This window comes from Anolis carolinensis, chromosome 1 (genome assembly GCF_035594765.1).
Source record: "Anolis carolinensis isolate JA03-04 chromosome 1, rAnoCar3.1.pri, whole genome shotgun sequence".
NCBI lineage: Eukaryota > Metazoa > Chordata > Lepidosauria > Squamata > Dactyloidae > Anolis > Anolis carolinensis.
The window spans coordinates 101,336,454-101,459,786 of record NC_085841.1 but is presented as its reverse complement, the minus strand read 5'-3'; the positions used below and the strand labels follow the sequence as shown (position 1 = coordinate 101,459,786).

General features: G+C 40.8%; 1 protein-coding gene across 2 annotated transcripts; it reads left to right on the top strand.

Annotated features, from left to right (window-relative positions):
• The first annotated feature begins 20,511 nt into the window (after positions 1-20,511).
• Positions 20,512-122,369, top strand: afg1l (AFG1 like ATPase). 2 transcript variants are annotated; one of them, XM_003215634.4, is made up of 13 exons: positions 20,512-20,643; positions 35,255-35,478; positions 43,583-43,634; positions 44,407-44,508; positions 45,173-45,303; positions 62,616-62,715; positions 76,682-76,740; positions 91,091-91,173; positions 104,588-104,658; positions 104,915-105,015; positions 114,423-114,563; positions 116,911-117,027; positions 119,629-122,369. In XM_003215634.4, exons 1-13 carry the CDS (start codon positions 20,538-20,540, stop codon positions 119,761-119,763), a joined length of 1,422 nt encoding a protein of 473 aa, XP_003215682.1. In that variant the 5' UTR covers positions 20,512-20,537; the 3' UTR covers positions 119,764-122,369. The 2 variants fall into 2 exon arrangements, with proteins under 2 accessions (XP_003215682.1, XP_062836142.1); XM_062980072.1 differs by lacking the exons at positions 20,512-20,643; positions 35,255-35,478 and adding an exon at positions 41,904-41,978.
• The last annotated feature ends 964 nt before the right edge of the window (positions 122,370-123,333 follow it).

The following is a 123,333-nucleotide window of genomic DNA, read 5'->3' as shown; positions in this document are numbered from 1 at the left end:
GTGTACAACCTGAGTCCAAATACCACTTGTTCTTTTCGGTAATCCTTCCATTCGCTGCAGCCATAAACACCTGGGGCTTTGTTGTTGTTGACAAACTTCTTGCCCCTCTGTTCCCACGAGAACTTTTGGCCTTGTTGTTTGGGCAATTCGTGGCAAAATGCCCTGGCTGGTTACAGAGAAAACATCAGCATGTTTTGACCTGGAGAACTACAGCTTCCTCATGATTCCCAGAACACCATCTGGACCAAAGCCGGCCACTTGCGCCACCTCCTGTTCGCATTGCGCCATCGTCTGCTTCTGGGCCATTTCAAAAGATCTTCGGTCCACTTCTTCTAGGATTCTTCCACAAACTGAATCCAATGTTAAGTCCTGGACTCTCACATTCTGAAAAGAATGTACCAGAAAGTCCCAATCCTTGGACAAGCTGCAAAGCACCAAATAACACTTCTGTGCCTCTGTATATTGCAGGCCCCTTTCTTCTGCTCCAACCAATATATGCTTTAGATTGTCCAAATGCTTTCTGACATCCTGGCCCTGAACAAGCTTTGCTGAATACAGCATTTTAATCCAAATCATCTGAGACATGCAAGTCTCCCTCTGATGGACATTTCTCAAAGCTTGCCGAATCTCCTCAGGAGTGTCCTTATTCCTCACATGGACAAGTTGGTTTGGTTGAAGGCACAGTACTAAATATGCTTTGGCTTTCCTCCTGTGCTGTGCATTCTGGTCAGTTCCATCAAGGGTATTTTCTAGATCCTCTGTTGCCAGCAGAGATCGCATCATTACTGACCACGAAGCATAATTATCATCAGACAGCTTTTCCATGCTGGAAATGAAGCTTTTCCCAGCCATCTCTGCCATCAAGAAACAACAACAACACCCCAAGCTCCTGGTGAATCAGCTGCCTCCGTGACTCTCGGTCCCCGAGATTAAGTCGTATTGCTACTCACTCAAGTGCAGACTCAGGCAGTCACAGTCTTCTTCCTGCAGCTTCACTGGAGCTCTCTTTCAGGTCCCCTCCATCTCTGGATTCCCTCTCTCGGCCGCACAGTTGTTGAAAACACACCAGCCATCAACATCTCCACTCACTGCGCAGCGAGAAGCGGAGAGGCCTGGGCCCATAACCCTTGTCAGGGGATGATGGGGTGCAGAGTGGATTCCAAAATTCATCATCCCGGTCTCACCTCCTTCTCCAGACTGTATTCCCATGCGGAGAATCAGCACTGGTCAAGAAACACTCCAGCAGGCGAAGGGGTCAGTTGAAAATCAACTGTTGTTAAACTTTATTTACAAATCTATTTACAGTTGCATTTCTCAGCTTCAGAGCATTGCATTCATAGTCCATCTCCAGCGAATGCTCAACGCTGAAAACACACACACACAGACGACACTGCCCTGCATTCCACAGACCAAGAAGGAAGTCCCAGTCAAACAAACTTGACCCCATTGGTCCTGTGATACGTCAATCAAAGCAGGTTCTTATTAACTCCACAGTTACTGAAATGCCTTGCCGAAAACTCACACAGAAGGCATTTCTAAAAGCCTAGATTGATTTTAACATTTCACACAATTCACAATACCCTGACACTTGAGTTCTGGGTGAATGGTTTTTTGGCCAATTTGAATTGCACTGAATAGCCTCGCTGCTTCAAAGACTGGCCGCTTTCTATGTAGGGGCAATCTTCCTTGGGCAGGTTGAATGGGATGGAGTAGCCTCGTGGCTTCAAAACCTGAGGGTTTTCTATCCAGGGGAAATCTTTGTTGGCCAGGTTGAATTGCACTGAATAGCCTCGCTGCTTCAAAGCCTGGCTGCTTTCTACATAGAGCCATTCTTCATTGGCCAGGTTGAATGGCACGGAATAGCCTCATGGCTTCAAAGCCTGGGGATTTTCTATCTAGGGGAAGTCTTGGTTGGCCAGGTTGAACAGCACTGAACAGCCTTGCTGCTTGCAAGCCTGGCCACTTTCTACCTTGTGGAATTCTTGGCTGGCCAGTTTGAATAGCAATTAATAGCCTTGGTGCAGCAAGTATGAATGCTGCAATTAGCCACCTTGATTAACATTTAATGGCCTTGCAGCTTCAAAGCCTGCCTGCTTCCTGCCTGGGGGAATCCTTTGTTAGGAGGTGATAGTTGGCCCTGGTTGTTTCCTTTCTGGAATTTCCCTGTTTTCAGAGTGTTGCTCTTTATTTACTGTCCTGATTTTAGAGATTAGATTGTCCTGTATTATTATACCACAGTAATTATTATATATTATATTTTGCTTACTGCTAGTAAAAGCAACTGAAACCTCTGGAGACAGAAACCAGTCAAGCAGGGGATTCCAAGACAACTGTTTGTGAAGTCTACTGATTTCCCAAATTTTCCTTCTGGAAACCAGAGCTGCAGATGAAGGTAGGGCAAGGAGGCAGAACATTATTTCACCCCTGCATCCCACTGGCCTCTTGTCTTGGTATTGCAATGCCTAGAATCAATTTTGTGGTCCCACACTATAAAACCAATAAGTTTAAAATAATTGCTACACTCAAATAGGTTGAGTGAAAAGGGAAAACATCTTTGTTTCACTGTGTGTCCTTTTCCCACCACAGACATTAAAGAAGTTTGCTTTTATGTCATCCATCCGCCCCAAGTCAATTCTGTCACTCCTCTTACTAATAAATCATCCGCTACCTAACTGTGTTATTTTATTAGTAATAGTCATATCTTCCCCTACTCGTTTATCCAAAATTTTATCTGAACTAAGAGTAGTTTAAACTTGGTATTGCCCTGGCACATATAGCTAATGAATGTCTTCTCTTTAACCTTGAACAATTTGTCTTGTATTTCTCCCCTCTCTAATCTTCCTTTGTATGTTAATTTTTCAGATAAATGCCTACAAGCCCATGACTAAATTGGTTGTTTGAAGAGGACAATCAGCTTTAAGTCACTATGTTGTAAGTTCCCTTCTCCCCTATAAATTGTAGCCATTTATGAAACATTTTGTGTCAATCCTCTTAATTAAAAAATTATCATCTATTCAATTTTACGATTTCTTTCCTATTCATTAGTTTCTGAGGCTAAAATTTGTATTTGCAATTTGGTCCCTTATGTTTCCCATAGAAACATATTGTTGTCACTCTTTACTTCAAGGGACTGGGGGCATTTTATAGATTCCCAACTCCAGTCTCCCCTTAAATGGCCAATTCCGAGGGAGAGGTTGCAGGAGTGAGTTGCCGACATAGTGTGGATTGGACTTTCCCTGCAGCTGCCTCACAGACGCAGAGCAGAGCAGCTAAGAGGAGTCTCACATACACACTGAATTCCGCTAATACACCACACTGTGGGAAATCAAGCACACACATGCCTGCAGATGAAAAAAAAATCACTTCAAAAGCTGTAAAAAATGGCAACCTTTCACAGCAGCAGGGGCGGCTCAAGTTGTAAGCGAACTATGCATTTGCTGAAGGCGCCATCCTCTAGAGGCACAGTTGAGGCGCATTCAAGCGCCCAGACTCCAGCTGCAAAAGGAGGGAGGGAAACACCACTTCTCTCCTCCCCAAAGCGGCGGCCCCTTCCTTCTTGCAAGGAAGGAGCTCAGCACTTTGGAGAGGGAAATGCCGCTTCTCTCCTTCCCAAAGCGCTGGCCTCCTTCCTTGCTGCAAGGGAGGAGGCCAGGGGCTCAACGAAGGGAGGAGGCCGGGGGCTCAACGAAGAGTGAAGCGGCGAGTGATTGGTTTGGTGGGGGGAGCCAAAAATACTGCTTGCTTACATTTGAAAATTACCTAGGGCCGGCTCTGCACAGCAGCACACAAACATACATCTTTCATTTTCTGTTCATACTTCTCAAAAGGATTCTTTTCTGATCCGTATCATTAAAAGAAGGAAAGGTCAATGAGGTTAAAAGGAAGAGGGGTAACTAAACATTGGTAAGCACTGTCCTACCTCATGCATGAACTACAGATTGCATGTGCAACTTCTATGTAGAAGCCACATCTTCTCATCAGTCCAAGAAATTCACTTGCCAAGGCCTGTTATCTAAATTTTCACCACAGACTCTTCTAAAAGGTCCAAATCCAAAAGAGAGTCTCTAGACTGCATCTTTCCTCAAGCATTTCCAAAAACCATACTGTGACCAGAACTCATCATGGTACAAATTGACATGTCATTTCTTCATGACACTTGTGACCCAGATAATTTATTTCAGTCATCTGCATTTTATAGAACTTCAGAGTTACACAATGACAAAGTGTAAACAAACAATATTTATTTATGTATTTAAAAAAATTATATCCCACTCTTCTCACTCTGAAGGGGACTCAGAGTGGCTTACAAGTTATAGGTACATTCAATATATGATATTATATAGCACAATATTAATAACACATATTATTATATTGTACTATACTACTATACTGCAATATTATTAGTAATATTACATATAATATATAATTATTGTATTTTCTATTGTATTATTATTAGTCTTATATTGTACTAGCTGTGCCTGGCCACGCATTGCTGTGGCTTTTTGGATTCGATTGTTGGCTAGGTGGAATAGCAGTGAATAACCTTGCAGCTGCAAAGCCTGGCTGTTTTCTTCCTAAGGAAATCCTAGTTTGGTGAGCTGGAATACACTGAATAGTCTCGGTGCGGCAGGTATGCATGCTGTTATTAGTTACCTTGATTAGCATGTAATGGCCTTGTAGCTTCCAAGCCTGGCTGCTTCCTCCCTGGGGAATCCTTTGTTTGGGGGTGTTAGCTGGCTCTGATTATTTTCTTTCTTGAATTCCCTTGTTTTCTGATGGTTCTCCTTTTATTTGTTCTCCTGATTGTATACATATATTGTTTTGTATTTTTTTCCAGATTGTTTCTTGTGTGGAATTTCCCTGTGTTCATAGTGTTGTTGTTTATGTAATGTCCTGGTTTTACTGGTTTTTAATACTGGGCCCTTGGTTTTGTTCATTTGCCATCGTTTGTTGGATGGTGTTACCTGGCCCTGTTTTCCCTGTGCTCATAGTGTTGGTGTGTTTTCACTGTCTTGGTTGTAGATTGTTGCAATATTTGGAGCGTGTTGTTGTTGTTTTTGATTGGTTTTCCCTTGCTAGGAACCAGACATGCATGCTGCAATGTGGCCAAGTATCGTGGGTTTTGGGTGTTTAGTTTCTCTGTTTACTTTAAGGCAGAAATGGGCAGAACATTTATATATATATAGATTACAATATTATGATCAATATTATATGTACATACAATATATTATATTATTAGCATAGCACAATATTAGCAATATCAAATGTGTATGTTGGTAATTCATATCTGAGGTCTATGTGACCAGCACAGAATTTAGCCCATAGATGGTTTGTTGTTTAAGAATGTGCTTTTAGGGTCTGGCACTGTATATAACCCTAACAGCCTTTCTAGTATGATTAAACACAGCAAAACAAGACAGGACATGGGAAGATGTCAGGTATTGTCAAAATGGAGCTATTCAGATTCACTAAAACAGATCAGCATAGTTCTTTAGTTCTTATTTTATGCTAAAAGCTTTGAGTTATTTCTCACTTATGGCAACTCTGTGATCACCTTATCACTGGATTGTTCAGAAGAGGTTTGTATTTTGCTTCCTATGAGGCTGAAAGGGTGTGGCTTTCCTAAGATCACCCAGTAGATTTCCTGGCTGAGCAGGCTTTGCGGCTGCAAGACTATGCACTGCTAACAGGCCCATCCAATCCCTATCTCCCAGGAGGCCACAGCCAATGCATAGAACTGTGTACACACACAACAGCAATAAAGGGACAGAGCAACACCGACTCAGACAGGACAACAACCGTAGAAAATTATAACACAAACAACAAACAGCCAGACACATATACCTGGACATACGCTTACATACCAAGAAAAACACGGATGCTGCATGTTTCACGATCTCCCGGATCACGTCCCACAAATATTCCCTCCTCGCGTGCACCACATCAATGACAGACATCCTCACGACCTGTTAGGGAGCCTACCATAGATAAGGCCAAAACATCCGGATATAATACTTCTGAAATATGCCCAGGCAGCCCACAAAACAAATGTAACACCCAAACACACATATAAAAAACCCAATATACCGACTACAAGCATACAATATACCGTATATACTCAAGTATAAGCCAACCCGAATATAAGCTGAGGCACTTAATTTTGCCACAAAAAAACTGGGAAAACATTGCCTCCAGTATAAGCCGAGGGTGGTAAATTTCAGAAATAAAAATAGATACCAATAAAATTACATTAATTGAGGCATCAGTAGGTTAAATGTTTTTGAATATTTACATAAAGCTAAAATTTAAGATAAGACTGTCCAACTCTGATCAAATCATTATTCTCTTCTTCTTCAATGTAAATGAGCTTATGTATCCTTTTAATAATAATAGAGTAAAATAATACATGTAATAATAATAATAATAAATACAGGAAAATAATACATGTAATAATAGAGTAAAATAAAAATGCAATAATAATAACATCAGAGTGAAATAATAAATTTATTATTATTAATAATAAAATAGAGTAAAATAAATGCAATAGTAGCAACAATAATAGAGAAAAATAATAAATGTACCATATATTCTCGAGTATAAGCTGACCCAAATATAAGCCAACCAGGACCCTCTCCCGAGTATAAGCCGAGGGGGGCTTTTTCAGTCTTAAAAAAAACTAGGCTTATACTCGAGTATATACACTACCACCACTTCCTCAACAATTTTTAGACAACACCACCAGACAACGCCACAGCAATGCGTGGCCAGGCACAGCTAGTATTAAATAAATATGGTATCCCTACTTCGTGGATTTTCACTTATCATGGGTGGTCTTGGAACGTAACCCCAGCGATAAGTGAGGGAGCACTATATTTATAAAATACTTGTTCTTTGATTGTGTTTTTCCAGCATGGCAGGGGGTTGGTCTAGATCAGGGGTCCTCAAACTTTTAAAGCAAAGGGCCGGTCCACAATCCTTCAGACTGTTGAGGGGCCGAATTATCATTTGAAAAAAATACGAACAAATTCCTATGCACAATGCATATTTGTCTTATCTGTAGTGCAAAACAACAACAACAACAATGAAAGAACAATACAATATTTAAAAATGAAAACAATCTTAACCAACATAAACCTATCAGGATTTCAATGGGAAGTGTGGGTCTGCTTCCGGCCAATGAGATAGTCAAGTTAATTAGGATTGTTGCTGTTGTGTGCCTTCAAGTCATTTCAGACTTTGGGCGAGCCTAACTCTAACATTTATTTATTTATTATTTATTTATTTGCTGCATTTATTTACTACATTTATATCCTGGCCTTCTCAGAGTGGCTTACACGTTGTATATACATACAATATATTATACTATTAGCATAGGACAATATTAGCATTATATATTACTATAGTGAACTATACCACTATACTGTAATATTATGTGTAATATATAACATATAATTAATATTGTTATATCACATTTTTATTAGTAGTATTCTATTGTATAACATTATAATATTTTTATCAATATTATATGTATATACAATACAGTAGAGTCTCACTTATACAAGCTTCACTTATCCAATGCTCTGGATTATCCAAGGCAGTCTGCCTTTTAGTAGTCATTGTTTTTGTAGTAAATGTTGCAATGTTTTGGTGCTAAATTCGTAAATACAGTAATTACTACATAACATTACTGTGTATTGAACTGCTTTTTCTGTCAATTTCTTGTAAAACATGATGCTTTGGTGCTTAATTTGTAAAATCATAATGTAATGTTATGTTTAATAGGCTTTTTTCTTAATCTCTCATTATTATCCAAGATTTTTGCTTATCCAAGGTTCTGCCGGCCCGTTTATCTTGGATAAGTGAGACTCTACTGTATATTATATTATTAAAACTGATATAAAATATTATACTATAAAACTGAGGGCGGGGGCCAGGTAAATGTCCTTGGAGGGCTGCATCCGGCCCCCGGGCCTTAGTTTGGGGACCCCTGGTCTAGATGGCCCATGTGGTCTCTTCCAACTCTATTATTCTATAATTCTCACGAGTGAGTGACTGAGTGCCAAAATAGTACTTCCTGGATGTTGCCACAGGATTCCTCTTGGAAATGCAATGATAATACTGAGGGATTGTTACCCATTTTTTAAAAAAGCACCCCAAAAATAAACTGTATTCATTCTGCCCTCTGTGAGTGATAAGTCTGCCAGAAATCTCTTCAATCCTATCAGATTCATGAGCAGGGCTCACAAATAGTCATTTAGATAAAAACAAAAAAGAGAGACCCACTTTAAGCATTCAGAAACAAGCTATAGTTTAAAAAATACACTGAAAGAAAATATGATCCTTCTTTGCTTGATTTTTTTTCCTTGTCAGGAGCGACTTGCTTGATATAATCACATGGCTCATAAACAAGTGATTTTCATGTATGAAATTATGGAAAAAACAACAGTATGTCCACTTGTTGTTCATAAGACCATACAGAAGCAAACCTGGTATGTCATGAATAAGTGTAATCCACATTTTTTGTTTGTAGCCTTGACATTGAGCTCCTCTTCCTTTTTGATTGGTGCTATAAATGCTCAGCTGGATTGGGCATGTTCATTTTTCCAGATGCACAATTTAAAACTCTGGTGTTTCCAACTGAAAAGATGAACCTGAATTATGGAGAAGGCAAATTAAAATAAATGCAGACAGTTCTTTACTGTAAGAAGCTTCATAGCTATATTTAGCATGGATCTTGTGAATTCCTAGGTACTGTGATTGAAGCCATGCCCCAGGGTCGCTTCAATCCTTGGGAGAGGAGGTACCAGATGCAGTGTTTGCTCTTCTTTCCATATGCAATAATGTGTAGTTTTGTTGATGCCATGTGAGAAGACAAAGGATGTTCACCGCACACAAATGCACAGTTTTTAGCCTGCTGGATTGCAAATCAAAAGGTTAAAGAGAGGATTTATTAAGAATGAGCAGTGACAATTTAAATAAATCAGATGTTTTTGCCGAAGATTACGCTGTGATTTTCTCCAATTATTCCTGACATTTCACCCATTCATAGCGTGATTAGAGTTAATAATGCAAAGAACGGGGAGGGGGGAAGACTCTTGTCTCCTTGTTTATTCATTGTTCTCAAGGAGCTAAGCTGTTTATAAAGAGAAGTTATTTGTTATTTAAATTACTTTTACTGAAGTTGTTTATTTCCTTGTTTGAGTTTCTAAAAATATTGCTTACAACAATTGCAGTGCTTTCTTGAGATGCCTGTTCAGTTCATAGTGATTTGCACTGGAATTCTGTGTTAAATGGGCCCAGGTGTTGATGCATTTAACAATCTAGAGTGAGCTGACACCCATAACAGCTTTAAAAAGGACAGAAAAGGAAATGGTTTCTAAAATCTTATGGAGACATTTATTTGATATCATTTTAACAATGCATCCATGTAGACACTTAACCAAAAGTAAGAGTTTTGGGAGTATAGGATTATGTTGAAAATGAGATACATGTAGCACAATACCTTTGAAGGTTTTATAAGTCACAAAAGAGCCTTCCCACATAAAATACTTCACCTTTTAACAGAATCATACATCATCATCATAGGCTGTCGCTTGTGGCCAAGTATTATTGTGGTTTTATTTTATTTTTCTTGGAAGATGCCTATGCATGAATTTATTTTATGTGTGGAGATCAGCATACACCAGATCACACAGTCTGCACAGAATGAGGTGAACATCCAATGGCATGATTAACCCCAGAGAGTGGCTTCTCATCTGTTGCAGTCTTCTTCCGCCTTCACAGCCATTGTAACAAGTACCATGTATCTTCCATCTGCTCCATCCTTGAGGACTTCAGATTGTGCTTGGTCTGGTTCCTCCCCTGTGCCCCCCCCCACCAGTATATGACTCTAATGGCTTCACCCACAGGTTCTCTGAACACAGAAGCCCCCTCACCATGACAAGTTGACAGTCCATGCGGGGGGGGGGGGGTGAATCATACATGGCAACACTTGGATACTATTTATCTTAGTAAAGGAAACAGACGCATAAAACAAACCAGTGAAAAATCTGCACAAAGCAATGTTTTATACGTGAACTTTTGCAGATTACAGAAAAGGAAAAAAAAGACCACTGTACTGGCATTATCCCCATCTGTAGTCACAAGATAAGTAGTCACCCTGTTTTCTCTATCCATATATTGTGAGAAAGGCAGAATAAAAATCAAGTAAATGTAGCAGCAGAATCACGTACCATCTTTAAGATGCTTCTAACCTCTGGTAAATGAGGGTCAGTGATATATAGTGCTTTGTGTGTTGGATTAGAGCTCAGTGAGACAAGTGTCCAAATCCCTGCTCAATCAGAATGGCCTTGGGTAAGTCACACTCTGACAAACACTCTTTGATTAAATCTTACAAAGGAAACTCTAGGAAAGGATTGTGATAGATTGGAGACAACAAGCTCATAAATGGTTTCTGGTGCATGAAATTCTATACTTCAATAGATCTGTTAGACTTTAAGATAAGAATGTAAGAAGAAAACTACTGGATGAAATCAATGGCCTGTCATTGTCCTGACTACACAGTGGTCAGCAAATTAAAAGATTCAATGAGTGCATCTATGTTGTAGAATGAATGCAGTTTGACAAGACTTTAACTGCCATGGCTCAATGCTAAAGAATTCTGGGATTTGTAGGTTGGTGAGGCCCCAGCACACTTTGTCAGAGAAGGCTAAAGACCTGTAAAACTATAGCTGCCATGATTCCACGATTGAGCCATGGCAGTTGTGGTGTCAAACTGTACAAATTCTACTGTCAAAAGTCAGACGCCAATTAGAGAGCAAAACAGAGTTTATTCAAGAAATAGCCCAAAAACTAGTGTCAAACATAAACAAATGGCTTAAAACACTTAACTTTCAGTGTTGTTAAGCAGTCCAAATAAAAATATGGCAAAAAGTACATTTTAACAAATAAACCAGATTATTCAAGCAAATAATCCGGATTAAACTAAAGGTTCTTCAATTCGACTCAAAACGTGCTGAGTTAGCTTGAAATAAGCAGCCAAAACAAAGCAAAGACTTGGAAACTCCCAAAAAACTCCCCAAAGTCCCAAATTAGCAATACAAACTTAAAGCCCCAAACGGGAACCCAAACTGGGCAAAAGAAGCTCTCCACTGAGAGCAACTAGTAAACAAACTTGAAGGCTGGTGCAAAAGGGAAAGCGGCTCCAAGCCGCTACGGAGGCCAGCACCAAGCCGAGGAATTAAAGGGGCAGAGCAAAAAGGCGTCGTCAAACCGGTCCGGAGTCGAAACAGGAAAGGCAGTGAAAACTCGCTACAGGAGCTCAAGCAAACACCAGAAGCCCAAGGAGTGAAGCAGAGAGACGTCGTCAGGACGGTCCAAGGTCTGGAAAGGAGATAGCGACGGGGTCGAGAAACAAGCCAGGAGTCAGGAGCCGTAGGTAGACACAGACCAGAGAGAGATGCCGAGTAGCGCTTGAGGGCGAAGGCAGAAACAAGGTCGAGTTCCAATCCAAGGTCCAGAGGTTGTAGACATCAATTCAAGATCCACGAAACGAAATGGCACAAAGAGCCAAGGCAACAGAGGCAACAGCAGATCTGAAGCAAAGTCCCAGTCCAGTCTTCAATAACACGTACAGAAGTCCCAGTGGCGCCCAGCAACACCTTGCCACACACAAAGTAAAGTGACTAAACATTCCCAATTTATCCCAATCCCCTGGGCGTCCAAACACCAAAGCCCAAAGAGCAGGTGTCCCAATTCCTTAATCCGAATCAGAACTCCACACAGCTAACGCCCGTGGGTCGGGTGTCCCAAATTCTTCATCAGAATCCCAACCAACCTGCCCACGCCCAGCTCTATGCACACCTGAGGATCCATCCTCACTCCTCCAAGCAGACCAAGTGGGGTCTGCTTCTGAAGATACCCAAGTTTCCCCAGTGTCAGCAGTATCCATGGGCCCCGATTCTTCCCCAGGCATCTCCGGTGCCCGTGCCCAGTCAGTGCCCACCTTTTCAGCACCACCTGTTCCCCAGCATCCATTTCTTCCACAGACTCCCCATCTGAATCCTCCTCAGAAGACTCCCCATCGAGGTCCCTAATTCTCTTTCTGTGCAAATCCTCCAACGAGCCCTCCTCGCGAGGGTTTTTCCTTCCTCTCCTGATCCCACCACTATCATTCACAGTCCCCGAAGGCACAGTCACACCATCTACAGTGTAGATGCACCTTAAGAGCCCTTCTACACAGCCATATAGCCTAGACTATTAAGACAGATAATCTACAATATCTGTCTTGAACTGGGTTATCTGAGTCCACACTGCTATATAATCTGGTTCATTGTGGATTTTATACAGTCCAAGATTAGTTACATATGTATATTGTTTTGTATTTTTTTTTTACATAATGTTGTAAGCTGCTTTGGGTCTCGATTAGGGAGAAAAGTGGGATACAAAGAAATAATAATAATAATAATAATAATAATAATAATAATAATAATTATATGTAATATTTGCCCAAAATAAATTGGTTTGCTATGAGGCTATGCTACCAACTGATTGTTAAGTCTCAGTATTGTTTTGTATCCTGTCTGATGTCTGTAACCCACTATCCTGCAGCCACACACAGCCCAATAAAGAGTATACATGTACTCTGCCATACACAGATTAGTAGAAAGGGAACAGGACATAAATGTCAAAGCAGGCAGGCAGGCAAAGATGATGATGATGACTTATATGTACATGTTAGTAAACATTCTCACTCATAATGTCAAGGAAGGGCTTTCTATTTTCTCAGTACAGGCAAGTGCAGGGAGTTGTCTACAGTCTGTCCAGCTATACAAAAGAAAGGACAATGGGAGAACAAGGAACTAATTATATACTCAATTGAAAGAAGAAAAAAGGAAGCCTAACAAACATATTGCAGGTTGATTGAGACAGACAGCAAGGCTATGTTTGAACATTTTTGTTTTCCTCCATTATTTTCATGAGTTTAATAAAAGCTGTGCTTCCCAGTTCATAGGTTTCTCTAAACAAAATGCTGCAACAGAAAAGGCAGCAACACAACAAACATTACTTCAGATCTCAATTGTTGGTCAGTCACCTCTTGTAATGCTCTGAGGGGTAAGGTACAATTTGAAACAAACATGATGACAAGCCCTCTTAAAATCATAGGAAATGATGGTAGTGCTGTTGTTATGCCAAATGCATTTAGAGACATTCAGTCCAATAACATTTTTTGATTAAAGAGTTATGAGTACTGTCAACAGTTCTTCCAGATAGAGGACGGCTATTCTTCAGTTAAAAAGCACTGCATACCAATTGCTCCCCCCTTCTTTTTATGGATTTTTCTCTGAAAAAAAAGAAAGGAGGGCTGCAAACTGAAAATGCGATCACCTACATTATTGTCACATTCCATTGTTATGCTATGTGACTTCAAGGTAAAAACCTTTACCGGAAGTATCCCCTAGATACCAATTCATTCAAGTGACATAATGTAAGATATCCTATTTACCTGAATCAATGGTATTTTGGGGCACATCAGTATAAAAGATGCATTTTACTTGGTCATGGTGTGAAAGACATACTCATTACTTGTTGTGACTGCGCCTTCGGGGATTATGGTTGATGGGGATGGAATTCGAAGAGGAAGAAAAAACCCTTGTGATGAGGGTTCACTGGAGGAGTTGTGCAGGAAGCGACTTAGAGAGCTATATGGGGGATCTTCTGAGGAAGATTCAGATGGGGAGATGGATGCTGAGGAACAGGTGGTGGCTGGGGAAGCGGGCACTGAATGGGCACAGCCACCGGAGATGTCTGGGGATTTGGGGTCTATGGATACTTCTGAACCTGGGGTTTCTGCAGGAGCTGATCCCAATTGGGATGCTTGGAGAAGGGAGGATGGTTCTTTAAGTGTTCATGGGGCTAAGTGTGGGCAGGATGATTGGGACTCTGACGAATTGCTAGGTACTCCAGATCCACGAGCTCTAGCTGTGTGGAGCTCAGACTCTGAGTAGATTTGGGACACCTGGTGTTTGGGTGTGAGTGTTTGGTCACCCAGGAGGAAGGGGAATAAAATGGGAATGTTTGGCCACTGCACTTTGCGTGTGGCAAGGTGTTGCTGAGGCGCCATTGGGATCTCTGTGTTTCCATGAAGACTGGACTTGGACTATGATTTGAATCTGCTGTTATCACCTAGCTTGGCTCTTGCTGTGTCTTATCGTGGACCTGTTTTGGATGACTGCACCCTCTTCAGACCTTGGATCGGAATTTGACCTTGCTACTGCCTTCGCCCTGTGATTGATGACTACTATCGGCTTTTGACTCCTGGCTTGCTCTTTGGACACCGCTGTTATCTCCTGACCTGACCTTGGAATCCCGGACGACGTCTTTTCACCATCCTTTTGGAGCCTTCGGCTTTATCCACATTGTGGAAGCAGTCTACTGCATTCTTAGTTTGTTTGTTTGTTTCCTGACCAATTTGGTGTTTTCTTTTGGGAACTGTTCCTTTGAAAACTACAGAGCCGGCTGGCAGGGCTTGGATTCAGAAAGTGCAGCTTGCACTAAGTTTGTTTAGCTTTGTTTTTACCTGCTTGTGTTGCTGAATTATATTTTTGTTTGAACTGCTCTTGAAGCACTGATAGTGAAGTGTTTCAAGGTTTTTTCTGTGTTAACATTACTTTTTGGCTTATCTGCTGAATAAACTCTAATTTTGTTCGCTAATTGGCGTCTGACTCTTGACATTACTTATCCCTCTGGCTTTACAGAAAAAGAAAACAGTTCCAGAGGTTGCTCAGGCAAAGTCCATTATTGAGAAGTATCAAAGCAAAACTGCTTTCTTGTAACCTTCACAATCTACCACGGCATTAAATATCCTTGAGACTATCGATTTAAAAAATACGTATTTATCTGATGTGGTGAAATTACAAATGCTAGTTATGTGCATGAGAAAGCTTAGCAGAGTTTGAAGATGTTCCTATTTCTCAGCCCTCGGGCCTTTTTGTGCAAAGAGGCTGTGGCACACTGCCAATTCAGTGCTTTAATTAATACCAGTGATATACCCTCTAATTACCTCTATTTACTAAGGACTGTCCCTGTTTCTGATAACTGCTCCTGGTAATATATTTGTCCTTATTTTATCTCTTGCCGTAAACACTGGGTATACCTTTAAAAATGTTCCTTGGTGTTTGTCCGTCTCCCATAGGAACCTACAAATTTAACAATAGAATTCAAACTATATATTTTTTTTTACACATGTATAATAAAATGCCGACAGCAGCTGTTCTAAACGAAGTTCTATGTAGAGGGTTCATAATATCTATGGCTCTCATCCAAATGATATGCTAAATATGTTGACTTTTACACTGTTCACATTGCTTTGTTTTGTGAAAAGAAAGAGGCTTTCTATAGTAGGAAGAGGGCGAGAAAGGAGACTCTAGTTGATTCATCACCAGGTTTTTATCTGGTTGCTTTGTTGGGATAAGACTGAAGGATATATGTTTTACATTTTTTATAGCTGTTCCTAGAACCGTTAAGATGACACAATTATAGTGCTGTGATATAGTGTGAAATACATTTCACCAAGTTAAAACAGTGGATGTGGCCCTTAATGAGACATGCCACATTATCACAGGATGTCTACGCCCTACACTGCTGGAGAAATTATAGTGTTTAGCTGGTATAATAACGCCACCTGACATCCGTTGAGTAGTAGCATCCAGTAATGAAAGGACCAAGGCATTGACATCTCTGGTCCATCCTCTGTTCAGATATCAGCCAGCATGCCAACACCTTAAATTAAAAAACAAAAACAAACAGCTTTCTAAGATTCACAGAGATACTTACAGGAACACCTCAGCAAGTAAAAGCAGGCCAAAAATGGTAGGCTAAAACCTGGAACCTTAATCCATGGCTGAGACAGAATGAGAGACTCCCTCCTGGGCACACAGAAGACTGGGCGACTTGGAAGGCTCTGACTAGACCGCGCTTTGGCACTACAAGATGCAGAGCCAATCTTAGGAAATGGGACTACAAAGTGGAGTCCACGACATGTGAGTGTGGTGAAGAGCAAACCACAGACCATGATAAATAAATAAATTTATTTACTACAATGCAGCCTGAGCCCTGCCACATGTACAATGGAGAACTTTCTTACAGCGACACCAGAGGCAATCCAAGCGATCAGCTTCTGATCAAAGGAAATCTAATATAATGCCAAGTTTTTAACTTTGTGTTTGTAAATACATTATAACTGTATCTTCAATTCTCTTCTGATACGATAAATAAATAAATAACTAAATAAGCACTGTGATTCTACTTTAACTGTTAATGACAAGACTTAATACTGAAAAAAGGTGCACAAGAGAGCCTTACAGATTACAGCTCTTAAATCACTCCCAAATAAGCACCAAGAGAAAAGTAAAATTGGCTCTTAGGAGAGCAACATCTCTTTCAGGCATCTTCACCCTTCTGTGAGTTCTGACTAAAAATCTTTTGCGGTCCACTTCAAGACTACATTTAAAGAGGTAAAAGTACTTGGAAGTAAGCCTCACTGAAATACTTGAATTGCTCGAGTCAACTTCCATAGAATGAGGTTCTATGTAATCTTGCTTAAGAGATAGGTAAAGGTTTCCCCTGACATTAAGCCTAGTCGTGCCTGACTCTGTGGTTTGGTGCTCATCTCCATTTTTAAGCCAAAGAGCCGGCATTGTCCGTAGACACTTCCAAGGTCATGTGGCCGGCATGACTGCATGGAGCGCCGTTACCTTCCCACTGGAGCAGTACCTATTGATCTACTCACATTTGCATGTTTTCGAACTGCTACGTTGGCAGAAGCTGGAGCTAACAGCAGGCACTCAATCCGCTCCCCGGATTTGAACCTGTGACCTTTCGGTCTGCAAGTTCAGCAGCTTAGTGCTTTAACACACTGTGCCACTTAAGTGATAGGGATATATAAACAGATGTAGAAAAGGTTTCAATTATTACACCAATGTGTGACAAATCTGAGATCCAGTTTTGCACGTGGAATCAGATGGAAATTTTAATTATAGACATGATGTAGTTAAAGGGACTGTTATTGCATTCAGACCATCAAGGTGAAAAGTGTCAGGATTTTGTTGTGTTAGGGAAAACTACCAAAAAATAGCAGAGAATCCAAAATATGAAAAATTCATTATACTTAAAGTTAAGCACTCAGCAGAGTGTGAAGTGCCATGTGACTGTAAATGATTTAGAGCTTAGGAGAAAAACATAATAATAATAATAATAATAATAATAATATAATAATAATAATAATAATAATAATAATAATAATAATAACTTTATTTTTATACCCCGCCTCTATCTCCCCGAAGGGGACTCAGGGCGGCTTACATGGGGCCAAGCCCGAATAAAAACAGTAGCAGTATAAAACACAGCAATAGACAACAACTTGCACAATAAAAAAATAAAAAAAATAAAATAAAACATTAGCCAATAAAAAACAAGAACTAATAAAAACATGGATTAAAACTGAGAGATTGTAAAAGTAGACTGGGTAAGGTGCACCATATAAATATTGTAGACACGAGGTGACTGATAAAGTGCTGCAAATTCTGGAAGTGCAAATTGGGATGGGAATAGACCCTGTGTCTATATCGAGTTGACAAAGGTAAAAGGTGCAAACCGGTACAAGAATGGTCACAGATACAGGTTGCTTCTGGATGAGCAATCTTTATCTAAAGGCTTGAGTAAAGAGCCAGGTTTTCAAGCTCTTTCTGAATGCTACCAGGGTGGGGGCTTGCCTGATTTCCCTGGGGAGCGAGTTCCAGAGCCGGGGGGCCACCACGGAGAAGGCCCTCTCTCTCGTCCCCACCAACCGTGCTTGTGACGGAGGTGGGAGCGAGAGGAGGGCCTCCCCCGACGAACGAAGAGATCGTGCAGGTTCGTAGGGCGAGAGGCGATCACTAAGGTAGGAGGGTCCCAAACCGTTCAGGGCTTTGTAGGTGATCACGTGCACCTTGAATTGGGTCCGGAAGGTGAACGGCAGCCAGTGGAGCTCCTTAAGCAGGAGGGTTGACCGCTCCCTATAATTTGCTCCAGTTAGAAGCAAGGCTGCCGAACGTTGAACTAGTTGGAGTTTCCGGGCCGTCTTCAAGGGCAGCCCCACGTAGAGTGCATTGCAATAGTCCAGTCTAGAGGTAACTAAGGCATGGACCACCGTGGCCAGATCAGACTTCACGAGGTAAGGTCGCAGTTGGCGCACAAGTTTCAATTGTGCAAAGGCCCTCCCGGCCACGGCCGACACCTGAGCATCAAGCGTCAGTGCTGAGTCCAGGAGGACCCCCAAACTGCGGACCTGCGCCTTCAGGGGGAGTGCGACCCCGTCAAGCACAGGTAGCCACCCAATACCCCGATCGGACATACGACTGACCTGGAGGACCTCTGTCTTGTCGGGATTAAGCTTCAGCTTATTCGCCCTCATCCAGCCCATCACAGCTGCCAAGCACTGGTTCAGTATCTGGGGGGCTTCCTTGGAGTTCGGTGGAAAGGAGTAGTAGAGTTGAGTGTCATCTGCGTAGAGATGGCACCGAACTCCAAAACTCCGGATGACCTCTCCCAGCGGTTTCATGTAGATGTTAAAAAGCATGGGGGACAGAATGGAACCTTGCGGGACCCCACAGGTCAAAGGCCAGGGGTCTGAGCAGGTGTCCCCCAGCTTCACCAACTGGGAACGGCCCTCCAGGAAGGACTGAAGCCACGACAGAGCCATGCCCCCAAGGCCCATCCCGGAGAGCCGTCCCAGAAGGATACCATGGTCGATGGTATCGAAAGCCGCTGAGATGTCCAAGAGAACCAGCAGGGTCACACTCCCCCTGTCCAGCTCCCTGCGGAGGTCATCCACCAAGGCGACCAAAGCCGTCTCAGTACTGTGCCCAGGTCTAAAGCCAGACTGCGATGGGTCCAGAAAATCGGTGTCATCCAGGAAACCCTGGAGCTGCGAGGCAACCACCCGCTCCAGGACCTTGCCCAAGAAAGGGAGGTTCGAGATTGGTCTGTAGTTGTTTAGAATGGCCGAATCAAGGGAGGCCTTCTTCAATATAGGCCTCACTATGGCCTGTTTGAGGACAGATGGAAATTTGCCTTGATCCAAAGAGGCATTAATTATCATCACAAACCACTCTACCAACCCTCCTCTGGCCGATTTAATTAGCCACGAGGGGCAAGGGTCTGCAGAGCAAGTGGTCGCTCTCACCGCCCCAAGGATCCTGTCCACGTCATCCGGGCGAACAAGCTGAAACGAATCCCACAAGTTCGAACAGACAGGTGCCTCAGTTACCTCCTTTGGCATTGCAACAAAACTAGCATCCAAGTCGAAGCGAGTCTGAGCGACTTTGTCTGCAAAGTGGTGCGCGAACTCGCTGCACCGAGTTGCCGAGTCTTCGGGTGCCCCTCCCCCCTCAGGAGGGTGAAGGAGCTCCCTGACGACCCGAAACAACTCCGATGGTCTGTTAGTTGCAGACGCTATGCGGGCAGTCGTGAAGGTCTTCCTGGCTGCCCGCAAAGCCGCGGAGTAGGCCCTAATAGCGGCTCTAGCCCGTGCTCGGTCAGAAACGCTACGAGTTTTCCGCCAGTGGCACTCTAGTCCCCTCCTCGAGCGCTTCATCACTGCCAGCTCCTCCGTGAACCAGGGAGCCGAAGTGACTCTTCGCAATGAGAGGGGACGTTCGGGGGCGATCATGTCAATAAGGTATCTGCTCACTGGGTTCCCCAGTGGCTCACACTTTTCTAGAAGCAGGAACGAGTCAAATGCTCTCAGGCTCTATTGACAATGTGTCATGGAAACTAGGAGGACTTTTCAACAGACTGATCACACAGGATGAAAGCTGGGTCAATCACTATGATCATGAGACTAAAGTCCAGTTAATTCAATGGAAGCATCATGACTCAACGCCTCCAAAGAAGGTACGTGCCCAACTCTTGGCAGGCAAGGTCATGCTCACAGTATTTTGGGACCAGCATGGAGTAGTATTGATAGATTTCCTAGCAAAGAATACCATGATCACTATGCTTCACTGCTTAAGCGGCTGAGGGGGGAAAGGAAGGGGCCTGAGGCTGTGAGGAATGGTGGGAGTTGAAGTCCAAAACACCTACAGGGAGGGCCCAAGTTGGCCCAGGCTTGTAGTCTTTCAGATGATTTGGACATCAACTCCTAGGAAGCTCGGCCGCTTTGGCTAACGATTAGAGACCCAAAATACCTGGAAGACCAGAATGTTGCAAACCACTGTTGTAAATGCACCCCTTTCGTTCTGATTAGGCGCCTCGCAAATCAAAACAGAACTCCACTTCCCAGCGCGCCTCTGCATCCGGCTCACCATCCCGCGGCCTCAGGAAGGCCGCGCGCTGCATTGTGGGACTCGTAGTCTTCGCGAGGGACGCCGGCTGAGGCCCTAAGGTGAAGGTGATCTGGGGGAGCCGTTGTGTGTTGTCAGCAAAGCTCTCCTCCCGTCCTCCCTCCCTCCCTCGACAGGAGGGTTAGCGCGCGGAGGGAGGGGGGCCTCCTGGGCGGAATGGCCTCGTGCGTGTCGCCCCTGGTTACCGGGAGCTGCTGCCTCGCGCGGGCCGCCGCGCGGCACGCCGCTCGCCGGGCTCAGGCCTCCGTCGCTTTGAGGAAAGGTCAGTGAGTGAGTGAGTGCCCGGGAGGACAGCTGACATCTTCAGAGCAGGGGCACAGGCAGCAAAACAAACTCCTCGGGGGTGTCAGCCCTTCCCTATCCAAAGCTAGATAGATATACAGGAGTACTTCACAACCTCTGAGGATGTCTGCCATAGATGTGGGCGAAACGTCAGGAGAGAATGCTTCTGGAACATGGCCATACAGCCCGGAAAACACACAACAACCCATAGATAGATAGTTATGGCTGGAATTGCACTTACAAATGTACCTGTTCTGACTTAACATTCACATTCAACTTCAGAACAAACCTACAGAATCTATGTGTTTTCGAAGGCTTTCATGGCCAGGATCACAGGGTATGTCTTTCGGGCTGTGTGGTCATGTTCCAGAAGTATTCTCTATGCCTGCCATAGATGTGGGCGAAACGTCAGGAGAGAATGCTTCTGGAACATGGCCACACAGCCCGGAAAACATACAACAACCCTACAGAATCTATCTTGCCTGTAGCTTGGGGACCGCCTGTGTATGGCAGTGTAGATCCAGCCTAGGCATTTTCAAAGGCTTTCATGACTGGAATCACTGGGTTGCTGTGAGTTTTCCGGGCTGTATGGCCATGTTCCAGAAGCATTCTCTCCTGACGTTTTGCCCACATCTATGGCAGGCATCCTCAGAGGTTGTGAGCCACATCTATGGCAGGCATCCTCAGAGGTTGTGAGGTACTGTATATTTACCACACTGTTATTATTTATTTTTTTAAATTATTGTATTGCTGTATTTAAACTGTTTAGTGTAGGCAGATGTTAGCCGTCTTGAGTCCCCATGGAGTTAAAGGTGGGATATAAATATAAAGATAATCATAATAATAATAATAGACTTATGGTGACCCCACAAATGAGAGACCTCCAAGTTCCTCTATTGTCAACAGTCCTGCTCAGGTCTTGCAGGTTCACAGATACGGCTTCCTTGAATGAGTCAACCCATCTATAATCCAGTCTTCCTCTTTTCCTACTGCCTTCTGCCTTATCAAGGGTCACAAGTATTGTCTTCTCTAATGAATTATATCTTCTCATGTTATGGCTAAACATTTTCAAGATCCATCTACCCTGCCATATAAACTCCAGATTATCTGATTTGAACTGGATTTTATGGCAGCGTAAACTCATATAATCCAGTTCACATAAAATACTCTGGATTATCTGATTTGATATTCTGGATTATATGTCAGTGTAGATCCAGGTTCCGTTCAATTATCTTGACTTCTCAGAAGAGATCAGGCTTCCTCTAAGTGCACCTTCTTCAGCTTCTAAAAGTGTAGGTTACTTCTTGTCCATCTTTAATTGCTTAAAGAGTTTCAACTGCCATCCATTGAGCCTTCTCTTTCTTTTTTGGCTGAAGACAATGACTTTTTGCATGTTTTTCTGACAATGTTTCTGGCTTTGTTCCTGGCTTGTTCTGAGTTCCCAGTCATTTAAACTTAATGGTGCAAATTAATTTTTACATTACCCTTAAATTGCTTTGGGTATATTGTTCAGGTTGTGTTTTTGACATGATGCTTGGTTTAGTGTCCTTCTTTAGCTTTATTCTAATGCTTGATATTAGCAGTTAATGGTCTGTACCATAAACTGCCTTTGGTCTTGTTTTAGCAGAGAGAATGGAGCTTCCATTTCCAATAAGGATTATTCTGTTTGATTTCTATATTAGCATCAAGTGATGTACATATATACATCAATCTTTTTAGCTGCTCAAAGAATGTGTTTTTGATCAAACAAATTCTTGGCTTTACAAAATGCAGTGTTTCACTTACCTTCTTTGTTTCTGGATCCTAGGTGAATTTTTCCTAAAAATTTTTATTCTTATCTGTTTCCTACTTTTGTATTTCTATCACCTATTATTTCCTGCTTTAGTGTGCCCCCCAGATTGGTTCTGAAAGACTGAGAAATTGCCTGGGGCCACTTTTCAGGGAGCGTGGAGATTTGCATTGGGAAGCGGAGAAGAAAATATATTCTGTTAATGTGCGATTGAGTGAATGCCAATGTGCCTATAATTTACTAACTGTTGTACACAGATTAAAAACAAGATAATCCTACCCACAAGGTCTAAAACAAGGAAGGACTGACTTTTGGCTTATGAGATCTCGCTTGTGTTTTCTTGGAACCATCAAGATTACTCAATCAGTGTGTGGCAGAAAGTGCACACACTTAAAATTAAAATCCCATGCTAAGCGGTGGCAGAACTAAGCGGATCTTGTGGTGATTTTTTACCCAAATGAATTCATGACTACTATAAGATTTCAGCATTTTGCAAATCAGCCAAAGACTTATCAATAGATCTTGATTTGTTCTTTACTCCACTTTGATCTAAAGTGTGCTGGCTTCAGGCACTTCATATATATCTCCTAAAATACAAGTGAGCCTTAAGAAGTATCTGCATCCCCACACACTTTTCCTTAGAGAAGGAAAGATTCTACCCGGTTTCCCCTAAAATAAGACATCCCCAGAAAATAAGACCTAGTAGTGGTTTTGCTGAATTGCTAAATATAAGGCCTCCCCTGAAAGTAAGACCTAGCAAAGTTTTTGTTTGGAAGCATGCCCGCCGAACAGAACACCAGAGCATGCAGGATCGGTAAATGTATGTACCATAGAGTGTTATACATGGAAATATTGGTAGTAGCAAGACATTCCTGATAGGATTCACAGTTTGTCTGGTTATGCTGGTTTGTGATGACAACTATTGTACAGTATATAATAAATGTTCATTTTTTTTTGTTCACAATAAATGTGAATTCTTCTTCCTGGAAAAATAAGACATCCCCTGAAAATAAGACCTAGTGCATCTTTGGGAGCAAAAATTAATATAAGACACTGTCTTATTTTCAGGGAAACACGGTAGTAGAGGCTAGTACGAGGGTTGAATGAAAAGTAATGCCTCCACCTTCGTAACTCCTCAATGGATGGCAGTACTGATATGCAGCAGGTACTGGCTTGTTCCGTAGACTCTCCTCTACAGTTCCATTTGGCGAGAAGCCTTAGCATTGTACGGTTGTGTTGTTAAAGTGCAAAGTATGGAACCCTGCACAAACGGTTGGTCAATGCGACTTAAGAAACGTGCAGTCATTGAATTCTTGACAGCAGAAGGTGTCACCCCAAAGGAGATTCATCAGAGAATGCAAGCTGCTTATGTTGATTGTGTTGATGTGAGTACTGTGCATCATTGGGCAAGTAAGTTTAAAGATGTTGAGGTGGGAACATCTGACTTGCATGACAAACAAAGAGTTGGACATCTTGTGACAGCAGCCACTGCGTTTCACAAGCAAAAGGTTGACAGATTGATTCAGGACAATTGTCGTATCACTCAGAGGCAAATTTCAAGCATAATCGGCATTTCACAAGAACGTGTGGGTCACATTATTGCTTTGCTTGGCTATCGGAAGATCTGTGCACGATGGGTACCCAGGATGCTGACGCCTGAAATGAAAATACACAGACTTGAAATTTGCCAGGAACTCCTCTCACGTTACGAAAATGAAGGTGATGCTTTTCTCCATTCAATTGTGACAGGGGATGAAACATGGGTACATCATTACGACCCGGAGATGAAGCGTCAGTCTATGGAATATCGACACAAAGACTCGCCCCAGAAAAAGAAATTCAATACACAGCCCTCAGCTGGAAAAATCATAACGACAGTGGTCTGGGAGGCAGATGGTGTTATCCATGTTAATTTCTTTGAACATGGAATGACAATAAATTCAGAGCGTAACATCACAACACTGCGAACTTTGAAATGATGGCTAACAAGGGTCCAAAAGGAAAAGGGAAATGTTTTCCTGCAGCATGACAATGCCAGACCACACAGTTCACATGCCACCACAGCAGAACTTCAGAGACTGACTGGATCTCACCACCGTACGTCATCCTCCATCCAGTCCAGATTTAGCACCGTCTGACTTCCATCTGTTCCTGATAATGAAAGAAGATCTGTGGGAACATCATTATGCTTCTGATGAAGACGTTGAGAGAACTGTGAGATGCTGGTTGCGGAAACAGTGTCGACTTCTTCCGTGATGGCTTCAGAAAACTCGTTCATCGTTGGCAGAAATGTATCCATTTGCCAAGTGATTATGTGGAAAACTGAATAGTGGTAGTTCAAGAGCACATTCTAAGGATTATTCCTGTGTTTGATTTATTAAAATATTCCCATCCAAACCCAAGTAACGAAGGTGGAGGCATTACTTTTCATTCAACCTTCGTATTTCAGAGCCTTTGCAAGTATATAATCCTGTTTGGAATGCTAGTTATGTTGTCAGCACCTGTGTGTAGCATAAATTAAAATTCAGAACATAGCCCTTTTGTGCCATTTATTTATTCTACATCCTGCCTGTTTCAAATATTGGCATTAAGGTGGCTTACAAATACAAAATACAGTTAAAACAACATATAATACAAGTGTTTTACAATCTAAATATTAAAATACTGAAAACAGTGTAAAATGAATGTACAATGTAATATAATGGATTCCAAACCCAAGTAAATAGTGTAGTTCTATTTAAATGAAAATGTATTTCTGTGCTGAAAAAAAGAGATTGAACAGAGGATTGACCTACCCCTATGAAAGGGAGCTCCACAGCTTGGAAAAAACCATCACCTGGGTTTCATCTACATCTATATATATAAAATGATAAAGTTGTTTGCGCAGTGACTATAACAACAAAACTAAACATCCCAGAAATACGAAATTTGGCAACACAATGCAAAAGGCTTGCCTCCAGGTTACAACAACACAACCACACCACAAAACCACAATCCAGACCCACAAAACACACAACAACGCATCATGCGATAACAACACAACTAAACGCCCCAGAAATACAAAACTTGGCAACAAAATGCAAAAGCCTTGCCTCCCAGTTGTAACAACACAACCACACCACAAAACCACACAGGACCCACAAAACTCACAACAACGCATTGTGACTATAACAACACAACTAAACGCCCCAGAAATACGAAACTTGGCAACACAATGCAAAAGCCTTCCCTCCAGGTTGTAACAACACAACCACACCACAAAACCACAAACCGGACCCATAAAACTCACAACAACACATCGTGACTATAACAACACAACTAAACGCCCCAGAAATACAAAACTTGGCACACAACTAAACGCCCCAGAAATATAAAACTTGACAATACAACGCAAAAGCCTTTTCTCCTGGTTGTAACAACACAACTACACCACAAAACCACAATCCGGACCCACAAAATTCACAACAACGCATCGTGACTATAACAACACAACTAAACGCTCCAGAAATACAAAATTTGACAAAACAACGCAAAAGCCTTGCCTCCCGGTTGTAACAACACAATCACACCACAAAACCACAATCCAGACCCACAAAATTCACAACAACGCATCATGACTATAACAACACAACTAAACGCCCCATACGAAACTTGGCAACACAACACAAAAGCCTTCCCTCCCGGTTGTAACAACACAACCACACCACAAAACCACAACTTGACAACACAACGCAAAAGCCTTGCCTCCTGGTTGTAACAACACAACCACACCACAAAACACAATCTGGATCCACAAAACTCATAACAATGCATCATGACTATAACACCACAACTAAACGCCCCAGAAATACAAAACTTGACAACACAATGCGAAAGCCTTGCCTCCCGGTTGTAACAACACAACCAAACCACAAAACCACAATCTGGACCCACAAAAGTCACAACAACGCATCGTGACTATAACAACACAACTAAACGCCCCAGAAATACGAAACTTGGCAACACAACACAAAAGCCTTCCCTCCTGGTTGTAACAACACAACCACACCACAAAACCACAATCTGGACCCAAAAAACTCACAACACATTGTGACTATAACAACACAACTAAACAGGATGGCCATCTGTCTGAGGGGTTTGGGTGGGCTCTTCCTCCATGACAAAAAGAAAGGGGTTGGACTGGATGCAAACTACAAATCCCAGCCCCCCATGGCATGGAGTCCATGCATTTCAATTAGAGGCCTCTTCCTTTTCCCTTTCCCCGCCATCCAACCCATTGACCCAGTTCCATGGCTCCGCAGGCAGGAAAGGCTGGGACAGATAGAGTGAAGGAAGGAGGGAGGGAAGGGAAGCGAAGGAACGCCAAGGACAAGAGCCCTCCCTCTCTGCCCGGAAGGCCAAGAGCAAAAGGGAGTGAAACACAATTGATCTGGTTATATTTACCCTCCTTTCTGACCAGTGTGTTCTTATCAGCAAGCTCAAGATTGGAGCAGAGAAAGGGAACAGGATAGGAATAAAGGAAACAAGGAGAGCACCCACTCTATCTATCCATCCACTCATCTATCCATCCACTCACCCACTAATAATAAACACCTACACAGGCAAGAATCAGCCATGCACTGAGTCTACAAGGCCATTCAGTGCTCATCCACCTCCCCAATTCACACTTGGCCTCCAAAAAAACAATTACAATAATAACAATGACAACAACAACAATAAGAATCAACACCATCACAGGCAAGAAGCAGCCAGGCACTGAGGTTGAGAGGCCAGTCAGTGCTACACTGGGCCTCCAAAAAACAATACAGTAGCATCTAACTTATCCAGCCTTCATGACCACTACAACAACAACAATAATAAACACCTACACAGGCAAAACAAAAAAAAGACTATTGTACCACAATAAGATGTAAACCTCACTCAGCAGAATCAGACATCACGATTAACAACAAACCAAAGACAACAGGGATTTCAAGCAATTATCAATCAACACAAAAATTGAAGAAGGTAACAGACTTCAAATACTACTACTAATGTGAGTATAAAGAAGAGTGGAGGTCACAGCATAAATACAACCTAATGTAGACTGACCAACACCACCAGACTAAGCCACAGCAACGCGTGGCCGGGCACAGCTAGTCTATATATATAAAAAGGTAATGACCTGGGGGCCATGAAGTAAGCAACAAAACTAAATGCCCCAGAACCTCGAAACTTGGCAAGAGAACCCAGCCACTAGGTTCCTGGAACAAAACCCAACATCTGGAAATGAACAGGGACCCAAAAAAAGCCAAAAAACAGAAAAAAAATCGATCTGCGCATGCATCAAACACAAACCGGCGCGCGCTCAGCAACCCCTCCCCCAATCGACGCTCCCGCACGAGCCTCTAAAAGCCGTTCCATCCATCTTTGCCACCATCCCTGGCTGTATATATTCTGTGGAAAGCTTCTGTTTACAATGTGCAGCCTAGCAGTACCTGGCAATGCAGGAGTGCCTTCAGGGAGATCTACACCAGGCCTGGCCCAACTTCGGCCTTCCCTCCAGGTATTTTGGACTTCAACTCCCACAATGCTTAGCTTTGGGAAGTGCGGGCAAGACCAATGGCACCCTCCCTGTCGGTGCCAGGGGGCAGTGGCGTCACTGTGCGTGTGTGGGGGCGTGGCCACACGAGGGACCGCCCGCCTGCTGCAGGCACCACGACAACAGCAGCAGCGGGGTCCAGTTCAGCCATGGCGGGGGTGCAGCACATGAAGGTGGCCAATGAGTGGCACAGCAAATCATCACCCAGCGGGGGGCCTCCACCAGACCCCGGTAACCCCAGCCTGCCCCACATGGCAGGGTTAACCCACTTCCATACCACTGTAGCTTCTCTGGCTCAATGCTAATAGGAACCTGGGAGTTGTAGTTTTATAAGGCCTCCAGCCTTCTCTGGGCACATCAGCACTATAGGATTAACCCGGTTTGAAACCGCTTTAATTGACCTGACTCAATGCTAATGGGACTCGGGGAGTTGTAGTTCTGCAAGGTCTCCAATCTTTTTTGTGTGCATCTACACTAGGCCTGGCCTGTGAGGAATTATGAGAGTTGGAGTCCAAAACACCTGGAGGGAGGGACCGAGTTGGCCCAGGCCTCATCTACACTATGGGATTAACCCACTTTCATACCACTTTAAGTGTCCATGGGAGTTGTAGTTTTATAAAGACTCCAGCCTTCTCTATGTGCATTGACACTATGGGATTAACCCAGTTTGATACCACTTTAACTGTCCAGACCCAATGCTAATTGAATCCAGGGAGTTGTAGTTTCGCAAGATTTCCAGACTTCTCTATATGCATTTACACTATAGGATTAACCCACGTTGAAACCATTTTTCACTGCCCTGGCTCAATGCTAATGGGACCCTGTGAGTTTTAGTTCTACAAGGTCAGACAGCCAGGGTTCAGTTAGGCCTCTTCCATACTGCCTATAAAATACAGATTATCTCATTTGAACTGGATTATATGGAGGTGTCCCCCTCGATGGATTGTCACCTTGCCGTGGTGAGGGGGCTTGCGTGTTCCGATGAACCTGTGGGCACAACCACTGGAGTGATGCACTCCCAGGAGTGGCCGCAGGGGAGGTTCCAGACCAAACACAATCCGAAGACCCAAAGACCTCAACGGCGGAGCAGGCAGAGGATAACATGGTACATGTTACAACGGCTGTGAAGGCGGAAGAAGGCTGCAACAGACTGAGAAGCCGCTCTCATTGTGTTAACCACACCACTGCTGGAACCTCACTCTGTGAAGACTGTGTGTTGACCGGCCGTGCACCGACCTCCACACATTAAAAAAAATCACGCACAGGCGTCTTCCAACAAAAATAAAAACAAACCTACAAAAGTCCCATGGCGATCAGCGAGTGGCGACGGGGGCAGGACTGTGAAATCTGGAAGCCCCTAGTCACAGACTGGCACATGGGCGGTGGATATGGACTCAGTCGTTCTACCTCAAGGACCGAGGCAGTTGAATAGTCCGGCAGCTGTATCCATGACTGAGCAGCCCTTTTTAGGATCCGCTCTGCTCACCCCACACGGGGAAGGGGCTAGAAAAGGTGCCCTAAACATAGTCTGCCTCTCCTACCCTGACTGGACTGCCACGTCCAGAGGGGTCACCACTCTGCGGCCAAAAAAGAGAAATGAACTTTGGAACATGGAACGTACGGACACTGTTGGATAACACTGACAGTGAACGCCCCGAACGCAGGACTGCTATTGCAAGGGAGCTGGGACGCTTTAAGATCGACATAGTAGCCCTTCAGGAGACCCGGAGAGCAGGAGAGGGACAGCTGAAGGAAGAAAAGGGAGGCTACACCTTCTTCTGGAAGGGACTGCCTGAAGAAGAGCGAAGAATACACGGAGTTGGCTTTGCTATCAGAAATGACCTGGTGAAGCACCTGACTGAAGCACCCACTGGCATCAATGAACTACTTTCAACCCTCCGAATTAACCTTGCCAAAAACCAACAGGCAACCATCATATGCGCCTATGTACCAACTCTAGATGCTGACGAAGACATCAAGGAAAATTTTTACTGTCAGCTGGACACCATCCTATCGGAGATATCTAAGGAGGACAAAATCATTCTCCTGGGGGACTTTAATGCAAGAGTCGGAAGGGACTCCAACCTGTGGCCAGAGATCATAGGAAAAGACGGGGTCGGAAACAGCAACTCAAATGGCATCTTGCTTCTCACCAAATGTGGAGAGCACAACCTTGTCATCACCAGAAAAACAAGCTCAAGACATCATGGAAGCACCCTCGGTCAAAGCATTGGCACCTCTTGGACTATGTTATTACACGTGCCAGAGACCTCCGCGATGTGCTTCTCACAAGAGCCATGACAGGTGCTGATGACTGCTGGACAGACCACAGGTTAATCCGATCCATGATGGCTATCAAGATCGCCCCCAAACGCAGACTCCAAGGAAGAAAAACAAGGCGCAAAATGAACACCCAAGCCCTTCAGGAGTCTTCCAAATGAGCCCTTCTCCAAACAACACTCAAGGTTCATCTACCCACAGAACACCCCGAAAATGTTGAGGAACATTGGAACAAACTGAAGACCTCCATCATCACAGCCTGCGAAGAAACCATTGGATACCAAACTAAGAAACATCAAGACTGGTTTGATGATAATGACAAAGTGTCACGCCCTGGCAGCTAGAGCACTAGGAACCAATACACGGAGGCCAATAACAGTCTAATATCTTTATTAAGGGATTAATATTTTAGAACAAAAATAAGCAGAGTATATAGTTCAGTTATAGACCTTTCAGAGAAGGTCAAATATAGTCCAATAGAGTATTGTCCAGTATATAATATTAGAGTTCAAAGTTATAATCCAAACCGAAACACACTCAAACTTCCAAGCAGTTTGAGTGGGGATAAAACGTCCAAGATTTTTCTAGAGTCAAAGTAAGTCCAAGGCAAAGGATTGAAGACAAGACTGGATACTTGACACGAAGATGCAAGGCTGGAAACACGGTGAAACAGGACAAGAAACACGGCAAGGCAGGACACAATGAGACTGGAAGTTAGCGGACCTAAACGCAGTCCACACTTGGCTGGAACCAAAGTTAATCCTTCAAACTGACTTGTTGACTCCGCACGGATTAGTCAGTGCGGGGAACTTTTAAAGAACTTCAATTCTCCCTACAAAGCAGGTGTCCAAAGCTCCTTTTTCCAAGGGAAAAGAACTGAAACAACATCTTCGTCCAGATGCGATCCTCCCTGAGAATTCTCAGAGGAAACGAGCTAATTAACCCCCTCTCTGGCCGCTAATCTGGCGCTTCTTCGTGTTTGCGATTTTTCTAAACAGCCAGCTTCCAAAAACTCCCTTCTCGCAAAGGGGGGAGAGGTGCTGGGAATAAGTGTCTGTTCAAGGTCCTGTTTAATGAGCTCCGAGCTAGAATTGTCAACAAAAGGCATCTGGACAGGAACAATTTCTTGCTGAAGCGGCAGAAATCCCGCTTCTTCATCACTGTGATCCACAATGGTGCCAGGGTCACGACCTAGAGGGCCATGGGACATCACACAAAGAGATCCAACAGCTAATTGATAACAAAAGGAAAGCCTTCCAAGCATGGCAGAGAGACACCAACTGTGCTGCCAAGAAAAAGATCTATGCCAGTGCAAAAGCTGAGGTCCAAAGAAGGACCAGAGAACTCAAGAACATCTGGTGGACAAAGAAGGCTGAAGAAATCCAACACCTTGCAGATACCCATGACGCTCAGGGATTTTTCAAAGCAACAAAGATCATTTATGGACCAAGAAACCATGACATACAGCCCCTACGCTCATCAGATGGAACCAAAATTCTGAAGGACAAAACATCAATTGCACTACGTTGGAAAGAGCACTACCAGAACCTGCTGAATTGCAGCTCCAATGTGGCCGAAGAGACCTTCTCACAAATCCCGCAACAACAAACCAGGGATGAGCTTGCAGCACTGCCTAGTTTGGAAGAAGTCAGCAATGCCATCAGCCAACAAAAAAACAACAAAGCCAGCGGACCTGATGGGATCCCTGCTGAAATCTTCAAAGAGGGTGGATGACCGAGAAAATCCCAGCAGACTTCAAGGATGGCACCATCATCACCCTTTTCAAGAAAGGGGGCAGAGCACACTGCGGGAACTATCATGGTATCTCCCTTCTAATGTCCGCCGGGAAAATCCTCGCAAGAATCCTTGCAAACCGCCTTCTCCCTGTCTCAGAAGACACCCTCCCAGAATCCCAGAATGACTTCCGTCCCTCCAGAGGAACAGTGGACATGATCTTCACTGCACGACAGCTCCAAGAAAAATGCAGGGAACAAAACCAACCTCTGTACATGGCATTCATTGACCTTGCAAAGGCATTCGACACAGTGAATCGCAGCGCTCTCTGGACCATCCTCCAAAAAATCGGGTGCCCTGACAAATTTGTGAACATCCTGCGGCTCCTCCATGATGACATGATGGCAACAGTCTTGGACAGCAACGGCTCCCAAAGTGACCCATTTAAGGTGGAATCAGGTGTCAAGCAGGGATGTGTTATTGCCCCTACCTTATTTTCCATCTTCATCGCTATGATACTTCACTTTGTTGATGGGAAGCTTCCCACCGGAGTGGAAATCATCTATCGGACAGATGGCAAGCTATTTAACCTCAGCAGACTGAAAGCCAAAACCAAGGTCACCACAACATCTGTTATGGAACTCCAATATGCTGATGACAACGTAGTCTGTGCGCATTCAGAAGAAGACCTACAAGCCACTCTAAACACCTTCGCAGAAGCATACGAGAAGCTCGGCCTCTCACTGAACATCGAGAAAACCAAATGTTGACCATTTCCGCTACCTTGGCAGCCACCTCTCCACAAAAGTCAACATCGACACTGAAATACAACACCGCCTAAGCTCTGCGAGTGCAGCATTTTTCCGTATGAAGCAGAGAGTATTTGATGACCGGGACATCCGTAGAGATACCAAGGTGCTTGTTTACAAAGCCATTGTCCTCCCAACCCTGCTCTACGCCTGCGAAACATGGACTGTCTACAGACGTCACACCAAACTCCTGGAGCGTTTCCATCAGTGTTGCCTCAGAAAAATCCTGCAACTCTCTTGGGAAGACAGGCGGACAAATGTCAGTGTGCTGGAAGAAGCAAAGACCATCAGCATTGAAGTGATGCTCCTACGCCATCAACTCCACCGGACTGGCCACGTTGTCCAAATGCCCGATCACCGTCTCCCAAAGCAGTTACTCTACTCCGAACTCAAGAATAGGAAACGGAATGTTGGTGGGCAGGAAAAGAGATTTAAAGATGGGCTCAAAGCCAACCTTAAAAACTGTGGCATAGACACTGAGAACTGGGAAGCCCTGGCCCTTGAGCGCTCTAATTGGAGGTCAGCTGTAACCAGCAGTGCTGCGGAGTTCGAAGAGGCACGAACGGAGGGCTTAAGGGAGAAACGTGCCAAGAGGAAGGAGCGTCAAGCTAACCCCGACCGGGACCCCTTCCACCTGGAAACCGATGTCCTCACTGCGGGAGACTATGCGGGTCAAGAATAGGTCTCTTCAGCCACCTAAGAACCTACCCCCAAGACACCAAGGATGGAAGACAATCGTCCTCGAGCTACGAGGGATCACCTAAGTAAGTAAAGTAATATGGCAATGTAGACTCAAGGCCCTTCCACACACCTACATCACCCAGAATGCCAAGGCAGGATAATCCACAGTATCTGATTTCAACTGGATTATCTTGAGTTCACAATGACATATAATTCAGTTCAGGGTGGATTTTAAATAGATGTTCAGAAGGGGCCTCATAGTATAATCAAGTTCTAAGCAGATAATATAGGATTATAAATATAATATATAATAATTACTATGGTATAATAATAAAGAACAATATCATCTCTAAAATCAGAACAGTAAATAAAGAGCAACACTATGAAAACAGGGAAATTCCACACAGGAAAAACCAGGGCCAGCTAACATCTCCCAACAAAGGATTCCCCCAGGCAGGAAGCAGTCAGGCTTGCAAGAAGCAAGGCTGTTCAGTGCTGTTCAACCTGGCCAACCAAGATTTCCCCTAGATAGAAAACCCCCAGGCTTTGAAACCATGAAGCTATTCCGTGCCATTCAACCTGCCCAAAGAAAGATGCCCCTATGTATAAGCGGCCAGGCTTTCAGGCAGCAAGGCTATTCACTGCTATTCCACCTGGCCAACAAAGGATTCCCATTAGCCACAGCAACGCGTGGCCGGGCACAGCTAGTTGCCATATAATGCAGTTTGAAACAAACTGAATTAGTGACGGTAATGGGACAGAGATAAAGCCCAGTATTTGTTTCTGAGGGAATCGTTCTTTGCACACTCTTTGTCTTCTATTGAAGAACTTTTTTCATATAGAGAGACAACATTTAGAGGTGGAAATTCTATTTATACACATTTAACTTGTATTAAAGGAGCTGAAAAGGTGCATAGTCTAAATCTATCAATAAAGCAGTCATTTGTAAGCCTTTGAGTGCATTTCTGTATTTTTAGAAATAAGTCCTATTGCATTCAGGGATTCCAAAGAAAATGTGACTTTAACTGCATGAAATCTTCCAGAACCATTCATTAATAGAGCATGCTGTACAGAAGGTTATAGAAAGCAGCTATATATCTTATCCTGTAATTAAAAACAATTTTCGCTTTCTGCCTCTTGTTGATCCCAAACACATATTCCCTACCTGGCTGATGCAGTGTGTCAGTTAAAGGTCTTTATTGCATGTATTGTCTTAATGAGACCTGTCTGACTTAGTACCTCTCTCCCACACTCCCAGGTTCAAGGTGGCATATCAACTATGTGTCTTTCTTGACAGTTTGGCAGTGCCTTTGACTTACAGAAAATGTTTGAGGATCTACATTCAGATTGTTGTCTTATAAGCAGTCCATGTCAGTCCACATGTTTGTTTTTAGAACTAGAAAGCTGTTTTTAGAACTACAACTCCAAGAATCCTTTAACCAGGGTTCTGAGCTTTGTTAATCCCATCCTATACATTTCCATGTTCTGGGGCAGTTAGATGTCATGTTGAAATTGCGTCTCAGCAATAACAATGCATGTTGTAAATAAAACCAGTCTTATACAGAGATAGTGTCAGGGTATGACTTCTGAGCCTAAAATTAGCTAACTACTGTGCAAGTTTAATGAGAACAAATGAGATAAGAATGTGGCTTATTATGTTTTCCTCCCTTGTTGACGATAAGAAAATCCCCGTGCTCTCTGTTTTTCTTTACTACAGCTTACACAGTTCAGGCAGCAGAGAAAGCAATCCCTGGTAATCTAACAGAAGCCAATTCCAAAGCCTTGTCGATTTGCAATGGACCTTTAGAACATTATGACTTTCTGATCAAAAACGAGGAACTGAAGAATGATGCGCAACAAAGGAAAGTCATACAATGCTTACAGAAGCTACACGAAAACCTTAAAAACTACAGCATTAGTCCAAAACACATATTCTCAAAGGTAAGGTACCATCATTAGAATTTATCTAAAATCTTCCATGTGCATGTTATGTTCCTTTCTCTGTCTCCTGACTGAAATACTTGTATGAATTGCATCAGCAAGCCCAGTTTACACATAAAAAGCTGGTTGGGACTAACATAAGAACAACAACAACAAAACTTGATTTATATACCGCTCTATCTCCCAGAAGACACTCAGGGCGATTTACACATAAGTAAGCATTCAATACCACATAGAACATACAATAAAAAGGTAAAGGTGTCCCCTGATGTTAAGTCCAGTCGTGACCGACTCTGGGGGTTGGTGCTCATTTCCATTTCTAAGCCAAAGAGCTGGCATTGTCCATAGACATCTCCAAGGTCATGTGGCCAGCATGACTGCATGGAACGCCGTTACCTTCTTGCCGGAGCGGTACCTATTGATCTACTCACATTTGCATGTTTTCGAACTGCTAGGTTGGCAGGAGCTGGGGTTAACAGCAGGCGCTCATTCCGCTCCCAGGATCTGAACCTGGGACCTTTTGGTCCGCAAGTTCAGCAGCTCAGCGCTTTAACACACTGTGCCACCAGGGCCCCCGAGAACATACAATAGCCCTGTAATAAAACATGAACATAATAACGATATATAAAAACACACCCCGAACTACTTTGCAAAGCAGAACTTGAGCTTTGTACCCTTATTAAACAAAACGTTGTAATATTATCTAACACCCTTCTAGATATAAATGATGGATATCTTGTGTTTTAATGGTCTATGACTGTACAACGCAGATTGATTGATTGTTTTGATTGATATATATAATTTTGTTTATATCTGTCGCTGCCACAAAATGAATTCTGACATATATTAACAGTTGAGATATTTATGTAAAAAGGGGCTCTTTCCTAATATTCTCAGTGTTGCTATGATGCCCATTTAAAGTCCAACCAGATCTTTCTAATTGTAGTGCAGTGGAAAAGTGGGAACTTTTGTTCATATGGGAGCACTTACTCTGTGCTGAGTATACTCTTGTGTTCATTGTGATTTGGAAAAAAAATATAAAAGAGCTATCTCTACCACTACCCCTGGCCTATTTCTGGGAATCCCAGTTTCATGTTGATGGTTTTACGTTGTACCATATCAGTTTATTTATATCACACCTATGCATTTCTAAAGTGGAAACCAGTATTTCACTTTTTGTCCAGTATGTCACCAGAACCAAAGGAATCTGTCCTGGCTAAATTTAAGGATTAATCACAGAATTCTCATTGATTGATGCTCCAATACATGCCTTGCAATGCATGTTTTCATCATTATTAAGCATATCTTCCACTAATCGTATCATCATAGGCTATCACTCGTGGCCAAATATGATTATCTTCCAACAATATCCAGCATTTTCACGTGTGTTACAGGTCTTTCTGAATACTCAGCTCACTGTTGCTCTTATTCTCAGTTCTTGGTGGTGCTGATTGTCTGCAAGCTGCATTCAGGTTGTTAAGCATCATAGGCTGCTTATTCAGTTTCACATTGATTTATTGGAAAGTTGTTGCTGATGACAGAACTGTTTGCCAGAATGTGGCAGAGTCATATTATAAACCCATTATAGACAGTGGATGATCCTATGACACTATTTTCACACCAGTTATCCTAGGTTCCTCTACCTGAAACTCTTCAGTGGTGTTTTTGAAAGCAGTAGCTGTGCTAATCTCTTGCAGCATAAAAAGAAGGATGAATTAAAAAAGGAATGTGGTTGCACCTTTAAGATTAACTGGTTTTTAGTTTAGCGTGAGTGTTCATGGACATATAAACCCACTTACTTTGTGATTTAAAGGGCCGCAACCTGTAACTCCCTTAATGAATGTCCAGGAAGGTTGAAATATTGGGATATATTTCTTATGTTAGATTTCTGCCCATTTTCCTCTTGCATATAGACTGGATTGTAGAGTGTAGAGCAGCATTGCTAATATCAGTTAGCATATATCACTTTGGAAGAGTAGCAAGTAAACACATCACTGATCTTATGAGTGATTAATAATAATAATAATAATAATAATAATAATAATAATAATAATAATAATAATAAAAATAAAAAACTTTATTTATTCCACCACCATCTCCCAGAGGGATTTGGCTCAAAAAACACTCAAGGTGTGACACAAAATACAAAATACAACAAGTGCAGAACAAAATATAGACAATAAACAGTCAACACAACATAAATTCACAGTACCTCCTGTTAAAAACAATAAAATACAGCAATTGCTGTAGATAAAACAGCAGTATTCAATCTCAGACTTGTAAAGTGCTAAAAAAGAGTCTCTTATAAGAGAGTCTAAACATGATCAAAGGCTTATGATGTTATGAGTTTCTGTAATATTGATTCCAGAGTAAATGTGGAGACGGAGTTGGCATCTAAGTTTGTGGCCTTTTATTTCCTTCGATGTTATGTATTCTGTTTTAAGTGAGTAATTGTTTAAGATGTGGGGACTGTCTAGGTCAATAATGGCCTGCCTTCCAGAGTTTGTGCAAGGACTGTTATTCTCCAGAATTGATTGTATTTCTTGTATACTCCACAGTTGGCCCAATAATATCACACATAACATCAGAGATGGATTTACTGGTAAAGCAAGTACCATCAGACCTCTGCATTCACTGGGTTTGGGGGGTACAAAACCCCCGCAAAAGTGAAAAACCACGAATAACAAAATTGCTCTATTTTTTGTCTGAAAGAACTTCTTTTTAGGAATTTCTAGTTTGAAATCTGTAGGTCCTCCAGCATGACTGGAAGAAGTTATCTATAGAATAATGCTGGAGGGCCTACAGATTTCAAACTAGAAATTCCTAAAAAGATGTTCTCTCACTATTATTATTGTGCCGTCCGCCAGACAATAAAAAAAAACTATAAAGCTGAAACGTGCCGTCCTTTATCCGGGCGAACTGCAAATCCCTATAAGCTGTCCTAAAAATATTGAGCGACTGAGTCTGGAAAACTTCAAAAAAAAAGGATGTTTATTCATACAAGGTTGTAAACTTGGCACAGATCTTAAAGTTACAGAAAATGAAACAAATTTCTATGGGTTTTAGTTACAGAATTATCCCTGGTTCCAGAAGGCAAAGGTGATTATATAACCACTACACCCTAATCACGCTGTCTATAATAGAAGGAGAAACTCTTTCCTTCCCTATCTTTACAGCAAAGATTAGTTCTAGAAGCGACGGAATAACCTTGCTCCTCTAATTAGATTTTCTATTCCAGATCAGTATAATTCAATACTTATCTAATTTGGATAGGCTTAGATTGGCCTGGTTTTGAGGATGATTTGTCCCAGTTAGCTTTGCACAGCTGCAGCACGTTGGAAGACTATAGCCAAAATGAGGCTCCAAAATGGAGACTAGACCCTGGTAAAAAAGGGCGGTCCTAAGATGTTGTACTCTTTGACCAGTCATTGCAAAGAAGACTGCAGCCAGCTCTTGCAGACTCCAAGCCACCTTTCCTGGGCCTTTGCAGCCAGAGGCTGAAACAAAATGTAAAGGAGGGAAAACAAACAAACGACCAATAGGTAAGGCAAACCATCGTCCTGGGGGACGGAACAATTATTATGCCCACATAAAGAAAAGACTACATATAATTAATGACAACAACAACAACAATAATAATTTATTACCTGCCTCTCCCTGTGGCTCAAAGCAGGCTACAACATCATAAAAATAAGAGATAAAACACCAATAAAAGACATACAACAAGATATACAGAGTTAAAATCCATGGAGGAACTGCAGATTAAAATTCACAACTTAAAATTGACTGAGTTGGCCTGACAGAAGAGATGGGTCTTCAATTATATCTTAAATTCTGACCACTGTCAAAGCTCTTCTGGAAGGTCACTCTAGAGTCTTGGAGCAGCTGATGAAATATATTAATATTAAAGTCTGTATTATTGCACATATAACAAAAAATAATCCTCTGAGATTTTTCAGCCCAGGGAAACTGACTTTTGGTAAACAGATTTATTGTTTTCAGCACTAATTGACCACTGTAAAGCTCTGAAAGACTTCTGTCTCCTCATCCAGCTCTTCGAAAATATGTGGCATGGGACATTATTTGGATCTTTCTGGATCCTATTACTAATTCCCTCTCTCAAAACTGTATAGATAACAGTGGGGAGGAAAGTATTCAGTCAGATACCAATTGTACAAGTTCTCCCACTTAAAAAGATGAGAGAGGCCTGTAATTGACATCACAGGTAGACCTCAACTATGAGAGACAACATAAGAAAACACATCCAGAAAATCATTTTTATCTGATTTGTCACAAATTTATTTGCAAATTATGGTGGAAAATAAGTATTTGGTCACCTACAAACAAGCAAGATTTCTGGATCTCACAGACCTGTAACTTCTTCTTTAAGAGGTTCCTCTGTCCTCTGTCCACTCATTACCTGTAGTAATGGCACCTATTTGAACTTGTTATCAGAATAAAAGACATCTGTCTACAACCTCAAGCAGTCACACTCCAAACTCCACTACGGTGAAGACCAAAGAGTTGTCGAAGGACACCAGAAACAAAATTGTAGCCCTGCACCAGACTGGGAAGACTGAATCTGCAATAAGCAAGCAACTTGGTGTGAAGAAATCATCCGTAGGAGCAATAATTAGAAAATGGAAAAGATACAAGACCACTGATAATCTCCCTCAATCTGGGGCTCCACGCAAGATCTCACCCCGTGGGGTCAAAATGATCACAAGAACTGTGAGCAAAAATCCCAGAACCACACGAGTGGACTTAGTGAATGACCTGCAGAGAGCTGGGACCAGCTTAGCAAAGGCTACCATCAATAACACACTACGCTGCCAGGGACTCAGATCCTGCAGTGCCAGACATGTCCCCATGCTTAGGCCAGTACATGTCTGCGCCAGACTGAAGTTTGCTAGAGAGCATTTGGATGATACAGAAGAGTATTGAGAGAATGTCATATGGTCAGATGAAACCAAAGTAGAACTGTTTGGCAGAAACACAACTCGTCGTGTTTGGAGGAAAAGGAATGCTGAGTTGCATCCAAAGAACACCATGCCTACTGTGAAGCATGGGAGTAGCAACATCATGTTTTGGGGTTGTTTCTCTGCAAAGGGACCAGGGCGACTGATCCGTATACATGAAATAATGAATGGGGCCATGTATCATGAGATTTTGAGTGCAAACCTCCTTCTATCAGCAAGGGCACTGAAGATGAAACGTGGCTGGGTCTTTCAGCATGATGATGATCCCAAGCACATCACCAGGGCAACGAAGGAGTGGCTTCGTAAGAAGCATTTCAAGGTCCTGGAGTGGTCTAGCCAGTCTCCAGATCTCAACCCTATAGAAAACCTTTGGAGGGAGTTGAAAGTCCATATTGCCCAGCAACATCTCCAAAAACATCACTGCTCTTGAGGAGATCTGCATGGAGGGATGGGCCAACATACCAGCAACAGTGTGTGCCAACCTTGTGAGGACTTACAGAAAACGTTTGACTTCTGTCATTGCCAATAAAGGATATATAACAAAGTGTTGAGATGAACTTTTGTTATGGACCAAATACTTATTTTCCACCATAATTTGCAAATAAATTCATGAAAAATCAGACAGTATGATTTTCTGGATGTGTTTTCTCATGTTGTCTCTCATAGTTGCGGTCTACCTATGATGTCAGTTACAGGTCTCTCTCATCTTTTTTAAGTGGGAGAATTTGTACAATTGGTATCTGACTAAATACTCCCCCCGCCCACTGTATGTTTAATAAAAGAGGGGTTAAAACAGCCCCGGCTCAGTTTACCTGTCCAAACGCATCTCCCTTTATGAACTACTGCAAAGACTAAAATTTTCTGGGGAGATCCTGCTTTCGGTCCCGCCACCATCACAAGTGCATTTGGCGGGGACAAGAAACAGAGTCTTCTCAGTGATTGCCCCTCAGCTATGGAACTCCCTCCCTGGCACGATTAGATCAGCCCCCTCCCTCCTATCCTTCAGAAAGATGGTAAAGACCTGGCTGTGAGACCAAGCCTTTGGGGCAGTGCAGTGAGGCAATAATAGGGAACCTACTTCGCTGACCGGAGCCAGCATGGTGTCCTGAGTTGGTTTAAATAGCTGATTTTAAAGTAGATAAAACTGATTTTAATGTTTGTGTATATTTATAATTATTTTATGTTCCAGCATGGAGTGTTTGCCATATATATGTTGTGCTTCGCCCTGAGTCCCCTTCGGGGTGAGAAAGGCGGAATATAAATGTTTCAAATAAATAAATAAATAAATAAAATCGCTCTGTACAGAAATTGATATTTATCTATAAAAGCAATGCTAAAACCAGTTATCTAAAGATGCTGCTGCATTTCTTTCTTTTCCCCCCTCCACTTCCATCTTCCTTTTTATAGAATAGTTCTACTATTTTTTCCAGTGTTCAGCTAGATAGTCAACTATGAACAAACATGAACTATGGAAGAGTGAAATTTGTGGAAATACTGATTGGAGCAAATGAGATATGCCAGGTATAACAAAGTGTTGACTATCGGGAATCTAAGGCTGTTGGGAGCATCCTTAGAAAGGTCTGTTCTTCATAACACTGATCAGCTTCACAGAGTCCCTGCAGAAGTCTTTTTAATTCTGTTTATTTGGAGATATTGGGGATTGAACATGAAAAGCATCAGATCTTTTGCTAAATAGATACTGGACTACATAAATTAAATTAACATTTTCAGCCACGTTTTATTTTAGTTCTAAGTGACCTCTTCAAGTCATTGCTTGAACATATTAATAGTTCGGAGGCGAAGAATCTGAGTGATCTGATAGGGGAAACAATGTTCTTTGCCGTACTTTGTAATGTGCTTCTCTTACTTGAAATGCAGTTTAGGAAACTCTCTGACTCCAAATGAGAACAAGACAATAGTAATTTGAATTAGTTTCCAATCTTGTGTTGTGTTTCCATGATTGTAAAAAAAATTGTCTTTCAAAATAACAAAATGAATACATTTGCAGAATATTATATTTGATCTCTGTATAATTGCATGAGCTGATGAGATCTGTCTTAATACTGTGTTGTTGTTTTATACCTGCATGGAATGCCATGCATGCCTAAAAACTGTTTTCCCCACTTGCTTTGGGAAAAGGAAAAAAAGTAATATAAAAAATCTAGCAGTTAAGAAAGACACCAAAAGAAACTCAAATATTTGTAAGTATAGCTGAAATCCAAAGAACTAGCTAAGGCTGTTTTAACTTCAAACAGTAAACGTCCCAGTTTCAAAAATTATTTACACACAGCTTCTGTGGAAGAAGTGGAGTTCTAAAGCCCTGATGGCTGCAAGAAGTTAACTAATTATTATTTGTTTGTTTATTTTGATATTGACCGACATCAATATTATCCAGATGCTTTTCAAAGTTGAAATATATATTGAGGTGGGTGAATTTTACAATATTTTTTTCTTTAAAAAAAACAAACAAGTGACTTTTTGTTGTATAGTACTGAACAATTTCTTGACAATTCCTGGCAACAAGTGCAAGATTATATTCTCACCTTCAAGGGGGAAAATGTTTCTTCCTTTTTCTCCCACTAAATCCTCCCCCCTGGAAGAGATGTAGTACTATAGTAAAATAGTGCACTCTCATACTATAAACTAAGAATTTTTGAAAAATATTAAGAGAGGACAAAATTTGAACTAAGTCATAATTTCACCTCAGCAAAATGTTTTTACATGCCTTCAAGTCCCAGGATAACTGGGGTAACAGTAGTGTTGTAGGATAATCCACTGTCTATTGTGTGTTTCTGTTTATATGAAACCCTGTCATAATAAATAAGTAATAAAATGCAGAAAACCTGAAGAGGAATTCTGATTCATTTCAAAACTTTGGTGTTTAATTGATTTCATCCATATCTGCAAATTTGCATCATTTTAAATTGTCTCAAAGTATTTTAACTGATTTTGATCTATTCTGTTTTAATATTCCTTTTGGTCTGTTTGCATTATTTGTAGTGTTTTGAACTGTTTATGCTGATTTTATTGTATGTTGCCCTGGTATGCTTGGATGGAGAGTAGGATATAAATATTTTAATAACTGTTATGACTATAATTGTAATCAGTCTTTTCTTAATTCACAGTGGTTTACAAAAAACAAACCTCCTAAAGGCCTTTATGTCTATGGCGATGTTGGTAAGTTTAAAGGTTTTATGATAAATTATGTCAAAAAAATTTTATTGCAAACTTTCATGAGCTGTATATAGTTAATAAAATCCAGATTTCCAATGCCATCAGTGGGACAATACCAGAGAAATAATTCTGGCTACCTGTATTTCATGATCATGCCCATCAAATATGAGTATTGAAAGACATTGAATTTATGAATCAACTCATATTAATATAGTTTTATTTCTTATCTACAAAAAAAGTTTATTTTGTGAGGCACAGCTTGCCTTTGAATGCTGGTTTCTAGTTTGCATATAGTTATAGCTACGGTATTTTCAATGCATTGCATTGATGAGTTTTCTAGAAACATCCAGCTCAGATCTTGGAAAATTTGTTTTTTAGATTATAATTCCTAGAATCCGGACTTTATATTCCGAAAAACTTAACCTTTTTGAAGATCTATCCTAGCTAATCACCATTGGAACCGAATACTGAACTATTTGGAATTTTTAAAAAGAAATAAAACGTGATGAGAAATGGATATTTATTCTCTGTAAACAATGTTTGAGGTGTTTCAAATGCAGGCAGTAATTACATTTGTTGTTTCCAATATAATACTTCAGATCTGAAAATACAAATGATTATATCCATGAAAACTGAAGTCTTGCTTCCCAAAGATAATGATTTTGTGCTGTTCAGATCATGGTTGTGATTTCATTAGCTCAGTGCTAATGAACAGTCATTACTGTAATCAGTACACGGTGTTTTAAATTAACAACCTGTTGGATTTTTTTTGAAGGTACAGGAAAGACAATGGTGATGGACATTTTTTATTCTCAGTTAGAAGTAGAAAGGAAAAAGAGAGTCCATTTTCATGGCTTCATGTTAGACGTGCACAAAAGTAAGTTTACATCTTTTTTTGCTTTCCCTTATTGCTTTGAATGCTTGCTTATAAGGCAATTTATCATAGTTCTCTTGAAGGATGTGGAGATTATTCCTCCTCCCCAATTTTGTTCAAAAAAAGTCCTTTCAACTTGTTTTTATTCAAGCCCTTTTATTCAAGCACATCTATGGAGGGAGGGAGCGGGAGCAATTTGTCATGTTTCGGAGCACTCAAGATTTGTGTTATTCCAAAAAAAGTTTATATTCACAACAATAAATAGTTATCATACATCTTTGGAAGAATGAGTTGCAAATATTTTATATTTAAGGACCACTAGCTGACCTGGATTGTTATATGAAACAAATCAGTTTTGCTTATGTTCAGTGGTTCGCTCTGCCTCCTCAGCCTACTAATATGTAGCTTGTACTGTTCTTTGGACTTATATAAGATTTCTTTACGGCCTTGGTCTTTACTTCATGTCCGCAATAATGTTGAGCTTTTAAGAAAATTTACTGCTTTTGTTATTCTTTTCAAATGTGTCTCCTCTTCTTATTCTTTATTCAGGAAAACCCGGCTAGTAATGCAAATTGTCAATTTGATTTTGCTCATGTATAGCTATAATGTGATTTTTAAAAGAATGAAATAAGACTGAAATCATTTCTAATATGCTTACTGTGTTTAGGAATACATCGCCTTAAACAGAGTCTACCAAAAAGGAAGCCTGGATTAATGGCTAAATCATATGACCCAATAGCCCCTATTGCTGCTGAAATAAGTGAGGAGGCCTGTCTCCTCTGTTTTGATGAATTTCAGGTGAGTAATAAGTAATGTATGTTAGTGGGTGAACATATATAATTTTTCTAGAAAAGATAGTTCCTTTGCTACACACTCTCAGTTCTTTTTGCTAATATAAACTGGACTCACTAGACCATAATAAAGTTGGATCTTTATTTTGTAAATATGCATAGACAATCCAGATCCACAAATACCATCCATGCCATAATGATATGTTATATTCAGGTTGGCTCATACTCTAGTATATAGGTAATCAGAGTTGGACAGTCTTACCTTATTAAATCTTATTATTTTCTTAAATTAGTTTTATGTAAATATTCAAAAAATTTAACCTACAGATGCCTCAGTTAATGTAATTGTATTGGTATCTGTTTTTATTTTTGAAATTTACCAGTAGTTGCTGCATTTCTCACCCTCATCTTATACTGAAATCAATAAGTTTTCCCAGTTTTTTGTGATAAAATTAGGTGTCTCGGCTTATATTCGGGTCGTCATATACTCCAGTATATACAGTAATCTGTATATCTCTAGTGGAAGCATTTGTTCCATCATACCTCTGGGGGTCTGAAGCTACAATGTGTGTGAATGTGCCTTTAAAGTATGCGTTGACTTATGACAACCTCATAAAGTTAATAGGGTTTTCTTAGGCAAATACTTAGAGGTGATTTTGCCAATTCTGAAATATAGCCCACAGTACCTGATATACACTGGCAGTTTCCCTTCCAAGGACTCACCAAAGCTGACACAACTTAGTTTCAAATGTCATATAGGGTCTGATGTCTTTAGAGTTTTTAGTCCCTAAATCTAAGCTTGCAGTGTAGATAAAGATGTAACATGTTGACTTGGAACATGACAGATTAAAACTAACCACATCTATAGATGTATACTTACATTCATATGTCTGATTTTCACTTCACTTCACTTCACTTCACTTCACTTTATTTCTTAATTAGTCGCTCTCCACCAGAGTGCTCCGAGCAACTTACAATTTAAAATATCATTCCACAATATAAAAACATTCAACATAAAAACATTCAACAGTGACTATTTGGCAAATTAGATCTGATTTACTTAAATGCACAACCAAACAGCCAAGTCTTGAGCGCTTTTACAAAAGGTCGCCACTCCGACATTGCTCTAACACAGGGGTCCTCAAACTTTTAAAGCAGAGGGCAGATCCACAATCCTTCAGACTGTGGAGGGGGCGAACAAATTCCTATGCACACTGCACATGTCTTATTTGTAGTGCAAAACAACAACAACAACAATGAAAGAACAATACAATATTTAAAAATGAAAACAATTGTAACCAGCATAAACCTATCAGGATTTCAATGGGAAGTATGGGCCTGCTTCTGGCCAATGAGATAGTCAAGTTAATTAGGATTGTTGTTGTTGTGTGCCTTCAAGTCATTTCAGACTTTGGGCGAGCCTAAGTCTAATTATTTATTTTTTCATTTACTACATTTATTTATTACATTTATATCCCGCCCTTCTCACCCTGAAGGGGACTCAGAGCAGCTGTATGTACATACAATATATTATATTATTAGCATAGCACAATATCAGCATTATATATTACTATACTGAACTATACCACTATACTGTAATATTATATGTAATATATAACATATAATTAATATTATTATATGGTATTATTATCAATATTATATGTATACAATATATTATATTATTAAAATTATATAAAATATTATATTATAAAACTGAGGGCGGGGGCCAGGTAAATGACCTTGGAGGGCCGCACCCGGCCCCCGGGCCTTAGTTTGGGGACCCCTGCTCTAACATATGGAGGCAATGAATTCCACAGAATTGGAGCATAGGTCGAAAAGGCTCTATGCCTTGTAGCTTCCAGGTGTTCCTCCCTAGGGCCCAGTACGTATAGGAGATTTTCCTGGGAGGAAAATGGAGGAAACTGTACTCTGTGGAAGAATCACCTTTGCATTTGAGAATAACTGTCAAGAAGGGCAACATGTCGATTTATGTATGGAGTCATGTATTAGCAACCACATGTCGCTGGATTCTTGTTATCTGGATAACATGAATGCATGGATAAGAGGAAATACACCAGTTCTTCTCTGCACATGCTGTCCTATACTCTTCTTTAAAATGGGTTCATTTCTAATCTGTAAACCTACCTAGCCATGAAATTAATAGGACTGGAGGAGGTTTTTAAAGGAATGAAAATGTGGCAACAGATCAGCATTGTGGTTGATTAGCCTGATGACCAGCCAGCATTCTGTGCTGCCTACCAGCTCTGGCTCAGGAGAAAGAGGATGTTCTAGCAGAATTTTTTTTTAATTACTAGTAGGGAGTATATTTTATGAAACTTTTGTTAAGTACCTGAACACCTAGTTTATTCCATAAATTACCTCTCAGTCCTTATCATTAAAGGACAGAACAGGATGCATTGTTTACTGTGTAAAGTATAGTTTTGTACTGAGATATTGTGGGAAGCGGGAAATTGGCATTAATCAACGTAGTGATCTTCTGGGTGCCCAAATGTCCTATTTGGTGCTTTTGCATTTTTCTAGCAAGTACAATCACTTAACAGTGTAGATTCTGGTGTATGCAACAGAACAAATTAAAGAAATTGAGCAAAAATCAAACTCCTTCCACTGCTGTCATATTCACCAATGACCTATCCTACAAACAGTGCCTCACAATGTTGAAACAAAACTGTCTTAATTTTTTAAAATCTCATGTGGAAGTTTTAAGAAGCCCATATCTAAGCTGTGCCTCCTGTTAGTGAGGCATTGTTGCATGGACTCTTGCCACTTTCCTTTTGCAGTCTCCCCATATTTGTTCTCGCTTTGGCATATGAAAATTCACAGCTAGGTTAATAGTAGTCAAGGTGCCACAACGCAATCAAGTGTGTTTGTTTCCTGACAGGTGATACATCTGTTGAGGAGTTCATCATTAAAATACTTGTAAATCCCATTGTGTCTGTATCATAAGCAGCTACAGAGATACAGTCCATTTGCAAATGACCAGTGGAAACCGGAATGTGCTAAATAGCATGAATTAGCCAGAAACAAATTATACCAGTCCAGCCTAATTTTTTTCTTTTATAGGAAACTGGCATGGTAGGCTATAGAGATGTGCTTTGTATAATATACTTTGACTTTAAGCCTTGAATGCTGTTAAATCAGGAAGCTGTTAGAATGTGTGTATTAATGGACTGCCATCAGAATGAAGGACAATGAGATATGGTTTTAATGGGTTAGACAGTTGGACAGTAAGCACTTGCGTGATAGTGGTAGCTTTCATTGTCAGGTAATATAATTCTGGCTTTATTAGTGAAAAAAGAGAGCACAGAATTACAACAAATCATGGACAGCAACATATGGTTCTTAACCATAATTTCCTTACAAAGAGAAAATGTAATACATACATAAATGCTAATCAAGATGTGTTGTCTGCTTAAAATACTGCTAATACCCTACCACCTATCATCACACTTTTTTTGACCTTCACAATACCTGCATGGTGTTGGTCATGGTTATTTGCATCATGGTTATCTCTAGCAGCAGGTGGATACTTGAAATCTAAGAGAACTATTTGCTTGGGGTCATCTACTGTGTGTGGACCGTAGCTTCAGAAAACTGAATCGATATCAAGATGTGACACTGTCTGCTAGATCAGTAGGGCACCATCTGTTTTTCCACTAGATGTCGCACAGAGATGTTTTGCATTTCCAAAGCCATGCTGCAAAAGATAGTGCATCTCATCTCATACATATTCACATTTATGAGTCCTGCGGCTTGTTTTTGGAGGGGTGGGATATATAAATCGTTAGTCCAAATAAAAATGTGTGTGTGTGCTTGAAAAAAAATATGCACAGCAGAAAAGTATACATTTGGAAAATAACTACAAATTCACTTTAGCTGATCTAGAAATGAGTACTATACATTAAAAGAAAATGTGCACAAATATACCCAGCACAGAAAGGGGGAAATGTTGCAACTCAGTGTGACAGTGAGATAGATTTCGAATGTCTTTGATGTTGTGAGAAATGTGAGAAAGAGACTGATAGAGTTTCATATCCCATATCAAAAAGCACTTGAATCAGTTCATGTTCTCAAAAGATGAACCAGTCTTCTTTCAAGACCATTTCCCTGCCTTTGCCCAGGTCTGGACTTCAATTACATCAGATGTATGGTTGATGAACATTGTAAACAGAGGCTACACCTTACAATTCAAGTATCTTCCTCCCATGGGTATCATGCGGGCGTCACCAGAGTCATTGGCCCTCCTTCAGGAAATACAGGCCCTTCTCAACAAAGGTGCCATCAAGAAGGTACCAGAGGAAGACTCCACAGAAAATTTCTTCTCCTGGTACTTCACCATCCCCAAAAAGGAGTGCGACCTCCATCCCATCCTCAGTCTTCAAGGACCCAACAAATTAATCCTGCCCAAGCATTTCCACATTGTCACTGCATCATCTCTACTTCCACTTCTCTCTGAAGGCGACTGGTTTGTCACTATAGATTTAAAAGACACAAATTTCCATGTCTCTATCATGCCATCACCCTGCCGTTTCCTCAAGTTCAACATAGCAAATCAAGCCTACATATTCACAATACTTCCCTTCAGCCTGTCCATGACACCCAGGTTCTGTAAATGCATGGCAGTGGTGGCAGCAGAACTCAAAAAGTGCTGAGTTGTTCTATTGCCCTATCTCGATTACTGGCTGTGTGATAAATGTGATGTGGACTGAATGAAATTGTATGATTGGTGTGTGATTGGGGTATGGCGAAGACTGAAGACACCATCCTAATATGGTGGCCATGTATTATGTAAACAAACGGGGGCAACAGCTTTTGAATCCTTCTCCACCTCTCCCTTCAAGTATGAGATTGGTTCATTCACCAAAACCATTCATCCATACATCTACCAGGAGAAGAAAATGAACTGGCCAGCACACTCTATCTGTCACGACCCAGGCAGCAGAGCACCAATAACCATACACAGAAGCCAGAATCTATCTAATATCTTTATTAAGGAAATATATAAAGTTAATAAAAGCAAGCGTATGAATTAGTCCAGGAGTAGACCTTTCAGGAAAGGTCAAAATTAGTCCAAGGAAACAATGTCCAATATGAAATATTAAGGTCCAAAGTTGTAATCCAATAACCGAAACACTCACTTGACAAGGTCCTTTAGTCCATGAACTTGAGCAAGGCTAGGAAATAACTTGATTCTTGGAACACAAGGCTTGATTCAAGGCAACAAGGAAACGAGGAGCAAGAATAGGATCCGTGGAATTACTTGGCGAGGTCCGGAAAACAAGGCAAGATCCGGAGAGTAAAACAAGGCTGGAAACGAAGGCTTGAAATCGGGAACAAGGCTTGAAACAGGAACGAGGCTTGGAAACGGAGTAGCTGTCCACACACGCTACTCCGGTAGCTGACGAATTGACTCCGCAAGATCCCCTTGTGGGTAAAACACCTAAATAGGGTCCCGTTTTCCCGCCAAAGAGCAGTTCTCTAGAGAACCAGAAACGAAAGCTATTCTCTGAGTCCAGATGTGTGACTCCTTAAAGTTTCACATGGAAAGCAGACTTAATCAGCTGAATGCTTAGCAGCTATCCTCGCACTCCTGCGAGAGGCCGCTTGAACTCCCCTCTGTTGTTTACAAAACTCATGGCGAGAAAACGTAGGAGATTTAGGTTCAGGGCTTGTTTGACAGACTTCTGGAAGACAAATCTCTTGCAGGTGCAAGGTTTCCAAATCTGGCTGGGAAAGTTCCAATTCTGACTGAAACGGTGAAAAACCCAAGTTTTCCTCTTCATCCAGCACCACAGTGCCAGGAACGGGACTACATGGCCCATGACTCATCACACTATCCCCCTCCTCAAGCCCCCTCTCAAACTGGGACTCTCTCCCCGAGGCGCGAGGCCGCGGCTTGGAGGGATAGGTCTGATGGAAGCGGCGGGTTAAATCGGGAGCGTGGACTGTGGAAGCGTCTTCCCAAGAGCGTTCCTCGGGGCCAAAACCCACCCAGTCAATGAGATATTGTAGGCGGCGGCGGTGAAAGCGAGAATCCAAAATGTCCTGAACCTCAAACTCCTCTTCCCCATCTACCAAAACAGGAGTGGGGGCCGGCCGGTCTGCATCAGGGCGCACACCATCCGCCGGAAGGAGCAGGGAGCGATGAAACACTGGATGAATGCGCATAGAGCGCGGAAGTTGGAGTTTGAAAGTCACGGGGTTAAGTTGCGCCACCACTGGATAGGGGCCAATGAAACGGGCATCTAACTTCCGGCAAGGGCGATGGGAGGGCAAAAAACGAGTGGACAGAAGAACCCGGTCTCCTACCTTGATTTCGGGGCCCGGCTGGCGATGTTTGTCAGCGTGGCGTTTATAGTCCTCCTTGGCTTGGTCCAGTTGCTGGAGCAAAAGTTGTTGCACCGCTGTGAGTTCTTGCAGCCAGTCCTCTGCTGCGGGAACTTCTGAGGTTTCAATGACTGGGGGGAAGAAACGTGGATGGAAGCCGTAGTTTGCAAAGAACGGGGTTTCTTTAGTTGAAGCCTGGACCCCATTGTTGTAGGCAAACTCTGACAGCGGTAACAGGGAAGCCCAATTGTCCTGTTGGTAGTTCACATAACAGCGAAGGTATTGTTCCAAAGTGGCATTGGTGCGCTCAGTTTGCCCATCCGTTTGGGGATGGTGAGCCGAAGATAAACGAGAGTCTATGCCCAATAGTTTTTGTAGTGCTTTCCAGAAACGAGAGGTGAATTGGGACCCACGGTCTGTGACCAAACTCTTGGGCAATCCATGCAATCTGAAAACATGTTGGAGGAATAGATCTGCAGTCTCTTTGGCCGTGGGAAGGCCATCACAGGGAATGAAATGGGCTAACTTGGTAAAAAGGTCCACCACCACTAGGATCGTGGTGAATCCACAGGAAGGTGGTAGATCGGTGATAAAATCCGCAGAAATTATTTCCCATGGGCGAGATGGGGTAGGGAGGGGATGTAGAAGCCCTGAGGGCTTTTCCCTTCTTGTCTTGGAGCGCTGGCATACTGGGCAGGTGTTGACATATTTTTCCACATCCTTGCGGATCTTGGGCCACCAGAAATCTCTTAGGATCAAATGCATGGTTTTGAATAGTCCGAAATGCCCTGCTGGCTTGCAGTCATGACACAGACGAAGTGCTTTTTCCCTGCCCGGCCCTGGGGGGATGTAAACATGATTTCTATAGCAAAGTAGCCCATCCTTAAGCGAAAAGGGAAAATGTAGCCCTTGGCGAAGTTGATCCTGTGCCCAGGCATCTGCTTGCTGACTAGCCCTGATTTCCTGAGCACAAAGGGGCCCTGGGGTAGAGGGAGTTGATTCAATGGGAGTGGATTTGGTGTTTCCCACCGTGAGCGTGGCAAAGTTCTCGGGTTGTAGCAGCTGGGACTCAAAGGTCTCTTTGCGCCCTGCAGCGTATTCCGGTTTCCGCGACAGAGCATCTGCTTGCTTGGTCTGGGCTGGGGTTACATAATGAATTTGGAAGTTAAAACGTTCAAAGAATAAAGCCCAGCGTTGTTGCCTCTGATTAAGCTTGCGGGCAGTTCTTAGATGCTCCAGATTCCGATGATCAGTATGGACTTCAATGGGAAATTTGGCCCCTTCTAACCAATGCCTCCAGGTTTCAAAGGCTGCCTTTATGGCCAATAGTTCCTTTTCCCAAATGGTGTAATTTCTCTCTGGTGTGGTCAATTGACGGGAATAAAAGGCACAAGGATGAAGATGATCTCCCACTGGTTGTAGGAGTACAGCCCCAATTGCCACATCGGAGGCGTCCGCCTGCACGACAAATGGGGTTTCAGGATCTGGGTGCTGAAGGATTGGCTGAGACGTGAATAATTTCTTTAGTTGCTGGAACCCTTTCTCTGCTTGATCTGTCCAGCGGAAGGGCTGTTTCCCACGGATGCAGCTGGTGATTGGGTCAGACCAGCGGGCAAAATCTGGAATGAACTTGCGGTAATAGTTCGCGAACCCCAAGAATCGTTGCACCTCCTTTTTGTTGGTTGGCGCCCGCCATTCCAATACTGCTGAAACCTTTGCCGGGTCCATGGAGAGCCCTAGTGGCGAGACGCGGTACCCCAGGAAATCTACCTCTTGTAGATCAAAAGCGCATTTTTCCAGCTTGGCATAAAGTCCATGATCCCGCAATCGTTGTAATACCATTCTGACGTGGTCCTCATGTTCTGATTGTGATCTAGAAAACACCAAAAAATCGTCCAGGTAGATGATCAAGAACCGATCTAGATAATCCTGAAAGATATCATTGACAAAATGCTGGAACGTTGCGGGAGCTCCACATAATCCATAATTCATAACTCGGGACTCGAATAATCCGAATTTAGTCTGGAAGGCGGTCTTCCACTCGTCCCCTTCTCTGATGCGAACTAGATTATAAGCCCCCCGAAGATCCAGCTTGGTGTAGACCTTGGCTCCTCGAAGTCGGTCTAATAGGTCCGAGATCAAAGGCAGGGGATAGCTGTTCCGCTTAGTGATATTGTTCAATGCTCTATAGTCCACCACCAAGCGTAAGTCCCCTGACTTCTTTTTCACAAACATCACTGGGGAGGCGGCTGGGGATTGAGAGGGTCTGATGAATCCCTTGCGAAGGTTTGTCTCTATAAACTCCCTGAGAGCTTCTTGCTCCGGTTCAGTCAGGGAGTAGAGGTGTCCTCGCGGGATCGGGGCCCCCTCCACCAAGTCAATGGCACAGTCATAAGGTCTATGCGGGGGTAGTCTCTCGGCTTCCTTTTCATTGAATACATCCCAATACTCTGAGTACTTCTTGGGCAAGGTGATAATGGGTTCAGTGTCTGTGGCATGGCAGACCTTGGCTACAAGGCAATGGTTTTGGCAATATTTTGAAGCAAACTGCAGTTCTCTGTTGGACCAGGAGATGCTTGGGTCGTGAAGTGTCAGCCATGGAATTCCCAAAATCACAGGGAAATGGGGAACCTCGGTAACAAAGAAGGAAATCTCTTCCATATGTTCCCTTATCCACATTCTGGTGGGTTCCGACCACTGGCTTACGGGACCCGTCTTGAGGGGGCGGCCATCGATGGCTTGCACCACACGGGCATTCTTGAAGTCATGATATTGTAATCCCAGAGAGTCGGCATACTCTCTATCAATGAAATTGTTGGTGGCTCCGGAGTCTATCATGGCATGGACCATGACGGGTCCTTTTTTTGCTGACCACAAGGTGACCACTAGAAGAAACAGGACCCCGGTTGGCGGCTCTTGAGTGGGTTTTTTGACCGGGTTGGCGAGCCTCTCTACGCCCGGTCGCTGGCTTCCCCCGCCGGCTGTGCGCCAGCCGCCTCAGACGTCTTCGTCTCCGTGGAGGACGCCGCCGCCAGACGGGCGGCGGGCTTCCCTTTGGCTGGGCATTCTCTGGCGAAGTGGCCCCCGTTTCCGCAGTACCAACAGAGATTTAGGCGTTGGCGGCAGGCCTTCTCGGCGGCATCTAGTCTGGGACGCACATTGCCCAACTGCATCGGCACCTCCTCGCTCCCTCTGGGGTATGGGGCTGGTGGCGGGGGTCTCCATACTGGGCGCGGCTGGACGCCGGTGGGAGCGGGAGGTTTCACCCCAGCTCTACCGCTCTGGCCTCGGACCCATTGTTTTCTGTTGGCAAGCATGACTTCAGCTCGTAAACATTGATCAATGAGTGCTTCAAGAGAGTGGGGAGGATCCACCTTGGAGATTTCTTCCAGCATCTCAATGTTGAGGCCCTCCCGAAATTGTCCTCTAAGGGCTACATCGTTCCATCCGGTGTTGTGGGCCAGCACTCAGAACTCGGCTATGTACTGGGACAAGGGTCTGTCCCCTTGGGAGAGGCGCCGGAGTTTGTGGCCGGCTGCCTCCAAATTGTCCTCGATTCCCCAGGTCTCCTTAAGGTGGTCCAAGAAGTGTTGCGCTGACCTTAGATGTGGGGAGGCTTGGTCGAACAGTGCTGTCGCCCAGTTGGCCGCTGGCCCGTCTAGGAGACTGTAAACCCACGCCACCTTGATGTCTTCTTGGGGAAACTCGGCAGCACGGGCCTCTAGATAAGCCTGGCATTGACGACGGAAAACATGAACCTTAGTAGCTTCTCCAGAAAACTTGGTTGGCAACGCCATGGCCGGGAGACGGATTCCGCGTTCCTTCAAACCCTTTATTTCCCCATCCTGCGCATTGAGCTTATCACGGATCCGGTCCACCTCATCCTTGTCGATGGTGTAGCTGATCGGTTGGCCACCCGGCCCGGCTCCGGTAGACATTCTGGCCTAGGTTAATTGGTGCTTAGGGTGGCGGAGTCAAACTGTCACGACCCAGGCAGCAGAGCACCAATAACCATACACAGAAGCCAGAATCTATCTAATATCTTTATTAAGGAAATATATAAAGTTAATAAAAGCAAGCGTATGAATTAGTCCAGGAGTAGACCTTTCAGGAAAGGTCAAAATTAGTCCAAGGAAACAATGTCCAATATGAAATATTAAGGTCCAAAGTTGTAATCCAATAACCGAAACACTCACTTGCCAAGCAAGTGAGGGGAGATGACAAGGTCCTTTAGTCCATGAACTTGAGCAAGGCTAGGAAATAACTTGATTCTTGGAACACAAGGCTTGATTCAAGGCAACAAGGAAACGAGGAGCAAGAATAGGATCCGTGGAATTACTTGGCGAGGCCCGGAAAACAAGGCAAGATCCGGAGAGTAAAACAAGGCTGGAAACGAAGGCTTGAAATCGGGAACAAGGCTTGAAACAGGAACGAGGCTTGGAAACGGAGTAGCTGTCCACACACGCTACTCCGGTAGCTGACGAATTGACTCCGCAAGATCCCCTTGTGGGTAAAACACCTAAATAGGGTCCCGTTTTCCCGCCAAAGAGCAGTTCTCTAGAGAACCAGAAACGAAAGCTATTCTCTGAGTCCAGATGTGTGACTCCTTAAAGTTTCACATGGAAAGCAGACTTAATCAGCTGAATGCTTAGCAGCTATCCTCGCACTCCTGCGAGAGGCCGCTTGAACTCCCCTCTGTTGTTTACAAAACTCATGGCGAGAAAACGTAGGAGATTTAGGTTCAGGGCTTGTTTGACAGACTTCTGGAAGACAAATCTCTTGCAGGTGCAAGGTTTCCAAATCTGGCTGGGAAAGTTCCAATTCTGACTGAAACGGTGAAAAACCCAAGTTTTCCTCTTCATCCAGCACCACAGTGCCAGGAACGGGACTACATGGCCCATGACTCATCACACTATCAAACCTTGAAGTTGTGCCACGAATGGTGCCTTGCTCCCAAAGCCCTCCGACCTCTCAATGAGGGGGCCGTCTGTCAATTGAACTCTTCATGTTCATCTCAAACACACAGCTCAGCTGCTACTGGGCATGAACATCCACGCCCCCACATTGGGGATGCCTGGGGGATGCCTTCCTGATGGACAGGACAAACGCACTATTCTACACGTTTCCTCTGATTTCTCTCATTACCAGAGTAATAGAGAAGACCCCTCACCACTTGAGCTCATGCATCCTAATGATGCTGGGGTGGTCCAGACAACCCTGGTATACAATTTAACTACTCCAGGGGCGATCTTCACCATTTTCCTGGCTAGGTGGACTTCATCTCCAGGTCAGAGGGGCAGATCCTCCATCCAATGTCTCCTCTCTTCACCCAACAGCATGGTGGACTGGCAGCTAAACCTCCCCTCTTCCCCGGTACGTAAGATCATCAATGCAGCGCACAAACCGTTGTCCTATACCTACAAATGGACTTGTTTTACAATCTTCCTTCGAAACCATGGAACGGTATGGAGGATGTCTCCATACCGAATGTCCTCGATTTCCTGACTGACTTCTCCACTACAGGGAGATCCCTGACATCGATAAAATGCTACCTTGCTGCCATTACCTGGCACCTTCATAGAATCATAGAATCATAGAATAGTAGAGTTGGAAGAGACCTCAAGGGCCATCTAGTCCAACCCCCCGCTAAGAAGCAGGAAATCGCATTCAAAGCACCCCCGACAGATGGCCATCCAGCCTCTGCTTAAAAGCCTCCAAAGAAGGAGCCTCCACCACGGCCCGGGGGAGAGAGTTCCACTGTCGAACAGCTCTCACAGTGAGGAAGTTCTTCCTGATGTTCAGGTGGAATCTCCTTTCCTGTAGTTTGAAGCCATTGTTCCGTGTCCTAGTCTGCAGGGCAGCAGAAAATAAGCTTGCTCCCTCCTCCCTATGACTTCCCCTCACATATTTGTACATGGCTATCATGTCTCCTCTCAGCCTTCTCTTCTGCAGGCTAAACATGCCCAGCTCTTTAAGCCTCTCCTCATAGGGCTTGTTCTCCAGACCCTTAATCATTTTAGTTGCCCTCCTCTGGACGCTTTCCAGCTTGTCAGCATCTCCCTTCATCTGCGGTGCCCAAAACTGGACACAGTATTCCAGGTGTGGTCTGACCAAGGCAGAATAGAGGGGGAGCATAACTTCCCTGGATCTAGACGTTATTCCCCTATTGATGCAGGCCAAAATCCCATTGGCTTTTTTAGCTGCCGCATCACATTGTAGGCTCATGTTTAACTTGTTGTCCACGAGGACTCCAAGATCTTTTTCGCACACACTGCTGTCAAGCCAGGCGTCCCCCATTCTGTATCTTTGATTTCCATTTTTTCTGCCGAAGTGAAGTATCTTGCATTTGTCCCTGTTGAACTTCATTTTGTTAGTTTCGGCCCATCTCTCTAGTCTGTCAAGATCGTTTTGAATTCTGCTCCTGTCTTCTGGAGTGTTAGCTATCCCTCCGAGTTTGGTGTCATCTGCAAACTTGATGATCGTGCCTTCTAACCCTTCGTCTAAGTCGTTAATAAAGATGTTGAACAGAACCGGGCCCAGGACGGAGCCCTGCGGCACTCCACTTGTCACTTCTTTCCATGATGAAGACGACGCATTGGTGAGCACCCTTTGGGTTCGTTCGCTTAGCCAATTACAGATCCACCTAACCGTAGTTTTGTCTAGCCCACATTTTACTAGTTTGTTTGCCAGAAGGTCGTGGGGGACTTTGTCGAAGGCCTTACTGAAATCTAGATATGCTACATCCACGGCATTCCCTGTATCGACCCAACTCGTAACTCTATCGAAAAAAGAGATCAGATTAGTCTGGCATGACTTGTTTTTGGTAAATCCGTGTTGACTATTAGCAATGACCGCATTTGTTTCTAAGTGTTTGCAGACCACTTCCTTAATGATCTTTTCCAGAATCTTGCCTGGTATTGATGTGAGGCTGACCGGACGGTAATTGTTTGGGTCGTTCTTTTTTCCCTTCTTGAAGATAGGGACCACATTCGCCCTCCTCCAATCTGCTGGGACTTCTCCTGTTCTCCAAGAACTCTCGAAGATGATTGCCAGTGGTTCTGAAATAACTTCCGCTAGTTCCTTCAATACTCTTGGATGTAGCTGATCTGGCCCTGGGGACTTGAATTCGTTTAGAGTGGCCAGGTGTTCCTGGACAACTTGTTTCCCTATTTGGGGTTGGATTTCCCCCAATCCTTCGTCCATTCCATGTTGCTGAGGTTGAAGATGGCTTTCTTTTTGTGAGAAGACCGAGGCAAAGAAGGCATTAAGCAGTTCTGCCTTTTCCCTATCCCCTGTCACCATCACCCCATCTACTCCTTGCAGTGGCCCTATCGCCTCCTTTTTCTTCCTTTTTCTACCAACATAAGCAAAAAAACCTTTTTTGTTGTTTTTTATGTCCCTGGCAAGCCTGAGCTCATGCAGAGGTCAACCATCTTTCTTACCCATTGGTGAAATCCTTCTTGCAAGAATATGAAAACTTTCACCACCACCACCCCATGACTCCACCAGTTGGAGCTGTTGCTCTCCGAATTGTCTGGCCTCCCTTTGAACCGCTGGCCACTTGTGACTTTCATCTCCTCATCTGAAAGGTTGTCTTTTTTAGTGGCCATAACTTTGGAGAAGAGCATCTGAGCTCTCTGCCCTACAGATCAACGCACTTTACCTTTCCTTTCACACAGATTGGGTGGTTCTCAGACCCAATATCTCTTTAATTTCTAAGGTTGTGTCAACCTTTCACCTTAACCAGGAAATATACTGGTTCTGCTAGCATTGGCCCAAACACTTCTCTAGAGCAAAAGCTCCACTACCTTGTCATATAGTAGGCACTGCTTTTACGGCAGACAACATTATCTGGTATTGTTGCACTTTGTTGAAGTTTACACCTTCCAAGAACCATCTTCTGGTGGATTCAAGCTTCTAATGTTTACAAGTTCTTATGTTTACATTAGTTTTTTCATTGTTGCACTCTATACTGACATCTTAATGATATACTGTTGCACTTCTTACAGCATTGCTTGGGGTGAACTATTGTTCGATAAATATTTCTGGTTAACTTTACTTGACTTGTGTGGCATGTCTCCACCTCCAACACTTTAGTTTGGTAGTCTCCAGTTGTGTGATTCAAGGAGACCATGAAGAAGAAGAACAGGTTGCTTACCTGTAACTGTGCTTCTTTGAGTCATCATCCGTGAAATGACATAACCACGCCCTTCCTTCCCTCTGGGCCATACACTATCCTCAAGGCTGAAACTAACGGCCTGAGCTGAGGAACCTGATGGCAAAGATCCATTGGTTCCTGTGCGGGCGCAGTATAATCCAGTTGTGTGTCTTCATGGATGATAACTAAAAAAAAAACACAGTTACATGTACGCAACCTGTCCTTCTCTTTAGCCTAAAGGGGGAAAAGCAGTCTTTCAACTGCTAATGCAGAAACTCTCTGTCATTGATTGACTGGTGAACTTCTTCCTTCCAGTCCCTGAAACAGTTTTGCACTTTTAGATGTTTTTTTTAAATTTATAAAAATCAAATGGATAAATACATGAATTTTCCATGGGCATGCTTGAATTTTTTTTCCAAAAAAAGATGAACCCATCTGAGGCATAGGATGGTGGTGGGAGACCTAGACTGATGGCTAAACCAGCATTCAGTTCACTGGTATTATGCATGTCTGTCATTTCAGTTGTGAAGCTGTGAGGAAGCCAGGCTCATCCTGGGACTTGTGGATCAGCAGTGAGTGCTCTCTTTATGTCAGTGTTTGCCCTTAGTCTTCTATCATGCTCATGTATTCTTAAAAACAAACAAATATTGTCTTATTTATCTTAATGCAAGAAAAAAGTTAAAATATTTCACTTTAGGGTACCAAGAATCACATATAAATAGAATGTTATACATTCTGTATCTTAGGTTTGATAAAATAATGCATTTTTAGTCAATACTAACATATTGGCCAAACTGTTCAAACCAAGTAATAAAAACAATGTAGGCTATAAAACACGCATGCTAGAGAGTAAGCACCATTGAATACAGTGAGACCTACTGAATAAATATATCTAGAACAACACTGTTAAAATCCTATTTTTGTAGTGTCACAATAATAATTTCTTATGTTCTTATATTTGACATTTATCATAACATATGGTACCAATCAGAGGATAATAGAGCTTCAAGTGCTACACACATACATTACTAACATTTAATAAAAATTAATTGAGAAGAAAGCAAATCTAGCTCATAAAATTTTTTTCTCATTAATGCTAATGAATTTTTTTCCATTCTCTCCATTAGCAAATCCCTCTTATTTGTAATTTGTATCCCTTTCTTTTGTTCTTGTCTACAATGGATGCTGGCCACAGAAAGAACCAGAGCTTTGAGACTGCTTTCACTGTTTTCTTCCCTTCCAAAGCTATACAGGATCAAAAGGACATAAATTGGCACCCAAGTACATGGAATGATTCTTGCTTTTTTAAATAAAGAACTATATATATATATATATATATATATAGGCAAAGAGATTAAAATCTGCAGCATCAAAACACTTCCTGAGGGGCCCTTACCACATTTCCCCTTCTCATAAATATTTTATTGTTTAATGTACCAAAGTGTTGTGCCTCGTCAAAATCTTCTTTTTGTAAACCTAGATTGTTCAATTATATGTCATGTTCTGCTTCTATTTCTAACCCCAGAGGAGGACGGACTTTTCTTAAAGCTGGAAGCTACACATTTCTCCTTCTCCTTTTGTCCATTTCAGTGATCTTATTAAGACCAGTTGTAGTGATTTTTTGTATAACTTTTTGGAGTCTGCTTTTTAATGGCAAGCCCTGTTCTTCATTTCCATGTATATCACAATGAAATTTTCCTTTCCTGTATCTTTCTGTGTGTTTAGCTATCAGTGCTCACACTTTTCAACAGTCATAAATCCTTAAAATTGTATGAAAATTAGTTTAGACAGAGCTGTTTCCAAAGGTAGAAGCTCAGGCATCACATGTGATTTTTTTTTAAAGAATCCACCCATGGGCATTGTGAGCAAATGCTTTCTTGATTTCAGAAATGCTGTCAGTTCTTCTTCCAACCACAAACACTTTTATTTGTACCTCTTTTTTATACCCACTCTTCTATTAGCTTTTTCCCTCCATTGTTAATTTCCCATGTGTTTAAATGAAATTCTGCATATAATAAAGTTAGTACACAGCTGTAATAATTTGAAGAACAATAAGCAGGGAAGTGAAAATTCTGAGACAAACGTTTCTTCATTATGCATTGTTGCACCCACTTTTTATTTGAATGTGTGTGTGTGTGTATGTGCTCGCAGATCTGTGAGAGAGGAAGAGAAAGAGAGAGAATGATTTGTGTCTGTGAAGGTTAGAAGAGGCTGACTGTGCTGGATCTGACTGCATTGCCTTTTTGATTATTCATGGACAGTAATAGAAGCCACTTAAAAAGAACAATGAAATTGCTTATTTTTTGTGATGGGCCATCTGTTGAATTGTTTTGTGCAACAATCGCACAATAGTATCTATGTCATATCATTCTATTTTCAACAGCAGCTGATTATGTATACTTGGCTACTTGTCCTTTTTTCCTAAAAGTTCCATGACCATTTAAAGTCACCTCTGTGAACCTTTGTTGAAAGGTAATAGAAATGTAAAACAGCTGGTGTACATTTCTTTCTTGCTCTCCATTGGGGAGGGGGAGTTTTGTGGATGTTCAAATTAATTAAGCCTTTAAAACTGTCTGTTTTTCTGTGTTTTCCACCTGTAGTTTCAGAATGGAAGTTAACACAGAATTGTTTAGCAATTTGTTAAAAAGAGTGGGGTGCAGTAGTAAAGAACTGACATGTTTGAAAGGATTGGCACACACTCTTCCCCTTATTAATTATCCTCCTCTTTTCTCTTGCAAGTAGTAATTTAGAATCTTCCACCATTTAACTCACGAAGTCAGTTGTAGATCTGTTAATGGCAGTATTGTCTTATACAGGTGACAGATATCGCTGATGCCATGATTCTCAAGCAGCTTTTTGAAAACCTGTTCCAAAGTGGTGTTGTTGTTGTGGCAACATCCAACAGGCCCCCAGAAGGTAAAAATGTTGGTATTGTCTTTTGTTTTATGTAATAAATGACTTAATACGCATGCATTTTGTAATTAAAGACAATACCTTCCGTTGTTCCTGTAGGTTTTTGTTTTGTTTTGTTATGATCTTGTGCTTTTTTTATAAATTGAATACTTTCTTGATTTGTTCTAAAGCATAAAGGGGTGAGAGACACAGTCTTGCCTCAAAAGTATCAATTAAAACAGTGGATGCAATATATAGTCAGACTATGACTTGAAGGAGAGGTGCAGTAGCAAAAACAACGTTCAGTTCTCCTTCCAGAAATAGAAGCTTTCTCAACTCATTGAAAAACTCACCCATTCTTAAAAAAAAAACTATTGTAGAGCTGTTGTTGAATCACTGGGTTGTTGTGGGTTTTCCGGGCTGTATGGCCATGTTCCAGAAGCATTCTCTGGATAGAAGGCTCCAGATAATGCTTCTGGAACATGGCCATACAGCCCGGAAAACTCACAGCAACCCTATTGTAGAGCCAATCACTATTTTAAACTAATAGAAAGGAAGCAGAAGCTGCTTGTCAGCTAAACAGTGTAATTTCTCCAGTGGTGTGGAGCATAGACATCCTGTGATAATGCAGCATGTCTCAGTAAGAGCCACATCCACTGTTTAAACATGATAAGATTTATTCCACATTGGGCATGCATATTCAGCAGCAGAGTATGTGGTGTGGTTATCAGATTGGGGAAATCTGTGTTCAGGTCACCATTCAGCTGTGAAGGTCACCAGAGTAATGCTGGAACAGTCTTGATCTCTATGCCTCATGTTTTGAGAATAAAATTGAGAGTGTGGGGGAGTCATACATCCTGCCTTGAATTACTTAAAGGAACTGTGGACTAAATAATAAAAATGCATGATAAAGTAGAAAATATAGCCATGGAAAGTCAAGATCTTATTGAGTATAAGCCTTAACATCAGTGGAATTTACTCCAGGCTGAGCATGTAGAGGACTGAAGCGGGAATGGCTGTCACAAAATAGCAAATTAGGGTGTCAGATGAGGAGAATTGCTTTATGCTCCTGGAATCAAAATTAAAATCTTATATGTTTTCAGTAACCCATGACTGAAACTTTTAAAATAATATACATTTGTAATGAAAGTGAAAACAGGAAAACCCCAATTCATATATTTATTGTTAAATAAAAGCATAGATACTTGGAGATACTTTCTATTTAATTGTTTCTTAAAAATATTCATGTAGAGAACCAAAGGAGGGGAGCACCTTACATCTATGTACACAAACACAATCAAAAGGTACATAGGCATTTTGTATGTGTGAATATTGAATTACAGTGAAATACGTGTGCATATGCTCAATCTGCTATTTTCTGCAGTATAGTTTCCTTATGCTCTCTTTATATCATAGAGATTTCTCAGGGTGACATCCTACATTTCACAAGAAGATTTCTGCTCTTGCAGCAGGATCACCCTTTCTCTCCCCCACCCTTGATTTGCCCCATTCTCTGCTTTGGAAGATCCTTCAACATTTTAAAGCTGATTTGTGGAGGGGTGACCTGACCAGGAATATACGTGCACACATATACATGTACTCTGACTAATACTGCAGTTGCTGATTCCAGGTAATCACTGTAGTAAGGCCTCTGCTATGTTCCTGTAGATTAGATTCAAGACTTAGGTAAAACAGCAGTTTCCATGATGTGTAATGGTCCTAAAGTATGTTTAGGAACACCTCATCCCATAATTTGCCAAAATTATTCTTATTAAGCTCTTGCTTTGTTTTATGAGATAGTGATGGTGATCATGGAGACTTGAAATGATGGCAGAGGAAGGAGAATGTATGATTCAGTAGGTTACAATTGTGTCTTACTCACAAGCTGATTGTCACAACCACTCAATTCCTTTATACTATTTTAAAATGACTAGAAGAAAGGTCATGTTTCACTTATCAGATCACAGTTTGAAATCCCCGAGAAAGAAATTCCAGCAGCTTAACAAGAGTCAAACCAGCTGCTGGTCTTGAGAAATTCACCTTCCTGCACAGATAATCCACATTATTTTTATTTTTACTTTTCAGCTTTTTTAGTTTTAATATATTGCCACCAGATTATGCAAATAGATCATTGAATCATAGAAGTGTAAGGGACCACAAAGACCATTTAAATGGGTGCACAACCTATTGTGTGATGACTTTTGCAGGGCCAGGCATGGAGCAGAAAGATGGCTCCCATGTGGGCTTTTGTGATGTGTTCTAACATCTTTGTGGTGCTTTTGTAAGGTCAGTCGGATGGGAAAGAGAGCCAGCCAATGAGCTTGAACCACTGGTTTAAACTAATTGTCTGTCTTAGCCTGGCTAGAGTTCCCGGATGTGATTTTCACTCAAGTCGGGCATTGGCCTATTTAGACCAGTGCTGACTGGGGTTTCGGGCATTCTCTTGCCTGAGCAGCATTTCACTCTCACCAGGTGTTTGCCATTTATGTAAACATGTGGGCATCAATTTTTCTCTTGTCACAACCTTTGGCGAGTAATTGGCATAGGCCATGGATCCAAGAGATATATTATCAGAGTATACTGGAAATTGTTTAGAGGGTCCCCTAATGGGGACTTGGGAGGTCTGATGTTACACCCCAAGGCTGCAAGAGCACCTTGCAAACCACACTGGAGCCAGGATCAAAAGCAAAGCAGTTTATTGAAGGATATATATACATATATACAGTAGAATCTCACAGGCTGGCAGAAAGTTGGATAAGCGAATATGTTGGATAATAAGGAGAGATTAAGAAAAAGCCTATTAAACTTCAAAATAGGTTATGATTTTACAAATTAAGCACCAAAACATCATGCTATACAAACATTTGACAGAAAAAGTAGTTCATTACACATTAATGCTATGTAGTAATTACTGTATTTACGAATTTAGCACCAAAATATCACAATGCATTGAAAACATTGACTACAAAAATGCTTTGGATAATCCAGAACATTGGATAAGTGAGTGTTGGATAAGTGAGACTCTACTGTATGTATATGTGTGTGTGTGTGTGTGTGTGTGTGTGTGTGTATATATATATGCTAGCAAAAACGTTTAAAGTCAATAGAGAGAAAAGTTCATAAGGTAATGTCCTTAACTGTCCAAAAGCAAGTCCAATAAAGTCTTCCAATGTTGTAATCCACAAATTGAACTCGTTAGTTCCACCAAGAAGTCAGGGTTAGACTATAAATGTTGTCCATACATGATCAGCCAGGAGTTGTCAGAAACAGGAACAAGACGTTGGAAATCCACAAGCTGTAATCCACATGGGAAGCAAGAATCAAGGAGTCATGGAATCGAGGTTAGCAAGGCAAGGTGTACTCGAGAGTCACAAGGCACAAACTTGGCTTGGAAATCCTGAAACAAGGCACGGGAACAAAGCAAGGAGCCCTCCCCATCGAAGTCAGGCAGGCTCCCTCCCTCCTGTCTTTCCGAGAGAACAAAAACGTGGTTATGGGACCAGGCATTTGAGCATGAGTAGCAGCAAAAATGAGATATGAATATATGACCTACTGACAGACCCCACCCGGACATGGAAAGCGCCTTAAATGTATATTTAAATGTATAATTATGTATATTTTTAATGTATATTCTTAATTTTATTGTAATTTTTAATCTTGATGGGTTTTTAAATTTGATGAAAACTGTTTTTTGATGTGTATGTGTAAAGAACTCAGGCAGGGGGGAACCTTTTGAAATCCCACCTCTGCCACCAATTTGTGGTGATGTCAGGCAGGGTGAGAAATCTTTTTTAATCCCACCGCTACCACCAATTGTAAAGAATCTATGAACGACTGAGGTTCTTTTTCTAGGCAGGGGGGAATCTTTTTATCCCACCGCTGACACCTATTGCGGAAATGTGGAGGAATTCCTATTAATTAATTATATTTATATTATATATCCGCTGCCACCAGTTATTAAAGATGTTTTTATTTAAAAGCTGCCACCAGAGGTAAAGATGTTTATAATGCGGCCACCAGATATTAAGGGGATTATCAACTCTTGCCACCACTATTGGAAAATTTAGCCACTAGCTACTTAGAGAGGAGACTTTTATTTTTCTTCTTTCTTCTTGTTTATTCTTGATGTGTGTATGTATGACAGAGACTGAGATGTTTGAAGGAATAATAATACATTTATTCAGGCACAAGCTTAATAGTTACAATAACTTTTCTTCTTGTTTGAGGCATGTTACTGAACAGTTGTAAAACTATATTGAGGTGTTCCAAACTTCTTAAAACGTCAGTTCTTTCTCCACTAACAGACTACCTTAAAATAAGCCACCAAACTTATTTTAAACTGACTCAAATAAGCTCTTGAGCCTCCCTGATTCTCCAACTGAGAATCAGTCTTCACTGTAATTCATCCGATTACAGACTACCTTAAAATAAGTCACCAAACTTATTTTATCCCTGATCCCCTAACTTAGGATCAGCCTTCCCTGAGCTTCAACAGAGCCCACACTGAGTTTCCCTCCAAATTCTGCTCTCTCTTCAGCTAACACAGTTGGCTGCGCCCCCTTCTCCATGGCAACCAGCCTCTGAGTGCTGAGTAACTGAAATATTAACCCTTTTTAAAACACAGTTAAACATGGCATCTGTAAATTAAAAAATCACACATCTTTACAGTATGTTTATATTGTAAGCCACCCTGAGTCCCCTGATGGGTGAGAAGGGCGGGGTAGAAGCGATGTAATAAATAAATAAATACTGGAACATAGACTCCTCTTCCAAGGATGGCAAAGTTGACACCGCAACAAGAACAGGAAGCAAGGCCCCTTTAAGGAAATCTCAAGGCTACCGGGCAGTGAGAGTTCAGACATGCAGAACTTCACATGGGGAAGTTATTCATTAGAGCGCCTGAGAGCCAAGTGCCGATTTCGTCTCACCCCCTCCTTTTGACTCCTGTCCTTCGCAAAAGATTCCCTCCGATCAAAAGCTACATCCTCCTCCACAACAACAACAACAACAGGCAAAACCAACCTTGACTGAACATCGGAATGTTCTCTCATTAACGGCTCTCCTGTAAGCACAACTTTGGGCTCCTGCAAAGCCATTGGGCTTTGATCCAAATCCTGGAGGGGCCCAAAATCCGAATCAGACTCTGATTCACCCTCCATCTCTTGCAGAAGGGCAGAACCTGACGGCTGAGCTACAACATTTGCAATGGGACAGTCCTTATGTGGGGAAGGCCTGAAGCTGTCTCTAGCACCCCTTGGTGGCGGGGGATTAACAAGTTGGCAACAGGCTGTGGGATCCCTTTCCTGTCACTTCTAAGAAGTCTGATACCAGCCTGGAGGGTTGGGCTCATCAATCAACAGGTGGGTTGCTTGGATCCTGACACATGCAAGAGCCAACCCATTTTTTGCAGCTGTAACCAATAATGTTGTGGTCTATTTTGTTCAATTCCTATTGTAAATGCATGTGGCATGTCTGTTTGTCCTAGAGGGAGTGCCATTCGCTCCTAAGATATCCAGCCTCTGTGAAAAGACCTAGAGTTTACCACTCTCCAAGGCAGTCCATTTCACATTCAGGTCCATGCCCTAGTCACCTCTAGACTGGACTATTGCAACACACTCTACATGGGGTTGCCCTTGAAGATGGCCGAGAAACTACAATTAGTCTAACGATCGGCAGCCAGATTGCTAACGGGTGCAAATTACAGGGAGCGGTTAACCCCCCTGTTTAAGGAGCTCCACTGGCTGCCAATTATTTTCCGGTCCCAATTTAAGGTGCAGTTACTTACTTATTAAGCCCTAAACGGTTCGGGACCCATCTACCTTTGTGACCGTGTTTCCCCCTATGAACCTGCACGATCTCTTTGATCAGCTGGGGAGGCCCTTCTCTTGCTCCCGTCCTCATCGCAAGCTCAACTTTTGGGGACGGAGGGAAGGGTTTAGGTTAGTCGGAGAGGGTTAATAGGGGGTGAATGAGTGATTCTGAGAGTCCTAAGGAATTGGATACATATTATTGGGTTGGTGAGATTGGAAAAAGAATTGAAAGATAGATTTGTAAGAGGGTAGGTTTTGGGGGAGTCAGAGGGAAAGTTCGGGGAGGAGTCTGAATTCAGACATCCGGAAAGGTAGCCTAATGGGGGAGGGGGGAAGGGGTAGACTTCCAATCTTCTTTCTTCCATACTGTGTCTTGTCTTATCCTTTCAGTTCTTCTGCTATGTATTCTTCAAATTCGGACCAGTCTGTTTCTTTCATCGCCTTACCGCTTCTTTTTAGTAAATAGGTTAGTTTATCCATATTTTTTATATCCATTAATTTCTCTAACCACATTGCTTTTGTAGGGCAATTAGGGTTTTTTGGACTCTGAATCATTTGGACTCTGAATCATTTAATCCCATCAAGACTGCCGGTGCTGCTGCCCTTTTGGACAAAGGAACTGACATCTAGGCGTCAGACCCCTATTCAAGGGACTTGTTATTTCAATCAGTATATCAATAGACAGGTCCGGCTAGCAGGGCCCTGGGGCTCTCGTTGGAGCGCTTGACAATGGACCCAACATAGGGTCACTTAATTCTTTTATCAACATATGATTGCATTTGTTTCTCCTGTTGCCATGCCTCCATCTCCCCCATCGGCCAGCCAGGGGGAGACGTCACAGGCAGGGCTCACACTCTCATTGGCTGAGGCGTGCGAGCCCCCAGACCACTCCTCCTGGCTTCTGAAGTCAGGACTCCCCTGGCCAATCAACGTGAAGCCTGTCGGGTGGGCGGGAGCGGGAAATTCAAAATGCTAAAGTATAAAATGTGTATTTTCCTGTATAATGGTATGCCTGTTCTTCTTGCAACTTATTGCGACCGTCATCCTGCTCCAGTTGGACCAGAATAAAATCGATGACCTTTGCGTTGAACTTGGTGAACCTTTTATTGGGGAATAGGGAAATCTTTATTTGCTTCTTGCAAGCTCGCCAGGTGTTGTGCAGCCCTCCTTTTGGGGTCTTGTGCTGGTCTCCATTTCTAGCGAGACTCTCAAATCTTTGATCTCCTTATCAAGTCAAAATAATAGACATAAAATAGAGAAACTGAAACAGAAAGAAGACAAAAAAGAAAAGAAGAAAACAGTTGGGATCTGATCCCCCTCCTCCCAATCCTAACTGCAATTAGAAGGGAAAAAACACAAAGGAAAATATATTTCTACCATTACAGATTTGGCTAAATAATCCTACTAGTTACTAATAAGCACAACTACATGTTATTGCATTGTAAGATTTCTTATTGATCCATAAATGATTTTCAATACTTCATAAAGTCTTCAGTGGTTTATCCTTTAGAATCCAGTATTGACCAGTAGGACAATGTTGAGAGTAAGCAACCTTAATCCATTCTTCCATCATTGGTGCTTCAATCCATTTCCAGATTTGAGCAAACAATATTCTTGCTATTGTTGTCATGTATCAAAAAAGTAAACCATATGTATTGGTCAGTTTTTTAGTTTTAGGGCACAGCAAAAACATTTATTGTGACATTGCAAAATCTACCTTTCATTATTGTAATTAACATACAGCTCTTACATTAATAACTTTTTACCCACTTACATGTCCACTACATATGAAAAAAGAGATTCTCAACTTAAAACTTCAACATTGATGTGACACATTCTGTGACATTTTTGACAGCTTATTTTGATTTAAGTATCACCTATACAGTACATTATACCATTTTTTAAATGACATCAGAAAGTAAGTTTTAAATAACCACAGACAGTAAAACTTATATCTTTAGGTTCTATTTTTCCCCATGCTCCTATATGAATAGTATGCCCAAATTAACATAAACATCATCATAAAGCAACCATCTCCTATTTATAGCCTATTTTCTGAGAAAGACTTCCTGTTATTTGGCTAATATTATATTTTGCAGGTCCTTATACCAAATATGTAGAGGAGCCCTTCTAATACAATGAGTTTTTAATTCTGTATGTGTCTTACATCTGTCATTCAAAAGATAACCATGCCACCCAAATATTAAATCATGGCCTTTAAGATCCAGAGTCCCTCATATTTAAACCATATCCATTCCTTCACCCATACAAAACAACTTCCACCATCATGCAATGTTTTAAGTTTTATTCAGGCTTTATTTGCCTGCCAGACAAATCTGGAAATCTCTTTCTGACATTATACAAAATGTCATTATATTCCATTTTCGTATAATAAGGATCACTTGAAAGAGAAATAAAAGCAGTTGCAAAACATTTGCTTTAATTGCTGCAATTCTCTTCAAAAGGACACATTTAACTTTCCCAGTTTTTCTAAGTCTCTTTTAATTTCTTTCCATTTTTTCATAGTTATAGTAAATTGTTGTTTTTCATGACTGTAATTACCAAATATTTAATCCCCTTTTCACATATTAAAATTTGAAAGAGCAGTTAATTCATTTTCCTCTTCTGGACTCATATTTTAAGTTGGCATTTTTGTTTTATCACAGCTCCAAAATATGAGTGCATAAATTTGAAGTAAAAGGTTTTGCCAAAATATTTGCCGCTCTTAATCCTGAACCTTGTCCTCATTTCCAATAAAAAATTCCATTTCAGATATTACTTCAAGATTTCTTTTTCACAAATAAGTTTTCCCATGTTTCGGGGCCCTTCCACACAGCCATATGATCCTGAACATCAAGGCAGAAATTCCCACAATATCTGCTTTGAACTGGGTTATCTGAGTTCACACTGCCATATATTCCAGTTCAAAGCAGAAAATGTAGGATTTTATTCAGCTGGGTGGAAGGGGCCTCAGATGAGTTTTATGAAGTGCAGCTGGATGTTGAACTTGGATCCCACCAGCTTTATAGGGCAGTAGCTTCCAATAATAGATTACTCTGGGAATCCATAATATAGATCTTCCAAGCATGATAAAGCACTTCCAGCTTCTGTGTTGGAAATGATCACTATAAATTGGAGAATAAAATGTCTCTTTGACTAAAGATACAGTTTAAAATCCCTCCAGGTGGCTCTAACTAAGGGGCACAATTACTATTTCAGTAGAATGTGGGCAGAGGTGGTGTTATTCTGTAATGTCAACTTTGTCTGAAAAGAGACAAGTTGCTAACAGCTGACCAGTAGTCAATTGACTATTAAAATGATCTTACTCTTTTTTGCTGAAAAGCTTTTTAGGAAAATACTGAATCAATTTAAAAAAATTATGAGAAACTATACGCTGAAGACCATATAGATAAGGAAAAACTCACGCAGTACCTGAGTAAACAGAATTTTCCTAAGATTACTGAAGAACAAAGACTGGCCTTAAATAGAGAAATAACAGAAGAGGAAATCTTAAGAGCCATAAAGGACTTAAAAATTAACAGATCACTGGGACCGAACGGATATACCCCCAATTTCTATAAAGTTATGCAAGATGAGACCATCCAATTTTTGAAAAAGCTAATGAATTCGGCATTGCTTGATAAAGAAATCCCAGACACCTGGAAAAAAGCTGAAATTGTGATGCTACCAAAAGAAGGGCCAGACTTGGAAGATGTAGGGAACTACCATCCAATATCCCTGCTAAATACGGACTATACTTTATTTTCAAATATCTTGGCGTATAGACTTAAAAATTTCCTGAATGATTGGATAGGGGAAGACCAAACAGGCTTCCTCCCAAACAGAAACATAAAAGATAATATCAGAATTATTATTGATATCCTAGAATATTATGAAACTCACCACCAGAAGGAACTGGCTTACTCTCATTGGACGCAGAAAAAGCCTTTGACAGCATTAATTGGGACTATTTAAAATTGCTATTTAGAGAATTAGACATGGGTCATCAATTTCAAAATGCGATCAAAGTAATATATGATCAACAATGGGCCAGAATAATAATAAATGGGCAATTATCAGATGAATTTTTAATTTCCAAAGGGACTCCCACTATCCCCTTTAATTTTCATATTTGCCCTAGAATTCTTAATGAGGAATATAAGAGGAGATAACGAAATAAAAGGACTCAAAATAGACAAACAGGAATAGAAAGCCAGAGCATTTGCGGATGACATAATTTGTATTATCGAGGAACCGAGAACTAATATAAACAAATGGCTTACCAAAATCGAAGAATTTGGACAAGTAGCGGGTTTTAAAATAAATAGGAAAAAAACAATTTTGACCAAAAACCTATCTTAAAAGAATCAAGAGGCTGTGGAGGAGATCTCAGGACTAAAAATCCTGAAAAAAATTAAGTATTTAGGGATATGGATAACGGCCAAAAACAACCAGCTACTACAAAACAATTACTTGCAAAAATGGAAAGATACTAAAAAAGAACTTGAAAGTTGGAAAAATCTCAACCTGTCCTTGTTGGACAGGATAGTGGCCATAAAAATGTTTTATTTGTTTCAAAATCTTCCTATAATCTCCAATATGAAAAATTTTAAGACTGGAATAAGGACTTGATGAAATTTGTGTGGAAGGGGGAAAAAACCAAGAAAAGAATACACTATAATGACTGACTCAAAAAAAAGGAGGAGTTGGAGTTCCGGATCTTAAAATTTATTTTGAAGCATGCGCACTGGTATGGATAAGAGACTGGATTAAATTGATGAAATCCAAAGTTGTCACTGTAGAAGGCTTCGATCGTAGGAAAGGATGGCATTCGTATATATGGTACAGGAAAACAAATATTGAGAAAAATTTCGGAAATCATTTCATTAGGTCATCTCTAATCAGGGTTTGGGATAGATATAAAAGATTTTTTTACACGAAAACTCCAAAATGGGTCTCACAGTTGGAAGCCAACCAGAGAAGATTGCTTGGTTGGGTGAAATGGCCATCCTATAAAGAACTCCTTATGGGGAAAACTGACATACCTGAACTAAAACCACAACAAGAAATTCAGGAAAGGTTTAAGGATGTCTCCTGGTTACAATACCTACAGATCAAAGAGTATTTTAACATTGACAGGAAAGTTGGCTTCTCTGAGGAAGACTTCTGGGACAAAGTGATACAATTTGAAAGAAAATTAATAATAATAATGTATAATAAATTCCTAGGTTGGGCTACTGAAACAGAAGAAATAAAAAATTCAATGATAAAATGGGCCAGAAATATAGGTAGACAATACAATTTAAAAAATGAGAAGAAATCTGGTTAAGAAAGTTAAAATTCACATATGCTTCAGATTTGAAGGAAAACTGGTTGAACATGTTGGTACATGACACCGAAAAAATTAGGAATGATGTATAAAAATATGGATAATAAATGCTGGAGGTGTAAGGCAAATGAAGGGTCATTTTTTCACATGTGGTGGACTTTGAGCGAAAGTGCGGCTTACTGGGAAAACATTCATGCAGAATGGCAAAAAAAAAAATTGAAAAAGACCTGAATACTATCTATTAGGAATGTTTAACTCAGATCTCTTTGCAGATCGCAACAAAAAAAGCTATTCACATACTTTACTACAGCTGCAAGGATGGTCTTTGCGAAAAGGTGGAAGTCGGATACAATACCGGATACGAAGGAATGGTTAATCAAAGTAATGGAAATTAAGGACATGGATAAATTAACATTCTTGCTAAAGGAAAATACAGGCAGTGGATTAAAAATGACTGATTGGTCAATCCTGGAAGACTACTTAAAAAGAAACTAAGGACTTGAGAGGGAAAGAAACATTTTTTTAAAATTCTTATCTTTACTTTTTACTTTATATTTTTCTTATTTTCAATAGGAACTTTACTAGAAGTTGAACAGAGGGAAGAAGAATTGAAGTCACGAACTTTACCCCTTTCCTTTCCACTTTTTCACACCCGCCCCTTTTTTTATTGAGTGTGTATTCTTACCTTATTTGTTATGTCTTTGTTGCACTTTTAATTGTTAGATTTAAATGTTACTAATAAAAAATATTTTTTAAAAAGAAGTAATGTATTGCAATATATACTAACATATATTGAAAGTAGTGTACAGTACTGCTTGCAATGTGCAAATGAATTTGTATTGGTGCTCTGTTCTGAAAATTCTTAAAATTATTCTGGTTTTCAGGTTTCAAAACCCTTTTTCCCATCTCCCTATCCTCTCCAATAGATATCTGACAGCATGCAGTTTTAGTGGACGTGTTTAATAGTAGTGTATTCTCCAGCCAGCCCACATTGGTAGCAAGTGATGGCATCTCATAGGAAAATAGTGAATAGCTCTAATGAAGGGAAGCTACCCATCGTAATTATTACACAGTAATAAAGTATTTAAGGAGGTAGTTCCCACTGTTGTGAAAACATTATTCTTTTGTCTCCCAAATTAGAGAGAAAACCTAAATACAACATGCAGTGACACACACAGGGAGAGGGGCAGAGAAATACAAAAATATGTTATTAACAAAGCATTCATATACTTGGCCTCCACTAATATTTTTTTTTATTTTTGTGTTTAGGCTGTCTAATCTCAAGGCCTTGATGTGGATGGTAAAAATTAACAGAGTTTCATTACAATACATATTGCCATGCTAACATCCACTCTTCCTTTAGCTTTAAGTCTAGCCCTTAATACACAGTGGGCCTAGATGTCTCTCATGAAGCTGAAGTGGTTTCAGCTTTATCAAAAAAAAGTTAGTAATTTTACTCAGCTTTACCACTAATTCTAAAGAGGTATAATGGATAAAACATTAGTTTGCCAGATTAGAGAAATGTGCAAATGCTCTCTAGAAGGATAAAAAGAGGCAGCATCTGCTGAGCCCAAAGAAGCTTGCCAGGCCATTAGCCAACAGGTCTCCTCCAAAGAAAGAGACAGAGCAACTAATTAGAATTGTGTTTTTTTCAATAACCTTCTCAGGTGGAGAAAGCACACCAGGAGAGAAAGATTCATAATATATTCTGCTGTAACTCTCCACACAGTCTTGCTGAATGAAGAAAGCAGACTCAGTTGCTCACTCCCCACGTAAGCAAGCAAAGGCAACGCCTTCCAGCCACACAAATTCCAAGATTCCATAGATTTAAAAAATTCCTGTTTCTTCCTCTCATGCCTCCCTTCTTAACAGAAAAAAAACTCTGCTAAACAATGGAAGATTTGAGGGCGCATCCAGGCAGCTTGCAAAATGCACAAGCTCCCACATTATTATTTGAGGAGTCCAAACGACGTCTCAGGTAAAAGCGAATTAATTCAGCACAGGAAAACTCTGCTTTGTCCTGAATTAATTTGACATGTGCAAAGACACAGATCTTCCAGAAGACCTGAGTCTTTCTAGCTGTGGACCCTGTGTGGATTGGGGCCGGAGATCGCAGCACGTGACTTCTGGGCCTAATCCACACAGCTGTCTTGGGATTTTCGGGATCCTGGAGTTTAATATAATAGTTAGTTTAACTTGTACTCATTCTATTTTAACATTTGTTTGGATACTATTTTTTAGACTCTCAAAAAATCACAACAGAGTAGAATAGTCTACTATTCATTTAATTTTTGTTTTATGTGATATAAAGATGAATAAAGTTCAGTACATGGACTTCATGGAGCCCCAGCACCTTTTTCTCCAAGTACTCCCCAGAATATTTATTTTTAGTTTACATTTTACAAATAAGCAGGAAAAGAAAATGCACATGCTTTAGTCACTATGACAGTCAACATAGTCAATTTGTCAGTATAGTCAATTTCATTCCTTTAGTTCTAGATCCATATTAGCATATTAATTAAAGTCAGTTTAAGTACCTCTGTAGTTTTTATTATAACTATATATTTAATAATAATCAAGCATGTGGGGGTTTTATATTTGATGAATAAACAATAGTTTTCATGAAATTAGTAATAAATGGTGGCTTAATTTTTAATTCCAGTTCATTTTAAAATTATTGCACATATATGTTGTTCTTTTGACTGGTTTGAACATTAACATTTAAAACGCTCTAACCAAAAATCTTCCCCATAACATAAGGGTGAAGCCCACAAGTTCTCAGCCCTGAGGCCTTGGCATAATACTTACTGAAAGAATGTGGCAAAGGTAATACTGTTGTGTTTTCTTTCAGACCTCTATAAAAATGGACTCCAGAGAGTTAATTTTATTCCATTCATTGCTGTGTTGAAGGTAAGGAAAGATATGCTTCTTAAAAGCTTTGTTTTTCATTGCAAAAATATTTTGTTTCTGTTAAACTTTTATTAATGTTATATGCATTAATTCAGTTGTGAAGGTGAAGCAGGGATTAATTTCCCCCCGGTATTTATGAATTTAGAATTCTTACATTTTTTATGGAATAAGAGGTGACATATCAGAATAAAAATAAGTCTTCATTTTTGGTAGCTGATTGTATATTTCATCTTCCTGAGGACAGTGAGGATCTCTAATGAAGCTCAGAGGAACACTCAACATTTTTCTGTTTCTACCTTACAAACAGCTATGATAGTCTTGCCACCATTTCTATTCCCATAGTTACAGGATTATGTGTACCAGAAATTCAAATTCAGATTTAAACACAATGAAGTTAATTTTTTGTCAATAAATTTTATAAAATCGCAGTGTCTACCTACAACTCCTAAAAAAGATTTCAGCAAATTATTATTCGTAATTGGGGCTTAACCTTACATGAAGGATTGATTGATATGAGGAATAGATGTGTAATGCCAACTTTCATGGTGACTTGATATGAAGTCCAACAGATACTGCAGGAGATACTACAGTTTTTCTCAATGGAACTTGCATAGGACGCAGTATGAGTTCATCTGGGGCTCCTTCCATACAGCTGAATAAAATCCCACATTTTCTGCTTTGAACTAGGATATATGGCAGTGTGGACTCCAATAACTCAGTTCAAAGCAGATATTCTGAGATTGTCTGCCTTGATATTCTGGGTGATATGGCTGTGTGGAAGGGCCCTGGGACTAAACCTACCTTGAGCAGGGCCGGCCCTAGGTAATTTTCAAGTGTAAGCGAACAGAATTTTGGCGCCCCCCTACCCCAAACCAATCACTGAAAAATAAAAGTGTTGGATAAGCGAAAATGTTGGATAATAAGGAGGGATTAAGGAAAAGCCTATTAAACATCAAATTACATTATGATTTTACAAATTAAGCACCAAAAATCATGTTTTACAACAAATCGACAGAAAAAGCAGTTAAATACATATTAATGTTATGTAGGAATTACTATATTTACAAATTTAGCACCAAACATTGCAATGTATTGAAAACATTGACTACAAAACATTTGCTACTAACAAATTGACTGCAAATAAAGATAGAATTGCATAAAATAAACTTGCAGTAACAACATTGTCAGAAGTTAAATCCATAAAAACTTCAATCATTGCTGCCTAAAGAAATAGTTGTGGATCCAGGCGGGAGGCCGACTGCGTTGGCTAATCCAGAACGTTGGATAAGTGAAGGTTGGATAATCGAGACTCTACTGTACTAACTATGGCTGACTCTGCTTAGCTTCCAAAATCAGATGGGAGTTGGTACTTTTAGGGTACTTAGGTCCTAAGATGTATATATCACACTCAGTTACCAAGAGTAAAATTAATACAAATTAAAACTTTAGAAAACAAGAGTCAATACAAAGTAACACTAATGGGTAGAATTGACATCTTGAGAAAGCATTGTATGTCAAGAGTCAGACGCCAATTAGCGAACAAAAATAGAGTTTATTCAGCAGATAAGCCAAAAAGTAGTGTTAACACAGAAAAAACCTTGAAACACTTCACTATCAGTGCTTCAAGAGGAGTTCAAACAAAAATATAATTCAGCAACACAAGCAGGTAAAAACAAAGCTAAACAAACTTAGTCCAAACTTGTGATGACTCATGGGCCATGTAGTCCCGTTCCTAGCGCTGTTATGACAGATGAAGAGGAAAACTTAGGTTTTCCACCGTTTCAGCCAGAATTGGAACTTTCCCAGCCAGAACTGGAGCCCTTGCACCTGCAGGAGATTTGTCTTCCAGAAATCTGCCAAACAAGCCCTGAGTCAAAATCTCCCCCATTTTCTCGCCGTGATTATTATCAACAACAAAAAGGAGCTCAACAGGCTAATCGCAGAAGCCTGAGAATCGCAGCCAAGCATTCAGCTGATTAAGCCTGCTTCCCATGGGAAACTTTAGGGAGTCATGCATCTGGACTCGGAGAATGGTTTTCGGTTCTGGTTCCCCAGTGAATTGTTCCTTGGCGGGAAAACGAGACACTACTTAGGTGTTTTGCCCTCGTAGGAATCTTGCGGAGTCAATTCGTCAACTACGGGAGTAGGTTGTGTGTGGACTACGCTCCCGTTTCCAGCCTTGCCTTGCTTCCCAGGACCTCGCCTTGTTTCCCAGGACATTGCCTTACTTTCCGGACCTCGCCACAAATTTACCACGGATCCTGTTTTGCTCCTTGTTCTTTGTTGCCTAGAATTAAGCCTTGTATCCAAGAATCAAGTTATTTCCTTGCCTTGCCTAAGTTTCATGGACTAAAGGACCTTGTCATCTCCCCTCACTTTGCTTGGCAAAGTGAGTGTTTCGGTTACTGGATTACAACTTTGGACCTTAATATTTCATATTGGACATTGTTTCTCTGGACTAATTTTGACCTTTCCTGAAAGGTCTACTTCTGAACTATTTTCTACACTTGCTTTTATTAACTTTATATATTTCCTCAATAAAGATATTAGATAGATTCTGGCCTCTGTGTATGGTTATTGGTGCTCTGCAGCCTGGGTCGTGACAAAACTGCACTTTCTGAGTCCAAGCCCTGCCAGCCGGCTCTGTAGTTTTCAAAGGAACAGTTCCCAAAAGAAAACACCAAATTGGTCAGGAAACAAACAAACAAACTAAGAATGCAGTAGACTGCTTCCACAATGTGGATAAAGCCGAAGGCTCCAAAAGGATGGTGAAAAGACGTCGTCCGGGATTCCAAGGTCAGGTCAGGAGATAACAGCGGTGTCCAAAGAGTAAGCCAGGAGTCAAAAGCCTATAGTAGTCATCAATCACAGGGCGAAGGCAGTAGCAAGGTCAAATTCCGATCCAAGGTCTGAAGAGGGTGCAGTCATCCAAAACAGGTCCACGATAAGACACAGCAAGAGCCAAGCTAGGTGATAACAGCAGATTCAAATCATAGTCCAAGTCCAGTCTTCATGGAAACAGAGATCCCAATGGCGCCTCAGCAACACCTTGCCACACGCAAAGTGCAGTGGCCAAACATTCCCATTTTATTCCCCTTCCTCCTGGGTGACCAAACACTCACACCCAAACACCAGGTGTCCCAAATCTACTCAGAGTCTGAGCTCCACACAGCTAGAGCTCGTGAATCTGGAGTACCTAGCAATTCGTCGGAGTCCCAATCATCCTGCCCACAGTTAGCCCCATGAACACTTAAAGAACCATCCTCCCTTCTCCAAGCATCCCAATTGGGATCAGCTCCTGCAGAAACCCCAGGTTCAGAAGTATCCATAGACCCCAAATCCCCAGACATCTCCGGTGGCTGTGCCCATTCAGTGCCCGCTTCCCCAGCCACCACCTGTTCCTCAGCATCCATCTCCCCATCTGAATCTTCCTCAGAAGATCCCCCATATAGCTCTCTAAGTCGCTTCCTGCGCAACTCCGCCAGTGAACCCTCATCACGAGGGTTTTTTCTTCCTCTTCGAATTCCATCCCCATCAACCATAATCCCCGAAGGCGCAGTCACAACATTGTATTTTTTGGATTGCTGTAGGTTTTTCGGGCTGTAGGTTCTTCCCCGGTCTCCAACAGACCTCAACCTCTGAGGACGCCTGCCATAGATGTGAGCGAAACGTCAGGAGGGAATGCTTCTGGAACATGTCCATACAGCTCGGAAAACTCACAGTGATTCTGGCCATGAAAGCCTTTGACAACACATTATTATTATTATTATTATTATTATTATTATTATTATTATTATTATTTCCCGCCAAAGAGTGCTGGGATCTCATCAAACTACAGCTCCCTTGATTCCATAGCATTGAGCCACAGCAGTTAAAATGGGGTCAGACCACATTAATCCTACAGTTCAGATGTCCCCAAAGAGAGAGAGAAAGAAAGAAGCGGCAGAGCTCTATGTCAAAGGGATGGATAAACTGGTTTTTGGCAGATGCTGTGTGTCTCTGTACATTATATGTCTATATAATGTCCAGGGTGGAAGAAAGAACTCTTATCTGTTGGAGGTAAGCGTGAATGTTGCCATTGGCCATCTTGACTAGCATTGAATGGCCTTGTACCTTCAAAGCCTGGCTGCTTCATGCCTGGGGAAATCCTCTGTTGGGAGGTGTTAGCTGGCCCTGATTGTTTCCTGAGACTTCCCTGTTTTTTAGTGTTATTCTTTATTTACTGTCCTGATTCTAGAGTTTTTAAATACTGGTAGCCAGATTTTGTTCATTCTTATGGTTTCCTCCTTTCTGTTGAAGGAGGAACACCTCCCAACAAAGGATTCCCCCAGGCAGGAATTAGCCAGGTTTTGAAGCTGCAAGGTTTTTCAATGCTAATCATGTGCACAAGCAGGCCTCCCTCCCCCTCTCTCCCTCCTTCCCAGCCGGGAGCCTACCACCAAGCTGTGGGTGCCCAGGCACGTGGGGAGGAGGAGAGGTGAAGGGGAGGAAGCAGCAAGGGCACCTGCAGCAGGTGAGGATTGCGACCCTGGGAGGAGGAGGCACCATTCAATCCCTCTCAACAGATGACCATCCAGCTTCCCCTTAAAGACCTCCAGAGAAAGAAAGTCCACCAGACAGTCTATGATTCAATTAGACTTGGAACAGAAGGGAACCCCAAAGGCTATTCGGACAGACCCTGTGGTGCAAAAGAAAAAGGCACAATTCAATCCTCCAGATAGATGACCATCCTCTGCTTAATAATTCCATTAAAGTCGAATGGGAACACCAAGGGTCATCTATCCCAGCCCTTTTCTGCCGGACCAGGACAGGCATGAATCAATCAATCATAGAATCACAAGAGTTGGAAGGGAACCCTAAAGGTCATCTAGTCCATTCAGTCCGACCTCCCTTTTGCAATAGAGAGCGACACCATTCAATCCCACCCGACAGATGGTCAACCAGTGTCTGCTTAAAGACCTCCAAAGAAGGAGACTCCGAGCCAGTCTCTCTTCCATTATAATTGGGGGGGGGGGGACCCAAAGGTAATCTAGTCCAACGGCGCATTGCAATAAAGGAAGGCACTATCACCATGTCTCAGTGTGATGGGAATACTATTCATTGGCTCCTTGTTTTTTCTTTTTCTGCAAGAAAAGCTACAAAGAGAAGCCGGCTTTGAGCTTCACCTGCCTTTACTTGCAAACCACAAATCCAAGGTTTTACCTGCGGATTTAAGCTGGTCTTTTAAGCGGTTTAGATGTTGCAGAAGGAGAAGCACAAAACAAGCTCAGAACTGAAGTGAAGGCCCCGGATCTCAATCTGTCTTTGCAAAGTTTCATTGTTGTCCCCGCCAAGTGCCATGTAGTCTAATCTTCTGTCTTTCAAAGGCTTGAGCCAAACTGCATTTTTATGATTCTGCACCAGTTAAAGTGGAATAAAACTGCATTACTTCTACAGTGTAGATGCACTCTGAAGGAAATGTTACATATTTCGCTTTGAAGACCCATAGTTTGAAACGGACACTCTTTTAGTAGCTCTTTGATCAATAGCAACAGGAGTCAATAACAACAACAAGAGCAAACTTGCACTATCTCTGCCTGCGTCCTTTAGTTCCGCCTCCACCCTCCAGAGTTGATTTCTCGGTTTGCGACGCATGGGAGTTGTAGTTTGGTGAGACCCTAGCCTACTACAACGCCCGGCATCCCATAGCATTGAGCCATGGCAGTTCAAGTGGGGTCAAGCTACATTAATGGGAAATACTGGCTTCTTATTCATTCCATCTTTTTCCTTTTTTCATAACTCTTTGGCTCACGAAATGCGATCAATTCGCTTATAGATCTAAGGTAAACCTAAAAAGGAAGAATGGCTTCCTTTAATGGTGGTTGAGGTTGCAATATTTGTATAGGAAATATTAGTGGTTGTGAATCTCAATATTTGTGGTGTGTCTCTGGCCCTTTGCCACCAGGAACTGAACTCATCCCTCCTCCAGCTGTGAGTGCACGGCCTCCCTCACCTGCTGCAGCTGCCGACCGTTGCCGCTTTGGTGCTTCCTCCCCCTCTCCCCATCAGACAGTCTAAAAAATTCTTCTTTACAGAAATCTGATGTTTTATCATTTACCAAAGTTACAATTGAGCAAAATATGGGAAAGATTTTTTCCATCTCTGATACTCCAGAATATACACATATTCTTTCTATGTCTGTTTCAGTGGGATAGGAATCATTAGCTTATATTTGAAATAAGCTAAATAGCTAAAGTTTTTTTTGGTCAATACAAACAGCAAATATATCTTGAGCACAATCTGTTCTTCAATATATTTAAATGTCCCCCTTAAAATGGGTTATAAAAAGTGTTCTGCTGGATGTTACTCGTATGAAATTGGTATTGTAAAAAAGAGGTGAAGTACTACAACAATTTAAGACAACCATCCTTTGGTAGAAAGAAATCAAACACAAATACATTCACTATGGCAGTAATAAATCCATAAAGACAGTGTAAATGTCTATTTCATAGACATTTAATCACTAGTGTCATAGAAATCAACAGACATATGTACACATCTGAATTATTTTAGTGAAGAGTAAACATTCTCTGTTTAACTTTCTCTGTGCTAAGACTGAGTTTGCATTTCAGGTTTCCTACTTCTATGTGTGGGGTCCAAAGCAGCTTGCCCTGATCCTTTAAATTGCTTTTGATTCATTTCATGCTTCTTTGCAGACCCAATAATCTAATTTCATATGAACAGTTGTGTCAGTTGCTGAGATTCTTATGGTACCTTTTAACATTAATGTCTGCAGATATATAGCTGCACATTTCTGTGTGAATAAGTTTAACTTTGGTGGAACTTACTTTTAAGAAAACGTGTATGGGATTGTGTTAAGCTGTTTACAATTGCTTTATTATCTTTAACCCTCTTAATACTAATTTGCTTTAGGCACAAATGCATTGCCATTATTAAGAATAATAAGCTGCCATCCACTACTGAGTTGGAGCAAGGAGTCCAAATGCCCACAGCCAAGTAAATTCAAAGCAGTTGAAGAGATGTGCACATTTTTGCACCACTTTGGAGATATAAATTGCCTTTGATTCTGTGTTCTGCTTTTGTCAAGCCACCTGTGTTAGGAGCCCACAGATTTGTCAGTTGACTATTTCTTTGGGGAAAAAGTCATCTTGGTGATTAAATTGATTTGTCAGTTAGTTCCATTCTAATGCTGCGATAGCCTAGTAGCTTTCAGTACACTGAATAGTGGAAACTTGCTTTTGTGGTCAGTGTCAGCACCCTGACCTCCGCTGAGCTGTCACCTGAGTCAGAAATGCTGGGATTAAGTCTTTGATATTGTGATGTCTTCACTTATCAATTGACTTTTTCATTACTGAAGATGTTAGGCCTTTTGTTTCCCTTCTTAGTAAGTACCCAAGCAAGCCTTAAATAGAAGACCCTTTCTTTCCAAAGCTGTGCAAGTTGTAGGCTCTCCCTTTCTCTTTTTTCCCTGTATTAATTAAATGGATTACTTTGGGGATTTACAATACAGTTTGATCATGAATAACTATGTTTAGCATTAGAAAAAGGATGAAGGGGCCTGTATACATGTGCAAACGTACATTCAGTAATATAATGCTAAGACAGCGTCCATATTGTACTTTATGGATGTGTTAATGTGACTGAATCTCAAGCAAGCATTGAAATTGAAAACCTGTACATTTGGTCCTGCAAATTATAACTCTTAATACTTAAATCTTCTCAAGTTTCTACTGGTATGTGAGTCAATAGCACACTAAAAGTAGGTATGTATTTTGTCTTTTGAAACAAGAACATTCAGATGTTCTAAAAGCAGAGAAGGATTTAAACAACATTTGGTTATTTCATTTCTTTTTTAAATAGCAAGATGATTGAGATTGCATATTTTCTTTTGAAAACTTTGCTTAACAATCTTTCATTTTAAAAAAATCACCTGATAGTAAAATAATTGTAGACAGCTCTCGTCCAGTTTGATTGTAATGATAACGATCCTCTTCTTTTCTGTTAAATCACTTATTTCATTTAAAGCAGTGATTTAAATTCTGTGACGGAGATATAACACTGTATTCTTCTTAAAACGGGGTTCATTTAATTAGCATGGCAGATTTCTTTACTTGTGATATAACGCGAAATAAGGTCTTTCCCTGACTTCCTCTATCCCCCAATCCAAAAGTCCAAGCCAATTAATAAAGCTTGTAAGTGCTTTGTCACAGGCCACCATGAAGGTCTGCGGAGAAGAACTTTAATCCAATAAACATTTCATTTAGATCATGAAAAGAAAGCGTGAGGAGAAGCTCTGGTAGGAGAGGGTGTTACCAGCAATTCTCTCCATGCAGAGATGTTAGGAATTTGCCAAATTAAGCAAAAGACCTTCATATTTAACAAATAAGACGTGTCAAAACTGATAATGGGAAAAGTTTAATTTGAGTTGAACCTTACATTGTGAATATTCTAAAAAGCCACAACTGTTTTCTTCAAAGACTTACTGTTGAGCAGGATGGACAGGGCAAGAGGAGGTTGTGAGAAACCCAAATAGCGAGTAATGCTGGCCGAAAGTTGGGGTGGGGGGAGGAATAGATAATTAGGTGTAATTAGCGTGTATGAATTGTTGTCTCCCTGCCCTTGGCTTGAATAAATTTGGGAGAAAAAAACCCAAGTGGCGAAACTGCTTTGATGTGAGAGGAGTCATTGTGGCTTGGCAGCATAAAGGCAGTGTTTTATACTTCTTTCATAATGGTTGTGATACAGAAAGACTGAATGGACTCCCCCCCCCCCTTCCCGGTCTGCTTTACAGCAAGGACTTTTGGATTCTCTTGAAATAAAATGCAGCAGAAGTTTTCAGTGGTTGGTAATGAGGGAGTGGATGGACCTCGTCAGAGTTAGGCATAAGCCATCCTGAGCTTTTGCTTAATCGCATTTTTCAACTACTATTATTCTAGGAATCTGGTTTCTTAAATCAACCCTTTCCCCCACTTTGCCAAAGCCCCAGTATGGAGCTTTGGCAAAAGGCAACAGCTAATATTGAGGAAAGTTATACAAATCAGATTCCAAAGAAATGATACAGTGAGAAGACTTAATTCTGTATGGAACCCACCTTATAAGCAATTTAGTTTATTTGAGATATTTAATGTAGTGTCACATGTAGTCACATCTGGCCAAAAGTCTTACATTGCTTAATTATTTGAACACCATAAAGAGTCATCACTTTTTAAAGTGAAAAATATATACTGCACATATACTTTCAGGGATAATACAGAGCATTTCAACAAATACAGGATGTTAGTTTGCCTGTAACTTGTACATGGGATGGGAAATATTTGAAGAGATTTCAGGAAAAGAAGGGATCCTCTACTTGTTTTAAACTTTGATTTAGGCAGATAATTTTTGTTAATAAAACATTACATTAAGAGCTTCTGAAATCTATAGCTACAATTACAGACTATGTAGAACCAAGTATTCAGGGATTGGAATGGCATTTTTCTTGAAGCTGAAAACTAAATGTATTATTCCAGCTAATACTCTAAGTAATGATAACATTCTTGAAAAGAAATGGGTTTTTAACATGTATTCGTACTGTTTTAATTAACACAAGGAATAAATCAATAGTTTCAAAAGTTTGGGAATCTTTAGAAATACCGAGAAATGTAGTTACGATTAATTCACAAGTGACCTTTTTCAAGGTTATGATTATGGGGAAAAGCTACTGTGTGCATTTTGTTTTCTTCAACTCTAGGGTCAGATCCAACAACGAGTTGTTAGCATGTAATTTATTGTTTGAGATTTAAATTTTGATTTTTGAAAATCTAGACTTTTAACTTTTGATATAAAGGCATGTCACTCTCAATTTTTCACCATCAGCCTGCCATGCTATAGATCTCTGCAGCTTGGGAATAGGAAATAAGTGATTCTTTTAACCCTTTGAGGGTTTATTATGCAAAACAAGTAGCCTTTTGTACTTGAAGTTGTAAACTCCAAGAAAAGCAACACCTGAATATCTCAGGAGCCTGAATAATTATGCCCAATTGTGTTTTGCTGGTGTAGGTCACAGGAAATTCACTTAGGGTAGAGTCTCTACAAAGCTAGGATATATGCAGATTTTCTGTTGTTGGATTGTGTAAAAATTATTTACTGTTAATACTTGCATAAAGGTTAGAAAGGTTGATGAAGTGATATTTAGTATTGCTTTACTATTCACTGCATGTCAGGATGTAATTATGACTGATTCATAGAACTGTCTTAGGAACGAACCATCTTTATTAAAATGCTGATCAAGATAAGAGCTGACAGTAATAAAGAATAGAACATTTTAGTCTTGTTGCTTTTCAATGATTGCTAATTACCCCAGAGGTCATGCCTAGTGCTTGGGAGGATTCATTGACATTATTTTCTTTTAAGTCTGCTGTTTGAACAACATCTGAACATGAAGACAAAGACTAAGTACATACTGAACAATAGTTTGACCAAGTTTTTTTGTATTTTGCAAAAATATTAATACTATTTCTGTTTATTCTGTTTTATTATTATATTTGTTACACAGTCTTTGTTTTGAGCAGTCACTACCCCATCATCCTACCCTAATCATATCCATCACTATCTTCAGAAAGTAAATTCCATAAAGAGGAAACAATATAATACAGTGCGAAGTCTCCTATTTTTGGTATGCGGTGCGAAAAGCCTAATTCCTTTTCTGTGATTTTGGTTATCCATTAAAACAGACATTTCTATTTCTTTATTAGAGTGCAAGAGGTTTTTTAACTACGATTCAGACTGTGCACTAACCTGGCACAAAAATTTTCCATCTAACAGATTTATAGGTTGGGTTCCAAAGACAGACTACTACCCAGATAGAAGAAATAAGAGGCATTCTCAGAGTCTGAGACAGGGAGGTAAATTAAAAAACTAAGTACAATGGAGGCAGGCAAAGTATTTGGGGCCAAAACCAAATTAAAGAGGGTAAATTTAATTGGATCTGGAAGAGGAATGAAAAAATTGGTTTAAATTAGAAGTTGTGTGCCATCTATAGAGCATCTTCCACAGGGTTTCATTCAAAATGCTTCTGCTTGAGGACACACTTTCTCTCTGCAGTCCCATGTGCCACCTCCCCAATGCTCTGTAGGTTTTCCTAACCACCTGGAGCAGACTTTCATGGCTTGTAAGGGACTGCATGAGGAGGGAGGAATTACTGAAGATTATTCCTCCTTCATTAAGTCAGGGCAAAGGTTCCAGTGGATTAAAAGCTTTCTGATGCTGAACAAAGCTCTTCTGTCTCATGGGGACTTTTTTTTTTTGGCTGAATCCATCCCAACCTGTTACAAGTGGGAGAAATCACAGAACTCTGGAATCATAATGAAGATGGCATGGCAAGAAAGAGTAGTGTGGCTTGGGTAATAACTTCCCTTCTCAATTGAATTATATTCTGCTATTCCACAGTGAGCCATTTCCAAAGTGGCAGGACAGAACAACAGCAGAACAGCAATAGTTTGGTTTTGTAATAGCCAACCACTCTCAAATGATCTTTGCTAATTGGGAGAGGCTGGCTAGTCCGAAGTGTAGATCTTATGGTCATGATATGCCCGGAGCAGCCCTTAGTCATTTCCAGGATAGGTAACATCACCCAAAGATAGTGCTCACTGCTTCAAAGGACTGGTTGCTTATAATGCCACATCTTTCTTTAAACTTGTTATAAGTCACCTTGGGTCACAGAAGAAGGAGGAGGAGGAGGAGGAGGAGGGAGGGAGGGAGGGAGGGAGGGAGAGGGAGGGAGGGAGGGAGAGGGAGAGGGGGAGAGAGAGAGAGAGAGAGAGAGAGAGAGAGAGAGAGAGAGAGAGAGAGAGAGAGAGAGAGATGCACACTTTCAGTATGCCAGATCTAGTATCCTGCTTTATTATACCACATCTCTCCATATCGGACTCCTTGCAGTTCCAGAAGCCCCAAAGGAGAATAGGGAAATGCTACCCTCCAGTAGAGTAATGTGAACATGACCAAATCACTTTTATTTATATAATGACAACACATTCTGTAATTTGATGTTTAATAGGCTTTTCCTTAATCCCTCCTTATTACCCAACATTTTCACTTATCCAATGTTCTGCCGGCCCATTTATGTTGGATAAGTGAGACTCTAAGCATTTTGGATAAGAGAAACTCAGTCTGTATTTTAAAGTGTATCAGGGTTATTATCCCATCCATGCATCTTCTGTTTCATTCTTCTTGGGGCTAAGTTAAAAAGTGTTCAGAGCTAAATTCACAAGGCAGTGACATCTCTGGCCCATCCGCTGTTCAGATATCAGCCAGCACACCAACGCCTTAAATCAAGAAATAGTTTTCTAAGTCTACAGAGATACTCGCAGGAACACCTCAGCAAGTGAGAGCCCAAAAGTGGCAGGCTAAAACCTGGAACCTCACCTCATGGCTAGTACCGCATGAGAGACTCCTTCTTAGGCACACAGAAGACTGGGAGACTTGGAAGGTGCTGAACAGACTGCACTCTGGCACCACAAAATGCAGGACTAACCTTAAGAAATGGGGCTTCAAAGTGGAGTCCACGACATGCGAGTGTGGAGATGAGCAAATCACAAATCACCTATTGTAATGCAGTTTGCCACAATGGAGGGCCTTCTTATAGCAACACCAGAGGCACTCCAAGTGGCCAGCTACTGGTCAAAGGACATTTAGTATAATAACCAAGTTTTTTTAAACCTTGTTTGTGTTTTCAAATACATTACAGCTTGTACCCTTGGTTCGCTTCTGATACGATAAATAAATAGAGCTAAAATTCTTTTTCTTCTATGGCTGTTCATTTGTGCGCATCTGTGCATATATGTGTGGGAGAGAAGAATGTCCTGACTTTTTACCTTAATTATATTTTAGAGTGTAATTGTGTTTGTCCTTTGTGATACATAAATACATAAATCAATTGATAATTGGAATAGTTGAATAATAGGCTGAATTAGCTAATAAGTCACATCCTATATGTTACAGTATTACATTATTACTTTAGCAGTGGCTATACTTTTCAGCTAGCTTTTGCTGCTTTAGAGAGATGGATATGAGACTTTTAACACTGCTAGATAAAGTGTGAACATATAAAGACTTTAAATGTAAACCAACTGTTCGGCTTTAGCTTTGAAAATTAAGGACTAAGATATAACAACTCCAGTTAAAAGTTCTTTAGCTGCTGATTAGATTTCTCTTACGGTGATTAGCGAGTGTAGAATGTAATCATGGATGTGGGCTTTAATCAGTTCTATGATGGAGAAGTCAGTTTATAGAAAGGCAGACCAAATTAATTCATTTTTTGTTTCCATAAAGCTGTTTATCTTTAAAACTTAAAAATATTACATATGGAAGGTAGATAAATTTGTCATGAAGTATTTAGGAGTGCATAGAATCCTAACAATCTTGAAATATGTGAACTTACTCATAGATATTTAATGCTATCTTTATTCTGAGAATGTATTTATTTTTTGCATTGTACCGTGGATTGAAATATTTTCTCTTCTGGTCTCTGTAGATAGTTTTTCTCACTAGATTACCTGTGTAATTCCGCAGTACCATTTCAAGTAACACATTTCCTTGTGTAAGAATATCAAATATTGTAAGAAAATCTTTATTTATAAAATCATATGTCCAAATAATTTGCTTCATTCAGATGCTCCAATTATGGAGGGATTTCATGAATATATTATTATGTGAGGACTATCTGCTATTATGAAGTCTTGTTCTTTCGAAAGCCAGATTATCCAGCACATAACAGTTATCTCATTGAAAGCCAGGAATGGCATCTCTCATGCAGAACTCAAAAGTGCAATACTGCGAATATCAGTTTTCTCTGTTAGGAATGAAAATGCATTTATGGTCAATTAGAGAAAACAAAAGTCAGTTTCTTACTAATGGTTATATGAACACACTGTGTTGTTACTTCAAATGGTGCATTACTTCAACCTAATAGTTGGGTTTTTAAAAAAATAAAAAGGACTATTATTGACTTGAAAGCAAATCCTGTTAATTTCAACAGGTGTTGCTTCACAAACATGCATCGCATTGGGCATGGTTACTCAAATCATTTTGAAAAATGCAGATATCTGGAGTTCTGTTTGGATCTGAATGTCTACCGAAAATTGAGATTATTTGGAATATTGAACCTTCCAAATACTGTTTTTTGATAGCTTTTGTCCAGGAGCGTAATCCTTCTAAGTAAGTCACTAAGTCACTTGCCAGATCCTTATTGTGTTTACTTTCTGATGGTTGATAGACCACACATAAGCAGATAGGGCATGGAAATGATTTGTGCTTACCTGTAATGTCCATAGGGTCTGCTTAAGAGAAGTAATACTATTGTTCTTTTGCTCAGAAATATTGCAATACTATCCAACTGGATTCTGGAATAGACTACAGGAAACGAGTACTACCTGCGGCAGGGAAGCTATACTACCTGTAAGTTGATGCTTAGAGCATTTTTATTTAATGATTAATCTCACTAGCCAACAAGTTTTGCCAGGACCAAGCAGAAACAGGCATATGTCATCCTTTAGGTTAGACAGCCAACTTCTTTCCATTTTTATTACAGTGCTACTGCCATCAGACAACATTCTCAGTATTTTCATTTTAAAATGTGTGACTGAATCAAAACTAATTAGATTTGGGAAGAGGGGGAGGTGTGGTGTTTGCAGAACTGAAGTGACAGATGGTTATAAAGCAATGAATATCCTCTTGTAAAAGACTATGCAATTCCCTGGTAAATAAACGAGCATCCTTATTGTAGTAAAGTAATTATTTATACAAATCCTTTGACAAGGACTCATTTATTGTTGGGTGTTACCATTTGTGGATTCAAAAACTTGTCTTATTTTGACAGATGATCTGCTTGTATCTAGGATGTTGATTTATTTCGGCATGTATTTGTATTTGAAGACGATAAAAATGATACTATAATACAGCTATAAGGACAATTTATCTGTATAGCTCTGATTTCTGTTTCTGTAATGATAGTTTACCCTCAGAGCAATTTGAGAATACAAGTATATATGATGCAAAGTTGTTCCAACATCTAAGAAAAGAAAGTGGCTTTAATCAAGCCAATACAAGTATGATTTTACTTGTAGCTTCATTATGACATTGCTTTAATATACTTTTGCAGATTTTAAATAATTACTTGGCTTCTGTCTAGCAAAATGAACAGGCCAGTACAAGCCTATAACTGCAATGTAATGCTCGTATGTATTGCTTTATCCTTTCACACTTTTCTTTTTAAACCATATAAGTTTGCTTTATGGATTCCTTTTAAAACTAGAAATAACATTTATTTCGAATCAGTCTGATGTGACATAAAAATAGATATTGTTGATATAATATTCCAAAAACATAGCCTATTGCAAAATCTTTTGAGGTACAGTAGGTCCAATCTTAACTTTTTAATAATATTTTTGAATAAAATTTACCTATTACACTAAAATTAAATGCAAATAACACAAAGATGTACCACAGACATGACACACTATCAATGACTAACTTCTAAATCACTAACTACAAAGTATTAAAACTATATTTAAAAATGAAAGAAACATAAGAGGTGAAGAAATTAAAATTTTGACTTCCAACTTTCCTACTAATAGTATATATATTTCCAATGCTTATTTTCCTATTATTTATGCTACTTAACACTTCTACATCTCATTCAAACATATTAATTTTCAAAATCGGGTTACTAATTTTTCATCTCTTACTTCCAAAAGAACCCAGTTAGAAATTCTTAAGTATTTTATAAAATTCTGCAATTACTTTTTTCTTATTAAAATAAATGGCTTGACTATTTCTGCCAGTTCAAACATTTTCAATAATCTTCTTGTGATGGATATTCCACACTCTTCCAATTTCTTGTGTGTAACAGATTTGCTGCAGCAATCATGTATTGTGACAGTCTTTCGTGTAATTTTTCTATTTGATCATCTGTCATTTTCAATAAAAACAGTTCAGGTTCTAATTGCATTTTTCTTTTAAACGTCTTCTGTATCAATTACTGTTTGTGTTTCTTTCTTTCCTTTTTCTTTTTGCGCTTTGTCACAAGACCATCACATATGTTAAATTATGTATTTGTTTCCAACATACAATTTTAGCCCCTTCACACATTTCAGTCAATTTTTTGGAGTCAGATACCAATGAAAGATGATTTTATAAAAATAAGTTTATCATATAACCTTGGTTTATACTCTTATACTCCATATTGTTGAAACGGCATATCTTACATAATGGTTCTTACACTCAACATTAACTTTCACTTTGTCTTTTCATAGAATTCCTGTCCCCCCAAACCTCAGATATGCCCTTCTCAATCCAATATTCTTTTGTTTTTTAGTGTTATCCAATCCTTTAACCAAACCAACAGTATGCAAAACAATTTACATGTAATAAACCTAGTCCTCTTCTTTACTTAGCATCTTGAAGGACCTTATATTTCATTCTCGGCTTCTTTCCTTGCTGAATAAAATTTGACAAGCCCTTCTTCTGTATCTTAAATATTGCATTATTATTTAAAATCAATATTGTCTGGAATAAAAATAACATTTCGGTATAACAGCCATTTTACTTCTGAAACAGAAATTCATCCCTTTTCTGCAAGTCTTATTTAAAAAATCTCATTTGTTTTAACATAATCATCCTGAAATAGTTCAGAATTCTCAGTCATGACAGTAATAACTAAACATTTCTCCTTTTTCTCTATTTTAAAACCAGACTTCTCTATTAATTTCAATTTGTTTTTTTTCTCATAGTTTTGATTACAGTATATTTGTCTTTTGCTTATTAACTCTGCTATATCTCCATATTCCTTTAATAATATCACCTCATTACTTTTTACAGGATTTTCCAGAATAATCACTGTTATGTGCAAATGACCTAAACTTAAAGGTTCTTTTTTATTTTTAGCCCTTTTATTTTACTCTTCTTGTCTTATAGCTCAACTTGCACTTTCAAGTGCCAGAATAAATAGCCAGGGAGAAAGAAGACAGTCTTGTCTTTTTTTGAATTGGATATGTTTATTCTCCATTAATCAAAATCTCTCCTTTTTTGTATATTATAAATCACTTATATCTAAGTTGTTCTGGCCAAAACTAATCTTTTGGAGAATCCCAAAAAGAAAATCCCAATTCAGGTAATCGAAAGCCCTTTCCACATCCAAAAATATCAATACAGATTGTTTCTCAAGATATTTTCCTAAATATTCCAAAATATCTCATGCCATATTGTAACTGTCCCTTTGGTAAAAATCTACTCAGCCTTATTCTCTGTAGGACTGTAGCTGCCTACAAGTCAAGTTTTAATTCTTTGTACATTGATTTGTATTGCCAGAATTCTACCAGATTGATCTTCAAATATTTTTCTGGTGGTGCTTGCACATTTGTATAGAGAATTCAGATTTCCTATCCAGTTTTGGATAAAACAAATATATAATATCTGTATTCTTAATATAGATCTCATATAGACAAATTAAATCATAACAGGATTTCCTCAAATAGTAAAGTATTTTCTTCATGGTCTCTGTGAATACACACTTATAGGTTTGCTGCGCATTCACAGGCTCTAATTTAAAGCTTCCAAAGCTTTGATTTTCAGGTTTTGGCAGTAACTCCGCCCACTCCTCCTCAGAGCATAAAAGGCACCCTGGCTCCGTGGTCCTCAGTTTCTTTTTTTCTGCTGCAGCTCTCTCTGTAGACCTTTGCTCATGTGAATCTCACGCCTTTTCCAAAGATGTCAATAACTCGTTTCAAGCGCTGTATCCAGTGTGCGTTGAAGATACTGGACTCCAATGGCAATTCCAAGTACCTTCACTACCTGGGAGAGAGCTATGTAGTCGGCTCATGCCTTCATGGCCCACACCCGCAAAAACAAGGCAGGCAGGCTGAAGTCTCTGCTCTACCAGCAGGTCCTGGCTCCATTGACCTCTATAGCACCATCAACATCGCCACCATCGATGCCTCCTTCTAAAGGATCAACCACTTCAAAGACATCGCAGACCACCCCACCACTCAACACTGTCAAGGCTGCCATTGACATTGAGCTCGATAGCCTCTGCACAGTTGACTCAATCGATCATGACCACGCTGCTCTCCACCTCCTCCACGATAATAGCTTTTAAGCACGCCCATGAAGAGGTGTGGAAAGCAGAATTCAAGAAGACGGGGCATCACACACCCAGTATCACTGACTTCTGAGGAGTTGATACAGGAACAGCTTCTGAAGCAAAAACAGAAGTCTGCTAAAAGGCAAAAAGCCCAACAGCCCTCCTCCTTTTCTTCGAGAGTGGAACAGGCAACTTCATTGGCAGCCTCATAATGCCTTTCCTGCAACCGGCTCAACTTCCATGTTCATCCCTATAATCTGTGGTGGAGCCTTTGTTGGATGGTGAGTGTCAGCCCCAAGGCAGCAGGGCACCAAGAACCATACACGGAGGCCAATCTCTATCTAATATCTTTATTAAGGAAATGTATAAAAGTAATAAAAACAAGTGAAGAATATAGTTCAGAAGCAGACCTTTCAAATGAGGTCAGATATAGTCCAAAAATGTATTGTCCAATAAATGATATTAGAGTTCAAAGTTTAAATCCAATACCGAAACACACACTATTGCCAAGCAATAGTGTGGGGAAATGCCAGAAACCTAGGAGTCCAAGGTAGCTTGACAACAAGGCTGGATATAATCTTGGTTCTTTAACAAGGTCCGTGACTAGGAACAAGGCAAACAGTGATTCTTGGAACAAGATCCGTGGTTAAAAGCAAGGCAAGGCAGTACTTGAATTCTTGATCCGGGAAGCAAGGAACTGGGGTTACGAAGTCCACACACGATCTTACTCCTGAAGCTGCTCTGTTGACTCTGCAAAGATTCTCCCGCGTCAGGCACCTATATTGGGGTCTCGTTTTCCCGCCAACAACCTCTTTCCCTAGAGAACGGGAAGCGAAACCCAACTTTGTCCAGATGCAAGACTCCTTAGAATTTCCCAAGGGAAGCAGGTCTAATCAGCCTGTTGTTTGGCTGCAATCCGTAAACTCCTGCGATTCTGTTCCCTCACGCCTCTGTCTGCACAATAGGACTCTCTCCTAGGGAACGGAGGCGAGGAATGTCCAAGGTCTGTTTTACTGAATTCTTGGATACAAACATCAACATCTGGCAGGTGAAAAGACTCCGGCTCTTGTTGAACCGGCGAAAACCCCATGTTTTCGTCTTCATCTGCCACGATGGCACTAGGAACAGGACTACAAGGCCCATGAGGCATCACACTGAGCTACAGGACTCCTCCCCGATCAACACACACCGTTGTCTGGACCCCCATCCAGCTCCAACCACTCCTGGCTCTACTGGTGCAAGCCCTTCAGGAACTTTTCCCATTGATGGAGACATCCCCTGAAAAGGGTCGCCAGACGTCTCACCTAGCCAGAGCTGCTCAGGGCTCAGCATCGAAGCAAGGCCTAGTCGCACCATTGTCATCTAGAGCCCCGGAGGCCCCAGTGGCGCCAACGAAAAGACCAACCCTTCCAATCATGTCGCAGGTGCCACACCAGCCCTGCCATTCTGAAAAGGATGACCTCAAGTCTGAGGCTGTCAAGTCCATTGTTGTTCTTTGGTCTCGACCTCTTACCAAACCTGGAGGCTTATTGTGGGGATCCGCACTTGCCTACTGACAATGTGAGAGCCTTTTCTGAACAGATGGTCTGAATGGCCAACGCCCTTGGCATGGAAGTCAAACAGTCATCAACAACCTGGTCTTCAAGAGGGTCCAGGCTGAAGCCCCACGTGCCATGGTACTTCCTTTCCTGCCATATCTACTGGAGGTTATCCAGGCATCCTGGACGATCCCATCCTCCATACCTCTGACTTCAAAGAAGATCAAGGTCTGCTACTGAACCAACACAGAAGGTCACAACTGGTTAGCCCACCACCCTGACCTGAACTCAGTAGTAGTAAAGGCTGCCCAGTCTTGACACCAGCAGATGGGGGAGGAAAGAGGTTTGATTCTGTTGGGCAGAAATTCTACTTGGGAGCTTCCCTGCTGACAAGAATCTCCAACTAAGGCACCTGTATGTGTGCATACCAGCAGTTACTTTGGGAAAGGCACAGCCTTTCCATGCTAAGCTCTCGAAGGAGGACCAAGCAGTGCTTTCTATGTTGCAACAAGAAGCTACCTTCTTGACCCACCACCAGATACAGATGGCGAAACACACTGCAGACACAGCAGAGAAGATGATGGCACATGCCATTGCCATCCATCAACATGCCTGTCTCTGGTGCTCTGAATTTTTCATGGTCTCCCGTCAAGAAATAGAGAATCTTCCCTTTGATGCCCAAAGGATTGTTCAATGCAGATGCTGATGACAAGTTGAAATCCAACCATGATTTCAAACTCCTTGCCGCAAAGTGCAGGATGCTAACTCAAACCCACCAGCATCAGAGGACTCATTGGCACCAGCACCGCTACAGGCACTTCAACCAACCCTCTTACCACCAGCAACAGAGGGTGTCTCCTGCCCGGCATCACAATCACCTGCCGTCTTTACCAGAACCATAGGCAATGAAACTGCCCATTCACTAACCAACTCAAGTGTCAGGTTTGACAGTGCGCACCATGATGCCGACTCTCAGATACTGCTGCCACCATCACACCACCACAACTGCCTCTCTCATTCTTCAGCCCCAAGGACCCCCACCTACCGTCCTTCACCAACCTCCTCGCATGCTACGCCAATGCTTGGGCCAGTATCACCTCTGATGCATGGGTTGTCAACGTTGTTGAAAGAGGCTATGCCTTAGAATTCGACACATTCCCCAACAGGAAATATTCTTAACATCCAGACCTCACAGGCCATCCTCGAAGAGGTGAACTCTTTACTATCCAAAGGAGTCATTCAGCCCTACCATCAGAGGAAAACTCAAAATTTTTCTTTTCCAAGTACTTTACCATCCCCAAAAAGGATGGCGGCCTCCGGCCAATCCTAGACCTTCAGGTACTAAATGCTTTCTGGATACCAAAGAAGTTTCAAATGGTGACAGTATCCTCCATCCTGCCCCCCTGCTTGAGAAAAGAGATTAGTTTGCCACCACCAACCTCCGTAATGTGCCCACTAATGAGTCTTAGCCTTCAGGATATGTCAGTAGGCATACCAGTTCACAGTTCTCCCCTTCAGGCTGGCCACGGCACAACTGATCTTGACTGATCCTGCACAAGTTCAGATACTGACAGACAACACCACCTTGATGTACTGCATCAACAAACAGGGAGGCATGGAATCCAGGAAGCTACTTGCTCTCACTCTTCGCATCAGGGACTGGTGCACACAAGATTTCACGATTCAGTGCCTTCCTTGGATCCTGAGGTATATCGCTGACCATTACATCGGTCCTGGATGTACTCGACTTCCTCTTCACTCTATCAGACAGAGGGCTCGCCCTCTAGTCAATCAAAACCCAATAGCTGCAATTTCCTGGTCTTTTCATTGGAGAGGAAACCCATCTCTTTACCAACCACATGGTCAAACTTTTCCTCAGAGGCTATAACAACCTCCACCCTCCCGTCTGCCACCTCATACCGAGATGGAATTTTGAACTTGTCCTCTCCCAGATCTCTGGCCCACCTTTTGAGTCGCTCACCACAGCTGACCTTGGACTACTGTCATGGAAGGTAGCTTTCCTTATAGCCATCACGTCAGCCCATTGCTCCTCCAAACTGACAGCTCTAAGGGTTGATGAGCCTACCTTATCTTCCACCGAGATCAAACGATTCTGTGCACAGATATCATTTTCCTCCCGAAGGTGGTGTCAGCCTTCCACATTAGCCAGGAGATCATCCTTCCAGCTTTTTTCAAGTCCCCTACATCTCTCCTGGAGAAAAAACCGCACCTCCTGGATGTCAGAAGGGCACTGCTCTTCTACAGGGACAGAACTCAGTCTATAAGGAAGACCCCATGACTGTTCATAGTATATGCATCACACAAGCTAGGCCTGCATATCTTATCGCAGAGGCTCTCCAATTGAATCACCTCTGCCATTGAATTTTGCTATCAGCTGGCCTGTCATCCTCCTCCATCCAGTGTTCAGCCTCACTCAACAAGAGGCATGGCAGCCTTAACAGCCTTCCTCAGAGGCATCCCCCTGGACTCCATCTGCAGGGCCAACCCTCTGACTTTTGTGTCCCATTACAGACTGGACTTGAGATGGCACACGGACACTGCCTTTCGCAGATCGGTCCTTTCCTCCTGCCTGGCCTAGCTACTACATCTGACCAGGCTCCACCCAAGGGTTAGGACCCCTTCAAGATTGTACCAATGACAGACAGCAAGTTTTTTCTGTATGTTTGGCAGATGCTTAATTGAGAGTTTTTCATAATGTTTATACATGAACAATACAAAATACTTCTCTTATTCTGCGCTATTCTATATGGTGCATCTTGTTACACTAGGTTGTCAGACTGTTTATTGCAACTTGTTTGTACTGAAAGATATTGCTTCCTAACAAGAGTACCTTCTGCTGTTGCAGAAAGAGTTATTGTTCTTTGTATGGCTCTTCTCTAATTATTCGCCATTACCTGGCGAGAAATGTGTTTTTTGCACTGCAGTATCTCACACTTTCTATTGCTATGTGCCAATAAATGTTACATTTGGTGTCGGTTTGAAATATGTCCCGCCTACCTATACTCAACTTTTTAGTCTCCATATGTGTGTATTAACAGAGACCATGAAGAAGAAGGCCAGGTTGCTCACCTGTAACTGTGTTTCTTTGAGTGGTCCTCTATGAATTTACACAAACTTGCCCATTCTCCCCCCTCCTACTTTGCTAACCACCTCCTGAGGAGCGTGGGGTCAGGGTGCCTTTTATGCCCTGGGGAGGAGTGGTCGGGGTTACCGCCAAAACTTCCTTTTCTGCGAAGTGTTCTCTCTTCTAACATTTCAACCAATACATGTCAAATTCAATATCAGGCCAAGAGATTATCTAAGCCCATAGCCATTGCTCCACCTTCAGGTTCCTCCTCAGCTCTTCTTCTTCTTTTGTCTTCAGAGTCATGTTCCAAAGTACTGTATTTCATCTCATAATAGTTGCATTTTCCCTTGTTTTTTAGAAAAAAAGGGGTGCAACTATTATGTGGGGAAAATACGGCCTAGCTTGCCCACATGCACCAGCAGACAAGAGTCACTGGGCTCATTTATTTATTTATTTCCGTTATTTCTACCCCACCCTTCTCCCCAAGTGGACTCAGGGCGGCTTACACAACTGGCAGGATCACTACCAGTACATCATCTATATATATAAAAGAGTGATGGCATCACGGCGACCCACAAAACAACAAAACTACAGGCCCCCCAACCTCGAAATTTGACAACACAACCCATCATCCACGCCTCTAGGTTGATACAACAAAAAGAAAAGAAAAATAAAGTCCTAATTAGAGAGAGAGAGGAATAATTGCTTTTATCCAATTGTTGCCAGTTAGAAGGCTAAGCTCCTCCAACTTGGTCTCCTAGCAACCCAATAAAAATAATAAAAAACACTAAAAATTAATACAATAAAATACTATAATAACAGAAAATAACTAAAAATAATACAAGAAAATAACAAAATATAAAAATAAAAATATAACTTACAATAAAATTAATAAAAAAAGTCAAATAAAAATTACACAACAATTTTTAACCAATACCACCACCACTTTGCCACAACAACGCGTGGCCGGGCACAGCTAGTAATATAATAAAATAAGAATAAAACAGTTAAAATAGTTAAATAACATAGTAAAATACAATATATAAAATATTTAACACAGCGCAACACCAAATATATATGCCAATCATCCATCAGACCTTGTGCAAGAGCCTAATCCAATCCATGTCAACGCTAACTGAGTTCATTCATTAAACGCTTGCGCGCATAGCCAGGTCTTCAACTTTTTTCTAAATCCCAGAAGAGATGGAACCTGCGGGATGTCACTGGGGAGGGAGTTCCACAACCAAGGGAAGCCCCATAGGCGAAGACTTACCCATCCTCATGCCTGCTGGCCAGAGCTAAGAAACCTCTATCGACTGGCAGAGCCGATGGAAACCTCCTATCTCCCACACCTTCATCTACCTGCACACCTGTCCCTTGGAGATATGAGGGCTGCTCCAAGGGACAGGCACGTGGCTAGGGGTGCAACTGTTATATGAGAAATTAATAATCCCACAACTGGGACCTCAAAAAGGGGATGCAACTATTTTGTGATGGTGATGAGTATGCAATGAAATATGGTAGCCTGAGTCATTCTCCTTTTTCTTCCATTTCTTCTAGATCTTGCCTATACTTCTCCAAGAAATCTTTTGCTTTCTGCACATCAGACATTCCTTTCCATTTATCTATATATATAAAAGAGTGATGGCATCACGGCAATTCACAAAACAACAAAAGTACAGGCCCCCCAACCTCGAAATTTGACAACACAACCCATCATCCACGCCTCAAGGTTGATACAACAAAAAGAAAAGAAAAATAAAGTCCTAATTAGAGGGAGAGCAATAATTGTTTTTATCCAATTGCTGCCAGTTTAGAGGGCTAATCTCTGCCCACTTGGTTGCCTAGCAACCAGCCAAGGGACAGCCAGGTTTCAGTTAGGGGACAGGCAGATTTAGGCCTCACTTAGACTTCTTCCACAGATTATCTAATTTGCACTGGATTATATGGCAGTGTAGACTCAAGGCCCTTCCACACAGCTATATAACCCATTTATAATCTTATATTATCTGTTTTGCACTGGATTATCTTGACTCCACACTACCATATAATCCACCTCAGTGTGCATTTTATACAGCTGTAAAGAAGGGGCCTCATATAATCCAGTTCTGAGCAGATAATATAAGATTAGAAATATACAGTAGACTCTCACTTATCCAACATAAACAGGCCAGCAGGATAAGTAAATATATTGGATAATAAGAAGGGATTCAGGAAAAGCCGATTAAACATCAAATTAGGTAATCGTTATACAAATTAAGCACCAAAACATCATGTTATACAACAAATTTGACAGAAAAAGTAGTTCCATGCGCAGTAATGCTATGTAGTAATTACAGTAGAGTCTCACTTATCCAACACTCACTTATCCAACGTTCTGGATTATCCAACGCATTTTTGTAGTCAATGCTTTCAATATATCGTGATATTTTGGTGCTAAATTCATAAATACAGTAATTACTATATAGCATTACTGTGTACTGAACTACTTTTTCTGACAAATTTGTTGTCTAACATGATGTTTTGGTGCTTAATTTGTAAAATCATAACTTAATTTGATGTTTAATAGGGTTATCCTTAATTCCTCATTATCCAACATATTCACTTATCCAACGTTCTGCCGGCCCGTTTATGTTGGATAAGTGAGACTCTACTGTACTGTATTTACAAATTTACCACTAAAATATCACAATGAATTTAAAACACTGACTACAAAAACATTGATTATGAAAAGGCAGACTGCGTTGGATAATCCAGAACATTGTATAAGCGAATGTTGGATAAGTGAGATTCTTCTTTAATATGAAATAATTACTGGGATAGAATAATGCAGAACAATATAATCTCTAAAACCAGGACAGTAAATAAACAGGGGAATTCCACACAGGAAACAATCAGGGCCAGCTAACACCTCCCAACAAAGTATTCCCATCATCAAAGTCTGGCAAATCCTGTTTTCTCAGGGCCACAGACAGTAGAAGCACATAAAATATCGCAAACAACATCACTCTGAAAACAAGGGTATTCCAGACAGGAAACAATCAGGGCCAGCTAACACCTCCCAACAAAAAATTCACTCAGGGAGGAAACAGCCAGGCTTTAAAGCTGCAAGGCCATTACATCCTAATCATTTTTCCTAATTGCAGCATTCATACTTGCCTCCAACAAACAAAAAAAACCAATTAGAAATATTGTATATTCACAACCTTTAGGAAATAATATCCCCTGATGGCGCAGCGTGTTAAAGCGCTGAGCTGCTGAACTTCTGGACCGAAAGGCCACAGGTTTGAATTGGGGGAGCGGAGAGAGCCCCCACTGTTAGCCCCAGCTTTTGCCAACCCAGAAGTTCGAAAACATGCAAATGTGAGTGCATCAATAGGTACTGCTCCGGCGGGAAGGTAACGCCGCTCCATGTAGTCATCCCACATGACCTTGGAGGAGTCTACGGACAACGCCGGCTCTTCGGCTTAGAAATGGAGATGAGCACCAACCTCCAGAGTAAGACACGACTGGACTTAATGTCAGGGGAAAACCTTTACCCTTGACCTTAACTACCACCAATTCCTCAATACTTTATTTCCCATACCATCATACTTCGCCACAGCAACGCGTGGCCGGGCACAGCTAGTCTATATATAAAAAAGGGTAATGAAATTTCAGCCTAGGACAAAACAACAAAACTGCACATCCCAGAAACACTAAACTTGGCAGCACAACCCCTCATCCATGCCTCTATGTTCATACAACAAAAAGAAAAGAAAAATAAAGTCCTAATTAGAGGGAGAGGAATAATTGTTTTTATCCAACTGCTGCCAGTTAGAAGGCTAAGCTCCGCCCACTTGGTCTCCTAGCAACCCACTCAGCCCAGGGGACAGGCAGAGTTAGGCCTCACTTAGGCCTCTTCCACACTGCCTATAAAATACAGATTATCTGATTTTAACTGGATTATATGGCAGTGTAGACTCAAGGCCCTTCTAAACAGCTATGTAACCCATTTATAATGGACTTAATATCAGGGGAAAAGCTTTACCCTTTACCTTAACTACCACCAATTCCTCAATACTTTATTTCCCATACCACCATACTTCACCACAGCAACGCGTGGCCGGGCACAGCTAGTCTCATATAAAAGAAATCTTATGTTTTCATATCGATGCTATAAAACTTGATCCTGAATCTGTTTCCTCACAAAATGAGCAATGGCATCCATGGAAAGATTATGCTGACCAGCTACCCATGAATTCTCATGGTAGATGCTATCCAGTTGTTCTTCTGCAAAAAGGTTGCAGTGGCATCAATCATTTTCACATTTTGCTAGTAGGAAATTAACTGTTTTTAAAGTTCCAAGGCTATATAATATCTGGAATCCAGTTTGGTAATTTCCTAGCTGCTCCTGTTCCTCTTTAGATTTTGCAGACATATTTTGTAGATATATATATATATATGTGTGTGTGTGTGTGTTTTAATTATAATCTGTGGAGAGATATCACAGAAGCAGTTACTATAAATCACCTAGTGACTTCTAATTAGAGCAGAAAAGTTTTTGTGTCTTCATAATCTTCATGACCACCACTTATTTGTTGACATTGCAGTGATCCTAGGAAATGTTTATTAGCCATAATAAAATATTTTAAATATCAGATATTTTGAAAAAATGATGATATGCAGAGTATCTATATGTAAACCCAACTGAATTTAAGCAGGGCATATCTATATCGAGTAGTCCAGAGGATTTCCTTTGAAATGCTTGAGAGCTTTTACCTCTTTATTTATCTTTTCTCAGAAGGATATAGATAGAAGCTTGTCTCCTTTATTATATATACCTGCAACGTTGATGGCCTTGCTCTGCCCACGTTTTCTCATTAATTGAAAAACTTGAAACATAGAAGTCTTTCAATATATGTAAATAAAACAATCATTTACCTGAGACTTAAGGTTCTTTGCTTTTAAGTGTATTCTAAACCTAATGTTTATATTTACAACATAACATCCTGTTTGTTAGCTCTCGCTCTTTTTATGGGCAAAAAGCTAAGCAAGCTTAGGCAGCTGTTTGATGTTGGCTTCAAGTATTATTAATTTCATATTCTATTATTCTTTTCACTCTAGCACAAGTGAGGCTGATGTGGAGGCTGTCATGGATAAGTTGTTTGATGAGCTGGCTCAAAAACAAAATGATTGTACGTAAGTTAATTTCTCTTGAAAGAGAATACATTTAGAACACAATGCCCAATCTCCACTGACCAATTAATAAGTTCCACTGCTGTATATGGGTTGATGCCACACTCAAGTGGCAGTCATTGTATCAGCATTTTGTCTAATTTATGTGTTGAATCATGTGCTATTATTCATCAAGCTATGCATTTCCTATCTGTAAGAGATGAGTTTTATAGTAATTATCCAGACAAGATTGAGTCTTTGTTCATGTTCCCATAGTAACTAGACCAAGGATTTTAAAAGTACAAGGCAGAGGGCTGAGAGTGAATAAAGCATGTGGAACCATTGCAGACTTCACATTTGAAGAGCTGTGTGACAGAGTGAGTATCCAGTCAAGCCGAGATCATTTGAGCTTTTCGGGCTTTTTATCCTGCTTTTTTATCATTTCCTAGCTCCAGGTCATCTTTCAGCTCTCCTTTCAGTTTACAACAACAACAAGAACAACAACAAAACTTGTATTTGTTGAGTTACGAGTATAAATACAAGCTGAAAAAGCATGGCACAAGTTTCTCTTTCAAGTGTATCATTTCTCTCCCCTGCAGGTATAATATCTAAGATGTGTTGCAAATGTATTAATGCCGGAAAAAAGCCCCTAATATTTAGTTTTTTAAAGTGCTGCTCAGTTGGACCTGAGTCCAGTTGATGATTGCAAGCAGCAGCAATGAAACTCTGGTGTGAGTTTATTTCCTTACGAAAATGAACGGATGATATCGCCAATGGGACATTGTTTACTTCAATAATCTTTCCGGTGGAACTGAAAATGTATAGTTGCCAACCAGGTAGCTTAAAAAAAAAAAAAAAAAACCAACAGCCTTAACTGTGGGCCAGAGCTATTTTATTTCTGATCTGCTAGAGTTTCAGTGACAGACAGATTGTAGTAAGTAGTATCTCTAATATACCATATATACTCGAGTATAAGCCGACCCGAATATAAGCTGAGGCACCTAATTTTACCACAAAAAAACTGGGAAAACATTGACTCCAGTATAAGCCGAGGGTGGTAAATTTCAGAAATAAAAATAGATACCAATAAAATTACATTAATTGAGGCATCAGTAGGTTAAATGTTTTTGAATATTTACATAATTTAAGATAAGACTGTCCAACTCTGATCAAATCATTACTCTCATCTTTTTTAATGTAAATGTGCTTATGTATGCTTTTAATAATAATAGAGTAAAATAATACATGTAATAAAGTAATAAAAATACAGGAAAATAATACATGTAATAATAAATAGAGTAAAATAATAAATGACTGAGGTTCTGGGTTTTAGCCTGCCACTTTTGGACTCTCGCTTGCTGCGGTATTCCTGCCAGCATCTCTGTAGATCTTAGGAAGCTGTTTCTTTATTTAAGCCGTTAGCATGCTGCCTGATATCTGAACAGAGGATGGACCAGAAATGTCAATGCCTTGATTCTTTCCTTACTGGCTGCTACTTCCTGGCGGATATTGGGTGGTGCAATACTGGCTAAACAGTATAATTTCTCCACTGATGTTGGGCATAAACATCCTGTGTAAATGTAGCATGTCTCATTAAGAGCCGCTTTCACTGTTTTAACGTGGTGAGATGTATTCCATACTGGGCATGCGTATTCAGCAGCAGAGTAGCAAAGTGCAAGGGCAGATGTCTTCACTGTATCTGGTTGTGACCCCCAAGATGTACCAGTCAGCTTTCGTATGATGTTATTTCCAGTGCCCACTTTTTGCTTGATAGTCAAGCAGTGCTTCTTGTAAGTCAGAGCATGGTCCACAGTGACTCCCAGGTATTTTGGTGTGCTGCAATGCTTCAGTGGGATTCTTTCCCAGGTAATCCTCAAAACTCAAAATGCTTGTCCATTCTTAAGGTGAAAAGCACACGTCTGCATTTTAGATGTAATAGGTAATAGGCAGTACTGTAATAGGCAGTAAAAGCACCTAAAGCTTCAGAGAGCTTCTATTCAACCATTTAAGTGCTCCCTGCTTAAGCGGTGATGGCATGATCGTCAGCATAAATTAAACTCTCTGTCCCTTCTGACAAATCGTTTTGTAAATGCTAAACATTGATGGGGCAAACTCGCTCCCCTGAGGCAGGCCGTTCTTTTGTTTTCAACATCTGCTTTTCTGACCCTGGAACTCAACAAAAAAGCTCCTGTTTTGTAGCAGATTTCCTATGACACACCAGTGATATACAACTGAAGAATAATGTGACAAACCTTCACTGCATGATATTTTCCAAAAAGAAGTAATTTCAGCATTTTTATTTGGAGCATGCTTCTTTTATAATTCAAATATACTGTACAGGGTATTTCAAAAAGATGGATTCAATTTGAAATTGTTATATCTCTGCAACCATGAACCACGCATGAATGAAACTCTTAGTACTTGAAAGGATGGAACATAGAGTTCAAAGGATTACTGCTAGATGCATCTCCCAGTGCACAAACAGCCCCTAGCCATAGGCATTTATAAGATGGCAACCTAACAACATAAGGCCTAATGAGACATTCCCCATTTGCGATATTATTTTTTAGATTTGTTTCTGGCACAAAATGGTTGGTAAGACTCAACTTATGAAAATATTTATAAGTTTTTTTGTAATTGTGTAACATACTGTCATCGTGAAAAAATACTTCTTTGAAATTGGGTCCATCATTTTGAAACATCTTGCATATTTATAATATTATAACTGATTATGTACTGGCTACATGCAGATATCACTAAAACCAAAATTTGAGGCAGTGGAAATTAGCTGCAGCAAGTCTCCAGTGCATATGTTTCCTTTACTTTCCTGCTGCCTTAAAGCTAGGAGAATTTGCAAAGTTGTATCTTATTCTTGGGGCCCTCAAACCTCCACTCTAAATAGTATTTGCTGCTACAGCATTTGCTTCTAGAGAAAACGGGCAGAGTGTTACCAAAGGACACCAGCCTATCAGTGTCTCACTCTGTGAGTTCCTCAAAGAGAAGCCTCAAGAGGGCTGCTCCATAAAACGCTGCCACCTGCCCTCCTACAGTTCTCTTTGCATGGAACAAGGGTGACTGGTGGGACCTTCTGGAGCAGCTACTTACCTGATGACTTTTTCTGCAGTGGGTGCACCACTATTCTGGAAATCTGCTGCCTTGATCCTCATTTTTAGAACTTCTTAAGGACTGCCTTGCGAAAGGACTGGCCTGAATATTACGCATTTGTAGATGAACATCACTGGGGCTTCCTTCTTAGTTCAAATAGAATTATACCCTAAATATCACACATTATTGCTTCACTGTTCAAACCATAGAAATGTTAAGACAGCAGATGTTGCACCATATTAGGTTTTGAAATTGGGGGAAAGTTGTAAAATCTAATTTTGAATAATCCTAAAGATTAATTTAAAGACATGTTGGTGTTCAGTGTCATAAAAACTATCTGCCACTATGTTCTGAAAAAAGGCCCATAATTTTCACCTGAGTGACAAAGGGAACAAAAAAGGTGGTGGTTTGAGCGTTGGACCCATGAGTCTGGAGACCAGGACCTGAATCCCTCTTCAACCATGGAAACCCACTGGGTGACTTAGGGCAAATCACATTCTCAAAAGAAGGCAAAGGCAAACCCCTCTGAACAAATACTGTCAAGGAAACCCTGTAATAGGGTCACCATAAGTCAGAAACAGCATAAAAGAACACAAAAACAGCGGTTTAAAACACAGAGAAGTTCCTAAAAATTAAACATGCATTCACTGTAAACAGCATGCAAGTCAGGTGTAACGTTTAATTGCACACTTAATTATATTAGAATACTATCATTTCACAACTTTTGTCTTTGTGCCGAGATTCTCAGTGTTGCACAATGAATGCAAGGAGTTCCATTTGAATAGTTGTTTTCTGTATGCAGTTGTAGTTCATATGTTACCCTGCTAATGTAACAATGTATAATCCCATTTCTTTTTGCAGTTTCTTTCTTAGACCATTTAATGCAAAGTCAAAGCCAATATTGGTATAAATATAGTACAAATTAATATCAACCTGAAATCTAGTATAGGTCAACTTTTAATATTTCAGCATATTCTTACACTCTGTCTGTCCTGACTCCCTTCTTAAAAGAAATTGTCAACCTTGTTTATGCAAAGTGAATACTGCCCTCTCATGGCAATACTAACTTTTAAAATGCAATTAAGACAGAATACAGAGCATTCCTTCTCTGTAATCAAACTCACATCCTGATCCAGCGAATTGAACCACTTAGGGTAGCCAAAAGCCATTTCATCTCCTGTCATAGTTGTTGTATCTGTCCTAAGAAGATCTTCGAATTTACTTTAGGGACTAGTTCTTTTGCTGCTGGAGACCCTGGGGCAATGTACAAGAAATAAAAAATATTATTTAGAAACCATTTTTAAAAAAAACAAAGGCCTAATTTAAATTAGTATCAAAGACAATACCAAGCAGTTGAGTCTTAATTGAGTGCTGGAGGCCCAAGGGACAAGCCAGCCTGACTCAAGTGGGTTCCATAGTCAAGGTTCTACAAAGAAAGCCCTGCCCTGTGTTCTCCCAATACTAGTCTCCCAAGATGGTGGGACATAGAACAGGACCTCTGCTAAGGGTCTGAAATTATGAGATAGGCTCATACCATATGTCTCATGAACAAATATTAACAATATTGTATAAAATTCCCATTGTACTGGTAAGTTTATGTTGGTTCCCATTGAAATACTGATAAGTTTATGTTGGTTAAAAAAATCATTTTAAGTATTGCATTGTTTTTTCTTTTTTTTTCTGCAGTACAACTAAGATATGTGCAATGTGCATAGGACTTCATTCATTTTTTTCAAACGATAGTCCAGCCCCTTAACAGTCTGAGGGACTGTGAACCATCGCTCTGCTTAAAAAGTTTGAGGACCCCTGCCTTAGAGCAAAATGGAGTTTCCTTGGCAAGATTTGTTAAGGGAGGGCTTGCCTTTGTCCTCCTTCCTCTGAGGCTGAAATACTCTTTAACTTGCCTAAGGTCTTGAGTGAGTTTCCATTGCCGGGGGGGGGGGGGGGGGGAGACCCTTGCCTCCAGAGTAGTAATCCAACATTCAAACCACTACACCATGCTGATACTATCTTATGCATGGAAATAACTGAGCCATATTCAGACAATTTTGAAACCTAAACAATGAGGGAAAGCAAACCAGCCTTGCGTCTTCCTGGTTCTGTCTCCCTGAGTGTGTGGGGGCACTCTTTCTAAAGGGACATCAAATCCAGAGTGGAGGCTCTCCGCACAGCCAGGGACACCGGAAAATCAGTATTCCTGACAGCACAGAGACTCAAAGATAGTGCAGGCTCTCATGTGGAAAGCAATGGAGATGAGGACAGGGGATAGAGGACAAGACTTGAGCATTCCTCCTTCTCATAAAAAAGGTAAAGGTAAAGGTTTCCCCTGACGTTAAGTCCAGTCGTGATCGACTCTGGGGGTTGGTGCTCATTCCCATTTCTAAGCCGAAGAGTTGTCCATAGACATCTCCAGGTCATGTGGCCGGCATGACTGCATGGAGCGCAATTACCTTCCCGCCGGAGCGGTACCTATTCATCTTCTCACATTTGCATGTTTTCGAACTGCTAGGTTGGCAGGAGCTGGGGCTAACAGCAGGCGCTCATTCCGCTCCCGGGATTTGAACCTGGCACCTTTCGGTCCACAAGTTCAGCAGCTCAGCGCTTTAACACACTGTGCCACCAGGGGCCTCCCTCCTTCTCATAAAGTCCTTTAATTCACATTTTTAAAATACAGCACTTGAATTGGGCTTTTGTCTCTATAGCTGTATCTTCAAAAAATTTGGTGAGTTGTTACATTTTCTACATGAATAACATCTTTGAGATACTTTGAGAAAATGATTTGTACCTTGCAACTGCCACTTATTCTTGCCAAATGGAACCAACATGAAGTAGAAGGGTTATAAGAACATAGCTGCTTTGAGTATTTCAAAATAAAGTCAAGATACACAGTATATCTCGTAATGAATAATACATTGTACAAGGGAGATTTCACAGATTACCACAGGCTTGCTTCCAGATTCTCTAGATAGTGCAAAAAGGCAGTCCAACATCAAGTGGGTTATTTTTCCTTGTGTCAGTTCTGAGACAGCAGTCATGAGATCTTGTATTCGTTATCGTTGATTCTTTCCCTTCCTCAGGTTTCAAAATCTTGCCTTGACAACGGAGCTTTCTGGCCCCTCCCTTTATCTCTACATTGATTTCCTTTCTGCTTCTTTTAATTGACTTGATGTGCTTATTATTTTCTATTCCCTTTTTGTCCTCTATGTTTTCTTTTATGCTACTACTGCCATTATTAATATAAATTCCACTTGAGAGAAAGGACCTTGCCTCTTTTCATCAGATACCAAATTGTTTGGCCTATCACTATATCACTACAAAAGGTAAAGCTATTTAAGAGATAATGAAATACAATGTGATTTTAGTATATTGCAATATATGATGGGGAGCAGTGAATATTAAAACAGGTTGGAATTTAATGATAGCTAAACATTTGTTAGTTTGGCAGAAGAATGAATTGGACAGCTCACTCAAGCAGACTAAAGTAAATTAACAGCTCGGTGGGCCTGAATAGGCATGAATGCATTTTGAGCAAGTTTGACATTAATAAGAACCTACTTTCCAGCATTAAGAATGAGTAACAAATACACAATACTATTTCATATAATTTGCCTTTTACATGGCAGGAAAAAGAAGTCACTACATTAATCTCAAGAGTTAAAATGAATGTACTTCTAGAGAAAGAAGGATATTTTTTCAAATAGATTACTTCCTACAAAGGCATTCTAAAATATATATTAATGTAAAACAACAATACAGTGTTTCATCAATTCTAAGACCATGGATTGTAAGATACACACTAATTTCAGTACCAACGGGGGTGGGAGGGGAGCTTTATTTATATATATAAAAAAGCACCCACATTGTTAGAGATGTTTATTTGGGGGGGGGGGGTGCATCTTAGAATCAAGGAAACACAGTAAAAGAATTCAATTAGAACCAGAAGAATGGTCTGGCCAAAATTTGTTTGAATCAGTGAATTATAGGGATGGGAACAGATGTGAAATCGTGATGATGTTAGAGAATGCTACACTGTGAGTAAAGTGATGTTTGGTGGGCCCATCTTTTTCAAAGGGCACCACATATGTCTATGTGTACATACATGTGTATGTGTTTGCACACCACACACACACACACACACACACACATACATGTTTATTATAACAGGAAGTACTTATCAGGCCAAACAATGAGGTTATGGGGAAACAGAGCTTTACCAGATAATCTTATTTGAAACATGTGGTGGAACAACATGCTCAGAGATGATGCTATTTGAATTGCCATTGAGTATTCAAATTAGCTACTCATAGGGCAGATTTCAGGGTAATTAGTTCTTGAAAATGGGTATTGTATTGAGGTAGCTACTGAATGGCTTAGAAGCATTAAGCTCTTCAAAAACATGACATTTTCACAATAAATTATCTCAGTATTAGAAGCTTTATAGGACCTAGAGTCTTACTAGTCATGTGCTAATGAATCTTGGATACAAAGAAGGACCTTGAACTCTAGATAAGATTCAGTAACTTGTCTGGCTCACTCAACGAAATTAAAGCCTTTCCCAACAAATGTAACTCAAGGATGCTTTTACAGAGTAACCAGTTTCATTAATGAGAATCTGGATCTATACAGTCTTCTCACTACTAATGTTTAAGGACAATGTTCAAAGGTGCTCTTTCACAGTTGCTGAGCAGATTGTGCATAGAGTGGGCTCATAGCCCAATCTCTGAATGGTTGATCTGTATGTGTCTCAGTTCCAAACTCTGGTATTTGTAGTTAAAAAGATCTGTTAGTGTGCCAGGAGAGGGAATCTGCTGACTTCTTGGTATCTGCTGCTAGTCAGAGCAAATCATACTGAGTCAAATAGATCACCACCTAACCATTTTATAACGCACATTCCTGGGTTCACAATATGAAGCTGGATATCAAGTTTCCGTCAGCTTTATTTTTAGTTTGAAAGCATGCCGGCTTTATGCTTTCTACTTGTGGGTGTAATATTTAGTAACTTGTGCTCTTCTTTCAAAGCATTTTAAAAAGATCACATGTTATTTTGCCTATTCATAAGCTTTAGGGGTTCTGTTATTGCTAATCATCTCAACGTCATTGTCTGTAAAGATACACAGGTTCTTTTGCCAAGAACATACTTCCCATTCTTGGTCTCTATCTCCTCAGCAGATGTGTCCAACTCCCTCACAATGCCACCAAGGGAACATCAGCTGTCTGATGGCAGCTGGCAAGGCTGAAGGGATGCTGTTGAGAAGCTCTTGTGGCAGGGCATTTGTTTTTCTATGTAGAGGAGGATCTAATCCAGTGGCACTAGAGATTTTCAAAAACAAGTGGTGTAAAGATACTGTGTTTTAATGCTTTGTACATCACTATTCAGAAACAAGTCTATGTGGCTATAAAGGCAAGAAATGTGTGTACAGAACTTACTTTCACGAGAAAGTTGGATAAGTACTTTCTTTACATTGTATTTTGTTTTGTTCGATGGTACATTGTAGGTTTCTGTCTTCTTGCTCCTCAGCACACTGATCTCCATGCATGCATACACATACATATACAATGCCTGATTTAAAATGTATTTAGCTTTCTATCTGGAAAGATATTCTCTACTGGTTTAAGCACTTCATTAGATCCTCACCCCATTCCCAAAATGTATAGCATTATGTTTTATTGTTCTTGTCTTTGAATATGTTGATATTCCACCTTTGAGTGAAAACTCGCATTTAAAAAACAGCCAAATTTTCAGATATTTCTTTTAAAAAGAGTTGAGAAAAGGAATGACAAGATACAAGGAAAAGCTAAAATCAGGCAGCCTCAATTCCAAATAAAATCAGTACTACCAATTTAACATGGTCAGTCATGTGTTAAGAGTCCCGGGTTTCAGAATATTTGGGCTCTTCACAGCATAGAGGATGGTTTCAACAAGTGCATGTTTACATTTAGTAAAATCTTGTTCATTCTTGGTGCCCATCTAGGTGCTAAGCAAAGAAGATACACTAAAGAATGCTATTGAGCTACATCACTTTATAGGGGTTTGCCAATGTTACTTATCTGATACTTTTGCATTGTAATTATACATTTGCAACTTGATCTGTCAAATTCTTATGGTTGCTGTGTGATTTTGTGCAAGTTCCAGGATGATTTGCTTTGCTTTCAAAATAAACGTCATGGTAGATGACTAACATTGTGAGAAGGGTCAGTTTCCATTGACAATGCAGCAGTGGGCTAAAAATTAAATCCCCCCTCTCCTTGTACCCCATAATTGCTCCCCCCCCTTTGAATCTTTTGCTTTGACAGTGAAAAGACATGATAAATTAACATTATATTGCACCTTTTCTGCCTGGTGGAAGAAACCATTACAAAATTGGTGCTTTTTCCTTATCAATTAAAAAAAAAGTTGGAAAGCAATTATTCAAATGAAATTTACAATAATAAAATCCTTATTTTCAGTTACCTCTTATTTTATAGACGCTGATGCACATTATTAGGAAATTAGTGAATTAGGAAAACAATCATGTACTAATTTAAGGAATTCATCTCTTAATTACACAGACTTTTCACTGTAATGCAAAAAAACAAAATAGTGTGTGTTCCACTATAAGAAAATAGTGATATTTCAAAACATGATGCATGTCAATTTATAGGCATTCTGACATGTCATATTTCTCATTTCCTTTTTCAGCCACTTGGAGCCAGTGATTATTTGGAAATAGCTACTAATTTTGACCTAGTCTTTGTTCGTGACATACCTCTTTTTACAATGGCAAAAAGGACGCAAGCTCGACGTTTCATTACTCTCATTGATACATTTTATGACAAGAAGGTAAACATTCAGTTTGTAATTTTATAATGCAGAGCATATAAATCTCACACACATTTCCCTACTTCTGTGCAAACTAGCCATGCAATGAGAGGAATTCATGGAAAAAAAATATGCTGTGGAGTTGTTACTTGAAGTGACCGAAGTAGTACTAGTGATATTAACTACTGAATTTCCCTATGAAGGACTAAGCCTAATCTTAGCTATGATTGGATGTTATAATAAACCTAGGAGTCATTCAAACCTTGGCTTATTCAATTATGAACAGTATTGCAGTTGCACACTCCTTGATGGCTTTTGATTAGAGTGTGAGTAGCTAAAGAAACCACTGCCATCATGTCATCCATGCCCTCTGGTTTGTTCATAAACAAACACAATTCTTATCCATAACAAGCCAGGGTTTCCACAGTTCCTTGCCTTGTTATCTGAACATAGATACCTTTGGGTGAGTATCATAAATTTCCATTTAAAAACAATTGTTTCTTGAACAGTTAGTCAGGGGGAATCTTGTCTAGCTTTCAATGTTTGACTGGTTTCTGCTTAGAGGAAATTGTTGTTCATGGAGGTATTTTTAGAAATAACATCCCCATTTTCAGTCAGAAGTATTCACTGTCTGTTATATTGCCTTAGTCTAAGATGTGTGGGGGCTAGGTCATATAATGGTAATTTAATAAATATATAGATTGGGGGTGGGGAAAATAGCTAATTTTGAAGGATGTTAGGCTAAGTGCATGCCGGGACATAGGAGGTCATGAACAGAATAGCCTTCATCTGTTTGCCCCATCACTTCTCTCCAAAGACTTGTTTCCTCTTATACTGAAGGTCTGATATCACTGGTATGAGTTCTCCTCTATGAATGTGTTTTATCCCTCTCTTAAAGCTGTTTCTGCCATCATTAAAATCTGTGGCAGATAATTCCATAAATTAACCTGAGATTGAACACAAGTACATTTCTGTTCTAAATGTATTGCCAGTAATTTTAGTTGTGATCCCAAATTCTAATGTTAAAAAGCAAATATCCCCTCCCCCATACTGCCATCTCCAAACTAGGATCAATTGTAAAAGGAAGTTGTCAATATATCCTGTGCCCCCAACAATCTTCTGGTCACGCAAATGATGTCCAAATTGACTTTCATGTTTTCGTTATGGTAGTTAAAAACTGCTAGGCTGAGTATCATACATGTCGCCAGTGCCCAGCTGGATAATTGGCTACAGTCACTCCAGGTGGCTGATCTGTTTCCTTTTTTGTGTTCTTTGCTTTTATTTCACCTAAAAGCATTCATTCATAGTACACCAGACATTTTAGCCATAGTTTTTAGAAGTGATGGGACAAGTAAAGTGTTAATAGCTTTGCCCCAAAGTGAAATTAATTTTTGGGGGGAAAAGCTACTCTCAGTTTTTGCCTGAGTTGTCAGACCTGTGATGAAACAGTAATGATAAATGCAGCTCTTAACTTGGATTAACAAAGGTTTCAATCATGGAAGCAAAATCAGTAATATTAAAACAACTAAAAAGGTTCTCTGTATTTAAGCTGATGTTTTAAAAAAAGTAATGGAAGACATTAAGGTTCACCCTATGTGTGATTATAGGCACACACTTAAATATTTATGCAATCAGGACATATCGATTATGATTAAAATCCCTTTGAAGAATGTCTTGGCACAGAAATCCAGTCTTTTTTACACACATACACACCACCACGTTTGGGGCAGGGTGCAGGATCAATATAGGCCCAGGAGATGACTTTCTTGAAACAGGAAGGCTAAAAAATATGGTAAGAATTCTCTAGAGGGCATTTGAGGGCAATTATTTTCAGTGCAATGGTGTTTCGGATGGAGCTGACGTAACACCCCAGCCTTCCACAGTTACCCACCCTTCATGTAGCACTTCTGTTGTGGAGATATAGAAGCCCATTACTCAAAGAATAATAATATTTTATCACTGGAAGAAAGACATTCTACATTCTTGCAGAGAGCTATTTAAAGCCATTGTCTCTATCACTGTTTCTTAAACTGCTTCTTAGTTAAATATTGGGATCCCATTTTTTTCTGCATGTCACCTAATGGCTGTTTATTATTATTATCAGTAAATGTTTTAATTTTTTACCTATTTTATATACCTATACACCTGGCGTCACATAAACATTTCTTGGGCAAAAAGGGGTCCCAAGTGGAAAAATTTGTTATAATTTGTTAAAATATACAATTTGTTACACATACCAATTGAAATGAATGAACTTTGGATTGTATTGTATGTCTTTTTTTTAAAAAAAATCCAAATGTCAAATCATTCAAAGGAAGAAATGGGAGTTATAAGTGATGGCGCCTTCAGCCATTTCCCTCTCTTCCAGGTGCGTATTGTCTGTTCAGCATCAGCTCCACTCGAAAGCATATTCAGTCAAGAACAGCACCATGACAGCAGACTGGACGAAAGCAGGGTATTGATGGATGATTTGGGGTTGAGCCAGGTAAGCACTATGGACATCAGTATCTTTGTTGCATGAGAGTATAATTAGCTTTGGAATGAGTATTGACACTACGGCATAACAAACAAACAAAGTGTTCAATTGGCCATTCTTTCCTTTTTGGCAGGCTCAATGTCACTCTTTTCTTTTATTATAATTTAGCATAATTCTAGAGACACATTTCATCTTTGTTAGCAATACGTTTTTAATATGCTAGAAATATTGGGTCAGTTTCATGCTGTAATAAAAGTTCAGATTTTGATGAAATTCCACTTAGCTGTACTGTATATGCTACTTTTTTCCCTTCAAGTTACCAGAATTGGAACCAAGTTATTGTCAAATGGAAGAGAGGGGTGCTCTTCAATGTCCTTCATTCTGGGTTCATACAGTTTGGAACCACTCAAAGAAGTAATTGTGAACGCCCATACATTATTGTTTATTATTGTTTAAATATATGCATTATGCAATTTGTAATAATCCATCTGTATCATGAATTCAATCCGAAAAGGCATACCTAAAGTTATTGCTCTCTGTAGAAAATGGCTATCACTGCTAGCCAAAACCACTTCTGATCATTCTTTGCCTAAGAAAATGCTATGAAATTCACAGGTTGCCATAAGTTGACTGGCAACTTGAAGGCACATAAAGACACGTAACAGCATTTTTGTATAGCTTTTGAAGATAGATATAAAGTAAATACTTTTGGAGTGTTACTGAACCCATGCAGTTTGGTCTTTGTGTTATTGGCCTTCCAACATAACAGCTATGGCGAGGTGGACCAATAGTACCACCTTTTCAAAATATTTTTGAAAAGATAAAACTTCTGGCCACATATATGTCAACCACAAATGCATGTGAAAAATGCTGGCAGTATCTGCATGATACAGATATACCGTATTTTATCACGTAGTCATATTTTTGGGGGGCTTTTTTGGCCGAAAAAAGGGGATGCAACTATTATGCAATAAAAAATTCAGTGTACTTCTGGCAGGTGATCTGCATCTCCAGTGCAGCTTCACCTACTATATAAAGTCAGACTAGTGCAGGAAAGTCATGGGATTAGGGAGGCCTGGAGTCTTTCCCACACTCGCTTAACTGCATACAGCAGGCAAAGCTGTCTTCCTGCACTGGCTACACTGTATGCAGATCGTCTGCCAGCAGTACATTGAAGCAATTATTCAAGGCTGTGGCAATTACGTGAGGAGAAGAAAAACACTGATTTTGCGACTATTGTGCTGTGAAAAACAGGTATTCCCCCCTCAAAAAAATTGATGATGTGACATCCTCCTTATGGCCTTTTTGACCCTCACAAAGCCAGCTGTGTTGCGCAGACCCTACATCAGGAATACTTGGACATGACTTTAGAAACATTTCCTTCATCACATAGAAAGCAAATAGTATGCAGTTATTGTTGTGGCACAGGTTACTGTGTTTTTCTGAAACATCATCTATGTGATGACGTGGCAGTGGCTTAAAAACATTTATACTTGGATACCTTAATGTACAGAAACTTACTCTTGGCATCTTCCAAAGCAACTATAATCTATCTGGAGTGGAGGATATGTACAGTTCAGCTCATGCATTACTCTTTTAAATGGAGCCCCCGATGACGTAGTGGATTAAAGCCTTGTGACGTGAAGATTGGGTTGCTGATCTGAAAGCTGCCAGGTTCGAATCCCACCCGGGGAGAGCGCGGATGAGTGCCCTCTATCAGCTCCAGCTCAATGCGGGGACATGAGAGAAGCCTCCCACAAGGATAATAAAAACATCAAAACATCTGGGCATCCCCTGGGCAACGTCCTTTCAGATGGCCAATTCTCTCACACCAGAAGCGACTTGCAGTTTCTCAAGTTGCTCCTGACACACACACACAAAAACCCCTCTAATGTCCTAATCTATTTTTGGAATAAATACTTAATTACAAAATTGGAATATTTTTTGTGTATGAGGGACCAGCAACATGCTTACAGCAAATACTGCACACACATGTACACACCAAAATATAATACAAAGGCCCACAATATGACCTGGAAAATCTAGTGCAGAGCTGTAATCAGTTGTGCAAATGACTACAACCCACAAAGAGGGGCTGCTATCTTTATTCATTTTGTCACTTCAGAGATGTGTAAGAAGTGGGATGTAGGAACTGTGCCCTGCAAAGAACCTGGGCCAGAAGCTAATGAAACCAGAAGCGTTTTCCTGGTCTTCAGGAGGATGATAAACACAAGATATTACAAATATTACTATACTTATTGAGGAGATCTGCAATATCTTAAGGAGCCCCTGGCAGAACAGTTCATCTTGAGGACTAAATTACAGAAAGTGTTGCCCTGAGGTTAAAAGACTGTGACTTGCCCAAAGTTTCTGTGGCCAAGCAGGGATTTGAACCCAAGATCTCCTGGTGTCCTACACCACCACTCAAACCAAGACACCATGCTGGCCTACTGAACATTTGCTTGAAAGTAAAAGGGCTAATAATCCTGAACTATACTCTTGCATGCCAACATGAAGTATTTTTGAGCCCCAAGGTACTGTTGGTTTTCTATTGAAATGTTTTTTCATGCTTCTTACATCTTTGTGTTCTTTGTCTTCACCTCTCTGTAGGATTCAGCGAGCGCACTTTCTATGTTTACGGGAGAAGAAGAGATTTTTGCATCTCAACGGACCATCTCACGCCTCACCGAAATGCAGACTGAACAGTACTGGAATGATGGGGACAGGAGCAAAAAACCTATATAGCTGTAAAGCCAGTAAAAAAACTAGATATGGATCTTATGAAGAAAAAAAGTTCTAAATTGTACATTATTTTTAGGTACTTTTTGTGCCATTCCTGGGAGAAAGCAGTATACAAACAAAATATACTATTAATAAATTAAAGGCATACTCGCCAATATTGTACTTTAGCACTGAAACCATTGGGTTTTTGGGTTTTTTACATTAAAACCATTTTTACCAATATACTAATGGAGATCGATTTTATAGCTGTTTGGATATGAAATTATTTTCTCCAACGTAATATGAAGCCTTAATGAAGAATCAAAGTTGTGTTTCAGATTGCAAATTGAATAGAAATGACAGCATTGTATGTGTATAGTATCAGAGTAAAACATGTAGTATCAGAGTAAAACTTGTAAGCCAATGGCTGGCACAAATGAAAGGCAAAAACCATATTATTTGATTGTACATATACATATATACATACACATTTGATTACAAACCAGATATAAAATTATCCCAGGTACTCTTGTTTTTTTTTCTTTTTAAACACTTTTCTAAAATTTGATACTTGATATGTCAATTTTCCTTCCACCTAACCTATAGCCATTATGTGTACATATTTTTACATCTTATAGTACTGTTAACACAGTTTCTGCCAGTTCAAGTATTTTTACTACCCAGTAAAACCAACACATACTTTTATGTGCTCACTGAAAATTTGCTGGATCCATTCCTAAGCTGAATGAAAGCCAAACAAGAGATTTAACAGTGATAATATTCGTTCTTCATGTGCTTGTTTTCTTCACTATTAATCTTTTGAAGAAAAAAAGTTCTCAAGTGCCACAGTCTGAAGGAACTGAGTGTGTGTGTGTTTACATGTATGTGCAATCTACTGCATTGGTAATATATATCACCACTTCTACTTTTCTGTTGGTGGGAGGGAATTCAACCAACATGAGTTGAATTCCACAATGTCTTGAGGGCACTAGAATAGTAAGGTCTAGCAGGTAAAAATCTACCCCTACACACATCTGGCATACAAATCAATGGTCACTTCTGCCCAATGAACCTGTGACACAAAGCAATGGCTAATATCAATGTAACACAGTCATGTTCTTATCTACTGGTACTTTCTGCAGCAGCGGAGGAAGCAATTATTGTGGGGATGCACAACATTATAGATAGATCAGTGGATGTGTCCATAAGGCACTTGATGTACAGCTGCCTTTATACTGCTGGCCAGACATCTGGAGGCAAACTGGACTTCAAGTATCATGGTCTTGACCTGATCCACCAATGCCACATCCTTACCTCACTTACATGACAAAGTGTAACACGCTCTTAATTGTCCGATGTTACTTAGAGCTATTTGACACTCCAAATGTGACTGATTACTTTAGGGATCTGTTTCTAAAGAAAAGGGTCAGTGTCACAAGAATTACAGTTAGGGGGAAAAGAGCTTTGGAAATTTCAGTTCTCACATACTATGATAGATATTAGCATTCATTGCTTTATCATGGATTATTTCATTCCAGTTGGATGTGTGCATGCTAAAAATGTTATCAAGGTTAATTTGATATTGTACGCAGCCCAGAAATAACGTATTCCCCAAAGGATTATAAGTATAACTCACTGCTTATAATGTCTCCATTTTAAAATAATAGTTATACTTTTCAAGAGAATGTTCTAAAACTGACATTCTGCTATTAACATCTGAAAGATAGAAATATGTATTACCTGCAAGTTGTAAGAGACCAGTATGACAGTGGAAGCATATAAAGTACTATAAGCTTAATATGAAAGCATCTTGCTCCACCAAGTGGTCAATTCTATTTCTTGTCAATTAATTATAATCGAACACTAGGCTTGATCGATCCATGAAAAATTTGATTCTAAACTCGTTTCAAAACTAGAGGGGGCAGTTTTTCGTTTTTGTTGCTATTTACGAATTTTGTCCCCAAAATTTTTCGAAATTAACGAAAATTCGTTATTTTCGAAATTAATTCGTTAATGGCGGACGCGCATGCGCGGTCGCCCAAAAACAGCCCCGGGGGGGGGGGGGTCGGGGGCTCTCCTGCTCTCATTTTTTCAGCTATACTGATCAAATTTGGTACAGTGGGAGAACACAATCCACCCTGCTTGTTTGCTAAATTGCAGAGCGTTTGCCCTTTCCTAAGATTTATTGCACAATTTTATAGTTTACTGTGCCCGGCCACGCGTTGCTGTGGTGTATGGGAATTCTTTGTTAGGTAGGTGGAATAACAGTGAATAATAGCTTTGTAGCCTGAAAGCCTGGCCATTTTCTTATGGGAATCCTTGTTTGGTGAGGTGGAATAGAAAGGAATAGGCTTGCTGCTTGGAAGGTTAGGTAGTTGCCTTTTAGGGGGGTAGAATTGTAATGAATAGCCTCGGTGGTTCAAAGCCTGGGTGCTTGCTATCTAGGGGAAATCTTTGGTTGGTCAGATTCAGAGTAGTATCACTGTTTCAAAGCCTGGTCGCCTTTTTCGAAGGTTAATCTTTTATTGGTCTGGTTGAATTGCACTGAATATCCTTGCAGCTCAAAAGTCTGGCTGTATTTATTATTTTGTATTATATATATTACTAAATATAGAAAGCATGGCACATTGCCTGTTGTGGGTTTTGGCCTTTTTTTGGTGTTGTGATTGTGTTTTTTGTGTGATTGTGTTGTAACTTACTGGAGGCAAGAAAAGAAAAGAAAGAAAAAGCCACAGGCGGCAAGGCCCGCACGTTGAAATATTGCCCAGGGGGGCCGGCCACCGTTGGCCGGCACGCTTCCCGAAAAGGAAGAAAGAGTGGCCGCCCCCAAGGAGGTTTCTGTGCCAAATCGCACAAAGGGGTAAGAACGACAGCCGAGAGAGAAGAGAGATGCGGTGCATCGCGGGAAACACGACCACGTAGGCCGTGAGGCAGCAAAAACAAATCAAAAGAAAGATATACCCACAGGCGGCAAGGCCCGCACCTTAAAATACTGCTCAGGGGGGCCGGCCACCGTTGCCCGGCACGCTTCCCGAAAAGGAAGAAAGAGTGGCCGCCCCCAAGGAGGCTTCTGTGCCAAAGCGCACTAAGGGGTAAGAACGACAGCCGAGAGAGAAGAGAGATGCGGTGCACCGCGGGAAACACGACCACGTAGGCCGTGAGGCAGCAAAAACAAAAGGAAAGAAAGATACACCCACAGGCGGCAAGGCCCGCACCTTAAAATACTGCTCAGGGGCCGGCACGCTTCCCAGAGACAGAGAGAGAAGTAAAATACCTGGAAATGTGGGCGCAAGCCCCTCAGACGTGTCTTCTTCACGTCTGCTAGTGAACTGTGGGCCCAAGCCCCACTGACCAGGGGGGCCGGCCACTGTTGGCCGGCCCCACGCCCACCACAGAACCCACATGGGGAAGGGCGTGTATTCTTCACGTCTGCTAGTGAACTGTGGGCCCAAGCCCCACTGACCAGGGGGGCCGGCCACCGTTGGCCGGCCCCACGACCACCACAGAACCCACATGGGGAAGGGCGTGTATTCTTCACGTCTGCTAGTGAAATGTGGGCCCAAGCCCCACTGACCAGGGGGGCCGGCCACCGTT

What these genes read in the sequence shown, in the direction of transcription:
- afg1l (XM_003215634.4), top strand. Translation starts at nt 20,538, where the DNA reads ATGGCCTCGTGCGTGTCGCCCCTGGTTACCGGGAGCTGCTGCCTCGCG. An exon ending in TCTGTTTTGATGAATTTCAG is followed by an intron (nt 45,304 to 62,615) that starts GTGAGTAATAAG and finishes TGTCTTATACAG; the next exon opens with GTGACAGATATCGCTGATGC. An exon ending in ATGATTTGGGGTTGAGCCAG is followed by an intron (nt 117,028 to 119,628) that starts GTAAGCACTATG and finishes ACCTCTCTGTAG; the next exon opens with GATTCAGCGAGCGCACTTTC.